This window comes from Corapipo altera, unplaced genomic scaffold (genome assembly GCF_003945725.1).
Source record: "Corapipo altera isolate COAL_440 unplaced genomic scaffold, ASM394572v1 48b, whole genome shotgun sequence".
NCBI lineage: Eukaryota > Metazoa > Chordata > Aves > Passeriformes > Pipridae > Corapipo > Corapipo altera.
The window spans coordinates 5,030,933-5,175,111 of record NW_020884884.1 but is presented as its reverse complement, the minus strand read 5'-3'; the positions used below and the strand labels follow the sequence as shown (position 1 = coordinate 5,175,111).

The 144,179-nt window shown below is 40.0% G+C and overlaps 3 protein-coding genes across 7 annotated transcripts in view; 1 reads left to right on the top strand and 2 right to left on the bottom strand.

Annotated features, from left to right (window-relative positions):
* LPGAT1 (lysophosphatidylglycerol acyltransferase 1) overlaps nt 1-36,953 on the bottom strand; it is a 65,937-nt gene extending 28,984 nt beyond the window's left edge. Inside the window, exons 1-4 of one of the 2 annotated variants that reach the window (XM_027641370.1) lie at nt 36,913-36,953; nt 36,247-36,514; nt 9,285-9,403; nt 2,804-2,899 (exon numbers count right to left, since the gene is read on the bottom strand). In XM_027641370.1, the coding sequence (XP_027497171.1) occupies nt 2,804-2,899; nt 9,285-9,403; nt 36,247-36,484 (453 nt within the window). In that variant the 5' untranslated portion in view covers nt 36,485-36,514; nt 36,913-36,953. Of the gene's footprint in view, nt 1-2,803; nt 2,900-9,284; nt 9,404-35,112; nt 35,337-36,246; nt 36,515-36,912 lie in introns of those variants that run through there. The other variant, XM_027641369.1, reaches the window with a different exon arrangement.
* Nucleotides 36,954-59,107: 22,154 nt separating this feature from the next.
* On the bottom strand, nt 59,108-84,943 carry INTS7 (integrator complex subunit 7). Of its 4 annotated transcripts, XM_027641497.1 has the most exons (21): nt 84,833-84,943; nt 84,569-84,698; nt 83,630-83,776; nt 82,194-82,313; nt 80,671-80,808; nt 80,144-80,190; nt 79,449-79,648; nt 77,931-78,053; nt 75,359-75,476; nt 74,316-74,450; nt 73,647-73,744; nt 72,763-73,002; nt 71,932-72,069; nt 71,009-71,215; nt 67,248-67,442; nt 66,348-66,451; nt 65,886-65,954; nt 64,668-64,800; nt 63,317-63,415; nt 62,351-62,536; nt 59,108-61,419 (listed from the first exon to the last, which is right to left on the bottom strand). In XM_027641497.1, the coding sequence occupies exons 1-21, from the start codon at nt 84,921-84,923 to the stop codon at nt 61,132-61,134; spliced, it is 3,006 nt and encodes a 1,001-aa protein (XP_027497298.1). In that variant the 5' UTR covers nt 84,924-84,943; the 3' UTR covers nt 59,108-61,131. The 4 variants fall into 4 exon arrangements, 2 of the variants coding, with proteins under 2 accessions (XP_027497298.1, XP_027497300.1); XM_027641499.1 differs by lacking the exon at nt 82,194-82,313; XR_003527400.1 differs by lacking the exons at nt 59,108-61,419; nt 62,351-62,536 and having other exon boundaries at nt 64,668-64,793.
* Nucleotides 84,944-85,192: 249 nt separating this feature from the next.
* Nucleotides 85,193-109,063, top strand: DTL (denticleless E3 ubiquitin protein ligase homolog). Its single transcript, XM_027641500.1, has 15 exons — nt 85,193-85,238; nt 85,375-85,500; nt 86,405-86,503; nt 86,825-86,886; nt 86,978-87,098; nt 87,570-87,635; nt 88,774-88,889; nt 89,576-89,649; nt 90,584-90,687; nt 91,665-91,769; nt 93,606-93,718; nt 97,328-97,417; nt 99,209-99,347; nt 103,082-103,935; nt 105,389-109,063. The coding sequence occupies exons 1-15, from the start codon at nt 85,193-85,195 to the stop codon at nt 105,476-105,478; spliced, it is 2,205 nt and encodes a 734-aa protein (XP_027497301.1). The 3' UTR covers nt 105,479-109,063.
* The last annotated feature ends 35,116 nt before the right edge of the window (nt 109,064-144,179 follow it).

Below are 144,179 nucleotides of genomic sequence, written 5' to 3'. Positions count from 1 at the left end.
TGACATTCAGAATGTATGGGGGACCTTCCTTTACGTATTTATAGAATTCCCTCATTGTTAACTGGGCCCAGAGCTGAATTTGCTAAACTGAATTCTACAACACAGTCTAGGGGTCAAGCTATGACTTTGAGGTCTATGTATAATCAGTAATTTCTGCAAGCCAAACAGTGTCTCTGCTTACACTGTCTCCCGTGCACCTCTCCCTGTCACCATCCTGCACCAGAATTGCAGAGGTACCACGGACAGACCAGGCCTCAGCTCGGTTACCACAGCAGGACCACAGATTTCACTCACATCTGCACTGCCTAAATGACTCATTCATTTCTCCTCTTTGATCTATTAGCACAACTTTGTCACTTAAGACAGTAAGTACATTTCTTAATTACTGCAGAAATATCTTCAATAACAATCTTCTCTCTTCCCGTCTCTGCACACACCAAGAGCAAGCTACTCAATTTTTCAGAGGAATCTGTTTACATTAATTATCATTTCAGAGTGCTCTGAAGTGACTTTGTCAAATCACTCAAAAGACACAGGAGTCCAAAGAAAGCTCTCCTCAGCAGAGGCGATTTTAATTCTCTGAAATGCCAACAAAACTGACACAAACCTTGCACTCTGTGGTGGTTGGTTGGGCTTTTTTGGCAGAGGAAGGAAGAAGGAAAGAGAGGGGTTGAGTGAAAGGCAACAAGAAACAATATTTTATTGAAGATGAGTTTTTTGAAAGTGTTTCTCCTAGATTTAAGTCTCACTTCCAACTTACCTCATGAGAGGGAAGTAAAAAGCTCTGCCTGCTCATATTAATGCAATTAAAGAGCAATATAAAAGTTCCTCAGTTAAACCAGTCCTTTCTCATCAGACCACAGGACTCCAGGATAGCACAACAGTCAAGAAAAGAGCAGTGAACAATAAACTTTTCACATTAGACACTAGAACTCTCCAAAACCTAAAAAAACCCCTAACAAATATGACTGGTGAACAAACTGTGGTTTAGCAAATACCCTGAGGTTTAAGATGCTGCTGCAATAGAGGAAGGTTTACTGGAATAGTTGAAAAGAGTACAATGTTTAAAAGCAACTGTATTTAGTGGAACACTGAGGAGCCCTGGAAGATAAAAAGCAGTTAATACACTCTCCAGAAAGAAGAGGAACTAATTCATACAGAAGTAAAAGCAACTCCTTAACCAGTTCTTGAAGACCATGGCTAGCTGATCATCATCACAAGGAACAGGCTCAGTCATCTTTCCTTTATAGGAAAGAAGATAGGTAGTAGCAGACTGTTGACAAACTCTTTAGAATGCCATGTGCTTTTGTACCACCAATATGGCAAGTTACCAACAGTGTCAGGAGAAAACACTACTCAACTTCCAGTTGACCTCAGAGGGATTCCTAAAACTGCCATTGGCTCTGGTCATGAAAATGAGACTACTGTACATTTTTAACAAACAGGATGCACTGCACCACGATCAAATTATAATATTTTATAGGGAAAAAACCAAAGTATTTGCTCATCCAAATATTACTAGGGCCTTTCTAGAGCTAGGCAAAGGACCATTACTTCCTCACCTAAAGTGTTTTTGCTACACCCAAAGGCTAACTAAAAGCCAAGAAACATTTTATTTTCAACTGGTTTATATTTAGACTCATGACGACGTAATTTTATTTCTGATGTTGCATATGTGAGCCACTTTACAAAAATAAAGAAAAGCCTTAGATTTTGCCACTCAGTAATGGTTTGGGTTTGTAACTGGAATTGCAACACTACATTCAGCAGTTAAAACTACAAGCTGACAGCCCTGTGTACCTCAAAATGTGCATCTTGTGAGTTCTAACTACTGAAACAGATTTGTATTTTACACAGTGTCACATCCTGTTCCTTTCCAGATTCTCACAGTATACACTTGTATACCTCTAGAGACCTTTGTTTTATTATCTAATTTTGCCTGAGGTTTTCTAGCCATGCTTCTAGCCTGCATACAGCTTTGATTAAGTATTTCTTTACTCCATTCTGAGAAAATTAGCTCCTCCTTCTCTGCAAAGTGATAATTCATTAATTCTCTCTGGCTGCCCATACATTTTATGTCCAGACAAATAAAAATAAGGAGAGGAAAAAACATGTATGCTAGATACGACAGTTCACACAATTGCAGCAGGTTCGTGCTTATCATTATCCATCTAAGTTTCTACTTTTAGAGCACAGGCTACCAAACAATGAAAAACCCCGCCCAGACTGTATGAAAAAATATCTGAGGCTTTCACTCAATATTTCCCTTGCTGAGTTCAACAGACATTCTTTCCTGATGCTCAAAAAATAACTAACCTTAAAAAATAAATTAATTACTATTTTTGCAGGTCCATCACCACCTTGAACTGGTTCTTTACCATGTCACCACCAAAAGGGACAGTCCTGCCTTTCCTTATTTGAAACTTTTACAGTCAGAACATGGACTTAACCAGACTCTTTGCACGGCTTCAAGACCCCTAAGGAAAGACAAGAGGTGACGACAACAACAACAGGTGCTCAGAAATACAGAGACAAAAAGTACTATCCATGTATTTTCCTCAAACACCACTCTCATAATAGGTTCCCATCACAGTTGGATTCCATAAACATTCGTGTCCAAGCAAATAATAAAATTAGCTTGGAAAATAAAGTAGTTTCAGAACAAAGACCTCTCCAAATATAAACTTCAAAGCATAGTTATTTCATCCTGCAAACCATCCAGGCAGCAATAAGTAAGTCCCATAACACCACAATGTTCCAAATATAAGGATAAATCAGAGCACTATTATGTGTTTCCATTTACCTGTCTTATAAAGAAGTCTCCGTGGATTAGAGACACAATGCCAAAGTTTGTATACTTAAAAATGTGATCCATCAGCCACATCATCTGACGGACAACCTGAAAAGTAAAAAAAAAAGTTTAGTAAATATCAACTGCAGAGAATTACATCTATTCTGGTCACATTCTTGTCATTCTCGCAACAGCAATAAAACTAGCAAATATACAGAATAAAGTCCTTTATGTTCCAAAGTATAGAGCAACACAGGTGCTACACTTCTCCCTCAAGAGCAGGATTAAATAACTGCCTTTTTGTAATATAATACAGAGTTCTACAACATTAGCCATATGCTAGTTATTTCTACTCTACCTTTTCACACAGGTAGCGTAATGCTTCTTATTGACACACTACCACAACTTTAAGCCAGTTGCAAGCTAAAATCATTTCCAGTATTTGTTAAAGTAAACAAAACAATACAGTTGTATTTGAAACCTCCAACTGTTTTACATCTACCACACAGACAAGTTTCCTTACATTATTTTGTACTTGGCAATTTTGGGGATAAGGTCATGCTGTTCTCACGCTTCCGATGTGCATATGCTCCATATGCTCTCAGTCTCTGAACAGCAGCATTCACTAAGACCTTTGTACAGCCCACATGCCATTAGCAATGTCTCTCATGGTAGAGCAGCCACATGCATCCCTGAGAATTTAATTACATCCTATTCCTTGTCCCAGCCAAGCAGCACGGTGAGAAGGCAAAAACAAAGGCTGAGCCACTAGATTCACTTATACCATTACTTCTTGCAGGACAGCGAAGGCAGATTCTTTACCTGTTCAATCCTTTGAGATTTAAAATACAATAATTACTCCCAGTGAAGTAAGAGAACAGAAGGGAAAAGCCTCCCCTCTCACAAGGTCTTTCCCTTCTATCGCTCCTACATGCAGATTTTGGGAGGGGTAGGAATTAGGTCTCCTAAATTGGAAAATCCAGTGTCTCTTACATGCTCTCAGTCATGGACCAGGCCAGCTGCCTTTACTCCTCCCTATGTTGCGAGGCCACACCAAGACTGACTGAAGTTAAGTGAAACCTGAAGTCATGTAACACAGTACTCTTCCATTTATCATCATCAAAAAAAAATAATATGAAGAACCATGACATTTCTCTGGTAGTCAGATGATCATTCAGGCACCTTCTGCTTTGCATCTTTCAGTTGCCTACAACACATACTTTCAAGCAAAGACAGAAAGAAAGTAGACTAAGATTTCCTCTAGAAAAACCAATGTATTATTTATGTATTAGTCAATTACATCTACTACTTGAGTGTACTCTCCAAACACCAGAGGCTTGCACAGCAACTGAAATACTCAGACTTCACATCCATGCCTTCAAAGTATTTCTAAGAAAAGTTTGATACAGTGAGCTTTTACTTGTTTCCACATCTTCATATATCTACATGGAATTTGTAGAAAGAAGTAGATCACACTTTATGCAGGAATTCTGTTTTGTAAAAGCAATTTCTATCTAGAATTGCATGTATTGTTAAGTCTTTCTTCCAGAGAAATCTAATTATCTCTTTGAGTGTTCTCATTACCGATTCTCACTTTTGACCACAGAAGCTATAAGTGAATTGTGCATTATATATCTGGAGAAAGGTAACTGCCACATATCCCATTTCTCTTACTTATCTGTAAAAAACTGAAGTCAGATGTTTAGCAAAGTGAAGTTTTTACATACGTGTAAGAACATACCTGTCATAGAACCTGTAAGACACGTTATAGCCTCAGACATAAAATGATGCCCCCGCAAAATCTGAATGTCACATTTAGAAGCTCTCTAGCCTCACCTAAGAGCACATGAAGATGATCTTAACTTTTGTTTTAATGCTACCAAGTACCAGATCTTGAATGCAAAAGCACCCATTTCTGGACCCTCTAGCATATGTGGAAATCACAGAGAGAAAAGGACAGCTCTCAAAGATATGAAAGGTTCTGCTTTGGAAACAAGCATTCATCTCTTCTCTGTGACATGCTAGTATCCCTTCCTGTATGCCAATGTTATTCCTTAGTAAATAGTATTCCTATGGTATTCCTGTACATCCAAAGGAACAAAGGCACAGTATGTATTTGTGAGTGACAAAAGAAAAATTGTTTCCTAGATACAATCCCCCACTGGAGACTAATATTGGGGAAATGGTTTATCCTACAGCTAACTCCAGGCCTGCGGAAAATAAAAGGCGAGATCTTAAAGCAACAATTCTTCTCTGCAGATATTCACATTCTTTCCATTTCAATAAATTAAAATGCCTTAGGGAGGGGGAAAAAAAGAAAGAAAAGGTGTACCCTAAGGACAAGAGTTAAAAAAAGGCATCACTGAGAGGTGTTACTGCTCTTCAAGGCACTACAGTGAGTTTATGCCCACGCATCAGCCCAATGGTGACAGGCTGGTATAGGGAACCATATCCTTGGATAAAAACACCACCAACGTTTCACTAATTATGATTTAGCCTGCAGCAGTACTCAGGTCTGTCAGTGTTCATCTACTACTTTGGTATTTTGACAACTGTTGTTCTATTATATCAAGCAGAAGTTACACCAACATAATCTATTTTACTGGAGGAGATAAGCAAACTTCATTATCTGCTTCTCTGAAAGAAAACGTCTTTTGAGGAGTAAACACTGGTCCTTAGATGTTCTATGAACATCCTGGAGGAGGAACTCTTGCCCAGTAATGCCAGGGTTTCTCCCCTACCATACCACTTTTTATTGTCTTTTTCTTTAGATGATGGTAGGTTTACCCTGAAAGTTGATCATTGCTCTTCAGAATCTGAAGTCCAACTCACCACATTTTAGGTGACACAGTGCTTCTAACTAGCATCCCTGGACTTCCTCAGTCTTTCTGAGAAGGAATGACATGATTGTGTCACAGAAAAATGTCACATGTAAGTTATAATTAAGACAAAACATACAGGCAGTTTGCTGATTGTGGGCTACAAAGAGAAAAACTTCAGAATCCAGTGATAATAAATCTGCCTATAAGCCTTGACAGTAAGAAGTACAAAGAGGAAATATTTTTATTTATGAACTCTAAGACATGAAATCAAAAAGGAGTTCAAAGAATAGGACACAATTATCTCATTTGCAATCAAAAGGCAAACTAGATTAATGGATATTCATTCTGTTCTGCCACCAAGGGCAGAATAGAGGACGCTGCAAGATACTGGTGGTGACTATTCTATTTAGTATCCTCAGGAATGAAACAACGCTTATCAGATGAGTTTCTTATCACTTGCATTTTCAAGGAGGTTTAAGCAAAGACATTCAGAAGTGTTTTGAGCACAGATTCATAGTTGTTTATGGATATGAAGAGGTTTTGGATGTCATTTAAGGTCCTTTTTCTTTCATCCTTCCTGCTTAAATAACTTCAGAAGGTAGAAAAAGCTTTTACCAATTATAGGAAAAAATCTAGGTGCCTTCTATTCACAGACTCACTTTCATTTCCCTCTACACAGATTTCATAACAAAGCAACCTGGATAGACTGACTTTCATCTTTCAAGCACCTCTAACTTAACAATGAAACCTGGGAATGCATGTCTTGAAATCTGAACTCAAACAGCTGCAAGTTCTACTTTTTTGTCTCCACTGCACCCTTCCTAGCACTGCTTTCTGTTCCAAATAAGAAAAAAAAAAAAAAGCCTCATTTATCAGTCCTAACCCAATCAGAAAGCACTAATAGCAGCATTTCAACCTAATTCTTTTTGTTAAACACATAACCTTTAATGTTTATGAGACCACAACTAACTTACTAAATTTGTTTTAACACTTATTTTCACAAAGAAATTGGAACAATTTCCTGAACTGTATAAAAAGTGTAATTAGGTCACTTCTGGTTCACCTGAAACCTTACTGTGGGGCTTGTCTAGTGGTAGCCTGTATTAACCAAACAAAACCAGTCCAATCCCTCCATTAAAATTCTAACTTTTAGCTAGAAGTTTCACTTCCCTAATAAGAGACCCTGAGTTTTTACTCACATAAGTGAATCTGAAAGACCAGAAACATTTTAGCACATGTATTTTAGCTTACTTCTTAGAAAGATTAAATTTGCTTAAAACAGATAGCCTGCACTATCATTTGTATGTAACATTTTATAAAACACTAGAAAAAAATACCATCATAGTTCTTGACATGATCCTTAGGAAACACTGCCAAGCTGCAAGACTGTTTCAGTCCTCAATACACAGAAAAACCACAAAACTTTAAATCGAACACTTCTGATATCTTAAATTAACTTTTTTTTTTTAAAGCAGCATAAACAGTAAGCAGATTATATCTGTTTTCAGCCTGTATTGACTGGCAAAAGCAAGCAAAAGAAATTTTGGACTGCCACAGGAGGAAGATGTCCCTAGATCTGTCACTGCACAATCACTGCCAAGAGGTCACCTTTGTAAGCTGTTGTACTTGTTAGTATGCCCATCTGTGTGACATGAAAGTGAGCCTTTCACCTCTGAAAATGCTTTGAGACCTAAAAAGTGTTGTCTGAGTGGTAAAGTCTTTAGGAACTAGTGCAGCTTAACTCTTCTAAAGAAAAGAAAAATAATTCTTGAAAATTACTATCTTGCTACTAACAGATGAGCATCGAGTTTGTGAAGGACTCCACGTTAAGTTTAAACTGGATTTCAAGAAAACCGATTAATTTAAGCAGTTGCAATACTGTGTACCACTTCCTTTTGGACAGGGAGGTTTATTCCCCCCCCCCCCCAGTACTTTCACAGGCACTAAGACAAGACAATTCTCTTCTGTTCAGAAATATGAAGCAAGCAATTTAAAACCACCTGATTTAGCCAGTTCTAGCAAGGATAAACTATCCTAATCTTCCTCATTACTTTTAGCCACTTGTACTAGTCATGCTATATTCTAAGCATGTATTGAAGCTCATACTGTTTTATTTCTTTATTAACTAAAACCATTAAAGCTATACCAGGCTCTGGACATGTACATTCCAAGAGCAATGTTTACAACTATTTAAGGGAAAACCAGTGATTTTAAGGATGTTTTGCTTTTCTAAACATAAAACTAACAGTTTGCATTGTGAACATTATTGTGATCTCAACGCCTTACCCCGTTTTTAACATGTATTACATTCAGTGAAACTTACTCTGTCTTGACTGAAACTTAAGCTATGGAGTAAACCAGGGTAAATTTGACTTAGATTTATATATACAACCTAGAGCACACACGAGTTAATAAAGTTCTATGATATTTGAAACACCTTGGACATGAACCGTCAAGATCATACGCAACCACATACCCACAGGACTACACCCTTACAGTGATATCTTTATGACAAGATTGTCTCATGCATGATTTTGATTCAAGGGAATTAAAGAGTTTATTCTGTCATTCTACTCATTTGGGTACAGTACAGAATACCATATATACCAAACTTCCTCAATTATAAAAGAAATGAAAGCAATTAAAAGTACTTTTAAAACAGCCTGCTCTAGGGCTATAGTAGAAAGAAAGAAATAAGTCTTTGCTCCATCCTGAGTAACATTTTCATAGTTTCTTTGTTGACTTCAGTTTTTTGGAGGTTTTTTTTTTAAATCTGTTGTCATATGTAACATCTGTAAAACTTCCTGAAAACAATAAATCACTGATAAAGATACAGTATATACATAATCTATATTATATGTGCTAGGAAAAATAGTGTCAGTTACAAGTTGTGCAGATTCAACAAAAAGTTGTTTCCTTGTTTCTCCACTGTATGGGTGCAAGAAAGAAAACACTAAGATACAGTTGATGCATTTTTTTCAGCTTGCCAGGTATGTTTCCTCCTTTTGTAGCCTAATCATACACAATCCCCTTCTTCCTGATTTATACGTAAATTTTGTTTCCTGTTTAAATCCTATACTCTAGTTTCCACTCCTTAGACATGACTTTTCTCAACAGCAAAGCATGAAACCGTTTACATTAGTTGCACTTCTCACCAAGAAATGCTTAAGAGCTTGTCAAATAAGAGCTCAAGTAATTCTGGATTTCGCTAGCTAGCTTAGTTTTGGGATGCCCTCACTGCTACCAAAATCCCATACACAACTTGCTTCTAACTTTGAGAAAAATTCCATGCTGAAATGAAGTAGAAGGTAGCAGAAGGCAGACCTGTGTTGTGTTGAGGAAAGTTGGCATGAGGTGAGAAGAAAAAGCCAAGTACGTGACTACCTGTCAGGAGATCTGCTTCCCTCTGTGTTAACCTAGACTGGATGCACAGTGACTCAGCTCATATCTGACCTTCTCCAAAAACAACGTTTATGGTCTAAGACCTGCTCCAAGCTACTGGCTGTCACATTAGACCAAATCTAAACAAAAAGCTTCCTATTCAGGGCCTTCAGATTATTTGGTGGATTAACACCCCCAAGTCAGCCATCAGTAGTGCACACAGATGGAAGCATTCCCAAGGGAACAGACTGCACACACAGAAGCTCTCCCATGCCCCGGTTGTAGCCTACCGTGCCTTTATCCTGAAGGCACATCATCAGAGTGCAGACGTCACCCGTTGCTTGATGGTTCACCAGCACCATGGCTTCATCTTCTGATACTGCTTTAACATCATCACCCCATTCCACTACTATTAAAAATAAAAAAAATAAAAAAAAGGTAAATTTTACAATGAGCACAGGGAAATTTTACTATCAACAAAACAATAAAAAAAGACCCCACACCCAGACAATTATAATAAAGAAACCTACATGCTACATGTCAATTTAAATTGGCACATAGCATCAGGTAGGAATATTAGCAAGACCATTTTTCCAAGCAGGGGGGTGTCCGGCTTAGTTTTAAATTGCATGCGCAGAATAAGAACAAAACAAAATACTCTATCAGAACATGTGCATGGAGATTGATCTTTTTGTGTCATCACACCATTCTATATTTAGGATCTCAAAATTACATAAGCTTTTGACCCAGCTTTCATATTCATCTATCTCACCTCATTAGATGTAAAAAAAAAAAAAAGAAAGAATTTGTTGTTGAAAGTGGGTTTTGTTGGTTGTTTGGTTTAGGGGTTTTTTTTTTAAACTTAGGAAAATTTGTTTCATTTCTACACTTACTATTGTTATTCTACGCCAGTAAAAGCAAAACAAAAAAATCCGTAGTTGGGTCATTAGGTTTAAAATGCTACATTAAACAAACTCAGTCATTCAAATCTAAACAAGTTAGCTATAGGCAAGAAAGTGAGTTCAGAAAATGCTGTTCAGATAACAGAAACTATTGGTCACTATTTCGTAGACCAGAGACCAGATGCTTCAGTGGCAAGAAAGATGACAGGAGGAAGATACAGCTGTTGATCATCCAACACTGACTAGCAAAACCATGCTGAGACAAGGAAGAGGGGTTAAAAATTGCTAGTTCCATCATCACAAAGTAACTAAGTGGAGAAAGAGAAGACTGCCTCCCAAAGAACACAGGATGGAAAACTAGAAAATGTATGTTGCAAATTTAAAGACTAGAATACGTCTAATGCTGTTACTGGGGCAAAGAGACAAGTGAGTAGAGACTGGCTCTCTTCAATACAAGGGATGGTTACTGCAATGACAGCTAAAGGGAAAGGATGGGCAGGTAGAGGAGCTCTGTGAAGTTCCAAAAGTAAGTTCCAAAAGTTCCAAAAATATAATTATTTTTCTGTGTTTGTTCAGTATCTTAAATGGTTCTTACTGGCTGTTATCTTCAGTTCTGACAACAAAGGAAATATTTCACCTGTACTACTGAATCTTTTGTACTGTTATTAACAGGTTTCCAGGCAGTGAACAACTCTCAGCACAGGACAATTACTTCATTATTATCTGTCTTTTAATACGTGGTTTAACTGATGCAAAGGTAATAGGCTACACACTCAAAACAAAAAGCAATAATCCATGCATAGCTTCCCTATTCTTGCAGAAATCAATTACCATCAGACTTTTGAAAATGACCATTTCTATTACTTTCTAAGGGCTCCCAAATTAGTACTGAATTGAGCACTTCAACACCAAGCAAAAAAATAAAATGCTGTATTTTGTCACAGGTAGATAAAATCAGATTAGAGATATGAAAGTGAGGAGGACTGTTCATTCCATAATGTTCAACCTCCTTTCCTTTCCCCAGGCAAGCTAAGCACAGATCCTTCCTTATTTTTCTCAACATGAACTTGGACATTCTCTTTATGCCTCCTTCTCACTGTGTGTGAATTTTCTCTGATAGCCTAACTCCATGGAAGTTGGAAAATCCTTTGACATGGCAGTCCTAGTTGCCTGTGCACCTCCCTTATCAACTATTTCACATATCCGGCCATGGCAGTATCCCACAGGGCAAGATACTAAGACAAAAATGAGAATTGTTTTAAAGAAAAACAAATCAACCACATACTGACTTTGAGATTATTGCTTCAGTGTCTTTATTAAGCAGCCAATATACAACCTTCTTACTGAACTGTGTTTTATTAAAAGTAATAAAAACTAAGCACTAAATACATTAAGCATGTGCAAAATCAGGTTTCTCACACCTAATTATTTCCAAATAAAACTACTTTATTTCTAGATCACTCGGAGAAAAAAAATGCAATACTTTACTATAGATACTTCCCTGGAACATATCAATTTACAGTACTAATAATTTCAACTTTAGAACAATTTAAAAAGCAACTATTTTTAATCTTCAAAAGTGATTCAAAGACCGAACGTTCTGAAGGATTAAAATAAAGCTCATGACTGAAAAATGTAAGCCATGAGAAGCAGCACTCAATTGAAAACAACCAAAGAGTAGACCTTATGGAGCTTAATTTGCTAGAAAAAAGTACACTTTTAACATATTAGGTGAAGACCAATATCTGACTTTGAAACTTTCAGATATGCCCCAGTCAAAGAAACACAGGAAAAAAGTTTGTGGTGTTATCTATTTTACCTACTCTTGTTAAATCCTCAAGGGTATAAAACACACAACCAGCTTACGATGCACTAACAAGCTTCAGATGACAAGTAAGAAAAAAGATGGGCTCTGTTATCCCACTCCAAATGTAAGGTAAAAGAAAAATAAAGTTTGATTTAATTCTTGAATTGATTTACTCAATTCATTTTATCTACCAACCAGCCAGGGTAATAGCTCAACTTCTGCCACTGAGCTGACAAGTAGTAGGTTATTAAATCACAGTGAATCAGCTGGCCCTCCTCTAGCTTCTTTTCTTTCCCTGTGTCAATTCTCCTCAGGCAATCAGGCTGTCTCTTGTGCTTAACAACGCTTTATGGTCAATTGATTGACCTGATTATCAAGGAGAAAAGAATCACTTTGTGCAAGTCCTTCACAGAGCATTTCTGGATCAGAAACAGAACAGCAAACCACAAAACTATGCAGAAAAACCACTGTCATTACTATAATTTTTTAAAGAAGAAAAAACCCAAACCCTCAAGTATCTGGAATTTTAAGTTCACAGTGTCCCTTTAAAATCAGCAGGAGGAATAAATGCTTGTCTTCAATTTTCTCACCACACTGAAATTTTCCAAAGAAGAATCTTTTGCTTTAAGAAATACTTGTGCTATTACATTCTTCCACTGCAGTTGGAAACATTCAAATCAAAATTTCAGCTGCATGGCAGCAGATCCAGCAACTCTGCTTTGCTCCACTGTAACCAGACAAAAAAAGCTTCAAAGACAAATATTTGTCATTTGGGGGCCTGAAATCCAGCAAACATTCCTCCACAGCTTCTTTTATTGCCAGAGCATATTTTATAATTATACCAGTTCTGTGTCAACAGCCTGGCAATAGCTGGACTTCTGCAAATGCAGTTTAACATAGTAAAATAACATAAAGGAAGGAAAGACCAGGAAATCAGTTTAACATGTTAAGACAGAAGTGAGTTAGCTGTGAGAGACACTTGATTTGTGACTTAGGGCTGTACGCAAAGGCCTCCTCCGGGGAAAGAATGAAGACAAGTACACTTGCAATTACATGAGCCCTAAGACAGAAATATTTATCCCTCTCTCATAACAAGAAGTCCAAGATCTAAAACATCAAGCAAATATTTCATATCATGAGCTGCAAATTTAGCTTTTTACAAGCTAATCCTTGCAGAGCTTAATGAAGAAAATAAACGCAATAGAAGTTTTTTCCATGTTTTTAGTGAACTATTAGACATCTAAATGTAGCTCTTGAGAGTTCTCAGAACACTTGGCTACTTTGTAATCATGTTCTTAATGTAACTGTGTGCATACAAGTGATGCTCTGAATAAATATTCAAGCACTTTAATTGCAGTACACCACTAGGCTGGGCAAATGACTACTCAGCTAACTAACAATTCAGTAGATTTACTTTATACTTTCGGATATACCTGGCAAGAATGGCAGTCTAGTGTTCTGTGTAACTGCCTAGCCATTAATAGGAAAAGCTTCATTTTGCATACTGCATTTTAAAACTTAAAAAATGCTCTGAATTTTTTGTTATACTCAATAGTTTCACTACAGTCTGTACCATAAGAATTGGCATACATTTTTTTGGCATCATAACAACTTAAGTCCTAATTTATTGTTTCAAAATCCATTGCCTTTTAAAAGATTGATACTTTCTGGCAAGATCACGGGAAGTCTTTAAGTGTTCTAATTACAACTATTAAAAAGCCCAAACCCTTAAAACAGCTAGGTAAATCACCATAAAGTTACAGTATATGTTAACATATAATTGATTTGTATATCCACTTTATTTGCCATAGGGATTTCAGTAAACACAATATTCACAACTCTGCCTAGAAACTGGAGAAGTTAAGAACTTTCTCTCTAGAACTTCTCACAGAATCACAGAATGGGTAAAGCTGGAAGGGGCCACAGTGGGGGGCAATCTTGTCCAACACCCCCACTCAAGCAGGGTCATCCTAGAGCACACTGCACAGGACTGTGTCCCAGCAATTCTACAATATCTCCAGTGAGGGAGACTCCATAACCTCTCTGGGTGATCTGTTCCAGCACATGGTCACCCACACAGTTCAGAAGTTCTCCCTCATATTCAGGTGGAACTACCTGTGCAACAGTTTCTGCCCATTGCCTCTAGTCCTATTGCTTGGCATCACCAAGCAGAGCCTGGATCCATCCCCTTGGCATGTTCCCTTCAGGTACTTAAATAGATTGATGAGATCCCCTCTCAGTTGTCTCTCTCATCCTTTCCTCATAAGAGAGATGCTCCAGCCCCCTCATCATCTTTGTTGCTCTTCGCTGAACCAGCTCCAGGAGCTCCATGTCTCTCTTGTACTGAGGACCCAGAGCTGGACACGGCACTCCAGATGTGCCCCACTAGGTCTGAGGGACAGGATCACCTCCCTTGACCTGCTGGTAATGGTATTCCTAATGCACCCCAGGACACCCCTGACCTTCTTGGCCAGAAGGACACACTGCTGGCTCAAGGACAGTTTGTTGTCCACCAGGACCACCAGGTCCTTCTCCCCAGAGCTGCTTTCCAGCAGGTCAGCCCCCAGCCTGTGCTGTTGGTGTATGGGATTATTCTTCCCCAGCTGCAGGACCCTGCATTTTTAAACATATCTTTAGTTTATTTTTTCTTTTGATCACTTGTAATCACTTGCACCCATGATGCAAGACTTCATGAAAGTTTGTTCCAAGAAGCTGCAGATTGGCAACACTTGGAACTGAACAGTACCACAAATAAACAGCATTACTGAGAGACAGACTCCTTTGCTTCCTCAAGAGCCAGCCTGCTTTCTAACAGAAGGAATGTTATTATTAGGTATTTAATAGTGACTGCAACCCATGACAACCAGGTTTCTATGTTTTAAACACTCCTCCTCTTACTCAATCATTTATGTCTGGCAACTTGCAATCCTGCTTTCCTGTTATTCACAAATGACTTGTCAAAGCATGTTTTTGCTACAGCAGCTATGTACAGTTGTTAAACTCATTTGTCTCTCCTTTGTAGATGGGATTCTTTGATAGTCGGCAGTAAGAAATCCCAGAAGTGATGCCAGAGGTTAAATACTACTTACCATGATGACTACACTGCATTACAACAAATTAAAAAAAGACAAAGACATGCTAAAGGTGTTTTTTCCCCTTAATAAAAAGGTTAAATCTCTGGAAATTGGTTGCATACAGCAAAAAAAGAAAAAAAAAGGACTAACCAAAGTTGCATACAGTTACATTTTACAGTTTTTTTACATTTCTTAAGTATGTACTCTAGGTTTAGAAGGTATTTAAAAATACCTATATAAAATCAGACACATGCCATTAAAAAGAGAAAAATAGCTCTTCCTATCCCAACCATTCCTTTCAAAATTCATACTGCCGAGGAAAACTTCATTTCTTGTCTCTAAGTACACACAAGACATAGAGACGATGGATAAAAGCACAGCACAGAAAAGGAAGGGAAGAACATACACACAATATCATATCTCAGTAAACACAGCTTCACTTAACATGTTATCCTTCTCCTATTAAAAAATGTGCCCTTCCTAACAAAAGTATTGTCAACTTCAATGCTATTGTAATATACATATCTTTAGGTTATTATATCAATAATAGACATGTAGCTTCAAACAAGATTTTGATATCAAAAAGAACATCTTTTACAGATAACTTGATTCAAATTTTATGATGATAAACAGACCTGCACTGAAAATTTTATCCTTTTATTTCCATCAAGAAAAACACAACAGAAAATTCAGGGTAGAAGCAGCAGCTAGGGAAGGGAAGCCTGTAAGTAAAGGGAGATTTTTCCTACAGTGCATGTTAATAAACCAAGGCTGGGTTTAAGATGTCCCAGTCACCATCTTCATTTTTCTGCAACAAACCATTTTGCAGACCTCCACACTTTATTGTAGGAAACAACACAATTTCCTTTTGCTTTCAGTTCTACTTAGTTTCCACCCTCTCCTTCTGCAGTTTACAGTCAGATGTGCTTTGTGGAGAAGAGGACTTTAGCAGTCACAGTATTTGTTCCTTGAGTTAACCCACACTCTTAATTCAATTAACCGACAGTTAGAGGTGTTAAAAACAGGAGATAATTGCAACAGAGATGCCCGGGCTCTGTCACCTTTCTAACCATCCCAGGAATCCTGTTTTTCCTAAAGTACAGCAATTCCTTTTAGAAACAGGTTCTAGTAATGACTGTTTTTGAAGACTGACTTAATTTTCCTGGAGCGCACGTTCAAAACCTCAGGGGTACAGTTTACTTGAGTTCCATAATTCACAGGCACAAGAGATGATGCTTGTGGCTGAAGAGAGGTCTCCTTTTACCCATATGTGAATGAGAATCAATACTCAGCAAAACCTTAGCTCACCTTCAGGGAAGTAAACCTCTTCCACCACCCTCAGTACTGGCAATAACGTTTCAAGAGCTTCAGCTCTTGGCAATTATGTTGGGCAAGTGGTTTATATGCTAAGAAAACTCTTAAAATTAACAGAATCTGTCAGAATACACAAGCTACGATCACAGTAGATATTTAAGGAATAGTTCCAATGTATCTTAAGTCTTACAAGAACACATCATGCACTGGACATACCCTCCACATTTTGCTGGAGGTCTCTCTATCCGTTATTTTATGCCGCTCCCATAACACTGCTTGAAATGTCCCACAGGTCACAGTTTCCATCATCGACACTAAAACCCCAGTTGCACATGGTGGTCACTGCTTCCAAAAAGTAGTACTAGATAGTGTTCTTAGCCACACAGGTAAATGGGAACTGCGAGACATGAAGATTGTGATTGATGTCAGCTTTCATGACTATACTGGGCACAAACTGTAGCAGCTGAGAAGGAACTCCGCTGTCTGTTCTGCTGCTTCTATTCTTAGAAAAGCAACTGCAAGACTGAAGAAGGAGATGGAGTGCTGAAATCCTTTTGAAGTACCTCATGCTCATGAGTCAGACCACTCGCAGAAGGAGCAAGCTGTACAGCACATTCCTCCCTGATGACAGATAAAATACATTAACTACCCAGTGGAACATCAAGGCATTCATGAACTAATATCCTAATGCTCTAATACCTCACATGTTGCAGAGGTTATAATGGCCAGAAAAAAAAAAAAATAGTTTGTTTGAAGCCTAGAGGAAGGAGAAGCCAAACAGTAGAGCAGTCTTGCAAGTAAAGATTTTTAAGGGATACTGCAAATCAAACGGTCAGGCCTGAAAGTTAAAAACGATACTGATAGGTTTTAAAGTATGCACACAAAAATCACCTAGTTAGAAGCACACTGTCACCAAGGTCCTAAACAGGCAGAGGAATCTGAGCCAGCAGTAAATATCCTTCAGATCAACTGCTATCACTTCAGTTTGTATGGAAAGCTGACATTCTGTACCGTTTTGGTCTTTCCTAGTTACAGTGTGGAAAGAAACAACGTCAACTTATGTTCAAAAATGTTTATTTTCAATATCAAAGATAGAGAAAGTTTTCAGGACTGTCTTTAAGATGACCATAAACCAAAAAAGGTATGTATGCTAAGGATGAACTTTTGCCTGTTCCCAGTTTTTGAACACTGGGGATGACCAAAAAGCTGTAGCACCATAAATGACAGAAGCTAAGAAACATATTTTTGTAAAACAAACAATCAAAGAAACTCTGAATAGAAGGATCTCAGCTAAGTTGTTACAAAGACAAGATTTGCAGCTTACTGAGACTGCACAATTTTACATGGAAATAAAGAACAATCACAAGGCCACAAGACCACTTGCATGAAAAAAATGTCCCATGGAGTTTTGGTCCACATATGTTTTATTGGTCCTCAAACAGATTGTGTGGATTTGAAAATTTTAAGGAGAAGAACCAAGACATAAAATTTTTTTAATAGTCTGTACTTTGTGATTCAACCCCAAGGTCAGAGACAACGATGGAAACACCAGAGTCAATCCCTCAACACAAAGAGGTCAGCACTTGCCTAAGTAGGCCCTTTTTGTCAGATAAGGTTGTGGGTCCTGCATTTCAGCCTCTTTATCTACAAGAATAATTTTTACAAGTGAAGAAGGATTCTCACCACTCAAGCACGTGACTTTATATACTAAATCCACATAATACTTTTCCGTTGTTTTAAAACACAAGAATCAAATTCTCAGGGTTTCACCTGTAACTCTCATGATGCTTACTCTTAACAAGAGGGTAGTCCAACATCAAATTTGCATTAAGTTGATATCTTAGAAGTCCTTTTCAGTTTACAGTACACTGAAACTGCAATAATTTAACTATGGTTACAATGCAAAACATATTCTAAGTTCAAAGAAAATTCTATCTCTATGACTGTTTTATGAAAAACAGACTGGCTTTTCTAGAATTAAAAAGAAAAGTTACTTTGAAAACGGGAATTTTGGAATACAAAACCATTGCAACATTTTCTTTGTAAAAGGTTAAGTACTACAGAGGAGCAGTCAGAGGAGGAAAGAGTTCATTTTCTCTGATTAAGAAAACATACCAGTGCAGCTGGGTAACGAAAAAATGCTACAAATACGAAGCTTGCTATTATTGTTACCCTTATCACCCTTTCAGGTAAATAACTGTTGGCTGAGGCTCTGTATTTTTAATAACTTGGACCCAGCAGGTTACTACAGTACTTGACTAACACTCATCTGCCCCATCACTACTGCTGTGCAACTAAGCAAGCAGGAACAGAGCTGACAAACAGGGTCTGACTCAGCAAACACCAACAGACAAGAACAATTCAATAAAAGTGCTATGGCACTTTTGTCTTTATTTTCCCTTTAAAAACTGCTGGTATCTTACAAAAAATTCCCATCTGTTGCATGAGCTGGAGATCTCATTCCCTATGGGATTCAAGTCAGAAAATACCATATGACTTCATGCTCAGTATATAAAGTAGGGGGAAGAAGGAAGAAAGGAGATGTTTGGAGTGATGCCATTTGCCTTCCCGAATAACCAGTACACATGATGGAGCTCTGCTTTCCTGGGGATGGCTGAACACCTGCCTGCACAGGGGGAGGGGTGAAAGACTTCCTTGTTTTCCTTTTCTTGTGTGTGTAGCTTTTGCTTTCCCTATTAAACTGCCTTTATCTCCACACATGAGTTTTCCAGCTCTTACACTTTCGATTCTCTCCCTGATCCCACCTGATGGGGGAGTGACCAAGCAACTGTGTTGTACTTGGTTGCTGGCTGGGGTTAAACCACGACAATCCAACAAAGGGCCACTGAGATGAGTAAGGGACGAGAGCATCTTTCATATGAGGAGAGGCTGAGGGAGCTGGGACTGTTCAGCCTAGAGAAAAAAAAGGCTCCAGGGCAAGAATCATACCCATGTATCAGTACCTGACAGGGGTGCAGAGAGAGGAATAAAGATGACTTAGCCAGACTCTCCCCTGTAGTATCCACTGACAGGTTGACAGGTAATAGGGGCAAATAAAAATACAAGATATCCCACTTCAACATAAGGCAAAAAGGAAAAAAAACCAAATATTTTTACTTAACATTTTTGCAGGTTGTGAAGTGCCCATCCTTGGAGCTATTCAAACCCTGACAGGACATGAACCTGGGCAACCCACTCTAAGGGACCTTGCTTTGAGCAGGGGATTCAACTGTATGATCCTCAGAAGTCCCTTCCAACCTAAACAATTCTGACAGCCTGATACCAGGAGGAAAAGCACGGTGTTAACAGAATTCTTTCTTAGAGGATATGTTCAACTGCAACAAAACCTACAGTTTCATCCTGCAGCACGAAAAGGAACAGCCTTTACAATCACAAAGCACATGTTGCAAATATAAACTGGCAACATTTTTCTGTTTTACTGCTGCAGAACTGCAGCAAAGACATAGATCTGAAGGATAGTTCAAACCTTAATATGAAAGAAGAAGAGTATGATTCATCTGGGATCATCAAACTCAGGCACAAAAACAGGACCTGTAAGCAACACCAGAAACTTGAGGCAATAACGTATTTTTTTGCCAGAATAGCTATTGTGTTCACTGCTAGTCTTGATATCTTCATCTGAAGATCTAAAGATCTTAATTTATATAATTATATATATATAATTTATCTGTATCTACAACTATATTATCAAATATCACAGCAAACTAAATTCCTCTATTGAGACTGTTTTGTCTGCATGTCAAACATGATGTACGTAAACAGCTACACTGAAACAGCTACTTTTAGTTACTCAAACACCAAGACATTCAAATTACTATTTAACATTCAGACACAGCTACTGACACCTACCTAAACATAAAATTTAAAGACTAGAATAATAACAACTAAACAAAGAAGACCCCAACATGTGAAGTGTGAAGGCCTCAATTATTTCCCCTACTATCTTTATCTCAGATATTTATCTAAAATATTTACTTAAGTTGCTCTTATACTTGAGAACCAGAAGAGTCACTGCAATATCATGTGACCATCTGTGCTGGTAAAAAAAGAACAAGAGGTAAGCCAGCACAATCAGAGCTATCAGAAGACAGCAGGATGGGGCAGCAGGCACCAGCTGGACCAGGATGAATCCTTATAGAACTGCGGTTTGCTATGCTGGAAGACCTGCTGGGCAAGTCTGGTTTGCCCAACAAGCAAAGCATAATCAGTATGAGTTACCCAGGTTACCTTTGAAATTGATATGAATTTCTTTTTGAAACAAAGTTGTTGTTCATTTAAGGAATATGTTTAGAGCACGTTAAAAATGTGCAACCCTTCACTCTTCTTTTCTTTCTAAGCCTAAATATATAAGAGAAAGATAAACATCCTTGTTATAAAAATTTCATAGCCATGTGTCACAGAGACTACAGAGCCATTATTTAGGCAGGAACAGGGTGACAGCTGTCTGATTTTTAGTGGGCTTCAGATTTGTTTGGGGAAAGTAAATTAAAGAAAGTATTTTCTCCCTAAGAGAGCAGTCTGAAAGCACACCTTCATCCTCACAGTTAAAGTACTACATTGTAGCAATAACCTGAGCTGTCTTTGCAGAATCAACTGACTAGACAGTAGAAACTACCCAGAGGCACTATCAAAAACTACAATACAATAAATATTACTACAGTTTCCTTTTGAGTCACTGGCAATGGTATGCATTACTAATTTGATCCTGTTGCTTGTCTTTCCAGATGTCAAATTCCCTTTGATGCCAAAAAAGAGTAATTTATAAGGTACTTCATCTCCCATAACTATTAAGCTGGCTCAAAAAGTACACCTACCATACCACAGAGCCTTAAAAAGCTAAAAGGTACAGGACAAAAGCAGATCTTCCTAGTCAGGTTCCAGGAGAGACAATGCCCAGAGAATACACTCAGGTTTGTGGCTCTAAGTAAAGGGGTACTTTTCAGACTGTGTAATCAACACTAAGAAACAGTATATGCAAACCAACTGTGTGAAAAATCCCATTAGGGTAACGGTCTGTGCAGAGCAAATGGCTTGTGAAATCATAGGCCTGTTTCCTCCAGACAGAGAACTATCTCTTTCAAAGCCTCAGTTCTTAACTCTGAGAATCCTGATGTAAACTAGTTGGCCTGGTGCAAACTGGCCAAAACTAACAATCAACAAGTCAGTGCACAGAAATAGAGCATTCCCACAGTTTCCACTCAATTGCTCAGCTGTTGCAGAGGTGCACACTGCAACACCACAGGATTCTGTTAGGAATCTAATTTTCTTCTTTATGTGACAGAAATAGAGTCTGTACTGTGTAATCCAGAACAATATGAACAACCGTGAAGCTGGACAAAGACTCACTGGAAAAAAATGCATCCACAAGGCAGAAGGAAGCCTTTTAATAAATAATTGGGAAAAATCTGTAATGCTGTTTCAAGAAAATAAGACATAACCCGAGTCCGATGGCTATAAAGAAATAAAGAAAAGAATCATCTGTTATCATAGATAGGTAAATAAGGGGATGAAATCCACACTAGACGTTTTGCTTTTGAAGTGGACAGATTTGAGTCCTTGTAGCTTCTGGGCAGCAATACATAAGACTTAAAGGAGTTTATTACAAAAATTTAAGTATATGCACCGATAACTGTTGAGCTGCCCAAAATGAACACCTGATAAAGACAGCACAGAATTTTAATTGTTATTCAAGATGGAGTAAGCTCTAGCACAACAAAGTTCTGCAAAACTTGTTGTTTTACTCTTTAAGAAAAAATAAACATGAGGTATTTGGAAAGCCACAGTTTTAGCCATACAGAAAATTCTGCTTTCACTTAATCTAGATTCCCAAGTCAGCCCAGTTGACAGTAGGGCTTTAAAGAGCAAGTAACTGTTGGCATATAGCAATGAACTTGCTCAGGAAGAGATGGCCATTTCCTCTCCTTTTAAGATTTGCAGATTGCAAGCTTCCCATATAATTTCAAGAAAACCAGAAAAGCTTGAAGATTTTCAGATGTTTTTCCCAAAAAACACAGCTGCAGAAATAATATGACATATGCAGCAATCTTCCAACAAATATCCCAAGGTCATGCCATATCAAGACTTTCTGGGGACAGCAGAGGAACTCAGCCTAATTTAGTTATTACCTACTCTATCAGGGACTGGAGAGGCTGGCCAGCAATGAAACAACACTATTTGGAAGTGTCGTTTACATTTTTAACTGCGCGTCTTCAGTTGTTGTATAATTTGGGACAACAAACTTTTCAGAGCACTACCCAAGAGGCTCTTTGAGGTAAAACACACACAGAACGCAGAAAATCAGCACAGGGTTGCACAAAGAGGGAGAGTAATTTCTCACAGGAAACTGATAAAACACACTATTTTAGTGCAGTTACATAGTAGAGAGGTTTTCAAGGTGTTTCTGGTCCTCATTAAATCCTCTGACGTGCCTTGAGGGTTATCAAATACAATAACCAGAAAACTCTAATAGGACTGAAAATGAGGAAATACTACTTTTTCTTTAAACAAGATGTGGAACTTGGCTAAAACTCCAAGTCAGACTGCATTCATCTTTCCCTACATCCCATCCCTAAATAAACAGCATGGTGAGGTGAAAAGCCTGATCAGCCCCCAAGCATTCAGCTACTCAGCTCTAGAACTGTACCACCAGGAGAGGGCACAGGCAAGGGTTACAGCCAAAAGGGTGCATACCAAGAAAAGCTGCCAGACTGACTACAGTTAAGAACTAAGACTCTGCTTTTTAAAAGATACGCTAGGTTACAAAAAAAAAAAAAAAAGAAAAAAAGAATTACACTACTGAGTAAGGAAACTGTTCTCCAAGTGTTCAAATCCAAGTGGGCTCAGAAAAACACGGCTTTTCATATATCCTTTAAATAAGTCATATTGATTAAAAAAATCCCTAAGCAGAATTTCATCTATTTTTCCTCCTAACAGAAGCAAACTGCATGACTTTAATCACTGGCTGAAGGTTCAAGCCAAGAAAACCAACAATACTATTATTACTGGACATTAGGATTCTAAATGTGGTAAGACCACCCCTATTTCCCAGCTCTGATCATTACCTTCTGTTTATCTAAAGAAAGTTCAGATACCTTGCAGTTACCTTATAATATTCCTCAGCTCCTGCCTAAGTTACTACAACATGCTGTTGATGATGTCTTGTTTTACAGCTGACGTTTTTCACCCCAGCTCATGGTACAGTACAAATAATCACCACACAAAAGTAGTGCCGGATGTATTTGGAAAACCCTTTACTTTTAGATTATCTCTGTTAAATAGCCAATATGGGAAAGGCAAAAGGTCATTCTGTGCATTTATTTGTTGTCTCCCTACACTGACCTCAGAGCTGAGGAGCTTGTCTCCTCTTGAAGGACACTGAACATCTAAACCTCTTCAACTTAGTCAAGTCTGGACAGAAAAAACAGAGCTACTGAGCACCTGAATGATCATAAGAACACTGAGATTGCAGATGTAGCGTAATTTAAAAATCAATTATCCTCAAGCAATAAAACCAACGACTAATCACGAGCTGCAGCATTACTCTCTTCTCCACCCACGCACCTCTGCACCATTCTCCAGTTCCAGTGGGACAGCACTGCCATATACCACAAAACAGGACCAACTCAGCAGACATTTTCCAAGTTGCAGTGTGGAGGGGAAAACTTAACAATGAAAGGCCTGCAAAGAATCAAAAAATAACTGGATGCTGATGTAAGAAAGCAGAACGACAAACCTTTTAAAAGAAGCTTTAAATGCTTCCACCATCAGGTTTCAAGGACTTTATAAAACTTCTCATCCATGCTAAAAATAACAGTCTTTAAAACAAGGAAGCTATAACATGAACAAGAACTGTGAAAACATTGTCCCTTTGACTTTTTAGGTACTACATTAATTTTTTTCAAATGATGGATTTTATAAAGGTTGGGGGAAAATGATGTTAAGTCACCACAAATTTCATCAAATAATTTCATTAAAAACAAATTAGAAGCTAATGATGCAAATAAATATAACAGCAAAATCCTATATTTATTTAGTTTTATGTTTCTGTATATGCAAATCCCATTATTAAAACAAGAGGCCACAGCAAGTTCTAGTTGAGAACTTAAGTATTACTTTTGTGGGTATGACACAACCAATGATTCAAAACAACAAAGCCTCTCATTAAATTTACCCCAAGTTATCCTGTACCAGTTCAGCAACTCTTAAAAATTGTGTTGCCAGGTTTCAGGTTGACAGTAAGCAGAAATCCATCATCATAAAACCAGAACTGATGCCTTAATGGCACACTCAGGCTATCACAAATTAAGTAATTAGCAGGAAAAAACAGCCTCCTCATTATATTGTTCTAGCTGATGTACCTCAAAGCAGCAACAGAAAGTTTACTGTTCCTAATTTTAAAAAAAGTTTAGCTCTCTAACATCTGTCACTATTACAAAACAAATAATCCTCTTACACCTGCTGACAACTGTAAAAAATACCTTGGATTTGTGGCTGACAGTCACTACTGCGAATTTCAGTAGTACTTTTTACTAACAGAAAATGGTCAGACTCTATACAAACAAATTTATTCAAACATTCTGAATGGATGATTCCAACACCTACCCTTCATCCTCAGTGCACAGACTAACATTCAATGCACCTTTCAATTAAATACCCAGGCTCCAATTGTGAAACATGCTGCTTCAATGGCAGTAATTGAGGTTTCTCTTCCTCTCTCTGTTCTCGCTCCTCAAATTCAAAAAAAATCCACAGCTCAAATAAAAAAATTTTCCTATACATTGGGAACTAACAGTAAAAATAACAGCAGACAATGCTGGGGAACAAAAAAAAGAAAAAGAACAGACTTGAGTACTTCAATTAAAAACAGTACCTCAATGCAGAGCACCCACAAAGGTGTTGAACAATGGAGTTGTGGAACACTCAGCAAATGGGCTTCTCCATTTCAAATACAGCAAGTGTGCCACAAATGAAAAAAGATATTATGACTCAAAATTCTACTTTACAATTAAATTATGAATGTGAATACTCTGAAGTCTGTGAGCAACAGTAGGTACTGTAACCACTTTACACGCAACTTGTTATGATCCGTGGCTACAAGTGCCTTTGCTGAATCCTGAAGCTCTTGCCCAAAGTCTTACAAATCATTTTTATTTCAGATCAAAAGAAAACTAGGCAAAAAAAAAATTAGTTATTCAGGCTACAGAAGTCTAGCACTCCCATGGAGTAAGAGCTTTGTTCAATACAGTTCAAACATCAAATTCTACCCATTCAACCAAATTCTCCATGCTTTCTTGAAAGAACCTCTGCCCCAAAGCAAACCCAGTGAGTGACCAGACACTCAGATTTACCACATGGTTTTTGCAAAGTATCAGGAAAGGGTGGTAATGGGACTGGAAAAGAAGGGAGGAAGCCACCCACTAGTTATTTCCCACAGCAGCCACCCAAATAACAACTCTTTGCCTTCCAACAGTGACGCAGTGATGCCACTTATGGCTACAAGAACTCAGCTCTGCATTTTAGCTTTTAAAGTTCACTAGGTTGTTAAAACATTTGCAGACAATGTAAGCAATAAAAGAAAAAAAGAGGTATGTTTCAATATTTTCTCCCTTTGAAATAGGTGAGGAACAAAAGTGCTTCTCCAGCCTGTAGAAATCTTGTCAAATTCCAGCAGCCCGAGGTAGACATCAAATGATCTCGAGTGTTTCAAGATGTGTTAACCAAGACAGAATTACCTGGGCAAAGGCCTTTGGTGTTGTCACATTCCCTTCCTCTGTTACTAGTTTATAAGACCAAAGTATTAGGTTTGATGATATAAGTAGAAGAGTTCCAAATACAAAAAAAATATTCATCTGTTTGTTTTCACATAATCCACTACATGCAAGAGGTTTAACAGACATTTCTATTAACCATACCTGCATCTGAAAGCATTTTTACAAATTTAACCTGAACTTCATAGGTTCTTCATTCTGTATTAGTACATACACAGGCTACAGTTATATTTATTTCCAAGTAATGCTGTTGACAGGAGCAACAACTGAACTTTATGCCACAGACAACCACAGGAAATAAAAATGGATGAGGAAGAAAAATGCATTTGAAAAAGAAACTGGCAGTTACCAGAGTTGATTATTTGCCAGGCCATCTATATATAGTTATGCATATCAAAACAGAATAGGTTCAGGTACAAAACTCAGGAGGTCACATTTCTAAGGTAATGCCTTCATGTGTGCTACACAGCCGTACAGAACACTTCCTGGCAGACTCCCATTTACAACCCACACCATAGCTGTCTCCCAGGTCTCCCCAGATATACTCAAATACACCTTGACCTTCATGTTTCTAAATGTCCCTGGGTCATATTCATAAATGATTTTGACTCTGACCTGCCTAGAGTAATCTGAGCATCATTGCTCTTTCTTGAGAATTTGTCATGGTTTTAAGAGGAAAATTAACATTATCCCAGCCAAAACCAGGATGAACTTTCAGTCAGGTTGATGTCCTTTAAGTCCTTCTTTTAGGAGGCTACATCAACTCCTGTTTAATATAAAGTATTAAAAACTCAATATTTTAAATTCTTTTTACCACTTAGCCTTTTTTCCTAATACTAAGACTAAACAGTTTTCTGCATATGCCCTTTGGATCTAAAAGGCTGTGATAAGCAAGGTGGGCTAAACATTATCTACGGGAAAGGATTCTGCTTCAAGCACCATCTGTCATTGCCAAATTAATGTATTGCTCCAGAAGCAGAAGTAAGAAAAGCCTGGTTTCCCAAAAATTTGTTGTCTAACCACCTTCTCCTCAAGAGGGTGGACAAGATATGCTGGCACTGTGGCTAACCCTAAATCATCGATGCACTGGTTGAGCAAGCAGCAGATGACAAACAGGATACAGAGAGTCCGAATCTGCCTGTGCTACCCTCAGCTGAGGCACAAACTTGGGTCTCTTCTCTGCTCAGCTGTCAATTTTCACAAAACTCAGGAGAACACCATTGTGCCTGAAATCTGAACCATATGCTCAATCGCAGACAGATTTGCAAGGAAGCAAATCAGAAGTGTGGGAGAGGTGAGAGAAAGAATAGCTGTTAAACAAGTAGCTTAATCACATTGGGAAACTATACTTAAAACATGGTCACATTTATCTACATAGGTAATAAAATACCCAAGTCACAAAATTACATCAAAATGGTGTTCAGTGGTCCACCCTAAACACCACACTCAAACACAACTGATGCTTAAATTAACCAAAAGTAGAGGTTCTTAATGTTGATGGGTTTTTTTCTCTCCCAGTTCCGTCAAGGAAACACAGACACTATGACTTCCACAGACTCTGCATGCTTGTAACTTTGGGATGCTAGAAAACAAATGAAACCAAATTAAAAACAAACAAACAAACAAACAAACCAACCAAAAAAACCCCACTCAAAATCCTCCTTTTTGTCACCAAAAAACCCACATCCACAAGCACTCATACCATGTCCTCCCAAACAACAGCAGCTCTGGCCCTTGTTTTCAGATCATCATTTCTATTTTTAGTTCTACACAAGCGAGAAGCAGTAATAAAACTACTAATCTTTCCTCTACTCCTTTACTTAAATAACAAAATTGAGGTGAATCTCTAAGCTATAAACTATTAAACTCTTTAAACAGGGACAGTACCTTTTAAAACTGTAACAATTAAACAAGAAGTTTCCAGAGTAAGTTGTACGAATCAAAAGAAGTAACACCATTTGTACTATCTTGTAAAGTATTTGTGAAATGCCATAATGAAAGTATTTTAAAAAAATTACAAACAAACAAAAACTCTAGGCACTGCCGTCTTATTAAATCTTAAAGACTTGCAATTTTCTGCCTTCCAATGGGGACACTAAAAATCCCCTTCTTTACACAGAGACAAGGAGATTGTGACTCTTCCACTTTATTCTGCCCAGGAAACAGAATCACTGAGTTGTCCAATTCAGTTCTGCTTCAAGTCCAGCTGTGAATGAAACGGTTCTGATTTGATTTCAGCCTGCTAAATGAAGCTGATGACCCTCTTAGAGACCCTTCTTAATTCTTCAATAGCTTTAGAAAAATCAAGGCAAAAACCACTGAAGTGTGAAGGTGAACCACTGATATTTTTTAGTATTATTCTCCCTTCTGATCTTTACATACTTTATAACAGAAGGTATAGTTGTGCATTGAGACAAAACCTTCCCTAAGCTCTCCACCATGACACTCATCTCTTTCTTAAACTGCTACTTTACTTAAATGTTTATTACTTTTTATTGTTCAACACTAAACAACTTCTGCGTTTTGTTGGCTATTCACGCAGTTTAAGTACTTTTGAAGTACTTTATATTTGTCTCTGTAGCTGATAAACTTAAATAGTATACATACAAAACTTCATATGAACCCCATTGCTAAGCTTTCATCAAATGAACACTGGTCATCTTATTCCTTTATCAACTAGTCTTCAGTTTATCATAGTCCTTTGTTCTCACCGTAAGCTTAGTTTTTTTCTCTAAAGGAACTTGGCAGAAGGCACTTTTCCAGTATAAACAATAACCAGTTATAACTAAATAGCAAGAAAAGATGATGAAGTCTACTTCACTGACATTTTATTCATATATGAAAGCCCTATCCTGCATAGGGCTGCTCTCTTGAATTTGGGACATAAGCAGTAACTCAAAAAATACATTAAAGTTGGTACTGTCTCCAAAAGATGCATTTCCTTCCTCTTTCCCTTTGCTGTTTGTACCTACCTTCTTTTACCACACCCACAAAGTGAAATGGGTTAGGAACTGTGTTTTCTTGTGCAACCCAGCAAAAAAGGGGGTGGGTAGTTTTAGCGTGGATCAGGACCGTGATCCAGATCACAACACTATCATTAAACATCTGGCCAATAAAACTGCAGCAATGGTGGTAGGATGAGTCTGAAAGGCTGGGACTGGCTTTCTTCAGTGGCGCTCTCTGCTTGAATGCTCGTGGGGGGAGAGGAAAAAAACAGGAACAGCCCCATATGCAGAATCCCCCACTGGTGTCACAGAACATTTTTAGGTATTAGCCTTATATATCAGTCACTGCAAACACAAGTGGCTGGACTATTATCTCAACTGTGCTGACTGCAACAGCAGTGCAATTACATGCCTATGCAATCACACATTTGACATGTCACCTTAAGCATCAGAGTTCATATCCCACTGTAACAAACATGAGCAGATTATGTATCTTGGAGCTGTAGTTTGGCTCAGTTCACACTGGAAAGTTACACCACTAGGATTATATTCCATAGAGGATTTACTAACTACCCTGTGTAATTAAGGTTGCACAACTCTTCCATTTCTCAGCAGCTTAAAACCTTGCCAAACTAATCTCTGGCAAGGAAGAACCTAAGGTCCTTTGTCCCTCTTACACACCCAAATGAAAAAGGGAAAGTGGTGTATTTCTCTTCATCTGTTTCAGTCTCATTTTAAAAAAAGTAATTTCCCAGAACAAAATGTCAGAGAAAATAAGTTTTCTCCATATTAAACGTTCTAATTTTTTTCTTCAGCTTTCTTGAAAAGCACTAGAACTTCTAGGCTTTAGAATAGTTACGTTAAATGAGAATGAGAAATTGCAACTCTGACATAAAGGCATCACCTCTGACATGTTTCAATATACACATGATAACACTGTTTAAGTGAAAAAAGAATTCCTTCTTCATACACTGCAAGGAATTTGTGGACCAATAATTTAACCCGCTAAGACTTTGCTTCTCCAATCAGAGTTGTACAAAAGCTTTCCTGTAATTACTTCGTGTGGTTCTTAAAAGCCTACCATCAAGAAAAGGAACAAGAAAAGGTACAGAGAACAGAGACACATCTCTCAAGTATTCTTAGTCATATCCTTTCAGGCACTCAACCAGTAACAACGGGAGAAGTAAGACAACTAGCATGAATAAATGTGCTAAAAACAAAGGCCTAGAAGAACCAGGACAGATAAAAACACATGCTAAAAATAGCACACTCAGCCATAAGGAGGAATAGAACCCAAAATTACTAAAAGTCTGTCTTTTATTTGCAAATAAGTTAATTCAGAAGCATCCCACAGCCATTCCTGGACTTAAAAGTACAGAATCACACCTTTCTGTATAGGTATTAATCAGTAATTTCATCTTTACTATCGTTGGGCTGATGTGACACATTTGGTATGCATGCAATAGCTTTTGTATTATCCAGAGTAGGTGAAACACGAGCAGAGACTGTAAAAATCAAAAAGAAAACAAAACAAAAAAACCAACCAACAAACCAACCAACCAAACAACAAAAAAGCCAACCAACCAACAAAAAAAAAAAAACAAAAACCAACCCAAAACACAAAAATACCCAGACAGAAAAATAAAACCAACCAACCAACTGACAAAGAAAACACCAACAAAAAAAAAAAGCAGAAAGGACTTAAATAGCAACAAACAACAAAAACAACAGTGTGTGCTCTAACTTAAGTTTTGTGCCAGAAGGCAGTATCATTCTGAAAATAAAATTCAGAGAGTATTTCAACACCTAATGTTTTGGAATGATCCTTTACAGTTAAACGATAAATGACAGACAAGCATTACTGCTTTTGACACATTGCTGACACCAGATGAACTACAAAAAAGTATGGTAACTGTAACTCATGTTCCAAAAAGGAGATATGGGAATTTCCTGATGTGATTTCACATGTTACTAAAAAGGACAAGGGTCACTGTACGGCACTCTTTACAGACATATCACTTGCACAAAGAAGTTGACACGAAGTTCACTGCACTCGTTACCTCCTCTTACTCAAAGGCACAATGAGCCTTTGCTCTGATGTCCCCAGCTCTTTCAACTCTGACCTTTTCTTATCAAGACAGCTCACAAATTACACATAAACTTCCTCTTACAAACATCAAAATAAATCCAAGGATTCCTGCTTGATCTCAGCATAACTTACACATCAGAGAAAGCTTCATTTAAGTCAGTGATTGCCTAAAAACTCAACACGTGTCCACAGGATAAACTAAGTTTCTGTGTGGTACGTTGCTACCCAAATGTACTAAGTCACATCAGGTATTTTTGCACATTCAAAGAAAACATAAAGAAGAATAATTTTGTTTCTCCATTTCATACACTGCCTGACCTTAAAAACACAAGTTGGTTCCTCAGTGACTCTCCCTGCCCAGTCCTCACAGTAGTGACCAGGCCCAAACCCAAAATACTGCCAGTGAAAAATCACACTGTAAGAACTGAGGAGGGCAGAATCAATGCCAGGGTTAGGGGCACAGATATGTCTCCTGAAATAACATCTTTTGCCTTATTTGGGGCAAAAAATTTACTTTATTTCATCTGCTGTCCTCCAGCCTCTGTTGCACTTCCTGCCCAAGGAGAGGGGCCGACTTGTCATGAGAAGCAGTGCAGACAGTGAATGCTGCCTGCACAGAGGAAGTGTTGTCACAGCAACTCCACCTGTATCTTTCACAGTTCTGGAAGACAAAAATATTTGCATTCTTAGAAGATCAGAGGAGTTGAGGCTGTTGGCTGATAAAATGGAAACAAGATTTTGAATTAGAAGGACAAAAGAAAAATATGACTGCTGAAAAACTATAGAGTGGTCACATTATAAACCATTCAATTAAAATGAAATCACTTGAGGGGAAAAGGGGGGGGGAACTAAAAATCAAAATCTCAGTTTTACTCTGCTTGGGAAAAATAACAAAGGAGGAAGAAAGGGAAATTCTCCTCACTTGACAAAACCTGGTGATTCTTATACATATTCTTTTAAAATCACCATCCTGGCTGACACGGAATAGTAATACCATAGGATTAGTTCACTTTTAATTAAGTACTGCATCATTATACTAGCAAGCATACTTACACCATTAAGACTTTTTTGTGTGTGGTAAGAGAGGAGTATTACTCTTTCATCAGTCCACGACCCATCAACCTGCCCAACATTATTGCAAGACAGTGTGTGTCGTTAAGAGGCTGAAACAGAAGGTTTTGCCAAGGTGTCCTCTTCACTGCTGGAGTATGAAATATTCCAAGCACAAGGCTCAAGAAAACCCCTCCCCAAGGTGCACAGAACCCTGTTGATCACATGCAACCTCCTCTCCCCTGGTGCTCTGACAGGCAGAGGAGCTGACATTGCTGCAGACAGAGGACACTCACTCTCCACCAGCTCCTCCCTATCCCAGCCAGAGGCACAGGCTGGGCACACAGCACCGCTCCCTGCAGTGGGACTGTGTGGAGCAGAGAGAAGTAGAAGATCAGCATAGTGAGTATCACGACTGCATTGCTAACCCACTATGCTGTCCTAGAGTCTCCTAATTGCAATACTGCAACAACGCTATCACAGGCTCACACGTACTCCTGCAGCTAGACAGCAGGAGAAGGCAACAAAACAGTTTGTTTGAGTGTAATCAAGCAAAGCAAGCTTCTCTCTAGCAGTCCTATTTTTGGTGATTTGATTAGATACAGGGATATTAAACTGTGGTCTGCAATAGTTACTTGACCAAAGAAGATCAAATCTATAAGATGGTTGCTGTAAAACTAGTTTTGTAAGTGAGCAAAAGGTCATCAGAAATTCACCACCACTGATACGATCCATCTCCCTCCCATTACCTCTGCTGCACTATTTAGTGCTATCTGGTGTACTTGCACATTAAATGACAAATTACAGTGCAGGAGAAAAAAGGTACTTGCCAACAAAGGAACAAGCACTCTCCAGTTTGCTTTTTTTAGAATGCATCTTCCAACAAATGCAGGAAAACATTTAGAAGTATTATTCAAAGGTGCCTTTCAAATCACACTAAAATGCAGATTCCAAGTGCCCTAACTGAATAGCTCCTAGGAGAGCAATACATTTATATAAAAAGCCTTTAAAAAAAGACTTAGAGTTATTAAGAAGACCTTTCTGAAATCCTATAAAAATAAAATAATATTGCTAGACTGTCTGAACATTCTTCATAAAAAGACAGTTTTCATTTTCATAAGAAGTACTACAGAGCTCAAGAGAACAACACAGATATTTATCACACTTGCCCTTTAAAAATCAAAGGCAACCAATTATATCCAAGTTCTCTCTCAAACTTGCATCTTAAGAAGAAAAAGATTAGAGAAAGGAGAGTGACCTCTACAATTTCTCTTCCCATTCCATCCTTTATTTTGCTTGCCCAGTTATATGCTATCTCTTTACATAACATCAAGTGCATCTGCAAACAGAAACACCTACATTTATCAAAAAGCACAGATTAGAGCTGCCAATACGGACACGGATCATGTAATTTCTGTAACAAATCCTCTATGATCCTAACACAAAACCACAGGTTTAGGTACGGGTGGGGAAGAGAAGGGCAGACCTAGTTCATGAGTGTTCCTCAGCTCTTTCAGCTATACTCAATAAAATATACTAACAATTACACAACAGCAGCAAAGTCCAGAAGGATAAGTTAGCACTCACCATATTTTCTTCATCTGGTGTCAAGCTCTCTTCTACACATTACATACAAACTTACAGGAGTAAAAAAAGTCTGCCCTGAATCTACTTTGCAGGCTGAGTTTAAGTCCCGAATTACAAATGGTTTTGTCACTTCTTACCCAACAGATGACCCAAGCTTGCAAAGGGAAAAAGTAAATAAACTAAAAAACTAAAACACACCTTCAACACAGCTGAAGCAGAACACTCCTTCCAATTAAACAACAAGTAAACTTATTTAGCTGGTCACCCTCTTAACAAAGAGCAAACAAACAAAAAAAGCCCTCACCAACTACTCTGCTACTCAAAAGAAAAATCTTTAATCTTTTCAATGAACCCGTGCATACCTACTACCTTGTATTTACTTTTGCCAAGATGGAAGATACCAAAGCCTATCTTCGACTTAGCTTTTGGAACTGAAAACAGAAGAATCCTGGAGCAACGTCTCTTTCAGATGCACCACTGCAAGTCTTGGACACCAACTCTAACAAAGCAGAATTTCAGTTCTGAATTAGTTATGTCATACTATATAAAAAAGAGGGGACCTAGCGACGGTCTTGTATAAATCTATCAATCGGGAAAAAAAAAACATGTAAATTGCTCTGCCAACATACGTTGAAGCCAGAAAGATACACTTCCCAGGTTTGTTCTGCACGTGGTAGTGAGCACTGATGAGGTTAAAGAAAGGACAAAGAAATAAGCTGTTCTTGCTATTTTGTAGCTTTCGGTATAAAACACAATAATGTCTTCAGGTCAAATAAAATGTATTTAAACTAAAACTTCAGACAAGCATTTGCTTAAAATCCTCCCCAAAAGCCATGCTTTATAGTGAAAAGCAAAAAGAAGGGCCTCCTTACCCATACACCATCCCATAAAACACTTCTGCGTAGCTGTTCATCAATGATAGCTCAAACAAATATACTAAGACATTTCAAGACTGTAAAACAAATGATTTCAAATAGTCAAGATACATCAGCAACGCCAATCAACAGATGCTTCAGGAAGACTCTAGGATATGCAGATCATGCTAAGACCACTTTCCAAGCAATAGGCAAAAGAAACCACACAGTTCTGCAGTCAGCGGTAGAACTACCCTGAGGAAACTGCTTTCAGGAATTGACAACCATAATGTCATGGGACAATGGCTTGAATTTTAACTAGCACATTCAATATACACAGTGAATCCTCAGGGCCATAAGCTGTATGACTTTAACATCACCATTATGCCCCTAAACTTTCCCATTTCCAATTAATAAAACGCACAACGCCTTAAAAGTCAATCCTTCCTTCTGGAAGGCATTTGTGCTTTAAGGCATAAAGCAGACTTTTACAAATGTACCTGCCACTGCAAACACCATGTGGACTTCTTTTAATGAGCAAATACAAACACATAAAAAGATTTTTAAACAGCGTATCTGGATAAGCTTGAGCTGTACCAGGCAAGGCAATTTTGAAGCAGTGCAACGTTGCAACAGTTCTAGCCCGACAGACCAGAATCTAGCTTGCTGCTGCTGCCACCATCTCCTTAAGAAGAACTAGAAGCTCACCTAGAGTATCCACAGAAACTTTGTGCATCTCGGAAAGGCACACGACAGGGTATCAAAAGGCACATTATCACAGAAGCTTCAGCTCTTGTTGCCTAACAAAAAGAGTGCTCCGTCTGGGTCAACACTGACTTTCTGACTAATCAGGAGTCTGACCAGACTCCAGAGCTGTGTGCTGCCATTCCTTTTTTTTCCTTGTTTACATGGACAAGACCTGCAGATGCAGCCTGGGCAGAAGAGAGGGAAAGAATTTTAGGAGGGCTGCTCACAGGTAGCACTCAGCAGCAGATTAATTTCCTCCCTTTTCTAAGCACATACAAAGAACTCATGGCTGTTTCTCTTGCACAAAGTGCAGCAGCCAGGATGAAAATCAGTGCATTTGAGGACAAGACTAGAGCCTTCCTTAATATTTCAGTTCAGTCCATCACCTTGATGAGCCTATGAATACTAAATGAGCAAAAACAAGTTTAATAATAACCGCAAACCAAGCATGCAGAGGGTAAAAACACTACAGATACTGTAATTAGCTCTGCTAACAGTAAATGAAGAGTCATACAGTTGAGAAATACTGTGTATCACTACTTGAATGAAAGAGGTTCCCTCTGTTTCCCTTCATTCTGAAGCAGAAGAAAAGACAGTCGCTGTTGCAAGGAATAGAAGACCTACTCTTCCAACGTGAACTTCGTGTAACACCTCAGCCTTGTGTCCTGATAGTTCTAAGGGAAGACAACTTAGAGACGCACAGACTTAATAAAGAAAAGTTTGGATCTATCAGCTACATGCACAGTACAACTCAACTCTGTTTTGAAGAGATGTACCTTTTTCACGAAATACTAAAATAAAGCAATCTAGATACTTAGGAAAAATCATATTTCTCATTTATACTAAGACAAAGTATTGATTGAGAAACCCTTAACACATATTAAGTTTCTAGCTATGGTTTAAAAAAACGCTTCAGTACACAGCATCTCAACCCAGAAACACAACGCATCTGTGTAAGAAAACCGAAAGAAAAACATCCCACATATCCACTATGTTCAGACATTCCCCTACACATCCCCATAAGAAAACATCTCAGTTTTAACACTTATTTACATCTTTATATTAGTACATTTTAAATTAATGAGACATTCTTACCTGTGTATCCTGCCCACCAGCCCCAGGAAGCCACCATAGCTAAAAGCCACTTAAATAACACTCCTTCGATATACCAGAAGCTTTTACTATCCAGCATTCGGAGAGGCTGCAGCATAATTAAATACAAGACGTACGACGGAATAGCGACCAGGTTATTGGCGACCATAAAAGCGAACCTGAGGAGTGCTTTCAGGCAGGTGTAGCCCACCCGCCGGGCCTGCTCTAGAGTCACGGCCATGCTCTTCACAGCGGAGGGCGCGGGACCGTCCTGCGGGGAGAGGGAAAACAAGGTGACACAGGTAGCGCTCTCCGAGTGGGGCGAGGGGCAGGGAGAGGCGCGGGTGGCCGCCGGCCCCGGACCCAGCCCGCTCCCGCCTCCGCCGTGAGTCACCGGGGAGGCACCGACCTCCGCTCAGAGGGGCCGCGAAAGATGCGGCGCGACCCTCCGGCAGCGCCGCCTGCCCTCCGCGGGCTGCGGGGGACCCCCAGCCCGCGCTGCCCGGCGGGGCGCACACCCCCGGGGAGGGGGTCCCAGCCAGCCCCCATCTCCCCCTCCCCAGAAAGGCGGCGGGCGCTCCCGCGGCTGCCGGTGGCCTCCCCGCGCCTCGGCGCGGCTGACAGGAGCCGGGGCCCGCGGGGCGGCGGCGGCCCGGCCGCGGGACTCACCTCCGGCGGGGCGGCGGAGCGGCGGCGGAAGCGGCGGGGCTGGAGGAGCTGGGCCCGGCGGTGGCGGTCCCGGCTGGCGGCGGCGGCTGGCGGCGGCTCATGGACCCGGGGGTGGCTGGCCCGGCCGCGGCAGCGCCGCTCGCCCTGCGGCTCCCTGCGGAGGGAGAGAGGGGGGCGGGCGGCGTGAGCGCGGGGGAGGCGGGAGCGCCGGGCCGGGCGGGCAGGCGCAGACCGCGGGTTCACCTCGGTTCTCCCGCGCCCGCGGCCGGGCCTGGCACGCTTTGCTTTGCTTTGCTTTGCTTTCCTTTCCCTTCCCCTCCCTTCCCTCACCCTTCCCCGCCCCGCCGGCTCGGCTGGGCTCCGCTCGGCGCTCCGCGGGCGGCACCGCGCCGAGCCCCGGCCCCGCAAGGACAGGCGGTGCCGCGGTCGGCGGCGGGGGGGAAAAGGACCCTGCACCTGCCGGGGGCGGGGGTTCGTACCTCGGCACCGCCGCCGCCTCCGTGCCCCCGCCGCGGGTTCATGCCGGGCGCTGGGGCCGCGCTCCCCGCCCCCGCCGTGACCGCCCGGCAGCGGGGCCGGCGCTGCAGCGAGCACCGCCCCCGCCGGGCAGCGCAGACCCCGCGGCCGCCCGCTCACACACACAGACACACACGGACACACACACAGACACAGACACACGGCCGGCGACCCCGAGCGGATCGGGGCCCTCCTAACCCCGGCAGCGCATCCCGAGCCGGCCCGCGGGATATCCGCGCCCTGCGGAGCGGGGCAGAGGCAGGGATTGCCCTCAGGGCTTCTGCACCCGTCCCGGGGCCGGGCGTGGCGAGACCGGGAGGACCGAGGGAACGGCCTGAAGTTGTGTCAGGGGAGGTTTAGGTTGGATTTTAGAAAAAAGGTTCTTCACCCAGAGGGTGGTCGGGCACTGGAACAGGCTCCCCAGGGAAGTGGTCACAGCATCAAGCCTGACAGAGTTCGAGAAGTTTGGGCAATGCTGTCAGGCACACGGTTTGATTCTTGGAGTGTCCTGTGCAGGGCTAAGGGTTGGACTCGGGGATCCTTGTGGGTCCCTTCCAAGTCGGGATAGTCTGTGATTCTTTGACCGGGGAGCAGCACAGCCCGGCCCCACAACTTGGCAACCCACTGCTTTAATTCCCTTTCGCGGCTGTTTTTTGGTATAAGTTGGATAATCGGGGAAGGTGGAAGAGGACACTGTCACAGGTCCTCTCAGCACTCTCGTGAAGACCCTTAGGATTCGACAGCAACGGCACATTTTGTCTTGTCCCTGTAGTCGTCTCTTGTGCGTGCTTTTTATAGATAAAATTTTCCAGCTTTCTTCCTTCTCTCTCATCCCTCCCCAGCAGCCACAAACATCATTATGTACTTCCAAAAAAAAAAAAAACTCTGCGAAGATCTCCAACCTCCAGTTGCAGAAGCAGCTGTGGGAAGAGACTTTGCAGCCCCATCCAGAGAACCTGCGCCTTTACAAAACCGCTCCAGGGTGAGGAATTCTTGCCTTCTGTGTAACTACAAGATCCCTTGTGGCGATACAGGACTCTTGTCTGTTCTCTGTGCCTGTCTGCTCTTGCCTTCTCTGTAATGCCTGAAGAGACCATGGAAGAGCACTGCCAGACCTCCTTGATCCCTCTCTGGCCTGACCAGGCTGTTTTCCTCAGCTTACTTCAACTATTACAATAACACTGAGCAGAATGGCTTGTGCAAATGATTTTAACTCAGCTTGAGTTCTTAAGGAAGCACAGCAGCTGAAAAAAAACCACCACTACCTTAAGAAGGAGATGCTAGAGGGTCTTTTGTGCTGAAAAAAAAAATAATTTCAAATTGTAAATGTGGACTGAAAAATATTTTGCTTTCACATACTAACCATGCCATGTGTAAAGCTAGTCCACTGTTTCCTAGACAATGAGGCTTCAGAGATGACTGTACCATCAACAAAATTAAATCCCAACCTCCATTTCAGGAAGAAAACAAAGTTGTTATTGCAGATAAATTTAATTTGAGAATTTAAAAATGCAAACAACCAAATAATGCCATCGTGTTCTATTTGAGCAAAACAAAACAAAACTAAACTGCTGACCTTTTTGACAAAAAGGACACATCTTGCATAAGTGTTTCCAAGTCTGGGTGGGGTTTTTGTCTGTGGTATTCTTATTACTAGGTTATATCTGACAGTTGCGCTCAGTAATCATTATGCAGTCAGCTGGAGGTGTTCTGAAATGTTACCAGCATCAGTAAAACTTGAGTTTTAGGTTGGTATTGGTTTTGTTTGTTTGTTTGTTTTCCATATCTCATGCAAACAACTCTGGGCATACGCTTGAAGTTATTTTGCTCCAAAATCGACTGGTAGAAAAAAGACAATTTTTAGGTCATGATTAAAGATACTTCTTTTTACATATAACAGGAAATGAAGCCTTGTTTATACATTATTCCAAGATTTAAAATATGAAAAAATATGTACAGTTTGGAATACTATTCTGAAATCTGAGGCATCCAATGAGGGACTGCAGAAATGACGTTAGACAACTACTGAATTAGGCAATTTATACTGCAGAAAGGAATTGCACATGGGGAAGCAGCCGTACAAAGCATTCATTCTTTGTCAGTGACTGCCGTAGAGCTTAGGAAGCTGTGGTTTAGCATTTTGCTGAATGAGCTCATAGCAAAGACCCAGCCCTATTCCTCATTCCCTGGCCTTTGCATGGACAACCCAGGTCCTTGGAAGTGTGCACAACAAAATACCCCTTTACTGATCTTGAGAAGCCCAACTCTCTGTCTTCCAGTCTGAGCCTCTGAAGAATCCTTTCTAGTAAAAAGTAATACATACATGTATATGTGTGCCATTTCTGCGAAGAAAAAGAAGGAAACAACTCAAAGCAGCAGAATTGGTTTGGTTTTTTTTGTTGTTGTTGTTTTGTTTTGTTTTTGTGTGTGTTTGTTTGTTTGTTTAAAATTTGGTCAGTAACTGTTAACTCTGAAGCTCAGAAGTTCCCCAGCTGGTTTTTGGGTTTGATTTAAAAAAAAAAAAAAAAAAATCTGATTTCTGGAAGCAATTCCTCAATATCTGAGCTTCATAAGTTTTCATTAGATCTTGTTTGTCAGTTTATTATTGTATATACAAAAAAGGGAAAAAAAATAATATAAGCAACTCTTAATTTGTGGCCTTTTGAATAATTTCTCTAATGTTTATGTATTTTTTGACTGAATACCCCCCTATAACGTCTTCTTTTCAGCCTCATAGAAATACCGACAGGGATGTCACTATTGATCATTGTAAAAATGTGTTTTAATGTGCTTATTAACTGGTAGATACAGATACAAATATTGATACAATTAGGTGATTAAGTGATGTCAAGGACTGCCGGAGCTGATAAGTAAATATTGGAGTTGTCTCCCACTCACCTCCAGAAAAGCCTACAGACTAAAAACACATTAAAAGAAGGTTAGGCTTATTCCAGCCAATAATAAGGGAAAAAATGGTATTATTACTGAGATGTGAATATTAACAGTAATAAACACATCATTCAGTTACCTTAACAAGTTATCCTAAATAGTAGATGGGTTACTGCATAGTCCAGAAGAGTCTTAATTCACACAGGCTGGATTTAAACACTGTATATGGCTGCAAGATTCAAGTCAGGTTTCAGTCATAAACTCCTTGAAAGTCTTTTGAAGAAGATAACATTTTTCATCTCTGGGTACACTTCAAGAAGTGCTCAGCCACTGTCATTCTCACGCGCTACCCTTCCATGGCATATATTTGCATTCCAACTTTGCTGTAGCATTAAAGTTGCCTGCAAGCATAGCTGTGAGGAGGAAATGCACTGCAGACATTCAAGTAGTCCCCGAGCCACAGAGGCATGGATAACCATAATGAAATCCAGGCTTGAAACTGTAAACACCAATTAACTAAAAGATTTGTTTCTGGAGTTAGGAAACAGCGAGTTTTGGAATGCTTTTGAACCTCTGTCTGGGTCAAAGAATGGCAAATAAAAAGCTGCTCATTTGTCCCAACCAGATTCAATCAGTTCTCCCTGTTTGCTTTCCTTGTAGCAAACTGAAGTTGCGGATGCCATATGGTTGGAAAAAAGGGTTAGGAGGATGCAGCCGTGTGCTGATGACAGTAAAAGCGAAATTGCCTTTAAAAATCACAAAGGTCTGTCATACAGAGAGCAAAGACAAGAAAATAGCCTGAGAAATCTCAGAAATTCTACACAGCAGAAAACAACTACTGCTTCCAATCTCTCGGAAAGAACAACTTGCTACTTGGAGAATTTTATAAAATTTTATTAAAAAATAAAAAAAATTACAGAAAGGATGAAAGTAGACAAAACTGCCAAGAAGAATGACAAAGATGGGAACATGTGTAGAACACAGACTGTTGGAAGAGGCTTAACATGAAATAGGGAATATACTCAAGGGTGCATAAATCCAGAAAGCATCTCAAGTGAATTAAGTAGTTACATTGGACTTGGAAAAATAACAATTTAAAGAAGCACCAAGAACCTATGTTTTCTATAGTCTACAATAAATAAAGGGGGAAAAAAGATAAGAAAAACAAAACACAATACAAAAGGGAGGAAGGTTTAGGACTTGGAAAAAAATTACTACATTTAACCTTCAATTCTGAGCTGCTTTACAGTGTCAAATACCCTAGTGTGGAGGATTTTTGCATTACTGTCCTTCAGAACATTAAACATTTTCATAAGAACAGTTAAACCTTCCAAAATATTCCGTAACAGCAGCTTCCAACCATGTAGTCTGTATGAGAGGCAAAATCACATCCATTCTCCACGTAAATTCTTAAATTTAAAGGACAGTGTCAGTCACTCCATCTCTACCAGCTGTACCTCAGGAGGAACCATGCTTGTCAAAGACCCTTGACCTTAAGTGGCAAGCTGATCTCATGTTCTTTCTCAGTCATCCAACAGTAGAGGACGATTTTTAAAAGATCTATTTTTAGTAATCTTTCAGATGTATGTTCCTTTTGAAGACTCACATCCATTTATCACACACAAAATGTGAAACCCGGGCCACTTTCCTTTTCTCATTTCTCTCTGGGAAGTAAATGTTATCAGACTATTTGACCTTTTGGTCAAAAAAGCTTTTGTTTGCATTTTACTTCTTATAAGGACACTTCTGGGTGATACGAAGAAGATATTAAAAAGGCATTGACTTCAACACTTATCACATTCCTGTATTTGTGTAAAAAGGCTTTAACTGACCTGACACTGAATCTCAGCCCTCTGACAAGCTCCCTTCCCTTGCTCTCCGCTCCAGATCTCTTCCCCAAGATCAGCCAGCTGCAGACAAGTCAACCTTACTAGTTCCCATGGCTCTAGCATACAGAGTTATCACTTTTGCTCATTTTCTCTAATATTTTAAACTCTTGGAAGAGAGGCTAAGTTTCTTCACATTAAAAAAAATTATAGGCCCCAAAGAAAAGGCCACAAGTGTGGCCAAAAATTTCAGGCTTATGATAAATGCAAACTTTTCTTGTCCCTTCTACTAACTTGAGTCAGATCTCAGATAGTGTTCATTTGAACAAGACTGAAGGATGCCAAGTTAAGGTCTTAAGTTGTTTTAGGGCCATTTTTTTTCTCTAGGAAAAGGTGGCAAAAAAAAAAAAAGATTTTTCTAGTTTTAAAGAAACAATCTATATAAACACACAAACAAATAAACAAAAAGTTATTGCTAGTGTAAGAGAGACTAAACAAAACGTATTTTTTCCTGAGTAAATAAAAATAGAATTGAAGTAGCAGTGTTTGACTCCAAATGTGGTTTGGTTGTTGTTGCTGTTTGTTTTTTTTTAAATCAGGAAACATTAATATTATGCAAGTTGGATTGTTAAATAGCTATTTAATATTTCATTCCAAAATTTTTGTAAGCCTAAATAAGACCAAGTAAACAGTTTATAACCAGGCATTATTGCATTTGTAATTTTGCCCTAGGGAATTTTATACAGTTAGACACAGACAAAAGACCAACTCTGGCTCCAGTGAGGAAACTCCAAAGTAATGCCTGAAGTTCTCTCCAACATAAAGTAAAAACTAAAATTTGGCACACAGCTTCTGAGGTGCCCTCAGAGCAAGCCAAGCCATAGCCAAGGAGGTCATATGACAAGGGAGATACAGCTACTCAATACCAGTGTACATGTTATCTGTTATCAAGGACACCAGGAAAGAGAGAAGACTATTCACTTCTAACCCTGGGTCTGGCTATGGTCCCATCACTCCATCGAGTAAATCTTGCATCAAAATGGATTGTTATACAGTGAGAAATCTTAAGATTTGTACTGCATTCTCCCTCCTCTGCACTTCAGATTGCACTACTGCTGCTCAATTTAACTGGCCAACATAGTTGGGCGCTTTCTATGGGAATGTATTTTTGTCCCATTTGATAGCTAATTTTGTTTATCGTGTGTTCTGCAATTGTTTGCTGAGTCCAAGTGTCAAAATAGATCTGCTGGGTAGGGACACCCAGCATATAAAGTGATAGTTTATAAACTTTTTCAGGTGGAGATTATGTTCTAAAATCTAGAAGTACTCTGTTATTTATGATTTGTCAAGGGTTTGTTTTTAATTATTTTTTTGATATATTTATTTCCTTTATGGCACAAAAGCAGTGTGATAACCAGTATCTGTTAAGTCTAAGGCTACAGAAGGGGACCAAGCCATATGATGCTTAAGTGGAGGCTATCCTGATCTCCCAAAAGAAATTGTATAGATTAATGTCTGAATGTACTTACTCTTTCTACAGCATAAAAAGACCAAATGAAGGGAGTTTGGAGCTACTTTAGAACAGCACACTCATCTTTGTTCATGACCTTCACCATATGTTAGAAAGACAAAGACCAGAACACATCACATTTGAACAATTTCCCAGTTAGTCAAGAAGGTGAGGCAGATGTAACCATCTCTCCCTTTCTTCTACCAGCTATATGCAAATTTCATAATTTTCCACTTAGGCAGAACTTGCTAACCTTTACACAATGCCATTTTTGGATTTTCCATCTCAGTCTGTTTTATGAAAGATGTATTTTTGGTGTTGCTTTTGGTCTAGTGTATCAGGAATATAAGCCCTCTTGTTGCAGCTACATGTTCTGTAACTCATATGCAGACCTGGTAAGGTTACTTGTAAAGTATTTCACAGTAGTCTAAATCAATATAATCTTAAAAACAAGAGAGGTTAGCTCTCAAAAGAAAAGTTAGGTTTTAAACAGCAAATCCCCTCAAAAGATATTTCAATCTACTTAAAGAGGCAGAAGTTAACTTGACATTCCCTTTTCTGGCTACAATTTTCATAAGGGTATAAGATAAGAAAGAACCTAAAATTAACTATAGAGGAACATTGCCTTGAGCCTCAGGTTTATGATATTTTTCATGTGACCCTCAATTTTGCAGTAAACAAATACATATATCTCCCTACAGGAAAACCACTGTTGTTCCTGTTACTACAATGCCATAATAAAGTTTCCATACCAACGCATGTAACTGTGAGCTGAATAATTCAGACGTTTTGAGGTGTTTGATTTCTCATTGAAACTGAACTGAAGACTTTTTGACAGAGACCACTTATTAAAGATGGGTAACAGATACACCACAATGCAACCAGATGGCCAGCAAGCAACACTTTCATTTGCTACTGTACATAATGTGCTTCTGCCATACTGTGTGTGTCAATCAATGGGCTGCTTAAGTAGAGCACAACAAAGCTGAGTTCTTATCTCAGTTATATGGGTGTTTTTCACTCATTGACACTACTGTCACTAAGGTAAGTTTGAGCTGAGTGTTCGCTTTTGATTTGTGTGGGGCTTGTTTGGTTTACTTGTTTGGGTTTTTCTGAAAAAAAAAGGAGCTCTAGAGTTACTCCAACTACTTATTTAATCTTTAAGCTCTGTGTCAGCTTGGTTATGAAATCTTTTATCCATGACATTGATTTAGTTCAATCACATCTACAGACTCATATTACTTCAGGCAATGATGATACCCTGATTATATATAAGTTTGCACTTTGCGAGATTCTTATAAGCCCATAAAGCTTGCTTAAGGAAGCATGGTACAAACACAAAGATGAAGCCAACCCGTCTTTAGGCAGATGGGACTCCTATAATTTTCTAGCTATCACATTGTTTTATGATTAGCCATTAAAAAAAAAAAAAGGTAAGAACTTGACTGCCCTGAATTAATCTCTATTTTTTTTTCTCCATCCGTACTGGCAAATTAAGCACTACACTGTATGGTCCTGGTCATAAAGATCATATGTTGTGTAGTCAGTCATCAGATGAAGCTCCTATTTTCTTCAAACTCATTCAAGGTTATTTCAAGTCAACATTTACCAGACTGACCTACTTGGGTTTTGGTAAACTCTTAACATCAAGTCAGTGTTTGTAGATCAAACCCTAAATAAATACTTATCACTGTTATTAATATGATTCTCACACTTAAATCCCTAGTGAACAGCTTGTTACAAAATTAAAGAGGTATTCAGACTACTTTATCCTTCTTGTGTTTGTTGAATTCTATATCACTGCAATCTAAAATTAATTTTGATGTTCAGAAAAGTGGTGTTTTTTCTAGTTGAAAAAGAATGTAAAGAGTCCAGTGTAACAAAACCAGCTGCTTTTGTGGGGGAGTCTATTTGTCCATGCGCTGAATTCCAGTGACTTCAAACAGCACTGTGCAAAGTGCAAAGGTCCATCCCTTTTGAGCTGACTGAAGAACTGGGGGTAAACTATTCAGGTCTGATCCAAGGTCCACTGTACATTTCCAGGAAGTACATACTGTAAAATAAATACCACCATTGAAATTCGATCAAGACAGAGGTCTATTAAAAAACTCATCTTCCCTCCCCCAGTTTAGCACAGCACGCAAGCTCCTTGTCTTATGATGCCATGTGCAGCTTTGCAACTGTTTGCTGAGCTTCCTCAAGACTATGTTTAACTTGGTTACCAAAAGAAGGTCACGAATACATCCATGTTGCAAGTTGGTTATGCAGTTTTTGCACAAGCTCAAGCTGACTGAAGAAATAATGCAACGCTGGGAAATCCAAAAGGAGAAGTTACACCATAATTTGCATTTAGGCTGTCCACATCCTCTGCAGTCTCACTACGTGGCTGAAAAACACTATTGCTGTCCCTGCTGAATGTAGAATACTGATATACAGTGTTAACAGCAATTAATCATTCCTTTGGGAAAAGTTCAGTTAAAGCTACTGTTGGCACTGGCTAATGAGTAATCATTAATTAAGGTTGATAACACTATCAGTTATGCATTAAAAGGTATCCTACTTTTTTTTTTTTTTTTTCTTTCCAGAGACAAAGATCACAGAATGGCTTGGACTGGAAGGAACCTTAAAGATCATTTAGTTCCAACTCTCCTGCCCTGGTCAGGGAACTTTCCACTAGACCAGCTTGCTCAAAGCCCCATCCAGCCTGGCCTTGAACACTTCCAGGGATGGGGCATCCAGAACTTCTCTGAGCAACCTGTTCCAGTGTCTCACCACTCTTACAGTAACGAATTTCTTCCTAATATCTAATCTACTCTCTTTCAGTTTGAAGCCATTCCCCCTTGTTCTACCATTACATGCCCTTGTAAAAAGTCCCTCTCAGTCTTTCTTATAGACTCCCTTCAGGTGCTGGAAGGCCACAATTAGGTCACCACAAAGCCTTTTTTTTCCAATCGAGGTAGGAGGAGGTTGGATTCCAGAAAACCCTTATACATCTCAGTTGGAGTTTCATATTAAGTTTATCATCCTAAGCCAGAGACAGCCCCAATGTGCATCAGAGGGAGAGGAAGGGAGGAGGCAGTATTACATCTGCCATGTCATATGACTGGCATCAACAATAAAACCCCTTCCCATCCTCCCCACAGCAACTCCCAGCTAGGCCACTTTAACCTGATTTACGCTAGCCAACAGTCGTCATCAGTCAAAGAGGAACTTTAATCTAGATATGAAAGCAATGCTGTTATATACTTCTTACCACAGACATCCAAGATCAGTTTCCTTAAGTCTGTGCCACAGCACAAACATGTTCGTAAAGGACAAATACTCCATATTTTCACACCACAGAGTCAAGCATTCCCCCAAAAACTCCATAGGTTGGCATGTGCAGTAAGTGCTGGAAATTGTTCTTCCTAAAATACAATTGTTTATCATTAGTGCTATTGATGCATTTCAACTTAATAAAATGTTATAAAATCCATTACACCATTGTTAACTGTGGCTAAGAAAAGCAGTCCTAATGGCATGGATGAATCCAGCCAGACCACAAGGGATTACATAGTTTGATTTGCTCATTTCAAAAAGGCAGAAGGAAACTAAGGTTTTGAAATTATAGATATAACAGTAGTGCTATTTTTGCTTAGATTTATTAATCTACTAAGTATTTAGAAAAAAAAATTAAAACATGTAAAACCACAACAGAAATGCCCTTTATTAAACGTAAGTGATGCAAGTGGAAAATAAAACCCCTTTCAAACATCTGTTAAATCATTACCCCTTTTTCTCCCCATACAAATACTGTGCCCTCAGCAGTTCCAGTTTCACTGAGCTCCTCTGGATACATCCTTCTTGCCTTGTTGATCCCATTTGGCCCAAGCTGTAGCTCATCAACCCACCAGTGTTTTATGCATAGTGCCTCATGCTCTCTCAAATGTAATGGTTTCACTAAAGTCCCAGCTTTCCCCTCTCCAGTCTACAGCCTCAAGGTTTCAAATGGAAGCTGGAGCCAGAAGAGCTCAGAGTAGGAGGAGGCAGAAGAGCAGGACCTGCTCTGACGGCCTCCTTGAGCAGGACACAGCACCTGCAGCATACTTATCCCAGGACACTCATCATGGTGTTCAGATGGGGATCCATCCCCAGCTTTGAGGGTTAAAAAGCATTATTAAATGCAGTTTTGAGATTGATAAATAAAGTCTGGTTATTGGTATAACTCAGGTCTTTCTGCTTGCTTCTACTTATAATTGTCAAGACTGAAAGACAGCAGTGGAAAGCAGTGGAAGCCACTATAATTAGATTTTGGGCAGGGGGAGGAGAGAGAAGAGAAAACAGGCTGATGTGCTAAGGTTCTGAAAAATTATCAAGCAAGATATGCCTTGTGTTAATGCTGAATAAAATGATACATCACAGCAAATTCAGTGTCATAGAACCATAACTGCTTATCACACTCAGCTGTGAGAATTTTGTACTGACTTGAGGTCAAGAATTAATAGCATGTCTTTTAGATAACACTTCTAAATGGCAGCATCTGTCTAAAGAGAAGACATTAATTCAAACCTTTTAGGCCAAAAATTTACAGAGAAGCAGAAAGTTCCAGCCACAGCCAGAATGTAAAATGCTATCTTGTCATAAAATGTGTCTTGATTGGCAAGCTATAAGTACGGATCAAAGCTGGAAAAACAGCTAGACACAGCAGAGTGTAGGCTTAAGTATTTAACCTAGTATTCAATGTTCTTTTTCTGTACTTGTATATTGCAGGGAAACTTGCCTCCCAAAACCATCTTTGCGTCCTCTTTTCCGTTGTTAATACTCAGTGATGACTCGAGTTAGACCCTTACTAAAACAAAGCTACTAAAGATGAGATGAACACAAATATAAAATCTACCAACACTTGAAGAACAAATTATGTTGGATTTGTTACAACATGTTAATAAGGATTCTCAAGCTTGATTGGTGAAGAAACAGGACATACCATGGGGTGGTACTTTAATTCCAGACTATTTTGGTGCCTGAGATCACCAGATGACAACCTAGTAGACAGCAAAACTAGCCAGGGCAAGGTCTTGGACACAAGCATCTGCAGGAGTATCTACCAGGCCCAGCGATAAACTCTTTCTTTCCCTGAAGGGAGGGAGTAGTGGGAGCAGAGGCTTGACACCTTCCAGTTCCACATCAGCTATTGCTGTCTCAAGTTGGGGTGGAGGCCAGTAATTTGGACCATGTAAATTATATTGCACATTCCACTCCCTGCAACACACACTCATTGTGGTAACTTCTGTCTCAAAGTGGAGGTAGTATAGGAGTAGTTACATTCCTTAAATACTGATCATCTCCTCCCTAAGGATGTGGTATACATTAGGAAACAAACAAACAAACAACACTCCCAACCAACCAACCCAAACCAACATCAGCCATTTGATGAGTCCACAAAAACATACCCTGGGCCCCACTCTCCTGGACAGCAGCAGCAGTATCTAGGACTGCAAGCAAACATAAATTACATGTGTCCAAATATATAGCAGAAAGGCTTACATTCCAGGTGAGGAATCTCTGTTCTTCATTATGCTGCCAAAGCACCTTAACACTTGCTCCTGGCCACTAAATTTTCCCAGTGAAATGTCAGCAAGGAAGAGAGCAGCCCTAACACAGACTGGTCAGGCAGAGGCTCTCAGTGACAGTAAAGCAAGGAGGGTGATCCCTGCTGCTGCCCCACCACACATAGCCACAGGATTTTGTAGCTCATTCTGCTCCTCCTTCTCTCTGACATAAACTCCAAAGTATCACAACTTTTGTAGAGATAACTTAAGTGAACTACAAAAAGAATCACTAGGTACACTTGGAAGGACTGGATGTGCAGGACAACCTGTTAGAAACTACGGATTATGTCTCAAGGAGATGGATGAAAAGGTGCAAGTTAGCAGCTGAATGATGACACAACTGAGTAGAATCCACTTGTGAATTTGCAGAATGAAGGCAGTAGATTGCAGGGAAAAAAAGTTAATGAAGTGTTCACATAAGATTGCTCAAACACACTAAATAATACACTCTGAAGAAGCTTAGACCATTGCAGGAAGTCAGGAAGATTCACAAGTCACTACTGTAGCCAACACACTCAGAAGCGGTCATTCTTCACCAGTATTTGCCAGAGGCCTTGGAAAACACCACTGCTTGACTTTATGATCAAAACAAAAAGATAAAGACATTGACTTGCAACTTGAGTCTTGCAATCCTGTAGCTCAGAGATCAGCAGATGCCAAAACCTCACACTGTCTCTGGTCACCATCTTTAAAAACAGATGACAAGTGAAATAACTGTACAAAATGCAACGGATTAATAGTCTGTTCCAATAGAAAAAGTGTTGAGTACCACAGAAAAACTCTCTGTACCCTTGTTCACAAAAGCTCTTTACCCTGTGAGCTGTGATGCTGAGATCCTCTTAACAGTTGATCTAGTCCACATTGAATTTCAGTTGAACTGTTATAAAAATCCTGCTGTGTTTCTACAAAAGGCCATCACAATGTATGCAAATGCATAATGAAAGGATAGAAATGAATGTACAAGATAAACAATATGAATTACTAATTAAAAACAGTTCATCTGAACCTAGGTATTGTGTATACACCAAAGATGACTTTTTGTATCATCTGATCATACTGGTCAGAGAGTTCATTATGCAGGGAAACATGAGCTGGAATACTCAGATTTTTCAGTGCAGTCTAGAGTTTCACATATAGAGCCATTTGCATGCATTCAGTTCCAGGCTAAGTCCACTCCTAAGTACATCCGTTGTCTGCAAACAGAGTTCAACAGAGCTGCCTATGTAAATGCAAGAAAACCAAATTTTGAATCTGTGATACAATGCTGTTGGATGGGCCATTAAAAAAGTAACACACAAACAAGCACAGGAGCATTTAAATTCCAGCTATTACTACCAGCTAGATTAAAAAAAGAATGCTTATGGACAAGGTTCTAGTTTTAGCAATTCAGAAGAACAAATTCCGTTAAACTAGACTCGATCATCAAGAACATTTAAATTAGTCTTTAATCAGTAGTTTCATTACTTAACGTGCTATTTGAGTGCTTTTATGAAATGCATGGTTAATATTTACCCCCCACCAAAACTCAAATACTTCAAGGCCCTTCTCAAATTCTCTTTTAGAATTCATCTTTAATCGTTGCTATTACAGAAGTATAAGTTTGTCCAGTTTCTCTTATCTTTCATCCCCCTTCAGAGTATCAGTTGCTTACACACGCACAGATACTTTAAAGGCTTAAATTCTTGAAGAAAAGATACAAAACTTTCATGCATTTCCAACATACTTTAGTAAGTAGAATGCCCATGCAACTGCAGTCCCTTCTACTCCTAGGTTGTCAAAATAATTAAAGAAAATAATTAAATAATGACATTAATCACAAGTAGCATCCTTTGCAATTACTGGATTCTTTTGCCATTGTCTGGATAACACAGATGAATATTTTACTGTATCAGGTTGTGTATCTTGCCAGGCTTGGAATTGAAGTGGTCTGAAAGTTTAATATTTTAGAGAGGCACAAATGAGTCATGGTCTCAGCTGCCTCTGCTGAGCATGAATTATGTACCAGAAGTCCAATACAGAACCACGGCAGAGATCCTGTGCCCTGTGTCAACCCTAGTACAGCCTTAAGGGCATTTGTCCTACGATAAAGGAAACTTCTGTCCACATTCTGTTTAGAAATCTGATTCCTGTGAATGGCTTATGAATCCATGTAGACTGTTGAGTAACCAAATCACTGGTGAATAAATTATGTCTCAGGCAGCACTGCTGCTCTCTTGCTGGACAAAGGCCTTTCTACCTCTCTCCTGTAATTTCAGCCGTCAATTTTTCATTACCAACAGCACAACTGGAACTAAGAGCAGGTACAAATGAATCACTGCTCAAACAGGTAAACTCCTATGACTAACCCAGGCTCCACAGCTTCTTTAGAACACTACTCAGAGTCTTTCCTGAAGTAAAGGTAGAAGACAAAATCAATTATGTTTTTATTCCCAGTTATGTCAATATTGCTATATTGTAGTTTACTAAATAAGAAACTTTATTAGTTGTAATAATTTCTGTGAGCACAACCAGAGTATGCTGATTTTTTTTTCCCCACTTCCAAAGGGTGGAGATGAGAAAATAAAACAAGCGATAATTACAGTGATACATTTTTAAATCACTAACTTGCCATTAACTTTTGTCAACTTGCAAGTCACACAAGTGCTGCCCAACTCCCACCCACAGGTTAAGTGGACACTTGGCTTGTAAACCTTCTGTTGAGTTCCTATGCTGCTGTTCCTTTACTCCTTGAATGGCCAAATATGTCAGGCACAGTCCACCAAGACTGGGTATTTAAAGTCCAAATCAAAGCTAATTGAATTGTCTAACAATATTATTGAAAGGACAAATTTTTTTGGAAGGACATATTTTACTGAACATTTGGTTCTTTATTTTTTTTAAGCCACACTTCCTGGAGTCAAGCACTAAAAATAAAAGTGAGGAATGAGATTATGCTAAACATGATTTATGGCTATCATGATTGTAGAGAAGCAGCTGAAAGTAAAAGCTCAAGAGATTAAAAGTGGCATTTTTCAAATTTATTCTGACTGCATAGCAGAGTATTTGAGGTAGTCAATGCCAGCTTCTCCCTGGGCTGCCTTGGACCCGCTGGAAGTGGTCAAAGATTTACAGCAGGAAGAGGATGTCAATCTCCCAGCAGTTTTTCATAGCAAAGAATATTTTCATCTCTGCCAGCAGGAGGTAAGTGGTCAGACATAGGTGAGAACTCATGAATCAGAAAAATTACATCACAGGTAAACAGTGGCTGACTTGGCAGTAGATGTCTGAAATCAGGACAGCCTGTGTAAATGCTGTTATTAGCCATGACTGTAAGGGCAGTGCCCAGAAAGCACAAAGCTCAAGGGATGCAGAAAGGCACATTTGAGGTGATTAAGCAGGGCATCACAGAGGGCTCTCCCATCTGTCTTTTCACAGGAGGAGCTCACTGTATTTGTACTACAGAACAGGCTCCACTGAAAACAAATTTTAAATTCCATAACCCTCTTGGTAAGCTGTTTTCTGGTGAGGTAGTGTTTAATATATACATAAATATATTCAGTGAATCATCAACATTCCCATCTGCCATTTAGTACACTCACATCATTAAGGGACAGACCTGAAAATGAGTACCTGATCTGCAATACTGGTTTTTGTTGAGAAAAGTTTTGTTGGGCTTTTTTTGTTTGTTTGTTTTAATTAAAAGATCGATTAATCAGCATGACATTTAAATTTTTTTTTCTCAAAAGCATTAATCACCATCTAAGTTCTGATCCGGTTTTGTTATCTTGCCAAGCTGAACTACTGGAGGCATTGCAGCACAGTCAAGAGTCATGCGTTGTGTCCTCCTTTTTCCTATACAAAAAGAAAAAATATCCCTCCACAAAACAGCACAATATTTTTTTATAGGACCAGGGAATTCCTAAAACTCTGAATGCATAAGGAATTAGGGTTTTGAAGCTTGTTGTTGTTACCTGGTTTTGTTTTGTTTTAAAAAGGAAAACCAACACAACTAAGTGCTCTTTTTACAGTCAGGCTGAAATATCAGAAATAGAACTAAACATACAGCCTTCAAGCTATTCTTATGGTTCTCCTGTACTGCCCTACTCCCTCTAAAAATGAAAATCAGTGCATATTTTTGTTCTTAACCTAATTTACTCAGGCTAACAGAAATACAAACCTCTCCAGGGGATCTATTATGTGGGTTGTACTACACAGATGCATTTAGAATTAATGCTCTCAGAAATTCCTACCCAATTCACAAAGACTTTGTCCACACTAACACGCAAACCCTTACAACAGGAGAAAGAAGGAAAGGTTCTGCGTCTCTCTACCAGGGCACAGAAGACTGTCAGGTAAACTTTTACCTTTGCAAAAGTGAAAATGCTTATCAATTCACTACTGGTGACAGAGAGACACAAAGGAAATAAACTATAAGAGTTCGTACATTGCAGGCAGGATCAGTTTACTGCTTAGGAAAAAACATGTCAGAGCAACAACTTCATTAATGAGTTGCAATAATTAGCATAATTAATTATAATTGCTTTTGTTCCTCCCTCATTAAATGAGGGAAAGACCTTCTGAAGAGGTCATACAACATTTTTTGTCAATTATTACAACTCCTGAAATTTCCTATATCTCTGAAGGGGATGCTGAGATAGCTCCCCTTCCTATAGCTCTGAGAGGCGTCCATCCATGCTGCTTTTCCACTCTACTCAATGATCTAGCTTGGACATCGTCATTTGCACAGACCAGTTTCTGCAAATATGTACCCATGAAACTAGTGCCAGTGTATTGAAGGCTAAGTGATAAAAGCCTAGCTTTAGCCAAAATTTCCAAGTGTTCACGTAGGAATAACACCATGTTCATGTAGGAAAAACTAAAACACCTGAAATCAGAACCTTGACATCTGCACGCTTCAGGATTTTGTGAAACAAGATAAGTTGGACAGCCGTCATCACTCCCAATTGCCAGCTGCTGCCCACATGCACTGCTGGCAAATCAGGAGGTATTCAAGCACCCCTCACCTACTCAGAGCAGAGACTGACACCACAGGCTTGGCCTCAGCCACAGCTCCACAAGGGCATTCCTTCCCTTCTGTCACCTCCCTCGTGGGTGGTGACTCGCAGCAGACAGGAAGGCTGGACAGCTGGCTGGTAACCACTGCAGTGATCCCTGCCCTCCTGAGCTGGCCATGCAGAAATGCCACAGTTCAGATGTATGATTATTGCCTGAACAATCAGATGAACAGATTGTTGCCTCCAGACTCGTGTTAAATATGGAAATACACAGCAGATGTAGGGTCAGTCGGTCCAACAGTTGATTATTACCTCTGGGACACACCATACGTCTTACCCAGCACCTTTCTTGTACTGATTTCGTTGGTCAAGTTGCTTTATAGTCAGTCAAGACAAACCTGCTGATTCAGCTGAAAAAACACCCTAGACAAACGGAACTGTTTTAACTGGATAAACTTGTGATCTGATCCAAAGAGCAAAGATGGAGTCGGGAATAAGCACAAGAGAGTCCCTTTCAGCAATGCCACACACCTAGACTGTGTTAAGTGAAGCATGAAACTGTACCCTGAGGATTCACCTACCATCTTTAGCAGAGTCCATCCGTCCACATACCATTCAGTTTATATTTATCACAGTCTCTTCTAGCTCAGCTGCTACTCCTTGGTTTTGTCCTGTAGTTAGAAGCTGCGTGTTAAGTCTCTTAATTTCACATTAACTGCATTCCTAAATTTAGTGCTTCTAGGAAGCAAGAAAGGGCTCCATAAAATGGATTGCCAACAAGCCACATACTTAAACTGTTAAACAAAGGTATTTTAAATCAGTCAAACCACACGAGTCTCTTATTTTATCCTATCTTCTTTGGAGCTTTGTAGTCACCATTGATACCCATTAAAAAGACCTTCAAAACAACTGCTTTTATTAATCACAGTTTCAAAAGACTTCTTGAGAACTCCACACTCAAATCTGAGGGAATGTGAATGTTCCCTTCCTATTGAAAAAGAAGGAAGTCTTAAGTCTGTGAAATGGCTCTGGCCTACGTTTTATATCTATACAATAAAAGAGCTTCAGTATCTCTTTGTCTGCTCTACTGGGTCACTGGTTTAGCACTGAAAAGAAAAATCACAAAAAAGAAAAATCAGCTTTTTCTATTTAGGTGTCCAGTAGATTAAAGTGTTTAAGACATTGTCACAGGCTCTTTCTAATCTCAGAAAGTTTTTCCTCTCAAAAGTCACTGAACTTACCTTGGCTAAGATCCTCAGATCAGGAGGCTGAGGCTAAGTGTAAACTTCACTAACATACAGCCAAGCTGTCCTTAATTTTGATAGCATTGCTTTGAGGTGGGCAAGCAAGAGGTAAAGACTTTATCCTAAAAGCAAATGAGAACACCAAGAAGGTACTTCTTCAGCTGGCTGTCAGCAGATCAGAGCAACCTTCCAAAGTATGCAGAAGTGGGATGACTGCTCACTGAAATACACACAATCTGTGATTTCAGCAGTGAATTTGAGCAGCTGCTGTTTGTCAGAGAGGCGTCCCTCGGAGTGCAAACAACCCAGGAACTATCTAGGGTCACCACTAAGATAGGCTTGTTTCCTGGCAACGCAAAACAGCACCTGGCTTAAAAATCCACATGGGGAGAAGGTAACTGCAATACTGCATAATGTGCCTTGTAAGAAAAGCAATATAATACTTCGTTTTCCTTTGATTTCAAAAAGTGCTTTTGTCTCTATCACGCTCTGCTTGGGGAGATCAATAAGCCAAGGTTCTGGATAAGCCTCTTTTTCCTTAGCATTTAAGGTGGTGTCCTCGAAGGCATCTACATGTGTGAGGCAAGAGCAGCTCCAGTAGTGCTGGACACAGAGTAACAGCAGTCAAGCAGAAAGAACTACCAGTTCTTGGGCTCCACTCAGAACTGCTTTGAGAGCTGGCAGGGCTCCTAGGTTCCCCCCTCTACCCTCGATTTTCCCCATCTCCTCTTGGTCTGCACAGTGCAGATACCTGAATACACCTGCACAAAAAGGAACAGATTGTTCAGAGAAGATGCTGGCAAGAATTAAAAGGACACGTATAAATATGCTGACCAAGGAGACAGCAAAGCACTGTAGGTGAACAGAAACACAACAGCCAGAAAAGAAATGTAGCTACCTTGAAGGCAAGATGCTTCCATACTGTGGAGGAACTATGAGAGAGTATGACCTCTTGCATGAGATCTCTCTTTCTCTATACGCATACACATTGAATATCATTCAAAGGATATTTTAGGAATTCAGTATAATTAATTCAAATCCTATAAATTCTTTCAATAAACTGGTGTATTTTTTTTAACTAACGTTGTGACATCACTAAATAAAATAACTCTTTAAGTTTGTGTGTATGTTTAAAGAAATATTGAATATGCTTCTAGACCTGTCCAATTCCTGCACAGTTTCACAGGATTAAAGTCAAAGATATACATACGTCCATTATCAAGTAATAAAAAACTTAGCTAAACTAAGGCATTTCAGTACTTGGGTAAAATAAGGGCATATCCAAGGAAACAAAAACAGGAAGGGAAGTCTAAGATGCCATGAATACCCATGATGAGTGCAACTCCAGGGAATCACTTATGAAACACACTTGAACGACCTTAGCAGGAGATTACACTCTGAATTCCAGAGGAAGTTAGAATCTGACAGGGGAAATTCCTTCCCCACTCTGTGTTGAGCTCCACATAGCCTTGAGCAAGGGATTAGCCAGGAATCTAGAAATGACACTTTCTGGTATGCCTGAGCACATGTTCACAAGAATGTGAATAGTAAGTAAGTACTTCAGAGAGTAACTGGCTACATCACCTATGGAGAAGTCAAGTCAAATTATAGAGCCTAAGTACCAGTAACTATTGTCTTAATGCAGAACCGCACATTTTATCAATACCTCCAGTCATTTTAATTCAATCACCTCCACCCTTCCCCAGCCCAACAATTTATCAAAGCTAGATGAAAGCATATCTTAATGATTAGGACCAGATCACGATGCAGCTTTCTGCATAAGCCTTTCTGTTGTTTGTATTCTTAGCAGCTGCCTCAAGACCAATGTCTAGCCACTGAATATTTTCTTTCTTTAGCCAGTAAGCAAAACAGATCTGAATTGTCTTCCATTATCTGAGTGCAGCTACGCGTAGTGATGAAGTGACTGTTTTGTTTATTGAGAAACACTAAGGAGATTTAACTTGGGTCTGTATCATAGAAGTACTTTCCAAATACTTTGTTGCACATCTTCAAGCACAGGCACCAGAAACAGAACGCAGGATTCAAGCAAGATAACCTCCCTGCTTCTATTAATAGTCAAGGATCACATTCACTGCTGATAGCTCCAACAGCAGCATTCTGTATATTGCTGTAACTCTAACACCCTTCCTGACTTCTCTGTAGGTATTTTGAGTCATTGTTTGCTATACAAATCGTGGTTTCTATTTGCCAAGTGTATTTCACTGTGTATTAGGAATAAAAATACACAATGTCAGAAAACAAACAAATCACCCCCCCAAAGAATTAACCTCACTACAAACCCCACATAAAGTAAAACACTGTGCTTACATAAAAGGACAATTTATTAACAGGTCCAGGGTCTTTCCTAATCAGCACAAATAACTAGCCTGCAAATGAGCCAGCATAAGAAGTCCTTCAGAGTTTGTTAGAAATACAGATATTTGCACAGCAAGTGACCCTCCTATACAAGCTAATTTCCAATAAATAATACTTGCAATTTGCCAGAAGACATTTACCCTCATCCTGCAATCAATCTCCCATATCTAACATCCAGATTTTCAGACTTTGTTATTTCCTGGCTCCAAAAACTGATACAAGTTCTTGGAGTTCTAGAGGCCTCTCAGATCAGGCAAGCAAACTTGTCTGGAGAAGGAACAATTTTTTCAACTGTAGCAGGGTTAATCTTACCAGCTCAGAGACAGTTAAGCCTCAGGCCAGAGGAGAGCTCTCCCTAGATAAGGGTTTTTTTCTACTAGGCTCCTCCTAAGTTTAGCTATGCACTGTGAATGTCACATGACTTACAAGAAAGTTGTTCCCCAGCATGGAAATGTCCTGTAATTTCTGAGTTCACAGGTTTCCAGCAACATGTTGGTCAATAAGAGAGGAAGAAACAGACATTCATTATGCAGAACGAAAAGCTCTGTGGTTTTGGGTTTTTTTTTGCATTACAATACTGAGGATTTTGTGGTTAAGACACTGATCTACAGCTTTAATGAAAAAACCCAACTAACCACAAAAAGTTCAGATCTTCAATCTGACAGACTGCATACACAAACACCAGGTGAATCTCTCTTTCTGGACCATCTAACTAGATGTACCTATACAATCACAGAATATGCCAAGTTGGAAGGGACCCACAAGGATCATTGAATCCAAACTTTAGCCCTGCATAGGACCATCCCCAAAAGTCACATCACGTGCCTGACAGTATTGTCCAAACACTTCTTAAGCTCTGTCAGGTTTGGTGCTGTGACCAATTCCCTGGGGAGCCTGTTCCAGCATCCAGCCACCCTCTGGGGGAAGAACCTTTTTCTAATATCCAACCTAAACCTCTCCTGATACAACTTCAGTCCATTCCCTCGGGTCCTGTCACTGGTCACCACAGAGAAGAGATCACAAGGAAGTTGTGACTGCAATGAGATCTCCCCTCAATCTCCTCCAGGCTGAACAGAACAAATGACCTCAGCTACTCCTTACACGGTTTCCCCTCAAGGCCCTTCACCACCTTCACTGCCCTCCTCCAGACACTCTCCAATAGCTTAATATCCTTCTTATATTGTGGTGCCCAAATCTGCACACAATATTCAAGATGAGGTCACATCAGTGCAGAGCAGAGTGGGACAATCCCTTCCCCGAACCAGCTGGTGATGCTTTGCCTGATGCCTCCCAGGAATTGGTTGGCCCTCCTGGCTGCCAGGGCACTGCTGACTCATATTCCCCAAGTCCCTTTCCATTCCCTAACCTGTACAAACACTCAGGGTTGCTCCATCGCAGGTGTAGAATCCAGCACTTTTCCTTGTTGAAATTCATACAGTTGGTGACTGCCCAGTCCTCTCATTTGTTGAGGTCTCTCTGCAGGACCTCCCCATCTTTGAGGGAGTCAACAGCTCCTCCGAGTTTTGTGTCATCTGCAAACTTGCTTAGTATCTCCTCCAGTTCCGCATCCAAGTCATTTATGAAGATGTTAGATGTTACATGTACGTATGTGTGCATACACAGGTATATGTATACAAGAACACACAAAACTATAGGCATAGAATGACAAAAGCAGGGACAGAAACCACCACTTTCCCCAGTCAGCTTGAAAGGCAGTGGTAGTTTCTGCCTCCTGCCCAAAATTAAAATCAGATTTAAGAAGGATGCTGGTGAATTTTTCACCAACTTTGTGAGTCTTCTATTTCAACCTTGCATCTCAATTATCTTTTCTAGTTATGATTACAGCCTGACCAAGATATGACATCTAGCATGATCCCTTCCATTTTTATTTTTTTGGTTAGTCTCAAGCCAAGAGGAAGAAAGTTGATTTCTTAGGTAACTACTATGGGGAAACACAGAAAAAAATTCTTCATTCATCTATGCCAAGGAAACCCTAGCTTACAAAATTCATTATTATATTCTCTGAATATAAAGCAGGCAAAATCACTAAGCTCCAGCCAGCTTCTACAGCGTAATCAATTTGAACAAATAACATATAACAAATTTCTGCTGCAATGAGGGGGATCCAACAATTTACCAAGTGAAGTCTATAAGAAGTGCCATCCCTCCTCCTCTTCACTCAAGTGGGTTCTACTTTCCTGCTGATCGAAAAGCAGAGATTATTTATGAGGACCAGGTGAATGTCATGTTATGTGATCTATTGCCTGTGAGTCTGAAGACAGACAGAGTTTCAACATGAAAACTATGTACAAAGCAGTGTATTTCCAAAATTATTATGAATCAACTTCTAGTATTGGCAAAAATCTCTTTCAAGTTATACTGCAAAAGTAACAATTAAGATTAGCAAATTGGTCAAAGAGTACACAAGATGACAAGGCTTTGGTATAGAAGATTCCTTTTAAAAAACAAAGCAGTTAAAATGAATGACCACTTGCCAGTTAAATTCTCCCTTAAAAGAATACCCCCTCCCCACCAAAATGAAAGGCTTCAGAAATACAGATACATGAAAATCTAAAAACAACGTAGTAATATTTTCTCTGTCATCTCAGAAACAGTCACTGTTCCCACCTGTAAAACTCTGCCTCTTGCAGACCTCTCCAGACAGCAACCCCTCAAGCAGTCTCCTCCCTCTTCAACAACTGGGTATGAGAAGTGAGCTACAAATTTTTTTCTTCCAGATGCATGCATTAAGTAGTGCTGATGAATTGTAATAACACACATACAACAGCCAAATACTGGAAGCTGCTATTAAAATGTCAGAAATAAAAGTCTCTGGATATTCCTGCCTATTCCTTCACATTAAAAGATACAACCTTGGTATTACACTCAGTTCTGTATAACTAGCCAAAGTGTTTACTGATGTTCTGTAAGCCTAACATTAGAACCTATGTACTTCAAAAAATGACAGCACAAAAAGTACACAGTCAAAGAAGCTCTTAAGTGTCCCCTGCTATCATAGTTTGTGGAGCCTGCTGGAACAGGTTTGTAAACAGAAGTTAAGAGATCAGGTAGAAGTTCTTATAGTAAGAGCACAACTCCAAATATGAACAGCTGCCTCTGCTGAATCGAGTTCAAATTTACCCCAGATAATTTAAAAAGCAACAAATTGGCATCTGGGGCTTTCTAGGAGAAGGTTACAATTGTAGGTCTTCCAAAAAAAAATAAAATAAATTCCAAGAAAAACTGCAATACCAGCTGACCAGTCACTTCTGGGGATTAAAACCGTGAGTATGCAGTTCTTTGCTGTTGCTGCTGGGACGGCGGCTGTCCTTGCTGTTGCTGGAGACGGACCTGCTGGGAGTATGGGTCCTCAAGAGATTTAACAAAAATAGTTGTTTTAGGCCCAGTTTTCCAGACAATACCATTTGAATCTATTACAGAGGACTCTACTGTGATGTTGTGGGTGCCAAGTATCACAAAGTTTAACAGAAACTGAGTGCTGAAGTAGTCGTTGTGTGGTTCCACCCTCTGCTCCATTTCATTGGTCATGTTGTCAATAGGAATCTGAGAACAGAGATGGAAGGTTAAAGTGTCACTTCATATAAACCTGTCAAAAATAAGTTTTCTGCTCTCCATTTGAGGGAAAGAAAGAAAAAAGAGATAAAATTTTGTCCTCAATTTTCCTAGACCAGTGCATGTTTGAGACAGCTTGACACGCTTTTTCATCGATGAGTTTTTACACCTACTCACAGAAGCAAGGCAGCCAACAAGTTTTTCTACCTGAGGCTCTAGTTTTCCACAGAATAATACAAGTCAAACATTACACACTTCCTAGTTCTGTTTTTCACAAGCAACCAACCTTCACCTTCCCCCCCCCTCAAAAAACCCCAACCAACCAATCAAACAAAAACCCAAACCCAAACCCCACCAGAACAGGCCTTTCACCAAATACCACACATCAGCAGAACCTAAACTCCAGGCATGCAATCTTCAATAAAACTGTTGAGTTAAATTTAATATGTATCTCCTCAGATGCCCTTTAATTTGGACAGTCTGTCCTCATGATTTCCACAAACAAAATAAGAGAACCTTAAAATGATGATAAATAAATTCTAGAGACTATGTGGTAGAGAATAGTCTGCCCCTGGATTTTTTTTGTCCTGTGGAGTTCCATATGATATATACCTAGGTTGAGTTTTCTTGATCTCAAGCAGATGCCTAATGACTTGTTCTGAACATCACAAAGCCTCTTTCTTTGGAAGAAAAGTTGTTTTTAAAATGGTATTGGCATATAGCAGATTTGAAAATCCCAGATCCCTTCCAGGCACTATGCTTGGCTCTGGCCAGTGCTCGAATGTCAACTGTCAGGAGTGAAAGAATAACAGAACCACCTGTTTGTTTCAACCTGAAAATTCTGCTAACCAGAGTCAAACAAAAGAACAGGAAAATACAGCAAAAGAGCTTCAGACTCCTCCTGCTTCTATTCTATCCATACCTTATAGTCTTGTCCAGATTTGCTCTGCAGCACTGAAGATACATTTAGACAGACTGACTGGATTTTGCGGAAAAGGCCTGGTTTAGATCCATGCTGAACCACTCCTTCCACCTTTAGGGCCAATTGCTGATTGTTCTGTACTGCTATAGGTTCTGCTGGGTTCCTTGGAGATGGGGATAGAGCAAGCTGAAACACAAGTAAACAGATCAAAATGTAATTATAAGCCTCCAGAAAAGCAAACACAATAGAAGCATGAAACAGGACACCTTCATATAGAAAAATTTCCAAGGAGAGGTTCGGAAGAAAACCAGCAAATGGAAAACCAGAAGTTATCTGAGACCTTTTATTATATTAACTAATAAACATCATCAGCAATACCAGATATTGTGTTTATATCAGTTTCATTTACTATACTTCCACAAAAGATGTGGAAAAAATCTTCCCCAAAAATAGCCACAAGTAAGTATATTAAGCTGAACAAAGAAGTGAAATGCAATAAGAATAAATATAAAAAAACTTAAGGCTTTCATTTTTCCCCCCAAAAAATGAGCACTTAAGTAAAACAAAAAAACATGACCATAGTCATATATAGTCATTCTTAGTCAGTCAGTTGATACATATCACAATTTTCTTCAAGATAGTAAACCTTGCTTTTTAAAGGAAAAGCTGCCTTCCTGGGACCAGAACATTATTTAGCTTTGCAGACTCAGAATCAAGAAAAATTCCAGCAACATTTTGCCTTTAAGGCTTTGCAACCAAAGAACTGAATCCTACTTGCCAAAGTCTCAGCCTAGTGGTTCTCAATGACCATACATGATAATATTCAGTTTATTCCTAAGAGATAAACCAAATGCTATTTGCAGCTAAGTATCTTCACTGAAAAGCTTTGTGCCTTCAGTAGGGCTTTTCTCATGAAATAAAGACTCTGGAAAGAGAAATTTTAGGCCATACTTGAACAGTACTTACTTTGATACTTGTAGACTGCAGCTTTTGGAAAAAGTACCTTTGAAATGAAAGGGGTACCTTCAACAAGGCAATGACAGCATTGCACAGACAAGCTGTATGCTGCAAGAAACAGAGCCAGAACAATTGAGAAGAAAATACCATTCACAGCATAGGAAAAAGACACATACTTGAGGTACTGAAACAGCAGTAATTTCCACTAAAAGTCCAGAAATATATTAATACAGTCACAGAATAACAGCCACTATGATGACAGTGATTACATTCACCCTGTTTATGTTCTGCTTTTTATGAAGAAGGTATTCTGCTCTGGAAACAACAAGGAGGCCAAGAAAAAGAAAAATACAAATCTTTCCAGTCCTAGTGTTAGAGTCAGCAGAGCAGGATCTGCTTGAAACACTCGTACACAAAAACATCACACACAAACTCCCCTCCAAGCAAACAAGACTGGCATCTATCACAACTTAATACAATAATTAAGTTTTAAGCCTCTTGACCACTCTTTCTTTCCCAGCTGCACTATACCACCCTTCTGGCTCAGATGAACACAAGCAGCGTCTTCAGCACAAGCTGCTGAACCCACGCAGCTGCCTTGGTACAGAGCCAGTGACAACCAAGTTTACAGGGTTTACCTTTGCTACCGTTTATGGGACTCATTCTTCAATTCTATTTGGAATTGGTAAGGACTGTTGAATTTAGAAACAAGGCAAACAGAAGCCAGGCATGATAAATAAACTATCTGGTTCCCATTAACATGCACTTCAGCTTTATGATGTTCACTAACAGTAAAAGACAGAACCACAGCAGCCCTGTAAAGGGGCACGTTATCACCTGGCTGTTTGCACTCAGCACACTTTACCTTGTGTCCTCTGATGACCTACACTGATAAGAGAAAGGATACACTCACAAAACACAGCATTAACCACCAACAGCTCTGGGACCAAAGCTAGGCTAGTGCTGGACCCTCCAGCACTGTGTGTGGTAGGGGGAGAATTCCTTCACAAGAGCATGAACAGAGAGAATGCGCTTCAGTGTTTGAATGTGAGTGTGGCAAGAGGTCTGACAGAGTTGACAGTACTTTCAGTTATCTTATCAGCATCTGCTATGCTCTAAGTATCAGAATTTTTAAGATTATTTTAACCAGTAAGGTTACAGGTGTCTTATCAAAAACATTCTTGAAGTATTTTTGAAATACTGTGTCTTTGTGGAGACCATTTGTGCCAGTAAGAGGTTGTGCTAATTAACTGAGTGTGCTTTTTGGTTTCTTGGCCATATGTCCATAGAGATATGGAGTTGCCAGGTTTTTGGAACCTTTGCCTACAGAATATACATTTAAAATAAAACTGTTACTTGCCAAGTAAGACACAGGAGCATACTTCCTGTTGAGGGATTCCACTTCCTCTAGTACATGATTAAATACAGACATCATTCTTCTTTCATATTCACTTTCAACATGAGCTGTTCCATTCGAGCTATATTCCTGGAAACTAAAAAAATAAAACTTTTTATTGTGTCTAACTTACTTTCCTCATCATAATCTGGAAGGCACACTACCAAACACACCCAACAAGACCATCCTCTGTTACAATTTGAAATCCATTAAGGGATATCTTTCAAACTGTTTACTCTGTTTCTTTACTATTTTTTTACTATAAGACTTGCTCTTTACATTTAAACCCTTCTAAACTACAGCTTAGCCACCACTTTCTGTCCCCACCCTCTCTCACTTGAAGCAGTTACAGGTCTAACAGACTCAGCATGCTTACTTCCCCTGGTTTTTATTTAAGCCTGTAGTGTTTATAACATTTTTAAACACAAAGAAAAGCAAGAATGCCAGTCAGAATTAAGACTAAACCTGGAAGTTTATAATCTCACGACTTGAATACAATTCCATCTCCTAGACACCCAGCTTCATATGAGTTTGATTAATACACCTTCTAAGCAATGCTTAATTCATAATGAGTAGTACAGTCACTTAGGCTGCTCACTTTTATTGCTCACTTTGTGATTTACAAAATCACTAAGAGGTTTTATCCACAGTATTTTCCATTTAATCTCAGCCTGGGAGTTTACAACACTGATTCAATTCATGGGTACTTCGATGTGATTTTCTAGTGGATATCAGTTCACTGTTAGAAAAGGAATCAGAGGTGATGGATTTACATTAGAAATTTGAACTAATTTAGTGCATATATTTTCACAACTGTGAAGGAAGCTAAGGTGCACTCACAAGTGCAAGCAACAGGTAGGGGAGCTAACACAGGATGATACAAGATAAAACAGGTGGTTAAAGGAGAGATTAAAAGCCTTTTTTACTTTAATGCAAGACTATATTCAGGACAAGTCCAATACAGTGCTCTCGAGCAAAATCAGTGCAAAACGCAGAACTCAAAACACAGTCCCCAGCCTGCCAGGTATAGCACAGAAGTAACAGATTCCTTAAGCCTGCCCAAAGTATAATTAGAAGGGTCTACTGAGAAACTTTCCGAACATTCTTTCAATTCCAGCACTTAAAGCTCCAAGGATTTAGAAATAATCATAAAAGGAGCATGAAGTTAACTATCAAACCTACCTTGCAGATTCTGGATCCAAAATCAGAGCTTCTATTGCATGTGAAATCAAAAGGCAGCTCTGCTGTTGTCTGATATTAATACTAAGGAGTTGAAAGGCTTAAAAAGTTGGCACCTAAAATAAGAAATGCAGTGTATTTAGTGGCACTTTTCCTTGTTTCTCTAGCTTTTGTGAAGTAATCCTACAGTCATTACTTGTTTAGTAAACATGGAGCAAGAACTGTGAAATTACCAAGTCTTGTGCTGCTCCAATTTTTGTGTAATAATCTGTTCATGAAGTAATTCCAAACGATAGTGTGGTAATGTTTATTTTCAAATAGGTTTTGAGCAATTGGTACATAATTTTTATGTTATTAAGTGCTTCAAAATGACTTTGTGGCAGTCTACAGAAAAGAGGATTGTGAAGCTTCAGGCTGTCTACATGAGAAGGTAAGTGGACAAATTATAAGATTTTAAAAGGATACAGTTCTACATTCCTTAGAGTTGCAGAGTCTGCATCAAAAGATGACTGATATAGATCTCCATACCGTGTAGCCAAGTTTCGGAATTCCTCCATTGAGTGTTTCATCTACAGAGACAATGTTACTAGTCAAAAAACACAAATCAAAGGAAAACAAACAAAACACCACACATTCAGAATACCAGTACACTGTAACATACAACACTGAAGTAATAAGGTAACACACTCCACCAAAATATATAAAGTTCTTGTTTCTTCACACAGATGAAAATTACCAAAATGACAGACTGTTATCCACGCATTAAACACACATTTCTCCTGTAACAGAACACCAGCAGGCACTCCTTGGGTTAAAAATAAAGCAAAACAAAAAAACTCCAGCAACAACCTCCTCCATTCCCTACTGGCAAATCAAACTGCTTTAGCTTTCAAAGGCTACCCACTGATTCCTTCTTGCAGACTACATGCTTTTTAGAAGCAAACCATCTTGGTGTTTTTCATGGTATCGAGGCAATTGCCAACACTCACCAAAAGGAGTTGCAGTACGATCCTAAGGTATATTCTTCTGCAGTGTAATCACAGTATCTGAGGTGTTTTAAGACAAGGTGTGAAAGGCCTTGCTGCAAGTTTGAGCGGCTCACTACATGCACACCCTTGGAAGCTGTGCATGTGAGTGTATGAGAAGACGTGCGCACACGCTCAGCTTCAGAGTATAACCTGCTAAAGGCAGGTCATATTAACAGGGAAGGCATTTTTACAGCTACAGGTGAAAGCCAAGGCCCACTATTCAGCAAAACACTTCACTGCTACTTTTCGTTTCTTCTGAAATATATGATTGCTGAGAAGCAGAACTGGTACCCAAGTCCTAAACAGAACTGCGCCAGAGTGGAACAAGAACACGTGCCTGGTTAGAGATGCGTCCACACCTTTGGAGATCATTTCCTGATGTCATAGCAATTGTTGTGGCAATAGCTGGTGGTGGGCTTGTTTTTAGGCTGTTGCAGGTACAAATGAGTTGAGAAAAAGCTTGCAGAAGGTCAATCCTGAGTTTCACAAATCCACACTGAAAGCTCAGAGGATTAAGTGGAGTACTAGCAGCCTGAAATACAGGAATAGCAATGTTGGTAATCTAGGTCAAAAGCAAAAAATGATAAAATAACATTGCAGTGTCACTGAACTGTCTCATCAGACAACTAAAACCTAAAGTTCAAATTCTAAAAGCTTTTTTTAAAACTACATTTAACAGGTTTGTTCAATTTAAATCATACTAAATATAAATGACACAGAAGTTACATAATTCCTAAGTCATATTGCAAGCATCCCACCCTTGTAATAAATGTGACTTAAGCTGTTACAATGCTATTAGGGCACATATTTCCTCTTTTTCCAAGGCCAAGTCATAAGGCTTCAAATGACATTAGCCCAGACAGTCTTTACTGTAAGAGAAAGTACATTGAACTGCATGTCAAACAAAAACACAAGGACTGAAAAAGTGATTCTCTACATCAGCCAGAAGAGAAAGAATTGGCTAAAGTTACCCAGAGCAAGAGGAAGGGTTGATAACCTTTGATTTTTTTGGACTGTGAAATGGATGGGAACATTATGAAAGCCCTGAACCCTGCATTTGATGAAGGCCAAGAGACATGATCCAGGGATAACTAAGGACAGTAAATAACAGAACTCCAGGAGGGTAGACAAGCCACTATTATTTAGAAAATACAGTTCTGTGAAACTTTGCTCCCTAAGAGCTTATATGACTTGTAGAAGCATCTGTGACAGCTTAGGACACCCAGGAGAGGCTAAATTTGAGCACTCAAGGTTTGATACTACTTAACCCAAAAATCCACTACTTATTTTTCTTAAACTCTTGGATTTTGAGAAGAATACACTTTTTTCTTTCATGGGGGGGGGGGGGGGGGGAGGAAAGTCATCTGCAAAACAAAGCACTGGGACTTTCTCTTACTCAGAGAATGAAAGTACGTCAAATTCATGCATATCTTCCCCAGTGCTTCTTACTTCTCACCGTGTCACTTCTCAAAGCAAGAAGTTGTAAGCCACCCCAAAACCTTACTAAGAACCATTTCTTTGCTGGCAGAGAAACAGCTAACTAGTGTCTCACAAAACATCACGTCATCTGAGAACTGGCCCACTACTGATTAAAGCAAGGAAACATAGCTGACTGCAGCCACTTTAAACTACTGAGCTAGATTTCAACTGAAAAAATAAGATTATTTCATCACTTGAGCCACTCAGCCTCTCTTATCTATCACTTTGCTTTCCCTTCTCCAAGGGCACAAAAAAACCCTCCTTTTGAATTGAAAACGTTCGGTTTATTCTGCAGGGGTAGTTTCAGAAAACCCTCTGTGGAAGAGGGTCCACTGCACTGTAATTGCTCTACAGAGACTACGTGCTTTTAAAGAGAGTAAAGTACCAGTACTTGTATCAGAAAATCCAGACATTTTTAGTAGCGCAAATGGGACTTGATTCTTGTAAATGGAAACACAAGCTTGTCTCATTAATACTGCAATTACCTTATCTGCTACTCATATAGCCATGGGCAACAAATGAGTCACAATTCTTTTTTAAAACTGACAGACTTCTTTAGCTCAGCCAAGTTCTTTGAACACCATCACTTGCTATCAACATATTTGGAATTAGTGCCACTTAACCAATGGCTGTATGAATGCTTTGTTCAAGTTTTGTATCTTCTCTAGATTACCAGCAGTGAAAAATGAGCACAAAGCTTCCAATGAGACACATGTTCCATGCCAGAAAGAGCAGGCCCTATTCAAACCTTTTGATAGCTCTACAAGCAAATACACAGCAAGATGGAGGAGGACTGAGGTCAATATGCTCCATGACAAGTCCCTGTCCTCCCACATCCAACTCTCATCCATAAAGTAATGGGACTACTTTCCCTCAAGCGCACTAAGTCAGATGTAAGAACATTCTGCATGCGGCAATGCAAGACAGTTGTATGTGTATCAAGGAGGAATTGAGAAATTTTCTGACAAGATCAGACACTGTCTGAAAGCTTCATCATTGCAAAACTGCGCTGACTAAACATCTGCAACAGATTTACTGGCACAGTGTTTTCCAGCTACAAAGAGGAACAGCTACACAGGGTTCATCATACACACCACTGGTTTGTGGTACCACTAGTGCTGAGTTGTGCTCTGCACTGAAACAGCAGCAACAGTGAAGCTGAAGTCAGGGGGGAGAGACAGCAAGTCTTCAGCAGCAAGACTATCATGCACTCTGTGCACTTTGCTCCCCTTTGAGATGCCGAGTTCTACAGATGCAAACAGCGAGTGGCTCCTTTTACAGCCGATACACTCAAGCAGGTTGGGAAATTGTCCAGAATGATGCAACAAGTCAGCAACAACCAGCAATAAACCCAAATTTTCTCTCCTCTAACCCTATGAAACCTGTACTTTCTCCTCTGGACAACAACCACTCAAAAGGAAGGTACTGCACCCAGAAAAGCACTATGTGCAGCACGCAGGAAGCGAAGTCAGAAGAGACGAAGACAGGAACCCTTCAACAGAGAAACAGTCTCAAACTCTAGGGAAAGGGTAATTAAATTCCTGAATCACAGAATGACTTATTTAAGCAAGTTATTTTCCTGCCCGTATTAAATATTTACATCTAAATAGATGAGGTCCTCCCCTCAATGTCTTCTCCATGTTAGAGAAATCTTGAAATGCTGAATTAAAAGCCTTATTCACTCAGCCAACAGCTAAAGACAGACACTTCAGGAATAATGGGTCTTTCAGAGGATAACAGTGTAAAATTTATGTCCTTTCTGCTTATTCAGGGACATTTTATTATTAAATAGTAATATCTGAACTTTATTAAACACTTATATATGAATTGTCATGACCCAGACAGTGCCAGTAACTAAAAAAAGAGAAAAAAAGCAGCTTCACTGAAGATACACAAAGAAAGTTGTCTGTAAAGATTTCTTCATGGAAACTAAAATAAGAAATAAAGCATTGTGTGAAGCTGGATCACCTTTAGTTAAGAAGCAACTTCACAGTAAGAACTGAAGGTCCTTATTCATTAATGCTTTTTTTTGTTTACATTCACAGATGTGGTATTTTTACCCCTTCAGAGAAGCAGAAAAGTACTTGCATAAAAGCAGGTACCATCTGAATTCTGCCAATTTGATGAAGTTGAATTGTCTTCCCTCCTCCTTCTAAATTGGTGTTGCCTTGTTGTTAGGATTCCACAAGATCACACTGTCAAAGACAAGGTAACATGAACTCAACAGGAGGGGGGAAGACAATTAAATTCTTCTCTATATTTTGAGAAGATGGTAGCCAATTTAGACAAATTTCCAGGTTTGACTATTACAACAGCTTTTATTCAGCCAAGACAAAGAGTAGAAAATTTTAAGTACTGTAACTTTAAACGAGATCTGTCACATATCATGTGATCTGATCAATGCAGGAAATGAGGGGTGGGGGGAAGAAGGAAAAACAAAGTAAAATCTAGCTAATCACACTCGGCTGAGCTACAGGATCTTTTCTCTGAAGATGCAGTGTTACTTCTCTGCAGTCATCTCAAAAAGAGTCTGGCAGATGCTATACATCTTTTAAAACTTTTCAGAGATTTAAGAACAGAAACCAAACACATGCTGCAGTACAGTGGATGTGTGCTGACCGTCAGTGATGCTATTCCTTTGTGATAGGACTTTAAAGCTTCAGCAATGCAAGAAAGTGCTGAGCTGTAGTTGTCCTCCTGCAAACCTGTCAAACACTGTTCTGCATGGGAGAACTCCTTCAAGCTGTTCAGCCAGAAGTAGAAGTGTTCTGAAGCTACTTGAGTCAGCAGGCTTTGATACAGTTCTCTGGCCATGTCATGGTTGCCCTGTAATGAGAAGAATGTTTCTAAATGGGGATGTGAAAGAAGGCTGTGGATTTCTACAAAACAAATACAAGTAACAAAACTGAACATCTCCAGAACTACTTCTATCTTAAAAATAGGATAGTGAAAGTTTTTTCAAACCTTTGATCGTGACAATCCTAATAAATAAAAGCACAAATCTTATTTTATGGAAATATCAGCCTGTATATACTAATTATTTACACAAGATAATTCAATAAGATGAGAAACAAACATTGAAATTTACTTTCACCTCAGCATCTCATACTAGGTTCTGTGTAATTCTAATCCCAGCTGTGAATTTACTGAAGGGAAAAGGGAAACAGGATCTTTTTCTTCCTTTCTTCACATTGAAGAAAGAGAAGCACACATCAGGATGACCTGTACCACCTTCTAAAGAACAGTCAGACAATACAGATTAGGTATGTGCTCAAGAAAGTGCCAGGCCATTACTTACTTCCTTCTCAAATACTTCAAACACACAAGTGAAAAACCATTCTGATTGGATCAGTGTCCTAAATGGCATATTTCTGAATCAGCTTTCCAAGGAATTAAGAGAGAAAGTGATTTCTACTCCCCACCCCCATTCATTTCCTCCTCCCAAGTCCTACCATTTTCCTTACTTTCTCATCCAATTCAAAGAAATCACTAGCATCCCTCCAATCACAACAAACCATTTTCCTCCAGATATTTTCACTTACCATCCTAGAAGCCTGCCTGGCTATCCTGTAGGCTGTCCATCCATTGGAGGCATTCTCAAGCTGCTGTTTGATAACAGTTTTGATTTCTGTGGACAAAGCTTTCTGACTGGATACAAATATCACTGTGGCAAGAGAAACCTAATAGAGAGTGGTGGAGTGAGGGAGAAAGTTATATTTCAGTAACTAAAGAAAAGAAGAAAAAAGCCAGTTCTGTTTTATTTTGGACTCAAAACTACATTGAAGATTACATATAAATTTTAACTGCAAAACTTTTCTGAGTCATATCTTTTAAGTAGTTACAGCCATCCCAGTATTTCTTGTAGATCAAAGTAACTTTCATTTAAAGAATCTTTACTCTCCCTTTTAACTGAGATATTTCAAATGCTCCAAATAAATTAACAGAAAGCTTGTAATTTCTTTTTTAAAATTCAAATTCTTTTCCAAATAGATGTGATGAAAGCATTTTTCTCTCTTACAATATATTAAGTCATTTTGCATCATTATATATATTCCATATATAAATGGAGCTAACTGCCATTTTTCCTATAACCATTACTTTAGAGATAGCCCAATAATTTCAATAGCCAGGTCTGTCTAAGCAGTGCCACCTGCTGGAAAATCTAATGGAATACACTCCTTAGTTCAGCTCCATCTAGGAAATATTTCTACACTAAACACTGACATATGCAGTCAAAAGTTAAAACAAAACTGAAAATAGTGGCTATAGATTGGCACATCAACCTGGACATAACAAATGTTTTAGCTGCCTTTTTAAATACAATTCATCTACAGTTGTTTATACAGACATTTATCTATCAAGGGAGGCCTTACCAAAAGTTCCTGTTTCTTATCTGTGGCAGATTGTCCAATTAATTTATAGAGGTCCATTAGGTCTCCTAGGATCCCATCTGCTAGGACAGGCAGCTGCATGGCAATAGCTGCTAAACAGTGGCACATGAGAATCCTGGCATTGTCCTGGGCACTCTGCAGCTGTGTCAGCAGGGATTCAACCACTGACTGGCTCAGGTGAGGACGGCACTTCACCAGCTTCACCATACAAGTCAACGTGATCTGCAATTCACACATTCAACAGGTACAATAAACATGATGTCTACTCAAAAATAAAAAAGCTAGGCACACTTATCTGCAACTATGACTGCAGAAATATAGATCTGGCATTTTCAAAACCATGTACTCTACAAAAGATAAGATTTTTCTAAGAGCCCAAGCCTTTGTCCCTGAGCTCACAGCACAAAAACACATCACAAATTCAAGAAATGTTTGTAGTCTTGGTCAGACCACCAGCCTTTACAGGTAAATAACTAGAAAAACTACTGACAGCAGTTTCTGAAGTGGGAAAATAAAAATAATAAAAGCCTTGTGATCATGTACGTTGCATCTCCATCCCCATAAAGCAAGTTCTCTCAAAGATCCTTCTGTCCTCCAGAGACACCTCCATCCAACGTTCATGTTTAATTACAGCTGTTCCTCTGAGAACAATTCACTCATTCTAGAGCTGAGAGACAGTGCACTATAGCTGTGCTCAGCTTCTCTAGAGCTCTGGACTCTGATTATGGGCAAACCAGAAAAATCTTCATTTCCCTCCAGTTTGTTATGCTTCCACCAGAAAGGATCTGGTGCATATCAGCCACTCTGTTACACAAGATGTTACTATAGCTTACAGCTGTGCTAGGGGAGGATAACAGTAATGTCACCTTTAAGGTTGCTTGAGCTCCTGGACTGTCATCTTGACTACAAAGAACAAGAAGAGCTTCTAAGCCAAAAACTGCATCTTGCTCCAAAGGCAGAAGATCTACAAAAAGAAAAGGACAGTTAGCTTGTTCTCTGTTCTGTTTTCTTACCACAGTCAGTGTAATGCTTGCAGTGCTGTTGCAGTCATGACAGACAAATATCTCCCTAATACTTGGGCCTTACCTTACTTTAGAAACAAATCTGCCATTCCATGTCTCAGGTAACTATTGAGCAATCACAGCAACTGTGATATTTGTAAAGCATTCATAAACCTACGGACTAAGGCTTCTAAATGCTCTGTTATTCTTTTGCAACGAATTTTGCGCAAAGTGTTTTCAAAGGTTGACAAACAATTCACTGGTCTTACAGCAAAAGGGAAAACAAGCATTTATTTAGCACCAGTTCTACTATGCCCAGTAATTTTTTCTTAATTAGACAAAGATGGAATCTTCCAATCATTCATAACATCAAACAGAGTATTTTCTACTAGATTATAGTCCCCATTCTCCCTAACCAGAATGAAGGATCAGACAGATTTACAGACAGGTTCACAGACAGGACCAGTTAATACGTGTTAAGTGCATAAGCGTGATTGTAAACAGACCCACTTTGTTGTCCTTGCTTTCACTTACCTTTTTCCTGACAAGAGGCTGATATATTAGTCAGAATTCTCACACCATGAGCTGCAATGCCACGGTTAGTATGGTAACAGCACTCCTGTGCTAGTTTTACTAAATCAAATGATCTTGCAGTTGTAGCTGCTGTTCCTAAACAAAGACAAGGCAAATAGAACACAAAACTGCACAGTCCACAAACATACCACAGATCTTTAAGCACATTTCTACGAAACAACTATATTGACTACAGATTTTTTTGTTATGTTTAAACGATAGGATGAAAATACACCAGTTAGACACGGATAGGAAAGAACATTTGGGTCTAAAGGCTGATGTTTCAGGACTCAGAGAAAATATTACGTCTGATTAAAAAAGCTGGTGAGCATATTAATTATTCAGACATGCCAGAATGACTGAAGAGAATGTATTTTTTTTTCCCATTTCTGCAGTTGATGTAGTTGGGCTCACAATACTCATTAGGGCTGTCTGGCTTTCAGGAAGAAAAAAGAAAACAGCATGATGATAATTCTAAGAACAAGATACCTTGAATCACTTTTAAATGTCTACTCTATTTCTCCAGAATATTGTCACAAGGCAGAAAGGTTCACCTATATATTGCTGCAGGTCATTGCCACAAGGGTGGCATAGCTTCACTGCACCTGGATAACATGCCAGCCCACTCTCACACCATGAAGCCTCCCTGCTACTCAAGAACTGTGCAAATCTATGGTTTCAAAGCACCTCAAGCAGAATGCAGGTCAGCCATTTGAGAGGCAACACACTGATCGTAAAATGAAGAAATGTTGAAGACTCAAAGGTAAAAACCCATTTCATACACTATAGGACCCAGAAAACAGAACAAGATCTGAGACCACGATTATTCAAGGGTATACAGCAACCTATTTTAAGTTTACATGTGATTAACACAGTCTGACTCTCAGCTAGTATTCTCAAGCTCAAAAATAGTTTAAGAATATGCTACGGAGTGTTTAGATGCAAATGATCATCAGTAGAAAACCAACCTACTAGAAATGCCAAAGATAACTATCTTTTCTTACCTGGAGCACTGCTGAAGTATTGTTTAATGGCAATGGTCCCAGATAATGTGGAAAGAACAGATAACATGCCCATTTTCAAGCTGTCATAAGGAGTGTGAAGAGCAGATTCACAGAGTGCCTAAAGACCAGCAGGAAAAAATATACAGAGATAAGAAGTCCCATAAGCAACCTGTATTAAAAATGTAGTTCCACTTCTCTGCAAAGTTTTGAGAGTCAAAATTTTCCTACAGAAAATACTATACTAAAATCAAGCAACTGTTCTAGAAGACTGAGGATCTGGCTTGCAGAAAAGTGACAGTGGGTCTTTCTTATATGCTATGAAACATCAATTATAAGTCACTTATTAATTAAAAATCAGGCAAAAATATTATCAGGTCTCATTGATCAAATACTACACAAGATTTTAAGACAGTTTCTCCAGTCTTAGATTAGAGGCATATTGATTATTTTGCCTTGTACCAATCTGCAGGGTTTTATGTAAACACACACCTCTGAAGAGCAAAGTTTCAAAAATCATTTCCTTTACCAGTACTGGTGTCCAGCAGAATACAGTTTAAGTTCCTTGATAAAAATACTAAAGTGTATTTTATTTTTAATTCACTTATAGTAGAATGTGCCATCATACTTTTGTGCTTTGCTTTTTTAGTCAACAGAGGGACAGTAATATGAGATACAAATGGAAAATATAAGTATATTCTGCCTCAGAGAGTGTCAAAGCTGAATTATAATATCCAGTAACTGAATAAAGAAAAACAACAACACAGAATTAGTTTCACAGAACAAAAAAACCCCAATGGTGTTCTTATCAGGCATATGTATGGTGTAAGGGTTAAATTCTAAATACATCTGTAATTTGCACCAATTAGTACTTTGTTAATCCATTGAACAGTATGGCATCAACAGACAGAGGAAGAGACAATGATTAGGGTTGAAAATGAGTCTCAATGTCTCCCAAGACACTGATGTTTTACTCCAGTGCTATTAGATTCCCTCTCGGAACTTTGAAGAATGCCAGGAGCACAGAAGAATTAGCAGGATGGAGCACAGACTGCTAGTTACCTCTGCAGTCAGAAGGACTGCTCTAGACATCAACAGCAGCAGCTTCTAAAGCTGATGTCTACAATTAGCGAAGTCTCCACAGCTCAAAGATCAAGCTTTCCATCTGACAGACTCAAAATGCTGAAGAAACTAACTAACTTTTCTTGGTAAAAAGGTACAAGAAGCAGGTCTTGCCACAAGAAAAGGAGGGATTGTTCCAATCTCTGTTTTATAAACATTACTAAGTCATTTAAATATATAGAGAACAAATTTCCCAACGCCAAACGTTGACTTTATACTTCAGAAGGCAGAAAAATTCTCATTATTTCTGCATGCCATTCAGGAAGCAGATAATTCAGACAATTAGTCTTGTTTTAACCTAGCCACTGGTTTAGTTCTGACATCGATGGAACTTGTCCCTGTGCATTTCAAACATTGGGACATCTACTCTAAGACACTATGTGACAACAAAAGCCATGTTATCCATGACTACTGACCAGACATAAGGGTATAGAGTAGCATTTTGACTGCAAAGAATCCATAAAACAATCCATAAAACAATTCCTTAAAAATACCTTTCTGGTATTAATACATTATGAAGAACAAAACAGTTCACTTAAATAAAAACCTCTGCACGCTCCAAATCATCATCATCTCTAAGAATCAAGGGCAAAGCAGAACATGCTTTATTTCTCACATGATTGTTAACAAAAATCCACACAGTTTTTCCTCCCAGCTGCCTTATGCTCCAACAACATAGAACAAAAGTAGCTTCCAAGGGTAGCAAAAGCAAAGAAAAATGACCCAGAAAAAAGTAGAGCTCTAACCCTCTGCTGTTAAGTTCTTGAAATATTTACTTTTCCATTAATCTAACCCGAAGTTATTTTCTATAGTCATTTCTACCAGAAAAAGAGAAAGACAAGGAGAAAAAAAATATTCAAATGCAACTGTGATCAAAAGAAGGCAGTGATAGTATCTACAATATAACAATATTTTCCCCAAATAGCACAGGTGCACTATAAACACCATCTAGGGTCTCATTCATGCTATGGGAGTCACAAGGTTACTATTGAAAATAAGCCATTAATCCTAGGAAAGTAAGTCAAAACGACACTTGTCCTTTCAAGTATACCTTGCTGGATGACAGGCTCTGACAAATCCCAGAGACTCTGTTACACGAAAGCATTAATATGTACTCTATGTATTTTAAGATTAATATAAACATTCAGCTCTCGTGTCTAATACCTCAGATCAGTTTGTCAAATGGAAAAGTTATTTCCTTACTGTAAAAAGGCCTACTACATTACACATGCCTTTCCTCATCTTTAATACTTCAATTTTGATCTTTATGTGTCAACTTGTCCAATAAAGATATTCTACGAACTGCTCAATAATACTTGGCTACTCTGCTTGGCACCTAACTTAAGGATATGGAGATGCATGTTCCTCCTTCCTTTACCTCCCAAATTGTTCTTCTAGAAAGAACCCTAATTGGAAAGTTTCATAATTAACTTTAGCTTAAAAATGTACAAACCTGAATATTTTCTCTGCTCCATGTATGTGGTGTCTTGTTGGCCAGCAACTTCAAATCCTGGATTGCAAGCCTCTTCACAGCCTTCCTGGGGTCATTTTTCAAGTACTGCAACAAAAGTTGGATCTACAACGAAATAAATTCATTGTTTAAGAGATACACTACTAGAAGGAAGTCTTTCCAAAAGCACTCTTGAAGAAATATTGAGCATACTCAACCAAAATTAACTTGCCCTATCTGTTTGATTGCTTGCCACGTGGCTGTGAAGCCACTGCAAGCTAAAATAGTCTGGCATTTTTTACCATCCAGCTCTCTTGGTTCATGTACCCTTCTCTACATAACCCTGCGTACCTGAGAAGCCTCAAGATATGTTTCAATGCTCAGAAATACCATAAAACATCCCTGAAAAACTCAGTAAACACCTTATACTGTTGTAATTATGCTGTTAACCAGTATTCTGGGCATTTGATGCTAATTTGGGCATCTGTGTGATCTGCACTTAACAGATAGCAAGACAGACATACCTTGTATGTCAGTAGCTGCAAAAACAACCCCCAAACCCCCAACCAAACAAAAACAACCCCTACCCACACCTTCTGAAGCATTTATCTCAATTTAAGCAACACTTGCCTGCATGTTCTTTATTGTGACCATTGACTGCAAATTTACAACCATGGAAAGCCAGGACATGAAAAAGCATGAACCTCCCCATCATGACTACATCAGTTTTAAGCAGTATTGGCTGCTGCTGTGCTGCAGAAATACAGTCTAAATCTCCATGTTTACTGCCATTTAAAAGAAAAAAAAAAAGCAGCACATTAAGTGTTCCAATGCTGTTTCAGTAGACTGAGATTTGGTACTATCAAAAGCATCCTCTGAAATACAGAAATGAGCCATACCAAAAGTTTCAGACAGATCAATGCTATTAGTCTAACAGTAACAGATACCAGCTTTCCACAGCCTTACAGGACTGAAATAAAGCAAACAGACTTTCATGACTACAAGGATTAGTGAGATGAGTCTCAAGTGTCACTGTGTTCAGATCTGCTATATAAATCACATCCACAAAGCTCATTACCAGAGCATAAAAGCATTGATTGTACTTTTCCATCACTGCTTTCCCATTACTTGGTGTATAGTCCTAAATTTAAACAACAGATTCAAATTCTCAAAGTTCTTCAAGAAATACATTTTAAATGCATTCCGCGTTATTGAAATATTCATTTGCTTGCATGAAAGAAAGACAAAAGGCACCCCCACAACACAAGGCAATATACAGCAGTGAAAAGTGAAGTCTGGCTTCTACAGGCACAATGAAATGTTTTCAGAAAGTCAGGGTGTTTGCTTTTCTGAATGCTAATCGATCCTAGCTGATTTCAATCCCAGTTGATTTAAAGAAAGACATGTTATGATCTGTAAAAAAGGGTTAATGTGTTTGATGGGGTTGTCTGGAAACATAACCATCTAGAATTTGAATTTTTTTCAAATGAACTTAGTACTTACTGCATTAGGAAGAATTACCTGCTTAGGAATGTCAACCAAAGAAGAAGCAGCAAGCAGAGTAAAGGTGTGCAGAGTAACAATGACCATCTTGGTAGAGGGGTAGGATGTCACCAGCTGCTGGAGCAGCTGCCGGGAGCTGGAGGCCAAGCTGGCATCATGATGCATGTGCTGCAGAATAGGGATCAACTTCAACTTCAAATCCACGGGTGTGGCCAAACCTGCAACAAGGAAAAGAAACAGGTAGAGTGTCAGTCCTTGTACTGAGGGACACAGTATGTCTACATTGCTATCACTGCTGAATGCAGACTGTGCAGACACATGCATTGGCTTCAAATGGCTCATCTCCGGGGCAGGTGTGTAACAACAGCAGTATCAAGCACTTTCATGGCTGTTTGAGAAACCTGCTCCTTGATTCAGTGCAGGCAGCACACATATTAACTCATCTGAAGCAACCTGTGAGAGTCTATGTAAGTTTATTCACCTACTGTAGATAAGCTTTTATTCTGTACCAAACAGGTGCTTCGAGAACTTAGATTTTAAGAGGACACAAGAGCCAGACATTAGATTACTGGTTAGCTAATTTAATTTAAAAATTGGAGTTATCTGAGTACAAGGACAACAGCATTCTGGTATCTAATATGTAAATATGAATAATAAAGAATTTTCAGAGAAATTAAAGCTTTTCCCTTTTATCATTCAATATACACACGTACCTTGAATCATCTCACTGATTTTATTACATATTCCGACAGCAAAATCCCTGTAGAGAAAAGAAAGTACCAGGTGAAATGAAAAATAAAAAATTAAGTAATGAAAATTTTAAAAATGAGATTTAAAAATCAACTGAATTACCAAACATTGTGTTTTAACAACAAAAACCTTCCCCAAAAAGGGCCTGCAAAGACCTAAGTCTTTTCAGAAACTCTGCACAAGGGCATGATCAAATGATAAAATGGAAGCTTTCAAAAAAATGTGTCAAAATGACAATCAGTACTACATTTTGGTCCCTAATATCATTCCTGTAAAATAATCCTTGATTAAAGCTGCTATTCCACTTTGAATTCTCATATTTATGAGCTTTCCATTTTTGAAATAAACTAATGTTAAACTTGTATTCAGGTTTCTCTACAATACTATTATTGCACAAAATTAAATGATTTGCTATAAATGACATTGTTATCACTAGAGAAGGAAATATTAAAGTTTGTGAATGGGTTCATGAAATTAAAAAAAATCTTACTTAGACTGTGCAGAAAAGTTGGCAGCAGCAAATATAGCAGCTTCCACTTCCACATTATCATGGGAATCCAAACTCTGACGAATACTGTGATGTGCATTCTTCCTTTCTGGAATAATAGATGCCATGCTGCCCAACATCCTACAGAAATAAATCACAGAAAAACCAGGAAGAACGATGTCCAAGAAGAAACGTAAGATGAAACCAAATAGAAATGTAAAATGACTGCTAAAATACTATTTTTTCTATAAGTATGTGTGGTCTTCCACATCTATTACAGAAACAAGCAAATGCTAAAAGTAGGCATATAATTACATGGTAACAAATTTTGTCATGAGGGTTATGTCAGTGGTTTGACAAAAACTTAATTACATTATGATACCTCTTATCTTGAAATTGTACAGTGAGAAACCTACCAAAAATTCTTTTAATATTAAGAGTGCACTATGGTACCAGGAATAAGTATTTTGAGATGCTTTTACATTCAAGCTCTGATAGTAATACAACAGATTTAATGCTAAAATGTACTGATGGCTATTTTCAGAAACACACAAAGAACATAATGAGATATAAATTCAAAAATGTGGTAGTCTAGGGGCGATATAAAAACACATTTAGAGAACTACTAATTTAATTTCTACTTTTTCTATCCCTCTTCCTAATTAAGACTGCAGAAGTAAGTACAGAAGTAAACGTCTGAACAGTCATAAATTTTAACCACATACTATGAAAGGGAAGTTTCTACAGTAGTTGCCATGATCAAGTAATCAAATATGTGACTTTCATAATTTGTTTCTAAGATCTTTCACTGATGTGGGATAAGGTTATTAGTAGGAATAGTGCAATACCTTTTGTGTAACTGCTAACAAAGTTGCAAGTCAATTTATACTTTGTTATGAAAAGACACCCTTCAGACATATTTAGCATAATCCAGTTAAAAGAAAAAGGAATGCAGGATGGTAACACTGATGGTAATTTCAGCAAGAGTTCTGTGCAAGTATTTACACACACTTATCTAGCAATAAAATTCCACAAAGTTTTGGTTTAGCAGATCTTTCTGTCTACATGTTCTTTCTTACTGACACTATTCAAGGAGGACAAAACCAAATCAATAGAAGATTTTAATCTGAAACTGCTGAACCAACAGCCATTTTAATGTTTCCCTTGATGCATCCTGTGAATTTATTGGTAATTTAAGTATTTTTTCAAACAGACTGGATTCCTGGGACTTCTATCAGTCTGCTAACTCTCAATGCCAGCCAACAACTGCAAGCATATGTTAGAATACTATAGTGGAACTACAAGAAACATGTAGTCCCATTGTATTTAACAATTTCTGAGACCAGAGCATGAAAGCACAATCTCAAATGAAATATCAAAAGAAAAAAGAAGTGGACACATGAGCTAATCAATCAAACCCATTAATGCCTCCCATCTTTCAACAGTGAAATCAGTAACAGTTCTAAATGGAGAGAAAAAAAGAATATAAAGGGAAAAAGAAAAGTGCTTTTCACATTCACAATCACCTGCACAGGGGTTGGAAGATGCACTTAAGAAGAGGATGTTGGACAGTGCTGGAGACACAGACACCAAGGCAGCAAGACAAAGACATTAAAGACAGGTTTATTTGTTTTCCCATTTGATTCCTAGGAAGTCCAAAGCAATCAACAACAGCACTTCCTTAGAAGTTATTGATCAGACCAACAAACAGTAAACTTCTAGGACAATGATGAACGAAAAACAGGTGCAAGTATAACAAGGTTCACATAAGCTTTAGTCACTAGTTAACAAAAATTATTTTGACATGCAAGGAAGTACTTTCCTTTTGGTCCTGGTCTAAATATATCATAGGCAATGTATGATATATTGCATATGGCTACTGTCTGGGTTATGCATACAACAAGGTTCAGTTTTCTTCTTGTGAGCACACAAAATTTCAACACTGCAAATTCTGTTTTACATGAAGCCATCCACAAAATTCTCACCATCATACATGATTAATAACCTTGTTCTTCTGACCACAGATCTTTATCATTCACTCCCTTTAAAGACAGATGTCTTTGCTTTTAACTCCATGAGCAATGTATAAAAAGCCTTCTATATTTCATTCATAGAATGGTAGAACAGTTTGGTTTGGAAGGGACCTTAAAGATCATCTGGTTCCAGTGCACCTGACATGGGCAGGAACACCTGCCACTAGACCAGCTTGCTCAAAGCCCCATCCAACCTCGCCCTGAACACTTCCAGGGATGGGGCATCCACAGCTTCTCTGGGCAACCTGTTTCAGTGCCTCACCACCCTCCCAGAAAAGAATTTCTTCCTAATATCTAACATAAATCTATTCTTTCAGTTTGAAGCCATTCCTCCTTGTTCTATCACTACGTAGACGCCCTTGTGAAAGGTCCCTCACCATCTGTCTTGTAGTTTCCCTTCAGATACCAGAAGGCTGCAAATACGTCATTCCAAAGCCTTCTCTTCTCCAGGCTGAACAACCCCAATTCTCTCACCCTTTCCTCACAGGAGAGGTGCTCCATCCCTCTAATCATCTTGGTGGCCTCCTCCGGACTTTCTCCAACAGGTCAATGTCCTTCCTGTGCTGGGGAACCCAGAGCTGGAGTTTGAGCAGTGCTCAAAGCGAAGTGTCACCAGAGCAGAGCAGAGGGGCAGCATCCCCTCCCTCGACCTGCTGGCCAGGCTGCTTTGGATACAGCCCAGGACACGACTGGCTTTCTGGGCTGTCAGTGCACATTGCCAGGTCATGTCCAGCCTCTCGTCCACCAGCACCCCCAAGTCCTTCTCGGCAGGGCTGCTCTCACCCCCTTCACCCCTCAGCCTGTGTTGATACCGGGGGTTGCCCCGACTCAGGTGCAGCACCTTGCACTTGGCCTTGTTGTTCCAAGTGAGCACACTGATAATTAGCTACAGATATGAAGTAAATTAGGATCATTTATGTAATACATACCGGAGTGTAATAGCCCGAGCAACTGGATCATTGCTATGAATTACTGAGAAAACTCTTTTGACAAATTCATCCACATTTAGGATCTTCTCCAAGTGCTTCTCACTCTGCTGAGTAACTTTCAGCACACACAACCTCAGGAAGTTGTTCCTATTAGAAAATACACAAGTTTCTTTGTCAGGCTATTTTATAACAAAAATTCAAGGACTTGAAACACAAAATTATTTTAAAACAACTTCTGAAAGAAAATTAAAACAAGGAAATGTCTACGCTTCAGAAATGTTTGAGTAGACTGATGTAATACAAAAGAGACTATTAGTACACTAGTGTTTTATTTTCTAGTTCTGGTAGTGTCAGATTTAGGCCCAATTCCAGGGAAATGAACCAGCTGGCACCAGTGAGGAGGGGTGTAAGCAAATGCCTGTCTTGTGGACACTTAGGGATTCAATTCTTCTAGAAAAACACATTCAAGACTAAGGCAAGAGAACTTAATTGCCACTGTTGGGTGTGAGTGAATTTCTTTCCCTTCTTGAAGACAGCAGTGAAGATTCCACATCAACATTTAACTTTGTAACTTATTCCAAAGTAGCTCCGATTCCATTAGATACATCACTTAGACAGCAGGCACTTGGAAAAGCTATACTTTGAGCTTTGTTATTAACATTGCGTGACTTAGAGACAAAATTTGCACACATGACCATTCATCTTTTTATGAATTACAAATCTGAATGTGCCTGTGAAGCAGACCTTACACCAGTGAACTTATATCAGTCAGGAGGGGAATCGGGACAGATGAAAAGGAACTCTGTCATTGATCACTCACAGCCACTTAAGCCCACGAAAGATGGGGAAAGCAAACTTCAGTCGAGCATAATCTGTCCCCAAGACCGAGTCCTACCGAACGGAGATTTGAATGGAGAGAAACTCACCGATGGCACTTACCCCACTCTGAAGACATCAGCCAGCTTTAGGAACGCCGAATTGATGAGAATAGGGAAGGGATATTTCTGGAAGAGCCTGGGAAAACGAACGACGGCTTCGCACTGCTCCCCCAGTTTCCCAGACCTGAGGCCTAAGCGAGACAACAGGAATTACCGCGGATACCTCCAGACCCAGATCCTCCCTCCGCCCTCGCTGTGGATAAAGCGGCACAGCGCCAAGCTCCCACCTCGGCCCAGCGACAACCCCGAGCCCGCGCGGCCTCACCTTTGTCCAGCTCCATCAGTGCGGAGTTGGCGTCCAGCTCCTGCTCTCCATAGCCCGCGTCGGCCAGGAACGACTTGGCGCTGGACGCCATTCCTGCCCTTCGCCGCCGGCCCCGCGCACGCGCACTCGCACTCCCGCCGCCGCGCCATTCCCGCGCAGGCGCGTGCCCGCCCCACCCACTGCGGCCGCGGGAAAGGGCAACCCGGAAGCCCCGCCCCCCACGCCGCCAACTCCCAATCAGAGGAGGAGGGCGCGGCACCTCGCGCTCCCCGCCGGCCAATGAGGGCGCGCCGCGGGCTTGGCGGGCCGGTCGTTTTGGCGGGAGTTGTATTGGCGCGCACCGGCCGTGTCCGCGCGGCCATGCTGTGCCGCGCGCTGCTCCGCCGCGCCGCCGCCACCACCGACCGTGGGTACCGCGGCACGACCGCTCCTCATCTTGACCTGCCCCCGCGCCCCTCCACAGCCCCTGCGGCGGCCTCGGGGCTCCTGGCGCCCGAGCCCGCCGTGTCTGGTGCGCTTACGGTCCGTGTGTCCCGTTGCAGGTCGTTCCCCGCCGCTTCCCCTGCAGCATCTCTTAGATGGCTACCAGTGCAGCCAGGAAGATGACCACCTGTCTTATGGGGAAACGGGGATGCCGGTCCCTCCTTTCGGCTGCACCTTTTCTACAGGTAAAGTCACCTTCTGAAAACCCTTTTGGAGGCCAGGGTGTGGGCACTGCTGTCAGCTTTTTTTGTTGTTCCTGTTTGAGTTTGTCTCATGATTTGTTTTCAGACTTTTCTTGTTTTAAGATGAGCTGGTAACAGTGTACTTGCTTCTAGATGTGATATACATTGGATAGTGGTGCTCCTATATATACTGATAGAAAGTATTCCCTTAAAGAAGCAACTGCAAAACATTTATTTTAATACCTCTTTGTTTCAACTGTGTCTATTTCAAGGTATGTCCTCTTGGTGACAGTGCGAGGCTACATAGGTGAAAAACTGGGCTTTGTTCAAAATAGATAAAAGATGTAACAGCGTGGAGAACAGTTTGTAGAAACCAAAGATGGATGCATGGTGGATGCATGTCACCAGGCTGATAACACACAGCATTTCTCCACGGTGAGCACATACTGAGTGGAGTAAACATGGAGGCTCCTGGATCTTTAGGGCAAAACTCTTTCATTCCTAGTAGTCTAGTTTCAACGTGAGCTCTTACGTTTTTCCAAGGCAGCTTCCTGCTTTTCCAACTCAGATCATGAAAACTGCTGGAGGCTGTAGATGATACATAGCATAGACAGAGAAAACTATAAGAAGAGAATGATTATAACTGGTGAAAGAGGCCACTGTCTCAAAAGTTGCTCCTGGAGCCATTTGGTTGCCCATGTACAGTTACTCCTGAAGGGAACGTCTAGAAAAAGTGCTTACCAATATTTCTGCATTTTCAATATCTAAGTTACTATGTAAATACTGTTTATTTTGCAGTTATCTATTTGCTGTGTACTCTATTTAAAGAGTCTGTATCCCTTCAGAAAGAACAGGGGTATGAGTATGAATTAGCTACATAATATATTATGTTTCAATTTATTTTCAGCACCAAATTGGGAGCATGTATTAGCAGTTGCAAATGAAGAAGGATTTGTTAGACTCTATGATACTGAAGCTCAAGCTACCAGGAAACTCATCTTTAAAGGTAAATGTTGAGTAGAAGGTAATCTTCATTTGGTATAATAAGTATGGGATTTACTGGAATCAAAGTAAGCTTTTTGCAAGTCATTAAAACATTAGGCAGTATTTAAATCCTTTCACATTTTTTGTTGAGTCTTCTTAACAGAGTGGGAGCATGAATATGCTCTTACAACAGCAGTAGTAGGTGAATTGTTCTATGTTGTTTTTCATGCCTAAGCAAGCTGTTGACAAGATTTCTGATTTCAGTGTCTGATGTCCTTTAGTCTTCTGCAAAATATTGTGCTTCAATGCACTGAACTAACCTTGACTTTCGTTTTCTTGTTAGAATGGCAGGCTCACTCAAATGCTGTATTTGACCTTGCCTGGGTACCAGGGGAACACAGGATTGTAAGCAGTCTTTTGCCTTCTAACTTTATTTTTAATGCTTCGGCACCTGTGTACAGAAAAAGACTAAAGCTTTTTATTTTTGCTTCTGAAGGTCACTGCTTCAGGAGATCAGACAGCCAAGGTGTGGGATGTGAGAGCCGGCGAGCTTCTTGGCATATGCAAAGGTCACCAGTGTAGCCTCAAGTCAGTTGCTTTTTCTAGATTTGAGAAAGGTAAGTGTTGATATTCCCTGTTTGTTCCTCTTTCTCTCTGGCAAAGTACTTTAAAGGCTAAAAAAGGGCTTTGGAAACTGACAGGTACAGATATCACAGGCCTACTGAGGAGGGACCCAGCCAGAGAAGCAGAACTAACTTGCTGGAACTTGATGGTGTCGTGATGCTAACATCTGCACTTTTCTAATCTTGGGCAAAGTTAAGATATAATATCTACTTCCATACATAAGTGTGTGAATATGCTTTTCATAAGTAGATTTCTCTAGAGTATTAGGAAAAAAAAAGGAATAGGAAAAGTAAAAAAACTAGTCAAAAAGTATGGCAAAACAATGGTCTGGTTTTCATATTTCTAGGACTGGTATCCCAAGTGTTGAGGCAGAAGAGCCAGAGTGCATAGATATCATTGTACTGGATTCAGTTAATTAAATTAACACTTTTGGAAGCTAATAGCACTCTTTTTCTCCCTCTCAGCTGTCTTCTGTACTGGAGGCAGAGATGGAAACATCATGGTTTGGGATACCAGATGCAACAAGAAAGGTAAATGAACTTTCAGATATGTATGAAAAAAGTGAAAGTACTGCTCAGAGTTACTTGTTGGACTAATGCTTTTGATTACAGTATAGGCAAAACTTCAGTAAAAGGGAAGGATTGTCACATAACTACTGCTTTAGTACCGTAAAGGGATGGAATAGGTATCTCTTCTATGTATAATGCGTTTTTCCACTTTGTAGCAGTCTCAGGTTTGCGGCATGATACACATACTGGCTTGATAATACCCTGTGTGTTGGTAAGGAGATGAGGGGGTACAGAATACATCCCTGTTAGGACAGCACAAAAACCAGATGAGCTGGGAGAGACTGCTTAGCTCAGAGCCATCTGGAGGGATGAAGTAAAGCTGGAAAGGCTTCTGCCAGAGAGGAAAAGAAGGCAAGAAGTGTAGAAGTAAAGGAGCTTGTGAGTGCTGGCAGCAACTGAATATATTGTGGGAAGACCTACTGTAAATGCAAGGGTGAGCTCATTCTGCTCCTCTCTTTCTGTTTCCTGGAGCTTCTCCTTCCCCAGTCAGGTTTTTTCCCAGTTTTCTGCTCTGTCAGAGCAGCTTCCTTGCCTGCATTGCCAGAACATGTCTTGATCTTCCATCTGTCCCAGATTGCCTGGCTCTTCAAATGGACAAGTGGGGGAAAAGAGAGACTCCACATGATTGAAGTGGAACATGTAGGGAAAAAAAAGTAAGAAAGTTGCATTACTCTAGTAAAGCAGTAAGTTTCATAAAGTGAGAAGTAGCAGACAAAAGACTAAACAGAAAATTATAAAATAGAGTGGAAAAGCACTGTGAGTACAATTCTGCTTTGAATGAGTTGAATGTTCCAGACCAGGATGCATGCTGAAAACCAAACCAGGGGGTAATGATTTCTAAAGGCAACCTGCTCAGTTTTAGTTTCAGTGTCCGTGCTACACTGACCTGTAATTTTTTGCATTATATGTTCCTGGTGCTTACTGTGTTCTCACCAGTTTCATATATAACTAACAATTTTTGTTTTCAGAATACATGAATGATTTTAAAGGTTTGTCTCAGCCACCTCTTAGGACTAATCCCAAGCTGATGCCTGTTTTATTAAAGTGATAGGGAAATTGCATGGAAACTATTAATTGAGATGCCTTTGATTTCTTTCAGATGGATTTTACAGGCAGGTGAAACAAATCAGTGGTGCACACAACATGGCTGACAAGCATACTCCTTCCAAACCTAAGAAGAAGAGGCAGAACTTAAAAGGACTTGCTCCCTTGGTGGTAGGTATCTGGGGAACAAACAAAATGTAAGCCTCTCTTCTGGGGACACTGTTATGCATAGAAGTCTTCCTAAGTAAACACAGCAAGAAATATGTGACTTGTATGTGGTAAATGCTTCCATTTATCTTCGCAGAAGTAGGTTTTTGTGTCATGGTCACTTGCTATGGCTAATTTTAGACTTTGTTTAGTTGTCTAACAACCTTGTGCCATCAAAGCCAACTTTGTGCAAATGCTGTGTGAAAATACATCTTTTCTTCCCAGAGAGGAAAGGAATAGCCAGCATTTTGAAGGGGGGGAAATGGGGAGGGTTGTAATATTTATTTTTTTCCTGTGTTTTTCTCCCCCTAATATGACCCGACAAATTACTGCCTTATTGGAATAAGACCTAGTAATATTTAATCTATTAAACTTTGCGATAAAAGCAGCTCTCTTATCTCTGACCTGAAAGGTATAACCTCAAACTGCTGCCCAGACACTCACTGCTCAGACACTCATGGCTCAGCAGCAATTTCCCTGGTGGCAGTGTTTGAAGGACTGTTGTGTCCTAAACGACATCTGGTATTTCCAGGTTCTCCTGTGTGGCCAGAAGAAGGAGGTTTTCTCAGTATTCACTTGGCCTTGAACTAAGCAGCAAGATCTTACTGACCTTAAAAGAAAATAAAGATCTTTTTTCTTTTCTTCTTAAGGATTTCCAGCAGAGTGTAACTGTGGTGCTGCTTCAGGACGAGCACACTCTTATCTCTGCAGGAGCTGTTGATGGGTAAGGAGGGGGGATGCTTCCTTGTCTGTGTACTCTTCTTAGTGGCATAAAAAGATTAGGGGATTTTTTTTCCTAAGATCACTCAGTGCACAAGGCTAGAGTTATTGCTAGGTAGAATCAACAGCTACACTGTCAGTTTGCATTGGCAAAGCTGAATGCTGCTTTACTTCCTTACTGGAGATTGCAGCACTGGACAAATTGTGCATATATGGTAAATGCTCATTTTGGTGTCCTAGGTATGAGGCAGAATTAGAGCAATTCTTATCTTTCTCTCTGTTCTCATGGACTTCTGAGACCACACATAGACTATTGTTATACAGCTGTTTTGTGATGTGAGTGGGTGGTTGGTGCCTGGATATGTGTAGGCGTGCTTGAGAAAATGTTGCCTTGAGTTACAAAAGATGCGTTCTTTTAGGTGCCAGACCCATTGCAACATCTTGGAGCTCAAGCAAACTGTCTCATTGATAAGCATGGAAATTACCCTCTTGGATTCAAGTCTTTAGCAGGTTCCGTGTGCTCAGAGCCTTTCTGGGACAGATAACACTGACTTTTCTGCTCATGACAGAGGCTTGGTCCCCAAGAGCAAGGGAAAAAGGGAAAGACTTAATTTTTAAAACTACAGATTAAAACTACTTCTCACAAATGTCAAAAGTAAGAGGCATCCTTGTATTACCTTTTACTAGTTGAAGAAAGTTGGCTTGCAGGCTCCTGTTTTATCTTGTGTTAGTTACAGAAGGCAGTGCTGCCTCCTTGTCCATATCCAGCAGAGCGCTTGTTTTGCTTTCAGCACATCTCTGCGCTGCTTCTGCTCAGTTCTTGTCTCCTTAGCACTGGACACTCCTCAGGAATGAGCAACCTGACTTCCTGTGCTCTTAGAAGGCCCAGTCAGCTTTGCAAGGGAAATTTTGAAGACACTTGTGCTTTTCTATTTCAGTGTGATCAAAGTATGGGACTTGCGTAAGAACTATGCTGCTTACCGTCAGGAGCCGGTGCCCTGCAAGTCTTTTTGCTACCCTGGAACCAGTACTCGCAAACTTGGTAAGTTATTGGAGATGCATTTGTTGAAGCGGAAAGTGAATTGAAGAAGTACTGACAGTGACATCTCTTATCTTGTAAGCCAGTTATTGATCAGACTGGCAAACTCTGCGGAGTATTTTGATTGCCAATACCAAGTTTTGAAGTTTAAGAGTGAAAGTGCCCCACTTCTGTATTGCACCAATGATAAAAACTTGCAAAGGCTTCAGTAGTGCATTTTCATAAATGGAGATAAGGGAACAAGTTATTCCTTGATAAGGAATTTAGCTAATCTTTTTCATACATGAGTAAAATTCAAATTGAACTGCTTTCTTTGCGTTATATCTTCCAAAGACAACAGACCGGACTGGGTTTTTACATTATCACCGTCCAGAGACAAACTATTCTTGAAGCTGCTTGTTATGAAAAGGATAGCACACCTGTACATGTTTCTCTGTCTTCTTTGTATCTTTAGTGCCTTACAATGCTCTGATGCCACACAGGAATTCCTGATGATTTGTCTAATCAACTGTCTTGATGTGGTAATGGTCAGTGTCAGTCCCGAGGACATGAGGGAAATCCTCGAAGAGCTGGTTGTGAAATAATTTGCCTACAGGGAAAGATTTTTCTTGAATCTGAATCACTAACAAATTAGAGAATAGCTTATTGTATCAAAGCACAAGGGTTTCCATTTATTTTTCATCTCTGCTTCTACAATTGCTTGTTCCTGTTATCTCTTTGAAACCATCAAATAAATCACTGGCCTGCTCTGAAGGTGTGATTTCTTTCTAAATACCACCCTGAATTGTTATGAGAATATGTAGATGTTATTCTAGAAACTTTCCTTCTTCAGCAAGTGCTCTGTCAAACATACACACTTTACAATGACAATCTCATACATGTTAGAAATCCTTTCCAAATTTCACTCTCTGAGCATTTCTTTGAGAACTCTTGTTTTCCAAATTTTTTTTCTTACAAAGAACTTCTCTCTTTGTCTATAGGATATTCTAGCCTAGTTTTGGATTCCACTGGTACTAATCTGTTTGCTAACTGCACTGATGACAGTATCTACATGTTCAATATGACAAGTTTAAAGACCACTCCAGGTAAGCATATCTGTGGAAATAGCTGCAAAAAATAGATATTACAGAGCATACAAAGGCAAGTCTGTCCCTCTGACTTAGAGAGACAGAGACCAGGTTCAACACTTAGGAAACCTATTCCATGCTCTTATCTCTAAAGCTACACGGGAGAGATTTGTATTTTGCGTTAAGCCATCCACACAAAATTAACAGCACAAAAACTTTTATGAGTGCAGATACTGGTTCAGACAGAGACTGAAGGTAATTTGCATGTTGGCTGTAGTTCCCTGGTGAGGAATGGCCAGTGTCCAGCTGCTACCCACCCGAAGCAAGTTTGACTCTTCTGCTTACTGGCAGTCACAGGTTTCTCGGACTCTTAGATATGAATCTACATAAAATGATCACCCGATAAATTTAAAAGGCACCTTAAAATACCCAAATACAATGTAACTTCTACCACGGTTCCTGGGAGAAAGGGTCCCCAGCATTTTTAGATTCCTTCAGCTCTGCAGCTGTGACCTTTACATGCACAAGATTGCCCACAGCCTTTGATACACTAAGCTGCTTTGTCATAGGCCAGCGACTGCTTTTCAGAAAGTGGCAAAACTTGTTAGATGCATTCCAGCCAGACACATGACGTATTTTCCATTGCCTTTTCTCAGTCTCTCAGTTATCTGAAATTAAATGAACAGTGTATCCTTCTGTCTGCTCTTCAGGAAGGCGATCTGGTGGGTGGGAATGCTTCCAGAGTGGAGAAGTGGTGCAACTAGTAAATATTAATAGCTTGGTTGTTGAGGTTAACCCCGGGTGCCACTGCCAAGATGTGGAAATGGCCTCACTGGCTTGTTTCCTCACGGGAGCAGACTCTCACCAAAGCACTCCTCAGCCTCCTCACAGAGCTCTTGCCTTCTCTGTGCAACCAATTAAACCCAGGGAGCAATCTCCATTCATCCAACTGGATGGAACACGTGCGGCCTCTCGGTGTGCAGTGGTTCCCACAGAGGGCAGCGCCTGCCTGCAGGTTGTGCCTCTCTCCGCCCTCACCAGCTTTAATCACTGTTCCAACTGCTTTTATCCAGTACTGAAGCAGCTTTATTTTGCAGAGGGGGATGTCAGAAAATCCTCACTGTAACAGGACTTGCTGCCTGGTTTAGGAGGGGATTTGCTGTCTGGTAGCTGCTGCACTGAGAGATTTGTGGGCAAAAAAATTAAGGGATTTTTCAAAGACTGCTGAAGGCAGCCATGTGTCCTCTGGTCTGTGGGTTGTCTCCTCCATGAGAACTACTACTAAAAGAAGGCTGGAGGAGGGAGTGCCAGCCCCACCTGGTGCTACACTGGGAAATTTGCCCTTCCTGCCCCAGTGAGAGGACAGGACATGGTGTGGCTAAGTGTTCTAGATCCACATTGGGGTCTTGTGCCAGCTGCCAGCTCTGAAGGTCCTCTCAGTAGGGGGAATGTCAGCAATTTGCCACCTGCGTGGAAGAAGGCACTTACTGTGTGACTGCCCTTGTTGATGTAACGGGACTGGTGATGGCAGCCGAGGGAGGAAGAGACAAGGACCCTGAACCAGAGTAGTGAGGCAGCCCAAGTGATGTCTGAGTCTGCTTGTGATCCAGGTCAAGCTAAAGCTTTAATTAAACTGCCACTGCTTTGTTTGGGAAACCTGAAGGGCTCCAGCAGAATAATAAAAACTTCCTGCCACAGGAGCCCCAGAGCAAGGGAGCAATGCAACCACTTTCTCCAAGGGATTCGTGGCTAGGCAGGAAAAGCCTGTAAGATCAGCACTCCTTGTGCAATTGACTCCAGGACTGTGCATTGAGTGGGGATTTTATTCATCTTTTTTTAATTTTCTCTTCACAGTGGCTGTTTTCAGTGGGCACCAAAATTCAACATTCTACATCAAATCCAGCACCAGCCCAGATGACCAGTTCCTGGTCAGTGGTTCGAGTGACTGCAACGCATACATCTGGAAGGTGAGGCCATTGGGTGAGACCCAAGCATGCAGCCTGGAGCTGCTCTTGCTTTTCATGTTCACGGAGGACACTCCTTGCCTCCCGGTCCTCCTCAAAGCAGCATGGGGTTAGCCCTGCCATGTTGTGCCTAGAGTGTGTATGTTGCTGTCAAGGCTCGATGTAACTGTTTAATGTAAAACAGAGGTAGCCTCCTGCCATCAGTACATCTCTCATTGCTGCTGCTTATTGCAAGTTGCTGTTCTTAATCTGTTTTAATGGGCATTAAAAGACTTTTTCAATCCCTTTGATACAGCCAGCTATGACAAGTAGACAGACAGTTCTTGTTTCATATTTAGCAATAGAACTCATTAGCAGAAACCTAAAAGTTTAATTGTTTTAAAGGGCACTTTTTCCCCCCACTTCCCCTTTTTCCAGGTCTTGCTTCAGACATAGCTTTTTCTTATGCTTAATTTACAGTAGTTAAACCCTTCATATTGCAGCAAGTGCTCAGCCAGAGCCTTCAGCAAAATTCCAAACCACTCTCTGACAGCTGAGAGGCTTTGTCACTTGACATCTTGCACTGACGTGTAGGAAATACAAATGTCACCAAGATAATAGCAGGGACCTCAGAATAAGGCATGCTTTGAGTTCTGTTCTTCATACTGGACACCCATACAGGAACAGAGTAGACTTCTTATAGAAGCAGAATAGACAGAAACCACAGGTGACTGCCTATTTCAGGTTTGGGGTAATTTTTAGGGAATGTTGACTTGTTTACCCATTTTACAATGAGTTTGAAAGTAAAATACAAATCTTGCAGAGCAGAAGGTCAGCCTGCTGAGATTGCAGTTTGAGGATATAGCCTCTTTGATTTGAAGAACATTTGTAAGCAGCTGGGTTGCTTACTCATTAGGAGCAGGAGGGTGGTAGCATGACTATTCCTATGCCAAGTGGGGTAATTTTAACCTTCCTCATGTTCTAGTGCAAGTTCAGCAAAAATGCCTGTGCAAACTTGAGTTGCACATTCTGCATTCAAGTGTTTTGATACTTTCTTGGAACACACATTGGGACACAGTTGAGAGTATTCAAGGATGTCATTACATCTCAAAATTTAAGCACATTTAAAATGCATTAATATACAGAAGGCTTCTGTTGCTGTCACATATGAGTGACAGATCATATTATATATTTATAAAATTAATCGTCAGATGATTGCTTTTATTTTAATCTCATAGCCATGTCAGAAAGTGGGACTTCCAGCAAAGTTGTCTCTTTCAAGATCTGTCCTATCCAAGGCTTCTTAATGTAAATGTTGATAGATTTTACTGACTCTGAAACATACATATCTTTTCATGGTATGAGGACTTATTTTGCTGTGAAAAAAACATGGTTAGATATTACATGTGCAATTAACAGGTAATGTTAGAAGGAACTTAATGAAGAGGGCTAGCTTTCCAGATCTAGAGAGGGATGAAAGGCAGAGGCCTTGTCCACTCAAATTATTTCTTTGAGAAACTTTTGCAGCAGTGCTAAGTTTGTGTTTGGGTGAGCAATTCAGAAAGAACACTGTGGGTAGAAGGTATTGCTGACGAGGATGCTATTTCAGTCTATTTTCATATATAAATCACTTCCAGGCAATGAACACTTGCTTTATTGTGTTGGGTTTGGTTTTTGTAAATTACAAGTTCATTGATTAATGAACTGACTCTTGAACAATCATAAGATTTTAAAAGCAAAGAGCAGAGGTTTTTCTGCAGAGATGGTACCTAGCTGAGATACCTCCCTGGTAATAATACAATACCATTTATAGATGTGTACTTTCATTGTTCTCTCAATCCTTTGATACGGATCACTCCAAGGTGATCAACTTATGCTTTAGTCTGTCTCAGAACTGGAATGTACGTGCTTCTGTATCATGGTGCATAAAACTAGATATGCCATTTTATGCTGAATCTTGAAGATGGATATAACAGCTGTTTCAGTGAGTAGAGTAACTAAAAAAGTCTCATTTCCTTGGTTTCTCTTTTTAACTTTTCTGCAATAGGTCTCACTTCCCCAACAATATCCTGTCAAATCAGACAAAAAAAGCAGCATGTGCTGTGGCTAATCCTGACTTGACATGCGCAAACTGACCAACTGTCTTCTGCCAAACACAGTGGACACAGCTATAACTATGCGTCCTTCTTCACTTCACAATAATGTATCTTGGGGATAGTTGGTTAATTTACACTAGTATAGCATAAAACCACTGCATCCCAAAAAGGGTAATTCTCTTACTCTGCATTCCTTTCAGTGATCAGTGGCTACTGGACAGCTACTGTGGCTGTTATGAGTGTATAGCAAGACTGCTATTAAATGTAAGTGAAGGTGTTCTCTGCACCAAGATATCCTGTTGTTTGTTCCCTACATAGGGATTTCGTTTCCATGGTATTGCATGTTTTAGCAGAGAAGAGAATACTCTGACCAAGGCATTTAGTGGCTATTTGGTCAAGTGATTGTCTCTACTATGCCAGGGAAAAAAAGCGTCCTATTAAGGTGAACCTCTTTGTATCAGAACAACTTCTAAGATCTAAAGCTGGATATTCAAGAGCAGTTTTGCAGGCTTTTGTTGGAGGTGATCCACAAGAGAAAAATTTGTGTGTAACTCAAAAACCTTTCCCGACGTCTTGCATCTTCCTTTGAAACCTATGTATGTATGTAATGTCTACTCCTTTTCCCACACAGTAAAGGATCTGTTCATTCACTTAGTCATTTATTCAAATTCCTTGATAAATCCCCCTTAAAATGTCACATCAATGATGGTGACTCATAGCTCCAGAAAGGATTGCCTGCTGAAAGCAAGGAAAACTTGGATAGAATCTCTGTGATTGTGTAGGGGTGTGTGTGTATGCATGTGTGTTTTCTTCTTTGGGCCACTTTAATGCTGGCTTCAGCTCTGTCTGTTACTTACAGGAGCTGTAGTCAAAGATAAGTAGCAATACTGTAGAACAGGAGAAAGATTTTTTTTTTTTTTTTTTTTATGAAGAGTGTAAGAGAAATGGAGATCAGTTGAATGAGCAAAATTTAGAGAGCTTTTTTATGAACTCTTAAGAGGATCTCTGGAACAACTGGTTGGCTGGAGGAGGCACAGTCACACAAATGCTAGTGCAAAGCCAGTGAAGGTTCATCTGTAGAATTTTGTTTGTGGCAGTTTCATTTTATTATTAATCCATTGACCTGTGATTGGGAATGTATTTGCCTGTCCTGATTCAAATTATGAGCTTCCCAAAATTTAAGCATCTTACGTAGAACAAGTAGAGGTACTTAATACCTTAAAATGCTTGTGTTGTGTTTTGGGCTGACAACTCTGGAGGCAGAAATCCTGTGTGTAGCAGGAATTGAACAAGTGTTTCCAGGCAAGTCAGTACATCTCAGTGCTGACCAGCTGCTTCACCTCTAGAAATGCAACATTAACTGATTCTTAGGGCTCTGTCAGTTGTTGCATCATGATGACAGCCAGAGTGCGTTTGATTTATGCATTTCATACAGGGAAGATGGAAAGTATTTACATGCTTCACTGGTAGTCTTAGAGATGTATATTAGGCTGCATGCCTTCTGACTGTATACTTGTTTTTCTGTGGAATTTTTAAGGTTTCTGAGCCCAGCCTTCCTCCATGGATACTCCTCGGTCACTCTCAAGAAGTTACCTCCATTGCTTGGTGTCCTTCAGACTACACTAAGGTTTGTTTCCTGGAAAATGGTCTTTCCCATGAAACAATACATGTGATGTGGCAACATCCGCTTTCAAAGTTGCAGCAGCATTTGTTTATCTGGGAGAAAATTTTCAGTCAATAACTTTTAAAAATGTTCATTTTGTGGGACAGTAATACAAGCTTGTCATACGACTACAACGTATCAGAGCTTTTTTTATTATTTTCAAATAATTTAGGCTATTTGAAAACTCCTAGAAAATTGCAAATCAACAAAAACCTCTCCTAGTGAGAGGTTATGATACTACCTATAAGAGACAAAACTGAAATCCTTTAATCAGGGCTTTCGTAAACCAAAAGCTTGTTTTGTTGTTCCATTTTTTCGTCTTGCTTTCCTTCTGACCATTGATACATCTGCTAGTCTTGTATAGAGTGGCAAGAAGTTTTGAATGACCTTTAAAAAACATATGGACTCTTTTCATTGTGACCTTTTTTCAAAATCTGAGCTGTTTTTATGACAAAAAAACCTACAGTGAAATTGGGTCAGTAATTATGCACCAGGTATTACAAAAAGGAAAACAACTGCAGTAGGAGGTCAGTTCAGATGTTCGACCTAGCTCAAAACGAGAAGTAACCCTGAAAAGTCCTGGACAGTGTTGTAGCAATAGCCAGAGTTTCTTTCATCCTACAGCGTTAAGCCAGTCAGTCACTTTCCCTACCTTACATGGCAGCACCAGGTCTTCAGAAAAGCATTGCAGTGTAGGGGGGGGTGGAAATCTTGCAGGCAAATGTGGAATTGTTCTGGTTGTGTAAGATGCACAATACAAGAACAGGCGTTTTAGATGAAATCTGTGATCTAGAGATAGCCCAGCATCCTGATCATGATGTGTTGGAAAGGCAGACCAATTCAGCCTTTAAAATCATTATTCACACTGGTGAAATAGTCAACCATTGTTCAGATGCCAAAGCATGAATTGGAAAATGTGGTGCTAAGACAGGTCAGGAAGCTGCTTGGAGTGATTTGAGAGGCAAAGTTGCTTTCTGCAGGGATAACATTGGTGTGACAAAGGTCAGAGTAGAGTCACTTTCCCATTCGGATTACTGTGAACTTTCACCACAGCATTTCCTTTTACTTTCTGCTGATTCCTGATTGAGTCACCAGCTAATCTGTTTAAAGAGAGCCATAAAATGTGGGCTAGATTGGTCCTACTGCTTCTTCGTTTGAGATTGCACAGATCCTTTTGGAGAGCGTGGTGCTGCGGCAGGAATCTAGACCAATGTTTCTAGCAGAGTTGGTTTCTCTGCCAGATACTCTTGACATCTGACTCTGAAGAGATAGTGCTTAAGGCCAGGCCAACAGCCTTCCAGTGTCACCTTCTCAGCTGCAAATGTTTGTCCTTGAGCAGAAGAGGTCCTGAGCAACAGACACAGAACGAGGCGCATGTGCAAAAACCAGCATGGCTGCTTTTGTCTTCTGAGTGATTGAAAACTCAAAATGTGCCCATGACTCTTCCTGAGCAGAGCACTGTCTGTTACAGAGCCATGTGAGGCAAACTGTTGATGGTGACTGAGATTTCTCTATCAGAAAGATATGAATGCGGCAGCCTTGTCTGTTTTAAAGCAAATCCTGCTCTCTAGCGTGCTAATGAAACAGAGTTGAGTTATTTTCTTTGTTTTATGGTCAAATCTTGTGCCCCCTCAACCAGGCTTCAGCATTGTTCATATTGGCATGGTGTGTCAGACATAGCTGTTGTAGTTCACTTGGCCAGTCATCTATAGGATGTGCCCTGGATACCCTAATATAAACCAATTTATACCATAGATTGCCACGTGCTCTGATGACAACACTGTGAGGATTTGGCGCTTACGACGTCTTCCTGAGGAGGAGAAATCAGCATCCAGCAAAATCAATTTGGTGGGCTGGGTCACTCAGAAAAAAACAGAAGAACAGCATGGAGCAGGTAAGGCCCCTGAGCTATTTTGCTCTGCAACATGGCTTCTGAGTTTTGGCTGTTTTCTCTACCAACAAAAGCCTTTGGCTTATTTTATTATTCTTCTGGGGGTTTTTTTCATATTAGGCAATAATTCATATAGCCAGACAAATACTTCTACTTGTAAATACTTCTGCCATCAATAAGACAAGCTGGCTGAAAGAGCTTACAAGTATGCTTACAAATATTTACCACAAGGCAAATATTCATTGATACAGTTTCTCAGGCAGCCAGATCTTCAGTGGGTTTCAACAGGGTTCAATAATTGAACAACCAAAGGAGATGTCACTGTAGCAACAAATCACACTTTTTTTTTTTAGTATCAATTAATATCCGAGAGCAGTGAGATCATATGCTTTTTCAAGTTTACCCAGTAAAGGCCTGACAGCACACATACAGCCTTGGAACTCTGAACTGTTTCCTCCTGCCCACTAGTTCAATTGTGCACAGATTTCTTTGCTGCAGATACTGGTATTGTATCTCTTCAGCTTCAGTCGGTGGTACTGACTGTATACAGGCTGATGCTGTGTAGTGAAAAGTACTTAAAAATACAATCATGATGTGATTCTAGTGTTTCATAATTAATCAGTTCATCTATCCACATGTTAAGGCTAGTGAACAAATGCAGTACCTTTCCTCAAAGCCTAGGCAATCAGACAAGCTATGCAGCATGCTCTCATAGGTAGCAAATGTACCTGTGCTCTGTAGAGAAAGTAGTCACCAGGTAGGTAGTACCCTAGACCAGAAGAATGAAATCCTGGATCTTAATACTACTTTGATTTGTCTGAAACCTGCATTTTATTGCAGTAGAGTAGGTGAAAGAAAAATAACCACCCTCCCTCCAAAGTGAAATAAGATTAAGTTCTCTGTAGAGTAGCTCTGAAACTAAGAATACAATAGCTTCCCAGCAGCTGCTGGTGTGACTTCCTGCATTCCAGCTATCTTTTCTAGCCACCCTCCAAATGAATTTCAGCTTGGCTATCACAAATAAAGGCTGAAGGTCTTCAAATCCCACTGATGGGATAGCATTACCTCTAACCTTTTGCCAGTGAGTAACAAGTCTAGCAGGAAGTTTGCAGGACAATAGGAGGGAGAGTGCCAGGTCTGCTTCATAGCTGGTAAATGGTTTGTGTGCACAGACTCTGTTTCAGAGAAGGCTCAAAAATCTCTTTGTGTAATAGTTTCAGCAAAAGAGAAGTAAGCATAGGTCTAGTCCAGAAGCATGGAACCTAAAGTAGTTGTACACTAAAACTTTACAAGTCACCTTTGGCAATTATACTAGAAAAATGACTTATTTCTCCTTGCTCTTGCTGCATTAAAGTAACTCAGGAGGGAAGAGGAAACAGAGACACTGCAAACACAACAACAGGCTTCCTGCTGACCTTGGCTCCTGAACACAAAGCACGTGCTGTTAGAATATGGGAGTTATCTGCAGAGACTGATTCAGAGCTGGCAAGCAAAGTACTTTTTCAGACCTGCTGGAATGAATCTAGGTAGTTCCCCACCCATTTCTGTGGAACAAATTGTGAGGATGAGGGTGGATATTGACTGTTGACCTATATCGTCAAATGTAGCAAGCAGAGTTTCCTTTGCTTTGGCAAATACTTCTGTGGTTTCTCTAAGGTGTACTACTTTCTCTATATTTTTGAGTACCCAAATTTCTGGAGCAGACCTGTACATGGACAATTTGGAGATTATCAATCTCCAGATTGATAATATCACTCTAGGAGATTTGTGGCAGAGAATGTAGGAAATATCTGAAATAACCTGCTTTGGTGTGATGCAGATTGACTACAGGTATTTACAGTATTGTACTATGTGTAGTGGCAGCATAAATGGAACCAGCTTGAACCTGGCTTAGTAGAAGCCTGAATCATGCACGCAGTCTGGGAAAGAAAAACCTGATCTTTGTATTCTTTATCTCAAATTTGTGTTTGCTTCTTGCCATGGCACTAATCCAATTCCCAGGGTAGCTCTTTTTCCATTATCCAGCATGCCCAAAGCATAGCTTTCAGACTGGTTTGGGATTGAAAATGCTCATATCCAACTAGTCATGCAATATTTCTGCTATATGAATTTGTAATGGTCATTATGGTTCAAGAGTTGCTGAGCTTGCTACTTTCTTCTGCCTCTAGGAACTTAGATTTTTGAATGCAACTAATTCCCCATTTGAGTTATTATTGTCTTGTAAGTGCTCATTAAAGTAAAGATTAAGAGAAACAATCTTGGCAGTTACTTTCTCTTAGTCCAGATTGAAGCAAGTTGTTACAAAGTAGCATATTTTATCAGGAAAGGAGCCTTTAACTCTGTTCTGAGTGTTAAAGTTATTTGTAGTGGGATCCTTTAATGTGGGATCCTTTAATATGGGATCCTGTTTAATTTTGCTGTGATGCAACACTACTTGTATTTTGGATACTAGCTAATACAGTAAAAGGAAGGATCAAAAGAGGCTTAGTATGGTATATAATCAAAGAGTCGCTCACTGAACATGTTATTTGTGAGACAGCCCAGCACCGTAAAGAAAATGGCAGGTTATTCACACTGGACTTCTCGTTATTCTAATGGAGTACTTTATAGTACAGTGCAAATGCTGCATAAGAGGAGTTCAGGCTGGTATACAGGAAATGTTTAGTGCCCTTGTGCTCAGCAGTGGAAGAGCATAAAGTAACTAAGGCACTGTGCTGTTTAATTTCACTGCAAGTTAGATGAATGAGAAAGCAGGCATCTAACAAACCCACTAATGTGTTCTCTGTTGGAGTGGGCTGGAAATAAAAAGACCAAAACGAAAATTTAAAGAACCCCCTCTAATATTGCTGCAGACCAAGATGTTTGCTTTATATGATTCACATTGTTGCTAGTGAGGTCCTTATGGCCCTATCTATGACTACTGTTTTAAGAAGCTGGATGTTCAGAACTGCTTTTTTACAAGCAGAGGTGTTTACATCTTGGCTAATGATCTCAAAAGCCACTGTGAAATATCTGTTTGGGTATCATTTGTTTTAAAGAAATAACTTACTGCAGTGACAGATTTTATTTCCTTTGGAAATTAAGTCCTTGTTCATGAGGTGAAGAATTTCTCACATTTCCCTGGGTGTGGTAAATAACTACCATGTCCATACTAATATAGCATTGCAGAAAATCCTCCAGCAAAAAGACAAGAAAATGAAAGTTCTCACGCTTCTAACATTTTTAAAATATGCAACTATTAACACCTGACTAAGTGCATTATTCATATAGTAGGGCATCATAGTGTAAGGCTTCCTTGGTATTGTAATTAGCTGTAGGACCTGCTTACAGTACCTTTGTCCCTCAACTCAGTTATGCAGCAGTTAAAGGTGGCAGTGCAGGTGGAAACCAGCATTTCTGGACCAAATTAGTGCAAGGCTCCAACAAGGCTAGATAGGCTTGGAAGGTCTGTTTTGTCTGTTCATTTTGGCTGTAGCTCATGTAAGAATGATCATTACAGAAGGGATAGATGTCAAACATTGCAGAAATGTACTGTACTATACTTACCAATATGATGTAGGATTTTATATTCTAACTGAAATTAGAGAGTTTTATACAATTTCATAGTTAAAAATGGTGTGTCTGAGGTGCAGGGTCAGCACTGAATTCATCTAGTTGGAAGGGGGGCTTTATAACAGGGCTGTCTTTAATCTGCTGTTCTGCGTTCCTCATCAGACTGCTTATTTCTCCCCTATCAGGACAGCCAGCCAGCCCACAGAATACTCCTGCCAAGGCCTTCACAGTGGGCAGTGCATGTATTTCCTCACCACGTCCAGCTGCCTGTGCTCCCATTTATTCTGGAGACCTTCCGCTGTCAACAAGCACTCCGACGGCTGCTCTCAAATCCCAGACGGCCACAGCCTCCACCCCAGCCAAGCAGACTGAAGCCAGCCCATGTGCGTCTCCCAAAGTGATCCCTTCCTCCAAAATGTCCATTAAACGCTGGGTTACAAGGACTCCATGCTCTTCTCCTCCAGAAGTGGGGAAAAAGGCTCCTTCTCCTAGAAAAGCCCTGGCAGAAGTCACCCAAGGTCTCCTGGAAGCTGCCTGCCCTCCTAAAGCACCACACACGCAGTTTGAAAAGCGTGCCAAGAGAAGGCTTGACTGCAGCAAGGAGGATGATGTGGGGCACAAGTGTCTGCAGGCCTGTAGCTGTGTGACTGAACTGGACCATGCAGCTAAGAAATCCAAACTGAATTTATGTCACTTGATTGCAGACCAAAAAGCTTGTGATGAAGACTGTCTCAGTCAGGGTGACTTGGGTAATGACTCCAGCCACAGCCCAAAAGAGCCTTCCTTTTCTGGAAGCTGTATTAATCCATCAGGTGTTCAAACTTCCCCCCATCTTTTCAGATCCCCATGTGGGAAAGGCACTGAGGTAGTAGATAAAGAGAATAGTTCTCCTGAAAGAAGAAATTGGTTGTCTGCTCTGGGAGAGAAGCTACGGATTGGCAGACCTGGCAGCCAGAGCATGTCAGACAGCTCCCCGTCGTCTTGCAGTCCTGTTGCCAAAAGACAAGAGTCTGTGGCAGTGGCCACTTCACCGAAAACTGTAAGTAGGGCATTCAGCAACAACTGTCATGAAAGAAGTTATCCCTAGTTGTCACTCCTCCCTTGTTTGTTCTCTGTTCTTTGGACACTCAAAGAATTATCTGATCCCTCTGACTATGGACAAAAGGGATGATTTCTGGCCTAATAAACCAGGTTCATTAATGCTGTTATCTACTAATTCCCTCCATACAGGAACCGAATTTTTAGGATAGTGGTATCCCTATTTTAAAGGGACTTAGGGCACACAGGAGCTCAGAGATCCTTGCAGTCCCTTGGTAGATGTTTGAAGAATGTCTCCATCGTCTTGAACACAGCTCTAAGAGGCACAATAATGGTATCACCTTCCCTGACAAATCTGCCATATATGTGTCCGCAGTCACATCTACCTGTTTATGTTACTGGAAAGCCACTTTTAGCATCAGAGGGAAGAACTAAATTCTAGCTCAGGTAGCAAAAGAATTTATTACCCGTGTTATAACTGTGGGGTTAAATAATGCCTTCAGTTTCTTCAATGGAAAACTAGAAAACAAAGGAAAAGAAAACAAGAGAGGGCAGGATTTGACCTACATAATCCTGCTTTTGATGTATGGGAAGCCTGGCACGAAGCTCATCCTAGGATCTGAAATGAAAGTTAAGCTTGAGGTTGGCCTGATGTTTTAACGTACAAACTAGGAAATTATAATTATATTTTTCTAAAACAGACCAAACTTGGCTCATCTCGGTGACTTTGAGTCGTATTTCGGTAAATGTCAGGTAAATTTTCAGTCATCAAATTTTAGTTGTACTCTCAATTGAATATCTAGAAGAGTATTGATGCTAGAAGTTAAGGTTTATTTTGGTATCTCATTTCTTACCAGACTTCGCCTTTTCCAACACTTTTATCAGATATAACATGGTTAAACCACTACTCCTTAAGTTATTCCTAGCAGCTGGACTCTTTGTATTGTGGCTGTACCAAGTCTTGGTTATGGGAAACCTACAACTACTTGTGCTTTATCCTCTACGTGTTTAAACACAAGACAGAAAGTTTTACCCTGGAGAGAGATTACTATAGGATAATTACCTTTCCTACCCAGTATGCTCTAGTTCAGATTTTGGGATTCTCCTGTGTTGTGCTCACAGCCTGAGGAAGTGCTTGGAGTACCCAGCAACATTCACTGAATTTCCTGTATCTTGGAAATCTGCAGCTCTCTTATCTGCTGTAGGGAAGCTGAAACTGCAGCTGGACTGCATTTCTCACAGCAGTAGGACAACCCTAGGATTTAGACAGTGTTTCCTGTAGGTAGTGTCTTACCTGTGAGACAGATTGTAGCAAAGAACCTTTCATTTACTAACTTAGTTGGGAAGCTGAACAAACTGGAGCAATGATGGAGGGGAGACTTTGAGACTCCTGCAGCATATGAATGTTAACCTAGAAATGTTTCATGTTGTTTTTTGTTTCTGTTTCTTGCTAGGCTGCAACCACTTCAGTTTCCATGAGGAAGATCTGCACATACTTCCACAGAAAGCCACAGAATGAAGGAGCATGTGGCAGTTGCACCTGATGGATGTTGACACTGAGGTATCAAGACCAGACTTAACAACGCCAAAAACGATGCACCGGGATTACACAATTTGTTGTCAGACATTCATAGACTTGAGGTTTTAGTCTTCCTGTTTTTAAAGCTGTTAACAGTTGAAGTCAGCTGAATGTGTAAAATGTACACAATACTTACTCATGGTCTCTTACTGACTTCAGATATGTGATTTTTTAATAAACAGTGTTTTTTACATGGCAACTGTTATAGTCCAAAGACAGTAACAGCTCTGCTGTTTATTGTTGACAGGCATATATAGCTTGGCAGTTTGTTACTAATCTACTGTTGAAACTGCCTATACTTAAGAATAGCGTGTAAATCATTACACCCTCCTGAAAAGTAAGTGTTGAAATGTATGTAGGGAAACTTACTGGCAGTAGATCTGAGCGTTTTCATGCTGAATGGCATTTCTAGTTATTCCTCTAGTACTGCAATGACTGCCTGCTTCCAGCAGGGAAACTAGGAATGTGTTAATTAAATCTAAAAGACTTTAAACACCCCATGTCCATCTGATGGTGACTGTAGTCTAAGAAGAGACAAAGTATAATTAAGTATGTAATGCCTGTACTCGCCTTGCTATCCCCTTTCTTCTCCCACTCTGGAAACTACTGTATTTACCTACTTAGCTTCCTCTTGAACCATCAGCACTACAGCTCTTGATACCGATAGTTTATCTGAAATAAGATACTGGCAAGGTGTGTTAGAAAAATTAGCTTGATGTATCCTAAGTAGACATCCCATAACAGCCCATTGCTCAGTCAGCTCTTACAGATTCAGCCTGTAGCAAAGGCATTGTAACTGCTTATAACATAACTTCATAACAGTTGCATAATACAGCAGTTATAAAATAATGCTTTGTAAATTGAGGGAGGGGCAATTGACATTTTAGAAAGCACTTGAGAGAGTTTACGTATTAATATTAAATGCTTTACCATTATAAGTCATCCCTGATGCTGAAATGAGATCACTGTCCTGCTGGTTAATGACACTAACTCCTCAGCCATGCTTTTCCCAAGGGTAGCTGGTAGAAGATCCTTAGGTTGGAGTATTTACTCTATGTTCTGGTGTAATAGTTCCTACGAACTTCAAAACAAGGCAAAACCTCAGAATCCCTAGTAAGTTTTTTTACTGCAAAAGAATTGGGGTATTTCAAGGGAATATGATCCAGCTACCTTATGTTTTCCACCTCAGATTTTCATGCCTACTTTACAGTAATATTAAATAGTGTAGTAGCTGCAAGCGATCAGGAGACATGCTGGTTTGTGTTTTATGTGGTAGATTGTATTTTGCAAGGAAATAAATTACTTGAGAGCAAATGGCTTTTGTGAAAGGTCTGTTACAACTAGAAAGCGAAAGTAAATGTGTAGTGGGCTTTTTTAAAAAAAGAAAAGTAGTTATTATCAAGTTACATCTTTTGGCAGAAGCACTCAGGTACAAATAGGGGCCAGAACAACTTTTCCTTGTTCACTGAATAACAAGCTGCCATCTTGTGAAAGGTAGTGTGGTGCTTCAGGCATTTTTTTTATAGTTCTTGTAAAAAAATGGATTTTTAAAAAGTGATTATCTGAATATATCTAGTATCTTAGGCAAAACAAGAGTATAAAAAAAATCCACTAGCTTAACTTTAACCTACTTCTGGATGTTAAAGTAGATGGAAGTAGTAGAAACATAACCTAAAATAAGTAGGTTTGGTATTTAATTCTGTCTTAATTTTAATTATTAGGGCAGCTGTGTAGGGTACAACTTCCCTTGCCTAAACCAGGTTTTCATGCAGGATTCTTCCATGCAGTTTGTAAATAACAGATTGCAGAATAAGGAGATGTGAACCCTATTGAAGTACATGAGACTCATAAGGCACTACAACAATAGGATTTCATGTTTCTCCATTCTTTCATAATATTTTCCTTCTCCAGAAATGTTTTGCAGCCAAACCATTATCTCCTGTATCTCATAAATAGCTGTCTAGAGATGATTTACACTAATGGGTTACCACTTGCATGAATAATATTCTGTGGGGATGTGAGATTTTTCTCCTTTCAAATAGTACCTGTTTAGCGGAACAACTTGTTTTATGGACCACCAGGCATTTTTCTTTTTTCCTTTTAGGCTGATGTCAACCTGGTTCAGAGTCTAGCAGAATTAACTGAAACATGTTTTCTATGTCCAGCTGCCTTGATCTTATTGTGATAAAATCAAATTGCAAAAGCATAGAAAAATTGCTGATACAAGTATGCTAAGTGGTTCAAGGTAACCAGTACTGTCTTTATCTGAGAAGCTTGATTAACTAAGCATTCAAGGAACTGAGTTCTTGTTTTGAGTCAGCAAACTGTACCTCTTAATTTTTCTTTCCTTCTAAAGGATTTACAGAAACTCTGACCTCCATGTTTTATAATCAAATTAAGCCTTTAAAGGTATTACTCTCAAATCCTATGTCTGTATGTAAATCCCACCTTTTTTAGGTTTTTCTATGCAGATGATAGTGCTTCCTGTTGTTTTGTCTCTGTCCTCAGTGCTTACCCTCTGCTGAGTGGAATTTAGGACTAACCACACCAGTTAATGATGGTGCTATTTCCAACAGTCATTATTACTGCTTTGTTGGAAGTTATGCCTCGCACTGCTCAGCTCTGAGCAGTCAACCAGCTTAGTTCAATAGCAGCTGGAGCTTGCTTGCAAAACTGAAGAGGCAATCCCAGGATCTGTACAGATGCACAGCCAGCAAGCCTTGGTAAGCATTTCTTGCGGTAACAGCACTGACTTAAGAGTCCCTTGAGGAAGCTAACCTCAAAAAAACTCTTAAATTTAATTGCCTCAGTTCCCTGACTCAGCAGCTAATTATACTGAAACCGTTGAGGGTACAGAAGTGAGAATGTGGGGACAACTTTGCCACCAAGGGACTGTTCTGTCAAACTGTCTCTTGATGTGTAGAGTTGGTCACTTCTTGTCGGTCAGAAAGTGCTTAAGTCTTCCTCTGGCAGCATTGTATCTGCAGCCACTGAACATGGCTGAAATCTCCAGTATGGACCATCTTACCTTTGAGTGTCCACCACCACGTGGTAAACTGCTTAACTACTGAGGTTACAGAAAAACACACTCTTGTGGCATTGAAAAGTGTTCTAGTTGCTATCTGTATGTGGCATATAATTTATTAAGTTTTGTTTAGAAATAGATGCTTTTCAGCTGGGGATTTGCCAAAAGCATTTGGTAGCAGGGTATTCAAGAGGTTCCTCAAGGTCAAATATTAAGTTTTTCATCACCAATACTTGTTTGGCAGTAATGGGAAATAGCATTCATCTTCAGGTCCATTACAATCAAATTTCATTCTTTCCCTCCTGAAGCTGATGTAAAGTTTTCCAAGTGAGTGGAAATTATCACTTTCACTACACAGAAAAACAGAACCTTAAGGTTCACAGGTTTTCCCCTCTCTGATTTATGTGTGGCCCAGTCTACAATAAATAAAATACATCCTACTACTCTAGAGTGTCCATGTGTTGTCCTTCAAAGAACAGCTTTGCCCATAACTAAGTGCTCTCCATCTGCACCACACAAAATGCCAAATACAATGCAAAGCAAGGATGAGGAGAAAGCAAACATGAAAGAGACCATACTTAATTTCTTTTAAAATACCTTAAAAAATTCCATGCCAATTTTTTTATAGAATAATGCACAGATGCTGTGAGGACAGCATGAACCCAGAAGGGCAAACCCAAAGTTATAATCAAAGATAATCTTTCATTTTTAAGCCTCAATCTGAATTATATATTCTTCTATCCAGAATAGCTAACTTTCCATCTTAATTTGTGCATTACAGAAAAATTCCAAGGACTAAAAGTACAGCTAGATAAAAACAGGAAGACCCATTATTCCAGTCTTGTGCAACTAGACAAAGACTCACAGATCAGAAAGCATTATGTATAATGAAGTCCAAATACCCTCTTAATTTTTCAATGTGGTATCTTTAACTCTGCTTAAGGTGCAGCAGTTCTTATTTTTGAGGTTATTCAGTCTTGATTCAAAGGCTTTGCATGATTACACATACATTATAGTCATACATAAATTATTCTAGTGTTGAGATACTGTGAAAAGACTGACTTTTTGAATTTGTTTAGCTTTGCCTTTTACCCCTTAGCTCAGATTACTCACTTTTTGATCTGGGTTAAAGATATTTCTGCTACTTTAGATTTAATTTGTAGAAAGCCCAAACATGAGACAAGTGCTTCTTGTTATCCTTTTTCACAAACTAAGGAGATCCTACATACAAAACCCAAAATATTTTTCAAGCTTGAGTAAAACAGCTAAAGAAGTGCTTCATTCCTTCATATTAAGGTGCTACAGCAGTAGCTCCACTTACATGAACTGCTCTGTGTCTTTCCTTCACCTCAAGGACTCAGCTTTATGGTTTGCTTCTCCTCTCTTGTCTAAGGAATGACGGAATCGTTCAGTAAAGTATCTTCAACCACCCACTTCTGTACCATGCCTGAATATTTTCATTTGGGTTATAAATTATATAACTTCCTGGTTACCTCATAAGTGTGCTCTCATGGAGTCTTGTGAGCGTGGCAGAGGAGATGGACATAAATCCAAGCAGCAAAGACAAGGCTGACCTAGTGGAGTTGATCATTCTTACATCAAGTGTGATGAAATGTCACAATACTCTTTATCCCTCTAGTTGTAACATCATCATGATAAAAATATCGGTCTATTGTTCTATTCCTGTTCTTGCAAAAGGTGTTAAGTATCCAAAACCCAGACTAATAATAGTCCATGGGACTGTAAAGCCAGTTTCACCGTGCACTCTAGCAACAGCAAGGTAGGCTGCGTTGACAGAAGTTTAGCAGATATTGTCAGGGTGTATTACTGAATTATTCAGTGTCACCGTTATTTTTGTTCTGCTGATTTTCATGGATTCACTGACGGAGGAAGTGACAGTTTGTATACTGTGAGATCAAGAGATGTGTTGGAGTCTTAAAAACAACATGGGACTGACATAAATGCAATGAAAGCTTGTTTGCTTGGATAGACTGATTTGCTGCAGGTAGTTGACAACAAAGGGATTATATGAAAATTGGAAGTGTTACATCATAAGGAATTGGCTGTTTGTAAACATACAATTTTTTTAAGATGCAGGACTGGAGGGATAAAGAGAAAGCTGATGTTTGCACAAGTTAGTAGGGGAAAAGCAATCACTGTAAGTATAAAAGAACAAAGTACATTGCATAAGACATACAACTGACAATATTCATCCAGTTGTTACCTACTTAGAAGAAAGAATAGGGCTTGGGAGGCCCATGCTACACCTTTGTATCAGACCCACGCCTTTATACTCTTATTTTTTTCCTCTGTGCAATGGGACAGTTGTCCATGCTTTCCAATTCACTCTGATTAAGAGAGGGTGTGAGTTTGAAGGCTGTTCCTGATCCTTCTCTTTGTGAATGCTCTTCTTCCACCTGTTCTGATTTTACCTAATCTGCTCCCGGAAAGAAGTCAGTTTGACCAAGTATTAAGATTAACCAGAATAAGCCTATTTTTCACTAAGTTGTTCAGAAACAGCTATTCTGAAGTAACAGCTCTACAGTAACTCCATCACGTAGGCGAGTCTTCAAGAAAATGATGTGAGGCTGCTGAGGGAGTGGTATAACATAAAATCAAGGGTACTCTCAAGCATGAAGACAGCAGGAAAAATTTTCTGCATGAAAATTAATGTCTTAATTTTCTTGTCTCAACACCCCCAGCCGTATCAGGTAGAAAGTGTGACATGGAGAGGGGCTCTGGCGGTGGGTCACACAACTGGTGGTTTGGCTGTTGACGTGCTTCTGCCCATCTAAGGCTGGAGGGACTGCTGCTGCTGCACCTGCTTCCTGGTGGCAGAGCCCTCCTCACTTTTCTGTCCCTTGCTGATTTGTGCAAAACCGTGCTGCTCCACTCTCCCACTGCACGCAGCCCACGGTATGGGGGGTATTTCCCGCAGTCGCTGTGTTCTTGGGCCCAGTGGTTCTCCCAGACCGTGCCTGCATCCCTGCACCTCCACTGCTCTGAGCACAGCCCCACATTGCCTGTGCAGCCTCCCACCATCTTCTGTCTCCAGCATGGCTCTGTGGCCCCTCTCGGAGGGCCTGTGGGTCCCCTACTGTGCTCACACAGCTGAAATGCTCCAAAGAGCATGTTCTGGCTGTGCTTTTGTCTGCTTGCTGTGCACCCAGCAGGGACACCACCTTGGGCCACCCCTGCCAAAGGGCGTGCGTGCAGCCTTCTTTTTCATTTTCTCCCTGGGAAGCAGAGAAGAGTGAGTTTTAAATATAATGCATAGTTCAATGCTGCTAAACAGAGCCTGTCTGATTGCAGATGCAGCTGGAGCTCCTGGCTTAGTCCTGGCACAAGCAAGCTAAGGACAAAAGGTCTTCGTTCCTCTTACGCAAAGAGACAATTTCTATGGCAGCTGAGGGCAGCATTAGTATTCATGCCTTGGCTGGGCTGGCAGCAAGGCAGCTAACTTGATATTAACTGTGGCACAATGATTGGGCTTTATGGGTTGCTTCTTAATATATATCACAGGTAGCCAACCAAGTGTCTCTTTATCCTAATTTCCTTGGGATACCTGCTCTCCTACATGTTCCAACAATGGGCTGTGGGTTTTTCTTGTAATGGTGGTGGGTTTTTAAGAGTGACAGGCAGGTTCCCTGCTTGGCTCATTTGTTGTCATGTCGTAATTCTGTATTGGTTTATTTTCCAGCTGACAAAAGTTCCTCTTAAACTCAAGTCATCTGTGTTTACAAATACTTAGTTGTGTAATATACTAAATCTTTTTCCCAGCATTTGAACGGGACCATAGATTAGCTGCTGAGACATTTCCACATTATATGCATTAGGAACGTGTTACCCTGAATGACTAATGGAAATTATTTCTGCTCCAGGAAGCAAAATGATGCTGAGTGAAAGAGTGAAGAGAGTTTATATGGAAACAAGAGTATATTCCCCTTTGCTCAGACCCGCTGAAATGCATCCTCCCCTTCCCCCTCATCATGTGTCTCGCCACAGCACAAGGGTGTGCCAGAACATGTTCCCACAACCTTTCAACCCATTCAGTGCAGCCTGCAACTTTCCTGGCTATTTTTGTGTACTCCACTCAATGATTAAGTGCTTGGGACTGTGATAATACATCCTTTCACCACCAGTGCCCAACAAAATGCACTCTCAGCTGCTCATAGACAGCTTTTCCAGTTCTTCTTCCTAAAAAAAATTGGATTATCTGTAGATCCTTCTGATCAAAAGGATGTAAACTTGAAGATATGTTCTTCTTGGTAAGGACTTCAGCTCTTAGTAATCAGGTACTATTCATGTCAACAGTAGGGTTTCTACATCTAACTGAAGCCCCTTGCAGACTGCCTTTGCGTGTTATAAACAAAGTGGCTCATCTGCAGCCAAAGATTAACCACCTCTGGGTCAAAACAGGGTATCTATTTAATTATATAAAGCTGTAGCACACAATGGTTTCTTTAACACCTCTGGTTCTATAGTGGTATTTTAGCTTTGCTTCAACTTCTCAGTCTCTTTACCAAATATGCTATAACCCTGCTGATGATTTATCCTTGGTGGAAAGGCCCCTTTCCCCTCTCACATCTGACAGTTTTTCCATTGCTCAGCCACACTCGAGTGTTGTGACCTCCACTCCCTTAGCAAGATTAATTCAAACTCATATTGACCAGGTGAAAGAGCTGCCATCAAATCACTGTGGTTCATCAAACTTGTCAACACCAGAACAGAGTCTCCTGTTCTGGGTTGGGTGTCACAATGAAACAACCCCAATAAAGCATCACAATTGCTCCTGCAATATCAACTGACAGGGAGCAAGGCATACCATCTCCATCACGGCTGATGGACAGCTCACTGACAGTTCACAACCCAAATCACCTCTGCTTCACATTATACCCTGGTGAAAAATAAAACAACGAAATGGTAGCATTACCATTAAACAAAGTAGGGGAGCATCAACCACTGCAATGCAGACAAGACGTGACAGAATCAGAAATTCGGAGCTTTTGGTTCCCACCTTCCCACTCATCTTCAGGAGTGCCTGAATCCTGTAGGAGCCTTCATTCCCTGAGCTTCCAGGCAGGCTCTGCAGCAATGTTTGAAAGCAGGAGTTTGTCTTCCAAGGACCCTTGGCACCAGTGAACGTTTCAGCATTAAGGCCTGACTCACTAAACAGAGCTGGGGTTAATTGCAGGGAGCCAAAATGAGGATCTGGCCCTACACATCCCTGCAGAGACAAGTGATTTTTCATGCCAAGGTGACCTGCTAGGAACAGGGTCAGGTAGAATAGGAAAGCACTCCCCTGATGGGTTACCTCTGGTTCTGCAGGACATATCCACTGAGTCCCACAGGGCAGCCAGGGGAAAGTCTATATCCAGAAGCAGGAAATGAGGCTGTTTTGGGACCTGCCAGCCACAGCCAATATGAGTTGCACAGTTGACGGGCTAGACTCCCAGAGATATAAATCAGCCAGGCTCAACCGACACCACAGCTTTGCTCGTTTACACTAACAGAAGGTGTTGCTCACTGTATTTCAGGTGTTAGATTCTAATTTATACTCACTCTATCCCACTAGGATAAAGCAAATCACATTCATTGGCACACTCTTGGCTGAAGAGGGTATTGCGTTATGCCTCTGGTTTGATTTTAAAAACCAAAAGCAAAACCTGAACTTAGTCCTTCCAAATTACGGTAGGAAAATGCACACCATAACCATGCTGTAAAAATATTTGGAATGTTAAAAATAGACTGGCATTTGAATAGCTGTTGAAAGGGAGAGCACGCCCAACTAAACCTGGCATGACCAAAGCTGTTTATTTTCCATACACTTCCAAACAGGTTCAGCACACAGAGAGATCATTTCCTCATAGGGTCTCTGTATCCCAGGTACCACTGATGGCAGTTCCTAGTGTAACTGTAGCTGGTTTTCCACTGCTGTCACCTGCCTTCCTGGCCTGGCATTCAGTCTGGGCATTGTCGTCATCAAACTGGAAACTTTTTCACTGAAGGAAACTGTGAAGGTTGAATTAATGAGACCAAAAATCTTACCTAGGAAAATACTAGCATCTTCAAATTTTAGCCTCTGAAATTCTTCTGTGTTATTTTAAAGGCAGAACTTATCGATTTGTTGAATCATCAGACAGATCATTGCATGAAAACATTTGCTGCTTTCTCAGTGTCCTATGTTGATGCACTTGCACATTGCTCATTTTCCACCACCGAAGTCATGCTGTGCTACATCAAACATTCATGTCTAAGTCTCTGCAGCATCCTTTCATGGCAAAATAATGATATCTTAGAACCATATTTTTCTATCTCAGTTCTAAGTGCCAATGTGTTTTTTATACATCTGCAATCAATATTCATCTTTAAATATGAGAGACCTACAGCACTTCTTATGAAAGCATTTTGAAGGGCCAGAGCACAGTGTAAGTGGAAGGGCCATATTATGGAGAGGGGAATTGATACTAAGAGGAGTGATGAACTTAATGTTATGTGAAGCCAATGGACAGGTAGAAAAGCAGTAGATAAATAATCACATATTATTCTTGTTCAATTTAAGCCTCAAACCATCATTAGCAAGAAAGTGTTGCTAGTAGAATTACTAGCACATCTTCTTTGATATTTTACATGACCATATTTATGTATGTTTCTAAACAAGATCTCTGCAGCAGACTGCAACAGTCAGCTTCACACTTTTTCAAGGCAAAAAGCTTCACCTTTGCTCTTTCTTGCCAGTATGCCTCACTTAAATTGAGCCTGGGTTTTTGATGACTGCCTGAGGTGGTTTCTCTGTGTGCTAGAAGGATCATTTCAAAAGGCTTACTTGTTCTAAAGTGCACCAGAGGAATGTGGGGAAGTGCACTGGCAAGGGAAAAGATAATCAGTGCAAACAAAAAGAGCAGTTTAATCTTGCTCAGCTGTATCTCAGCTGCAATTCTACTTTCTCTGGGCAGCTTTGACACAGTCATGATGCAAGCGGATGCCTAGGAAGTGCAATCTGCAGTAGCACCCAGCCCCACCTTGAAACAAGACCAAAACACCCACAGAAAAAGGAAAGGCTTGCTTACCAAGCCATAATACAAACCAAAATTTTCCTCTACCGTGGCTGCAATTTTTTGGTAATCTCTTACATTTCTGTGTCTATCGTGTGTAGCAGGAAGCTATCATCTGCATTCAGCCTTATCACAGGTAGTGATTTTGCTTGGTAAGCCTGTGGTTGAGTCATTAGATCCATCAGCACAACACTGTGTGCTGCTTCATGCCAGGCACACCCTGAGGAGCCAAGGCAGCAGGGTGGCCATACACCTGCGGATGCCTCCAGGAAAAGAGGCTCGAGTTGAACTCTGTCCTGGCCAGCAGCAAGTTGTTTGACATTTGTGTCTTTGTTTTTCCTCCTTTGTAAAGTTATTCCTCTCTATTTCATCTATTGCTGGTGGCATCTCCCACGTGCAGAATGCTTTAAAATCATTGCATAAAAGGACATCTGTGGAGATGCACTTTCCTCTCCAGGGTAACTGGCGGAATGAGAAGAAAACATACTGCCCCCCAAATCTGAAAAGTTAATTAATTAGAGGCTTTCTGGCTCAGAGCTGGGGAAGCCAAAAAAGTGTTCAGTGGAGAACTCTCCTTTGTTCTGGCATCTCACTGTGGGTAAGGGGGGGGAAACCCAGGGAAAGATCACTACAGTTTGCTTCAGAGGATGACTTCTTTATGGTGGATGTTTTATTATACTGACTAAGGCTTGCTGAAGCTCTCTAGAAAAACTCATATCTCCCAAATAAACAAGTACCTAATCATTAAAAAAACCTCTCACTCTTTGCATGTTCTTGCAGTGCTGCCACGAGCCACACAGAAAAGCAGGCTTGGGCCAGGGAATCCCTCTCCACAATCCTCATCCACAGCAAGTTGTGTCCTGGTGTTCCCAGGAGATCATCTAGCAGGCCCTTGCGAGCTGCCAAGCAGCAGTGTCGGCACTGCCCTGCCTGCATGTTGGGCTTTGCTTTTAGTCTCACTGCTATTACCAGAACCTACACTTGGACCAAAACAGGTTTCCTTCCTCCATTGTGACGACTTGGAAAAACATGGACTTATTTCAGATAAAGCCCAAAGAGGTGAATGATTTGAGGTGCATCATATCTGATTAACAAAAATCCTTAAGTAAGAATAGTCCTTCCCTTTGAGCTACTTTGAAATAACCTTTAGCACAGATGTCTCTTCAGGCTCAGGACAGACGAATGCAAAGCAGACGGGTCCCAGGAGTGCTTTCCCCTGCTCTCTTATACTTCTTCTGTATCTTTTTGCCATAATGTATTTGCATTTAAAAGTAACAAATGGAGAAAAATTATACCTTGTGGGAAGTTTAGCTCTGCTCACGTGATCTGCTTTCTTTTTTTAGCATGATGCTTCCTGTATGCTCAGGGAGGTCCGTCACTGTTTCTGGTAAAGTATATTCCCAGAAGAGAGGGGCAAGAAAGGAGAGAAGCGAGTGTAGGGCAGGCAGTTTCTGTGTGAGTAGCTAAGTAGCCCCCAACAGCACAGGGGACTCAAAGGGAAGAACTTTTTTTCATGCAGAAATCTCCCTTCCTTCAGGCCTCCTGAGAAGCTGGCAGAGTGAGCACAGCATCTCTCATTGCAAACTGGTGCCTCAGAGATGCAGCTGCTGATTTCAAGTGTGAGGATGAAATGAAAGTTGTAATCACCTCACCCTGCTGCCTTAAAGGGCAACAGCACTGCTGTGGAGGGAGATGCTTTGGGCCCATTCTCCTAACCCTTTTCTGGAGGCAAAGCTCCTGGTATTACTCTCCTGCACCCAAAGGCACCCGGGGGAGGGGGAAGAGAAACCCTGGGGAGCAGCAAAGCCCAGCGTCCTGTGCATCTCTGTGCCTCATGTGCCATTTGGGCTCAGCAGCCTTTTATGACAACATCCCCAGATTCAGGTGGGAGAGCAGAGGACATCCCTCCTCCCTCCCTCTGCTGCCACCACCACCATGTGTCATTTGGCTCCTCCGTGTCCAGGACCTGGCTGAGGAGACCTCCTGCCCATGGTGCTGGCAGAGGCCATGGTCATTCTTTCCATGTGATAAATATGGTAACAGAGTTTGCACAAGGTCAGAGCTGGGAATAAATTCCATTGCTCAAATAGGAGAGAGCTAAGTTTCATTCACTTGCCACCGTTCCAGCTCTGTGTCAACGCTGTTTGTTAAGGGTGACCTATTACAGGTGACCTAGAGGCTGCCCTGGAAACCAAATTCATTTATTATCTCTCCTCCAAGCTTGTGAAAGCACCTCGGTACAGCCAGTGACCGAGCATACGGGACATGTTTGCTCCCAGCCGGGCTGGTGCTGCTTGCACAGGCTGCGTGCGTTTGGGCAGGCACAGCACGCTCGGGAGCTATAGGATCACTGTGCTATGGACCCAACCCAGGTGGCAGGGCACTCGACTTGGCTGCCTTTACTGCATGCAGAGGTCAACTGCTTGCTGCCGGCACTGCTTTCCCAGGCCAAGAGCAGCCGCAAGCCCAGCATCTTCACACGGCAGTTGTGCAGCCCCAGAGGTACCTGCCCTGTTCCCAAAAGGCTCATCTTTGGCTCAAGTGGGAAAATCCCTTTTGTGCATCTGTATGTTGTGAACAGGTGCAGTCACTTGCCAAAAACTGGCTGTTGTGCTAATAGAAGCACAGAGATAGAATTATGCATTATGGGCAGTTTAAAAAAAAAAACAAATCTGGCATTTCAACACCCTGAGCACTTGCTCTTGTGACTTATAAAGGGGAGAAAAAGGATATAAAATATTCAATACATAGTGTATACTAAATATTGCAATTGCATATTGAAGAGCATTAGTCTCTCTCTGCTACCCATTTTTCTCAGGTCACATGGAAAAGACTTATTTTGGAATACCTGAAATATGCAAGTGTTGTCCACGTTAATAAATTATGGGCAAATCAACTGTCCATATGCATAAAAACTGCTTGGTAAACATGAGAGAGGAAAAAATTCTCATCTGAACATAGCTGATAGCCTTTACACTGTTCTGAGTAGGAGGTTACCTAACAAATGCACATTTTATTTGAATGATGAATCTTCCTCACATCTGTGCACCAGTGTTTGAGATCTGCTCAGATTCACGCTGCAGTTGAAGTTAAATTAGTATTTCTACGCTGATTCTCTGGTTGAACAGCCAAGAGTGTCATTTCAGGTAATGATGTTTTGACTAGGGGGAGTACAACTATGGAATAATAAAACAGCATTCTGAGCTATCTGACAATAGATCATATTGGACAATGTGAATTCAAAATCTTAAAGCTGTATCAAGTGAAGGTGCTTCATCCTTGTGCTGGTTCAGATACTCAAGAAAATCATCTGGTTTGCTATCAAGAAGCTGGATGAGTGAAACTTAGGTTGCTGCTTCCTAAACCATTCCCGTTTGTTATTTTAATTTTGAAAATTCATAGAATAATGTCCTTTCTATGCTTTGCTATATGGATGGAGAGGGAAAATGTGTTTTCAGGATGGAAGGTTGTGTAATCTACATAAGGAAACTCTAACACCGAAAACCTACCTCTGAAATCTGAGAGCTCACCACCATACAAACATAGAGCTACTGTGGTCTCAGTGTGCAGAAGTAAGTTTTAAGATTCTTCAGAAAAGCAAATTACAATCATTTCCAGGTCTCCTCTTATGCATTATTAACTTTTTAATTGTCATCTATGTGTGTTCCATAACCAAGGATAATTCCTGCCTTAAGGAATTATCAAATCTATTTAAAGACTGATGAAAGTATAATATATTCCAGGTAAGCCACTTCCATATTTTAAAAGTATCCAATTAAACTTGAAAACATACCTGTGGAATCAGCTGGTACTCTGTATTTAAACAGATAGGACTTCTCTAATTAAATTAGATGAGAATATGTATGCCCAGTACACATCAGTGATGCTTGCTGACAGGTTTGCATTATGTTCCTTCGATATTTCTCTAGGGGCCCGCAGACCAATTTGAAATCTGTACACTGTTTATTTTCATTTTAGCCTCCCTCAGTGACCACATCATTTGTTCACTGACAGCACACTTGAAAGCCTCTACAGCTCTATTTGTTTTTACATACAGGCTATTCAAGATCTTTTCCCATGCCAAGGTGATAAGCATCACAGCAGATCTGTAAAGCAGGCTAGCAGGGTTCACCGCTGATGAAGGTGGTAAGAGGGGAGATGCTAAGACTAGCTTGGGAGAGCATAAACGAAGTTATCTTCATGAGGAGTAAACAGATCCATCATGTGGCCCAGAAGAAGGGTGAGAATTACAGCTGAATTAGAATTAACTTTCTCTGTTTGCATTGCAACAGGTTTAATATGTTTGTGGAATTCATTTAAAGAAACATTCAGATGTTTACAAAGATCTTCCTTCTGTTTTCTGTTCTAAATATTCCTTTGAAATATTGAGCCTTGAGCCAAATGCTTAAGTCTTTAATAAGAACTTTGCCTAAGTAATAAAAATTAATAATGACTTCAGGTTTTGGCCATGGATAAAAACAAATCTCCCTGTGACAGAGAAAAGTAATCCATTGATACGAAGTATTGGTCACTGACACAATGAATCATTTCATAAATCCCCCATTGATCTTTCAAATGCTTTGTAGTTTGAAATGGACACACTGCATGCTTTAGAAAGTCCTTAATTATGCACTTTTTTCAGTACAAGTATTCAAACCTCTCACATGAGAGGTTTAAGACAAAGCCTTGAGAAGGGGGTAAGGTTAGTTGGCCTAAAGCATAATGTCTGGGCAGATGTGCTGAAAATGCAAAGGGCACTTCTGACACATCTGTCCAGAGGCAGCAGGAGTTTGGCTCTCCTCTCTGGTTAATAGCACCAAAATATTACATCAATAAATCATCCTCTCCCTCGTGACGTAACACCTGATATTGCTGTGTTTATATAAAGCTAAATCAATGCTGCTGACTCAAACAACTCCCAGTTTGGTGTAGCAAAAGGATATCCTTGCATTTACCAGGACCCGGCCCATGCATGTTATTGAAAGTTAAATACCAGTAAGCCAGGGTACTACATTGCAACCTCTGTCAATGACTGCCCTGAGTGAATTCTCTTGTCTACTGTTATATTTCAGAAACCTCTTCAGGAGAGTTTTCTCCTCTTGGATGTTGTATACCTACACAAATACAAGTGACTCAGCAGAGAAGATTCCAGCAGAAAAAAAATCCCACATAATCTGCTGATTTTTCTTAATTTATTGTAGGTGATACTCCTTTCTGAAGTTGCTTTAGCATCTCTGCTGTGCCAGCATTGCTTACCCCTGGGTGGGTGAGATAGAACAAGTACTTAAAGGTTTCTTAAAGGATATGGACTGAGATGCATCCTCAAAATGCACAGTAAGAGATGAGTCCACAAGTCTCCTGGAAAGCTTTGTGTTTGTCATCTAGCCAAGAGTGTGTGTGCTTTCTCAGGAATATCTATGAACTGAGGTCAGATATATACAGGACAACACATTGGGACTGGCCAAGTTAAGCAATATACTTCCCTCACTCAGTTACTCAGACAGGTCATGTTAAGGAAAAAAATAAAATATTTCAAGCCTAAAAATTTACTAATTTTTCTACATTATTGAAAGAAAAGACAGATTATAGCATATTTCCCTAAGCTAGGCTTGGGTCAATAAACTTGATATATTCTTAAGGATGAGTTTTTAAAGATCACTACCTTCTGTCTGTAAATTAGCCCCTTATCTCAGTGTAAGGTCTAGAATTTTAGTAACAAGGCACTTTTCTGATCAGGACAACAAACCTGATTTCTAAACAAATCTGAAAGAATCTATTTCTCAAATGTGCTGGAGGGAAAAAAAGGTGGATAGGTGAATTCCTGTAAAATCGTGCCCTCCCTCCCCCTATTTTGTAGAGAAACAAGGCTCTTATCTTGGATGTTTAAATTCCACAAACACAACAACAATGGAGTGCTCAGCCCTGTGACATCTAAATTTCCTGTGTGGCTCAAACCTCTTATTATTGAGATACCCTTTATCATGGGCCAGACCCTTTTGAAGTAGCAAGAAATCCCTGTAAGATGATGGGACATTTTTTTACATCACTACTGAAATCTGCTGTTCTAACCTGCAACCCAAGGCAAGCTGTGAGAGGTACGTATGGGACCAGCCATGCCTCCCCTTGTGAGGTGCAGTACTTTGCACCACGTTCTGCAGCTCTGCAGTGTCCATGCAACCATGAGGGTCCCTCCAGCAAACTTAAGCCTAATTCTATCACATCAGACAAAAAGCCTTATAAAGCCTTAAAAGAGGGACCAAAAAAAAAGCATGCATTATTTTTTCTCCTGGGCTGGTGACCACAACCTTACACAAGAGTGTAAGGAAGGAAGTGAAGAAAGTGGGTGGTTGTGCTGTCTCATACCAGCAACTTTCTGCAGCTCCTGAGGCCACAGAGAAGGGGACCTCAAATGTGCTATGATAGGTAAACACAGCTCTGGGTGTATCAAGGATATTGTGGGCAATATTAATCATATCCCAGGGTATCACTTTGCCTTTCTAGTTCAGACCCTATATGCAAACACCAGACACACCAACAGATAAATACATTACATATCAGTGCCATGACTATGCTTTCAAATGGGATGAAGCAGGATAGGACTTTGCTGAGTAACTGCCCAGTTATGTTTGTTTTCTGAGCCAGATTTAGCTGTGCACAACTCTCACAGATATAAGACTTACCTACTGTATGCCAGAGCTAAATTAATTGCTTGTCCTTCTCAGCTACATAGTTTGCAGTTCTGTTTCTCCTGACCTAAGACACACTTTTTGTCAGAGGGGAGCTGATGCACAGATGGTATTTTCTTCAGCAGTGTGTGTGTTCTTTGAAGGGAAAGTAGTTTGTTGATTTTTTACAAAAACAACTCTAGTGACAACTGTTCTTCCACGGTAATGGAGTATGTCTCTCTGCAGCCTTTCCACACACTTTTATGGCTCTGAGACAGGTGTCGCTTCATCAGACCCTACACAGCTAAACACCTCTTGCGGGCAAGTGCCTCCCTTTCCACAAAGAGATTTAATTTCGTCCTAAAAACTAACCAGCTGCTGGCCTACAATTAAACATCCAAGCCTCCATCTTCAAAAGTCTTCACCTTGGGCTGCAAACCCCATTTTTCTCACTGTCAGGAGCGCTAATCCCAGGATGACACCTGCCAACTTCCTGGTGGTCCTGATGGGGAATAAAGAAATGAAGTGAGTTTGTGAGGGTCCCCCCAGCACTGGGTGCATTTTGGTTTTTCCCATTATAAGTTCAAAGCCTTCTACATGGCAGCTCAATGGGAGACTTTCCAAAATCTACAGGAGGCTGGGAAGGAATCCAGCATCACAAAGAGTATCCTGACGGAAACAGAAGAACTGGCAAATAACCATATGTGAAACGTACCCCTTTTTGTCACAACCAGAGGCACTGTTTTCCCAACAAACACCCTATCCATCTGGAAAAGAACAGTTGCTACCTGTCTCTGTGGTTATGATCCTTGCTGCCCAGCCAAAGAGAGCTTTAAGTGCGCAATCCCTCCTCCCTATACATCGCCCTCTTCTCACCTCTTGTTACGTTTTTAGCGTTGCTGCCCTTTCATAACAGATGATATTCATCTGAGACCCTAGACCTACAAAATTATAGTAGTGTCATGCAAACGGGTTCATTTGCAGAATAAAGACTCATTACAAGCACAGTTTCGTAGGATTGGGCCTTATATTTCTTGTTGAAGTCCTTGCAGCAGTTTCTCTCCTGCCAAATCCCTTTCTGTCTAGATCTTACTTTTACATTGAGACTCCATTTCCTGTGGCTTTGGTTTGGCTGCAATTTGTGCTCTCTTTTCCTGCTAAATCCCTCAACTTTCTTTTGCTGTGTTTTAGGGGTTTGTTTTTTTTTTTTTTTTGCTTCTTGAGCTGGTATATCAGACTTCCTCTGCACAGCACTGAAAAGGCAACACTGCAGGTCTGTCTCAGAGCATTAGTTTGCAAGCATGGGAAGAGGCAAAGAAAAACCCTCTGTGTCTAAATCCTACCATTTAAACTATTACAATGGACGGTGTTTGCAGAAAGTCCTTTCAATATGTTTTCTTTTAGAATACCTCAAATGTCATGCACACTGCAGGCACAGACTTTGCAAGTCGGCATCTCCTCTATTTTCTTCATAAGCAGTGAGCACAACTATTTCCTGATATGTCTTTGCCTTTCTCCAGAGGCTGCAATAATACCAGTAGTAATTCAGAGAAGAGAGCGAGAGGCTCCTGTTTTGTGTATATCAGTGAAAAGCCCAAGGACAGAGCCAGCCAGTGTTTCTGGCAGCACAGCACATGATAATTAGACAGCCCTGGTTACATATCCGTCGGTGCAGGAATGGCATACTTTCCTGGTGAGTTGGCAGGGGCAGGTAATAAAGCTTGCATGCTTACACGTCCATTATGAACAGACTTATTAAGAGCCTCTCCTCCCAAAGGAATGCTGAAGTATACATGGAAATGAGTCTGTGGTCACCCAGCACTTCACAGGTATCCAGCTGTGCACTCAGCAGACATGGAGCATGCAAAGCCGTGCCATGTCTCCCAGGCAGAATCCAAATATTCTCGCTTAGAGAAGCAGGATCCTTTTAGTTGGAGCAAATACAAGGTCCATTTGTTTCAGCACTGTTTGGAGCACAGAAAAAAAAACATTCCTCATTCTCTTCGAAGAAAGATGGCTGCACACATACATGCAGGCCCCCAAGAATATTTTTTTCTCCATCTAAAATCCTCCAGATTACTCACAAGTTTCTTAGCCAATATCTCATTGATTACTGTTGCTATAACTCCTCCTAAACAGATAAAATTTGTCAAGTGTTTCAGAGAAATGTCCTCTCTCTGTACTGACGTGCGTAGAAATGCCTCTCATACTTTCTGAATCTAGCTTATCTTTCCCAAGGGCTGAGGCATGACAATCCTTCACTATTCTTTTCCCTGGTATTTAGAATGGTGCTTCTGCCCTCTGCAAAGGATGAGGGAGGTCAGAATCCTCCCCCATACATTTTGTTGAAGTTAAAGTATTTGAGACAGGTTATTACCGTTGATGTTATTAATTGGTTTAGAACATACTTTTACTTATAATATTTATGGACTTTATTGTGAATACTACTCCTTCCTTTTAACTACTAACTACTCCCTTCAGGCATACTTCATTTGAAGCAGCAGGTACAGTGTAAATGCTTCAAAACTCAGGAGCTGCTAGGGTTTAGGATGCATGTGATGATGATTAGTATTTCCTTCAGGAACTTCATGTTTCTGAGATATTCTTAACATTGAACTCTTGCATCTCTCAGACACTCAAAACTCCCTGGGGATCTAGGGAAGTTACAGTCCAGCCAAGTCCACTTATTCCCACAGTTTGCTTTCCACACTTCATTAAAAAAGTGATTCAGGATTTCTCTTCAAAGCTTCAGCAGCCCTGCACATTAAAAAAGAGACCTTTCAGAAACAAACCCACATATGTCGTTAAGTACATACAGTACTCTCAGTGGGATTATATGGCAATAAGGAAATATTTCTGGGTAAGAAACCAAAACAGAAAAATATTTTTAAAAAGCAATGTAATACAAATGAAGCCAGCAACTCCACCTGCCTCCAAACAATGTTCCAAGGTCTTCAAGTATTCATCTGTGCTTACCAGTTCTGCTACTTTAATTATGCTAACAAAGAGCAGCATAATGCCTTTCTGGCACGGTAGCGATTATAATGGTACAGTTTAGTCCAGTTACACACAGTGAAACAGGGTATACTGGCAAACTTTTTTTTTATAGCTCTGTATGCAGAGTGCAGTTTCTACCAGCTATATATAGATACATATATATCAACAGAATAATCCTATGCTTGTTAGTAAAATCTTTGTGTCAACTAGGTATAAGTTCCAACTAAATTCACCTTTACTTGAACTTGCTTATTTCTCTGTTACTTCTTCCAAGATTTTTCTTTGAGAATCTCTTTATCACGATCCCCTTTTGCCTTCCCTGCTGCACTTCTGTGTCTGCTGCTGCAGCTGCCAAACCTCTATCCAGGTTTGATTTCATCCTGGACTCCTCCCAGTCCTCCTCTTGCAACATTTTCAGATCAAACCTGCAGGTATGATCATCTAAATTCCATTTTTCCTGACAACATTCACTTCCTCTTCTTTCCTGTCAGATGGGTTAACAAACCAGCTGAAGCAGAAGGCCAACATGAGCCCAGTTATTCCAGCAGGACAGGTGGGTGTTAAGCAATACTGTTACCTGTTTATTCCTGCATTTTCATACAGAAAGATAGGGAATTAATACAGATTGAAAGAGGTAGTTTTCTTCCTACCATCAGATGATCTCACCAGCCTGTTTTCCATTGCAAAAAGGTTTTCCTAAGTACAGACCTTGTTTTTCCCCACATAAGTTCTCTCTGAGGCTCTTGCACATTCAGATTTATTTGAATTAGAAATTAGCAGTCACCCCACAAAACTGGATAAGGTACCTACATATGTTTATTTTTCTTCCCTACTTCTTCTCTAGTTGCAACAACATAATTACCCCGACCACTGGAGATCACTACTGGAATAACTCCTCCACACCTCCCAAAGGGAATCAGCATCACCTCAGCCTCTGTGGACACACCAATACGTCCTTCTCTGAGGCAGTCACAAGCTGGAGGCACAAACGTGGAGAATCTTCTATCTGAAGAGAAGATGGTCACCACCTCTCAATACATGTCTTCATCCCACAGCTAGCAATGCTAGTTTAAGAGGGGTCTGAGAGCTCAGGATCATCTCTTACAAATTAGTATGGAGAACTGTCTGTTTATGTTAACTACAGCCTTACTCTCCTGCAACACCTTGGCCTTGTAAACTTCAGGCTGATGTCTCTGCTGGTCATGTTAGCTGCAGGAGCATTTATATTTTCAGAAGGAGATTGGAGAGCCGCCTGCACTTTGTGATGTCCTCCTTGCAGATGGGGTAGGTACCAGGCTTCTGTAAAACATTGCTCAGGGGACTAACCTGCAACTCCAGACAAGAAGACTCGCTTTCCCCTGAAACACTTTCAAGCTTTTATCTCTGGAAGCTGAGGAAGCAAAGGGCTTCACAGTGCTGAGTATGGTGGGATTCTGATCCCTGATAACTTCATGCCAGTCATTTAAACAACCTAGTGATTAAACAAGGAAAGAACTTAACTGATGTTACTATTAAAGAAAAAACCAGCCAGGCTTCAAAATCTGACTTCCTTCATATTTACTCGACTTGAGTGAGAACAGACAGACTGCAAAACACACAGTGGTAGCAGCAGGAAACAGAAGCCCTGTACTGGCTCAAACATCAGCCTGAATCCTGCGATGACCCAGATCACAAAGATTAAAAGCAACACAATCCCTGAACTAATGAAGTAGGTAAGTGGATAGGACTTAATGACGGTGTGATACTTGGATTACAGTTTGTGTACATTTTGCAATAAAGAGAGACTCTTTGGCTAACTAATGAATGTATTTTTTCCCCTTTTTCTCAGCTTCTCTGGAACCAGCACTCACACTCTCATAGCTTCTTGATCTTGCCAACAGTTCTGAGAGGGATGTTAAATGCTAGTAGCATCAGAAATGTAGCAATACAGAAATGGCTTAACTTTCTCTGCTAGTTTTTTATTTACACTTCAAGATGTTTAAGTAGGGCAGGGACAACTTAATTTTATGGATTTGCATGCTGGATTCAAACTGCAACTCTTAAATTTCACTGGGACATTTAGGTGCTGCTACAAAAAAAAGTAGAATGAAAAATTATACGGGGATGTGCAGTGAGAAAGTCTGATGGTTACTGAAAAACCCCACATATAGAAAGGGCGGTAGTCCAATGATAAGCGACATCCAGTACAGTTATGTGACAGTGACAGAGAGAGCAAACAGTGCACTAACAGCACTTGTTAACAAAGGAACAGTTACAGCACCAGCAGTTGTGGGTGAACGTGAAACCTCTGTAGAAAAGCATGTACTTCTACCACACTGCTTTGACATGAGAGCAAATAAGACACTGAGCTACTAAATTGCTGCATAAAGAAGGAAGATGGCACAAGCAAGTCAGAGATTGTTGTGGGTCACTTCACACTGTAGATAACCCAAAAATATATCACACTTCTTAAACCTATGTCTAGGCAAGCATCAGTAGTTAGAGCTTGTAGCAAGGTTTTATGAGGTGTTGAGATACCACAAGGATGGCTGCCACAGGCTTACTCAGGCTTAGAAAGTGTTTCATAGGTAGTTGCCACTATGAAACTTTTTCCATTTTCATGTGAGTTGATCTAGACTGCAAGGGATGTCATGCAGTGAGAGACACTTTTTGTCAAAATTAGAGACCAGTAAGCAACCAGAAAAGTGCCATTTTTTTTTTCACTTTTGTTTAGGAAGAGACAAATCACAGAATATGATGTATCACAGCAGGGCCATCTAACCCTTGGGAGACAGGATGCCAGTTTTGGAGCACTTCTGTGGACCAGGTCTGACACCACTGAGCCCCAGGAGCTTTGTAGGTGTCAGGCCTTGAGGTCCATTCAGGCACAGGGGTACTAGAAGGCCTTGGGTTATGGCTTTGTAGTTGGATATCCCTGTATTACTGACTGCATCTCTTCTAAATCTCCTTACAGGCTAATTACTTTGGGGATCTCTCTAAACATTCCAGGAAAGCACTTCATCCTAGGCATTAATATGGCTGCCAGCCCTGTACATACTGCTGTTTTGCAGTCAAAAGAGTGAAGACTGCAATTAGTTGCTCATCTTTCAAGCCTTTATTTTGAAGAAGGTAACACTCCAAGCTACAACCAAAATGCTTAAGACACTAGAAAATGCAGAGCTGATGAGTAAATAATAACCATATGACTCATTTCCTAACTTGGAGGTGCCTAGAAAATGAAATTAGCAAGTCACAGAGCAAAAGACTTCATATTTCAGCAATTTCATCCTTTCTTTTTATTGTACATACGGAGAGAAAAGTCTGCAGTGCCTGGGCCTTGCCACAAATGTTTACAGAGGAACCTGCACTTTGTCATATTTAAAGACCATGCCTTAAAGCACAGTTCATGGCCAGGGGTCTACAATGCACCTTCCTGAGCTGTTAGTACCATGGGGCTCTCTATTTCTGGGCTCTTCTTACTTTCCTGACTGCAAACCTGTGGTTTGGGCTGTTATTTATGATAACAGTCAGATGGATCAGGACTGACTTCAAACAAAAATTTCCTTGCTGCAAGGAAAGCTGAGCTTTAAAGGGTAACTAGAGTCTGAATTAGAAAAAACCACAAACTAAGAGAACCCTCCTTATGTTCATGAGTGAACTTACTGTCTGAAGGTGGCTGGTCTCTGCCAGCTGCTGCTGACACCAACCTGCCTTTCTTTGCAAATATGTCAATTCACAAATGGACCTCAAGGATTTAGGAACTAAATCCACCATGCTTTGTGAATCTTACATATCATTAAGCTGCAAAAAACCACAAATTCTGAGGGTGTGAGTAGCACGTAAGTTCTACACATGGTTTGTGTTCATCCCTTAGCAGGGGAAATTTTATTAGAATATTTAACCTAACCTGGCATTCCGGAGGGAAGCCTTACCTTGGCTGTACCCATAGAAATTCATTACGAGAGTAGATACATGACACAGGAACGGTTCATGTCACCTTAACAACTTGCAGTCTGGATTTAGGAGGTTAAGAGGTAAAATGTTAAAGCAGATATGAAATCTACTTCATTTGGATGTGATTTGAATGTCCAACAGAATGTCACTGTAGTCCCAAGTCACCCAAATAAATGGCTGCTCAGAAATGATATGGAGGGAACATTATTCAGAGTTTCAAATTAAGGAATGTAAAAAGTGGAGATAGCCTACATTATTGATAAAGGCTGGTACAGTGAAAGACACCAAGAGCCTGAGCTTTCAGAAGATTCAGCCAGTGATGATCCTCTGTGCAAAGCCATTGGACCCCATAAATCACTCCTCTGCAGTGGACTTCAGCACACACAGCAGAGAAGCCCCCCAAAACACAGTAAATATCTAAGAATACAAAAAATCAATAACAGACCTGAGCAGCAGAAGATTACTTCCAAATCTATGACTCATTTCCTTCATTCTTATGTTCACATAGTGCTCATTTGTTCTCAAGAATTTATTAAAAATAGCATCCTTTCAAATCTGAGCAGAACAAACCGTAACAAAACCATAACCAAAAAACATAGTTTACCTACAATTTTGGCAATTATCAGATGTGTTGCTTTGAGTTAATACAATTAGCAACGGCTTTGCAAACATTTTGGGTACTCTTGGTAATTCAAAACAGGCATGATATGTGTTTGTCTGTATTTACAGCAGAAACAAACACCCGTCAAGGTCCTGTTGGCCTCTCTGACAGTGCTCTAGAGCTGCTCACCTGCCCCAGAAACCTCACAAATGGGCTGAGGTGCAGTGTCTGTACAAGTTTCAGACTCCCCAGCTGCTTCAGTAGTCCCAGCACAAGCAGAAATGGGAGGCTTTCCATCCTCATGTCCTCACCTTGACTTCAGAACAGAAATTTACTTTTTATCTTTCTACATTGTCCCAAACTGGCGATCCCCCAGTGGTCCTTGCACAGACTGGGCCTTTCCATCCTCATTATTCAGTTGGCCTCCAACCATTTTCCAGTTATCACCTCTCAAACCCAGTAGACAGCAGCACCAAAACCCCTTTTTTTACCTCAAACATGATGTTGGCTGAACAACCCAGACCACATCTTTCTCTGACATACTGACTTTTTCTTTGCCTTCATCTGACCGTGACTCTAGGAGGCCTGTCACACAACCATGTGCCCATTTATCCTTCCTATATTGCTTCTCTCCTAGTTTTCCAATGAAATTCCTGGTTTGCACTAGCATGACTGTGCATACACAGCCTGCACAATGCAAGTAAATTAGCCTTTCATCCAAGGTGACACAGTTACCTTTCTCTCTCTCTTTTTACTGCATATTTCAGAGGAGGAAACTTTAACTCAATTTGACTCCAAAAGTTTAGTTGAGCATCAATACTTGAGCATCAATACTTTAAGCATCAATACTTAATCATCCCCACATTGAGGGGCTGCAAGAATGCAACTTCAATGCATCTATCAACTGCCTCTCCACTGACTGTAGAGGGAGCATAGATCCATAATTCAGGCACCTTTTGTGTCCAGGATTAGTTCGTATGAATCCATGCAGATTGGTATTGATACAAGCATTGAGGTCTGACATATATATCTTATTTAATAATTAATGTATTTTTGTGGGCTTATCCAGCACCCAGGGGAATGGGCCTGCAGGTATTCTGGAACACAGATGAAAATAACCACATGCAGAGGTTGCATGACTAGTGTACAAGTGCAGGAGTCTAAAGCCTTAGTAGAAACCCCCCAGGCAAGGGGTTCTTGACATGCATCTCAGAACCCCGCCATCAGATGCAGGCTGCATGGAAAACAAAGCTACCAGGTCTTTAAAAGGGGTAGCTTTGGATCTTAAATTCTCCTACCTGTGCAAACATATAAGGACTTGATAAGCACTTGATAAGGACTGTTCCCTACACAACATTATCAACAGTGAGAAGATTACAATATTCGTTCAATATGATGGAGTCTTTTCACCACTGTGAGTAGGTGCACTACCTTTATCTGCATTTATGGTCCCTGAAGTCACATCTGCTCTTTTTTTCCTGTACAGTTATTGTACACTAAGACAGCCAGCACAGCACAAGGGTTTTGTTTTTTCTGTTTAAAACCTGCTTGCAGCCATGAGGTGTCGAAATTCACACTTCTTCTCAGCTGCTGAAGCGACACTCTGGAATGACATATCACAAAAGTGAGGTCAACTGATTATCAGAAGGAGATATACCACAAAATAAAATAAATGACAAAGAAAAACTGGCCACTGTAAAAGCAAAATAAAAATAGTGCAAGGTGGTAACACAAGCAAACAAACAAATAAAAACACAATCAAAAAAAAAAGTACAAGAACTCACATCATTCTTCCAAACCACAAAAATACTCTGATAAGGGCAGCAGTATTCAGTGGAAACTACAGAACATCACTATTGTCCAGCTGCTTTATTATTCTCTTGTAAAAATGGATCTAATATTAAACATTGCAGCTCCTTGTTAGAACATGAGGAACTAATGCTGGCTGTACACCATGAATCATAGTGAGTTTCTATCTGCATTTAAATTTTCTGGACTTTGAACAAACTGACCTAAGAGCTAAAAATACAATCTAGTTCCCATTTCTGCCCATCCTTACAGTTCACAGATGGTGATGGCTTGCTATGAAGGTACCAGTACCTTCTCCTTTCAAAAGAGATGTGATGCAACCTTTTACTGATCGATGTGGACAGATATCTGAGCAGATAGTTTCTCTGAGCTATCAGTTCTTAACTTCTGCCTTCCCCAGACAAGATGACAGGAATCTAAAAGTTCATTACCTCACAATTTTCCTTCCTTGAAAATGTTTTGTAAGACTGACTTCTGGCTCCTGGTACTGTGGGAATACTACTGCCTATGTTTGGTCCTGAATGGCACTGGCAGTAGCAGGCACTGAAAGATGTTATCTTCTTGCTACCTGTAGAGGTAAAGCAAGAGAAAGAAAAAAAGTGTGGATTTTTACATCAAAATTACCACATATATTATGGCTTCTCTAAAAGATATAAAGTTCCACACTGGAAGTCCACACTGATTTAACAGAAATACCATTCAAAGATAAACTGACAGTTATGAATATGTGACTGTATCTACTTTAGCGTAGGAAACTGTATAATACTATGCAGATGAGGCTGTTTAGATTGAGGAATCTTCTGTGGAACATGTAGACCAACCCCTTAGTACACGGAATTGTGGTTTTCTGTCATGCATAAAGGCAAATTCAAGCATCCATGTTCAATAAGTTGAGCATAGACATTTACAATGATTCTTACCTAGTCACTGTAGCTGTGTTGTTTAGAAACTTCACCAAATATTGCTAATTTTACAATACATTTTGCAATGCATATAGTGGAAACAAAGCAACTCCATAAACCAGGAATATCTCTAGTATCCAGAGTATGTATCTTCCTAAATTAGCTGCATTTGTTTAAAATAACTAGCAGGTCTGACTTAAGAGCACACATTCCTTGAAAGTGAAACGAATGTTTTCAGAGCACTGGTGCCTCTTGTGTGACACATACAACTTCATTTAGCTGGCAATTTCATCTTGACAAAAAACATGCACAGTTATATTTTTAAAATTCTTTGTCCATTAGAAGTAGTCCCTACTAGCTCATTAAAAACAAATCTTGGTAGAGAAGACTTCTGCAAAACTCATGATGGCAATAAAATTATACTCACTACAAGGTGAACACACTTCACCTGATGAAGAGTCATAGGAATTCATAACAAGCAAAAGGGCTGTAGCAGCAAATTTGAAAAATCAATTTGTTAACTGATAAACTAAATTAACTATGTAAGGAGAGCAACAAGTTTTGTAAGCTTATTTTCCAAACAATACTACATTTTTTCCCCATACATCATGCATTGTTTGTATCTCATGTTCATTTTCTTCTGTTCTCAGACCAGAAGCAGCACTACAGTAAAGCAGACAAACTGTGACCATCACTGATAATGCCTTTTCATTTTGCAAAGCATGGCCCTACCCTGCCTTGGAGTAGAGGGTCATTGTGCTCCACAGAGAGATTGTGTCCCACAATCTGGGATAAATCTGAGAGTCAGAATATTATTAATGCTGAAAAGTCAGTATCTCTTGGGTACACAGTAAGGATTAACCACAAACTAATGAACTTTCCTGGCTACCACGGAGGAGTTTGGGGTGTAGACAAGGAGGATTACAGAAGCCAGCAGAGCTGGGACCTGCCTCGTGTGTGACTCTGGAATTGCAAGGGAGCCATGGGGACAGACCTTGTGCAATTGAGGGACAGGCCCCATGGTATTCCTTGGCTCCAGGGCAGTCATGGTGTCCAGGGGTGGCAGGGGTGAGGCATAGCTCAGGCCAGGGCTGAGCATACAGGGTGGTCAGGCTGGAGGTCTAGGGCTTTATAGGGCTGAATGGGGCAGTGATATTCAGCTATGTCCCAGCATGGCATTTCTCAAGGTCTCCATGGCTGCCACCCCCAATTCCACATGGACTGATGTACTGGTATGCAAAATGCAGGTCATATTATTACTCACAGCAAAACCTGATGGGAGCTAATCCTTTCCTGCTTTTTCAAGGAAATTAGACACATGCAATCACACCATTTGTTGTCCTGTCTGTTATATGTACCCCTACAACAAATCCTGAGCCTATTGGCCAGTTTTAACCACAGGGTCCTAAAGATAAAAGCTCTACTGGATGTCATGTAAATCTGCATGTAGGTTCTCATGGGGACATCCATAGCATAAGAAGGAATCACTAGGGGCACCATCTGTATGCTGCCCACAGGAACACTGAGGCACAGGGGAGGTCATAAGGACTCACAGGTGACATCTGTTGTTAGCGAGGTACTAACTAGCAGGACATGGGACACCTACCATTCATTTTGCTGTGCAGCTTGTTGTTCCCTTCTTAAAATTAATCTACAGAAGAAAAATCCCTGTTAAAGGTCACAGCAACAGAGATAAGTTTGCAAGAAAGTGTTGTCAAGAAGCCAATAATTTTAATTTAATGTCTGATAGTTTCAAGTGCATCACACTGACATTATAAAGTGGAAACATTATACTACTCTTACATAACTTCTGATGCTCATATAATCTGGAGATTACCATTCTGAAAGACTTTGTAAAAAGAATCCTACTGCCTTATAATTATTTTGAATTTTATGTTGAACCTGTACATCACACTTGCTACATCACAGTAGCAATAAATGAAAACTGAAAAGCGTAAGCAGTTTTCCAGTGTTTTCTCTTGTGGAGATGAATACACATCTTAGGAAGCCATTAATCCTTAGCACTGAAAGGAGCAGTAAGAGAAATCTGATGAGCATACCAGCACCCATTTGCAGTTAGTTGACAATAACATTTTCTGACTTTAAAACCATTATAAAAATGTGTATTTCCTTGCCTTCCACCTACCCACCAGTATTTTCTGCAGAGAGCTAATCACCAGAAAAGCCTCACACCTTATGGTACTGACTGCAAGAGGATGTGGTTTGTGCCCTTGGCAAAGCCCAGAATCACCAATTCCTGTTAGACTGGTTGAGGAAGAAGGGCAGTGGAAAGATTCTGATTTTGGACAGCAACCATGAGAATAGCATGCTGCTTCTTTTAATCTTTTCCTAACTAGAATTGGTAATGTACAATTTACTTTCCATAGAAGAAGAAATTGGAACCAATATTACTTCGTTCAGTTCTGTTTCTTTATAAAGAAGGAAAAACATCCTGTGTCCTTGAACGCAAAAGGAATCAAGCAGCAGAAGAGACAGGCTTTGCTCCCAAATCCAGTTCCCTTTATAGATAGCAATCTGGCCAAAATTCCTCTTTTTTAATTATTTCTAACACTGACAGACTATTGGTACTTTTGCAGCTGCAGTGATCTCTCTCTTACTGCCCTGTCACAGTTCCTCAGTTTTTTTTTCCTGTCTCTCCTCAAAGAACAACAAACTTTTACCAAATTGCACTCAATAAAATCTCTTTACCTGCATATGCTTGTATATTGTTCCTATTGTTTCCATTACCTGGACCACAGAAGATCCCCTTTCTTACCAGGTTATTAAAATTTACCTTAATGTATTAAAACTCTTTACTCCTCAGAATACCTAATTAATGTTCAGATGCAGCAAAACAATAGCAGCATGCAATCTGAATAAAGACACCCATCATGACTGGGCCTATGAAAGTATTACAAAGAATTTCAACTCTGGTCTGCAGAGAAAAAGCAACACTACATCACACAGTGCTACAGTTCCTACAGTGACAGAGTGTTTGCAGTTAAATGAGTTCAGTGATCAGTGAAAACAGCAAATGTAAAACATTAAGTATACCTTGGCGGGCAAAAAAGACTGAAGAAATTTTCAGATCTTTAATTGACGTCAATCAGTACATCTTTGGCGAAGGTGATGAAATTCTTTAACGTGACAGAGTTAAAAAAGTGTCCCAAAGCAATTACTAGAAATTAGGATGGTCACAAAAGGGTGTGTATGTGTGTGTGTGTGAAATATAGAAATTAATGAAACATTTTGCATTATCTAGCAAAAGAAACATACTGTAAATAATGTGCTTATTATTAATCAGATGAACAGAACATTATAATATTCTACTTATAAACCAATTAATCCCACTCCTCCAAGAGCTGCTGACAGACTCTTCTCATCATCTGCACATCTTCAAACCCATTATACTACTTCTGAAAAGTATAAGGTGCTAGGCTGTTGCAACCCCTTCCCCAAGTGTGAGAAACAAAGAGCCAGTGTCTGGGAAGCACCCCTTCCTAATGGCAGAGCAGTCAGACACAGAGAAGCAAAGCATATTCAGGTTTTGAAGTTCAGGATAAGAATTTTTCCTTAATCCTTTGGTATAGCTCCAGCTTTGTAGGTGTTTTGGCCTTTAGAAGCCAAAGGCCTCTTAGGAAGTCACACTCCAGTGTGACCTGAGCACCTCAGATTCTGGTCATGGTAAGCTGCTTCTCCAGCAGTGTTGGAGGGACAGGCAGTCTCCAGAGAGCAATTCAGCTCACCTGAGATGTGACTTTCCACTACAGGGTGCCTATACTGCTCCACTGAAGGGAGAGAGGCTTGGTTATCAGGCTTAACATTTATGTGCTTCAGGTAGGTGCCTGGGTCGGATCAGGCTGCGTGTGAGTCTCTGGGCGTCTGTGCAGAGCAGGGTTCATAGCCATGCAGACTGTACTGAACTCTAAATCAAGAGACTCTACACTTAGCTCATAAAAGAAGTATACAATCTTGCACAAAATAATAAACTGCAACCATATTTTCCCAGCCTCGATTTCCACAGTTTTGTTTGGCAATAGGTCAGACATCCTGTAGAGTATCTACAAGCTGCTTTCATCTCACCTCGTCTCCTCAAAATCAGAGTGTCATTGTAGTGTCTCGTAATTAAAACTCTTTTCTCCTGCATCAATAAATTATCTTTCTTTCCAACTGAAAACCTTTGAAGAATGCATAAATCTTCCCCTTTGTTCCTCCTGTGAGACTCTCTGTAACTTCTATTCTTTTAATTTCTGTTCCTTCTTCCTGTTTGAGGACTTTGCACTTTATCTGGTACAGCCATTAAGGTTAATGGCTCTTCATCACTCTGACAAGTATGTGGTATAGACCCAGTCAGCAAGCGGCCTGTTCCACATTAAAAATATGACATTTATAATAACATTGTCCAAAATTCATTAGATGTGTAGAACTTGGAGGCTACCCCATATGTCTGGGATCAAATAGAGTATAAATGTTGTTTAAAAGAGTTGTTCTAGGTTTTTTTCTAAGATAGAGTGCAGGACTGAGTCTACTTGAACCTCACAAACAGCAGATGACCAGACAAGTCAATTAACATGGATATTTAAGTAAGACTTTGGTAACAATGACTTTGAAATTTTATCCTTTTTTTCTCTACAAAAAGTAATAAAGCTGCAAAAATGAAAGGGTTTGAAATCTCTACTGCTCTGTTGGACAGAGAAAACAAATACTAAAGACATTCGAATCACAGTAGTTTTGCAGTGTTTAGTAATTATATGTGTAGACAGCAGTACATTGAACAGTGGACTTCTGCGAAGACACTTCTGTCTTAAAAAGCCAAGAACTTCTATACTCTGAAACCTCTGTGGTAAAAATTGGGGAAGACAGAAAACAGTTTTTGATCTAGGACATATATTCAGAGGTATGAATGGGTCATTTCCAACCAGAGAAATCAAATATATATGGTTAGTATATCAATTTGTCATCATTATTTTGGAAATGCGGTGAATATTAATAAAAGATATCATAAGAAGAGATCCTTCTTCTATCCATTAGAGTGACCTAGAAAAAAATATTTGACTATGCCTGTATTGAATAAAATTGGAAGACGTCTTTTAACTACACCCCTCTCTTTTTCTGAACACTTCAATTTGCCTGGTGGAAAAGCAGACATGGGTTTCACAGGGCACTGACTGACGCAGGGCCCAGTACAAACTGAAAACATAGTATAGAAGAAATTCAGGGCACAGCAACAGTTCTTACAGTTCTTAAAAAAATTCTCCTCTCACTTGGCGAACTTACTAGTGATGCTTCTCGAAAGCCACAAAGACCCAAAAAATCTTAGGCTAGACACAAGCAACAAGGTTGTCTGTGTAACAACATCTTTTTTTTTTGGTCACACTGCTGAATTTGTTACAGGACAGAGTATTTTGGGATTGATGAAGATTCTGTCTTACCAAGTCTTATGTTGAAAGAACATCTAACATTTTTCTGCCTTTTTTTTTTTGCACACTGTATCAGTTACCAGCTCAGGTGCACTGATACTATTTGTGAGAAATGCCTGGGAAATGTCTTTAGCCTACAAAGTAATTCATACAAACTAGTACAAACTCAATCATTTTTCCTTTGATCTTGCATTAATTTATCAGCTATGAAATGCTCTCCTATTTCATAAGTTTCTAAGCATTTGGGGGTTTTAATTTGATTTTTGATCGAGATTTTTGTTTGGTTGGGTTTGTTTCTTTCTTTCTTTTTACAGACAGGACAAAGGGGAACTACTTTACTGTGAGAGTGGTGAGGTACTGGAACAGGTTACACAGAGAAGCTGTGGATGTCCCATCCTTGGAAGTGTTCAAGGCCAGGTTGGACAAGGTTTTGAGCAACCTGGTGTAGTGGAAGGGGTCCCTACCAAATGGCAAGAGGTTTGGAACCAGATGCTTTTTAAGATCCCTCCCAACCCAAACCACTCTATGATGACTCTATGATGATGCTGCAATCAGTGAGACATCTAATCCAGGTCAACAGAACAGTCAAAGAGACAGAGGTTTCCTGGTCCAAAGTACACATATTTCAGAATATATAAATATATACTTATGTATGTACGTATCATCTTAGTCCAATCCTATCCCAGTATATATTTAATGCTTTTAACTGTGGCAGGGAGATCAGGATCATGAGTTGCCTCTAGAGTAGCCTAGACCCAATCCTCTTAGAACAGCATTGAGCTTTACTCACATATCAGCATCAGCTCATACTTCTGCCATCTACCTTGGCTCTACTTTCCAGAAACCCTCTTTAATGTTATTTTTTAAGGAAAACTGAATATTTTAAAAGAAACTTTTATTTCAGAAAATGGAAATCTATGTTTTTATTTATAAAATCTGACCTTCAGGCTCATTTGAGAAGTTCGTCTTTAATTATGTAAATTAGTACATTTTATGTTAATGTACATTTGATGACTTTGGTGGTTCTGTGGTCTCCAAAAACTTAAGTAGAGAATATCTAGGCCACCAGTCTTTACAAGAAAGGAAAAAGGGAAGGGAAATCTGAGATATCCATGTAGGAGGACATGCATATAAACTAATAATCTATAAAGGGATTACAGCAGGTGCTTGGTTATTTTATACTATGGTTATTCTGCTTCACCTCAGAGAGTTCTGAGGTCTATTAAGACAGAAAACAGTCTGAATTTTTTTCTTTTCTTATAAGGTTTCAGCTTTTTAACAAAGAGATAGACTGGAGGATGATATGCAGTCACTGCAATCTGTTCTGATCGGTACTGGCTAATTAAGGCTTTAGCTAACTTAATTTTGAAAGATGGTTTCAGTTAGAATCTGAAAACTCTTGTTTAGTAATAGAAGCAAAAACTGAAAACGTTACAACTGAGAATGAAACAGCACTTGTATGCCTCATCTTAATGAAGGCTGTAGCTGTCACTGACAGAAGTTCATTTCATGGTAACAATTCTGACACAAGGAAGACAAAACCTTTTTAAAGTGTGAAATAACCTACTGGTAAACTCATATATTTGAACAGGGACACAAAACATTAGAAAGTTGAAGTAATAAGTGGTAGGCTTGAGTGGAAAAACTTAAAAAAAGCTTTTATTTTCCATAAAACATCTTTTCCAAGGAATCAGTTCTGTTTCATTTGAAGAAATACCAATGTAAATTTCTATTAGCTTGACTAGCTATGTGGAATATTTTTCCCGACAGCTTGAAATAATTGTCTTTCCTAAGACATCAACAGGACAAGAAGACTTGCCATTGCTTCTTGGCATTTTCCCAATGGGTTAAGCAGGACTGGTAGGACTTGTATATGTGTGTGTGTATATATATATGTGTGTGTGTATATATATATATATATATGGCAGCTTGTATAGCATAGGTACTCCATGGAGTAGTGTGGTTCAAAACAGAATAATAATAAAGTTATGCTCATCATCTGCATCATCAGAGCACTGAATTATCTAAGTGTTGTCCAGATTGTTTCTTCTCCAGTAAAGACAAAATTTTGAATTGATGCAATCAAGTGTAATGACAGCTTTGGTAGTAAGTCCAGCCTGAGGGAATCCCATCCCTGTCCACCTGCTTCACCAGGGGAGAAGTACGTTATGACTTCGGAAGCCAGCTTTGCACTGAAGCCAGCCATTTAATGACATGGTAGACACCACAAACTCTAGAGCGTGTATTGAATAGCATTCAGTAAAAAAAGTTGTACTTTTTGTGCTTTTACAGGACTGGATAAAGACAAATATGTCTACAGCAAAAGTCCAGGTTGACTGGTGCTCATTATACATTCTGTGATCAGCTTTGTATACTGTTAAAAAAATTTACATATTAAAAAAATATAGTTGGCTCATCTTCAAAGAATACTCAAACCTATCTAATATTCCTGACATTTGGCTACCTGTTTTCATTCACAAAGCTGTTTCTTGAAAGTGAAAATACAGCACTACTTTCCTCTCAACGTTGAACTTCACCTTTCTTAAACAGCAAAGGAGTACTGCTATTTAGATTGCAGGAACAGCAAGAAAAACAGAAGAATATTTGCCTGCTTAAATATTTCTGAAAATATTTTGTTTATTTATTTATTCATAATTTGTGAAAACACAGTTGGTAATTGGTTTTGTAAAAATAATAATAAAAGGAACAAACCAGAGTTATGAACTCAAATTACCACAGCAGTATGAAAAGGCTAATATTCAGAGGTTAAAACCATGCTGTGTTCTTAGCTGGTAAATCAGGGTGGAATTCATCTCTTCCAAAAATGGCAAGGTCGCATACTGTCTGATCACATTCATACTACATGAAGTTTTATTTCACTCAAAATCTTTGTCTTTTTAGTTGGTGTTGATCTAAGATGTTAGAAATGATTGCAGTCTACAGCAACACGGGGAAAAAAAATCAGTTGTTAAACATGTCTGACTCTTGGAGATAATTCAAATGGAAAAAAATCCAGGTCATTGGCCTTTTTAAATAGACCCCCGGCAATATTTACTCCTCCATAAATAGCACAGTCACATGAAATAAAACTGTGTTCAGTAAAGCCTGCAAAACAAAAGAACAATTTACAGACTGAAACGCAAACTGTGGCTCGTGTTCGCTGGGTAGGATTAAGTGATCTTGCTGCACGGTCTGTGCTTAGTGATTGTGGTGTCAGATCCACTGGAAGGAGAGCAAGTCAGGTCACTAAAGGTGCTCCATCCTTCAGCAGGGAAGCGCTGGGATCCTGCTCTAGACTGTGGCTTGTGAGAGAAAGCTTTTGCTGTAATGTCACGTTTCACTGGAGCAGAAACAAGCTCCACTGCCTTTACCATCGTGACTAAGAGTACATCTACATAAGGAAAAAACATGGGCATTACTGTGCTGCTTTAATTCAACCACTATGGCTGTAGTGCTGTGGGAAGGGCAGTACATTTCCCCAAGGTAGACAAGTCCTAACATGGAGGCAGATGCTTCTGAAATCCCTGAAGTCCCATTTAGTGCATCTGTTAGCAAAAAGAGATATTTCTGGATGTTACAGACAAAAGGACAAACAAATTACTATAAACATTATTTCTCTAAAGCTCACGTCAGACTCTTCTGTGTGCTTACTCACACATATGACTCTATTTCAAGCCTTACTTTTTAATCTTTTTCCCAAAGATCAAGATCTGCAAATCATGTTATTACATAAAAACCACAGTGGTGTTTTTAATGTCTCTTTTGTAGCTCTGAAAACAGTTAAAAAGGTGAAAACAGTGCACACAAAACTTACTAATCCATACAACAAGTTAGTAGTATCCAGAAGGGCATGTGACTTCATTTCATTCATTAACCAGGGAGTGAAAGGATTGATTTTAATTAATCAATATTTAGGATGTTTCCTTACTAGAAGCACTCATTCTGGTTTTGCAAAATAAGGTTAAACAATGCTCCTGAAAAGCTATAGCTGGAAACTAAGCCTGGTTAGAGAGGGCAGATTTGCAGATGAAAGGTGCCAGCCCACTTGCTAGCAGGCCGTGGAGAACTGCCTGTTCGGCTGACTTGGCTCTTTGTTTCCAGTTGCTAAATCACAGCAGAGACAGATGAAAATATAAAAATACTTTTCTGTTATTATTCCCCAAGGAGAATAGAATTACAAGTGAACAGAATTACAATGCTAGATTCAGACTCAATTCCTTACAGTGAGTATCCTGCACTGTCAAAGTACTTAGAAACCCTGGTACAGCAACACCTTTCCACCTTGGATTTAGGGATAGATTTTGCCAGTCCTCTTCATTTCTCTTCACTGCAGCCTGTATATCTGGTTTGCATCTCTTGGCCAAGTTTTGTACTTTTCTGGTTGCCACATTTATTAAGTTTCCAAGAGCAGCTGATTCTTAGCATGCAGTAATTCTTGTTAGCCTGCTGAGAAGCTGACAGAATAAACCTTGCTGTTTGTTTGTTTAATTCCCTTCACTGAGCATTAGGAATTTTTTCTGAAAGAACTCAGGCTTCCAGGTGTTCTCTTTTACATGCAAACATTTCATAACAGAAGTAGTTCCTTTTTATTTCCTGCATGCTGTGTTCAACATTCCTTATAGAAGACTGTAAAGCTGAAGACAGTTCTCGTTGGCATTTACAAAGGCCTGGTTTGCCACAGACAAAAGCATTTAGAAAATGGAAAGGCTACAGTGTTTTTGTTGTTGGCAGTGGTGGTTGGTTGGTGCAGTTTGGTGTCTTTTTTGCATTTCAGTGAATACAGGTACCGTTTATTACATTTAAAAATACTATGAATCCACTCCTCTTGCTGCAGATCTTTCCCCATTTTATATATAAAATGCAAAGAAATCTTCAGCACTGGGAACAGATTAATAAATACACATATGCTCATATTCTGCAGATTCTTGCTAAGGAAACGTCATTATGGCAAAGATGCTAACTGATCCTGAAAGCTTGGTTGTAAACCTGTACCCCTAAGGGATCCTTTGCTTCTTACTGAGTCAGAAAGACTGTTGAGTTCTCAGACAGCCCTGTTCCCACCCAAAATGGCAGTTCAAGACACACAGGAAGAACTACGGAGTTAAACTGGGATACATTTTTACTGGACTGTTGGTTACAATAATCAGTGTACATGTGTCTGTGTGTACAAAATTCATAAAATACATTTTTTATTTGCAACACGATCACATTGGATTGTCTGACAGAAGATTCAATTAAAAGGCTTTTAAAATGACAACATGAATCAGAGCTAGTTTTAACAATCCATTGCGTCCACACACCCATACATATAGTTTTTCCTGGAAATACTCTTAATGACATGTTCATAGGTATGCTGAAGGAAATCAAACTCAGGACCCTTACAAAGATGGTCTTGCCAACTAATCTCTGAGTTCCAATCCCAGAGTTTTGAATTCTGCTCTGGGAGGAAGGTGACAGATGGCCATGAGATAACTAATGCTGTATTTATTTAAGGATTTATCAAGCAGAAGTCTAAGACTTGGAACACTTACGGTAGAAAATGACTAGCCAGTGCAGACCACCGAACACGTAAACATACCGTTTAACCTGAAGTAGGTGAATAGCTCACTTGGTTTTACTGGGACAGTCCAAGTGCTTAAACTTAATTCCATGCATGCTTGAAAGAGCACAGCCTTAGCCCAGAAAGTATTTTAAGCTAGGACTGGGGTATCTCTCCTTTGCAGACAGGCTGAGTGAGTTGGGGTTGCTCAGCCTGAAGAAGATTCTGAGGAGACCTTATAGCACTTCCAGTATCTAAAGGGGGTCTACAAGAGAGCTGGAGAGGGACTTACTAGAAGGACATGTAGTGATAGGACCAGGGGCAATGGCTCTAAACTGAAAAAGGGTAGATTTAGATCATGTATTAGGAAGAAGTTCATCACTATGAGGGGGGTGAGGCACTGGAACAGATTGCCCAGAAAAGTTGCGGATGCCCCATTCCTGGAAGAGGCTTGGATGGAGCTTTGAGCAACCTGGTCCAGTGGAAGGTGTCCCTGCCCAAGGCAGGGGATTTGGAACTAGATGCTCTTTAAGGCCCCTTCCAACAAAAACCATTCGATTATTCTATGATTCTATGAAATACCCTGAAGAACTGCTGCAGTGGTGCAGTAGTAAATAAAAGCATGGTCGCAGCCCCAACAGGCCTTTTCCTTACAAATTTTCACTTTGTGAGGGAAATAAAATTAAGTTTTCTCCACAAAGCTTCTTGACTGAGAGTTCA

Bases quoted from the DNA above. Each gene is read 5' to 3' on its own strand.
- INTS7 (XM_027641497.1), bottom strand. From the start codon at position 84,923: ATGGCGTCCAGCGCCAAGTCGTTCCTGGCCGACGCGGGCTATGGAGAG. The intron at 66,452-67,247 runs GCACGTGTTCTT...TTGTCTCTGTAG, and splicing joins GTGGACGCATCTCTAACCAG to ATGAAACACTCAATGGAGGA. The intron at 62,537-63,316 runs GTAAGTACTGTT...CTTGTGTTTCAG, and splicing joins TGCAGTCTACAAGTATCAAA to CTTGCTCTATCCCCATCTCC.
- DTL (XM_027641500.1), top strand. From the start codon at position 85,193: ATGCTGTGCCGCGCGCTGCTCCGCCGCGCCGCCGCCACCACCGACC. The intron at 86,887-86,977 runs GTAAGCAGTCTT...TTGCTTCTGAAG, and splicing joins TACCAGGGGAACACAGGATT to GTCACTGCTTCAGGAGATCA. The intron at 99,348-103,081 runs GTAAGGCCCCTG...CTCCCCTATCAG, and splicing joins AGAAGAACAGCATGGAGCAG to GACAGCCAGCCAGCCCACAG.